Source organism: Coloeus monedula (genome assembly GCF_965178545.1).
Source record: "Coloeus monedula genome assembly, chromosome: 3".
Classification (NCBI taxonomy): domain Eukaryota; kingdom Metazoa; phylum Chordata; class Aves; order Passeriformes; family Corvidae; genus Coloeus; species Coloeus monedula.
In genome coordinates, this window is record NC_138783.1 from 96366288 (window position 1) to 96510466 (window position 144179).

Sequence of the window (144179 nt, forward strand, 5' to 3'; positions counted from 1 at the left end):
CTTTTCACCTATTTCTTGATTATGTTTCTTAATTTATCCCTTCACTGGAATTACTACCTAAAAATAAACTACAAACTTCCAGTGAGCTAGAAACCAAAAAGAGGGCATAGTCCTTACCCAGGAGACATTATGATATAAAACACAAGCCAACTGGCCAGTTAAATAAAACAAACATCTGTATATTTTTACTATCTATATATTTTTAGAAAAGGTGTAATTTGCCCCAATTCCTTTCTTATTCTGACACGTATTTCAGGAAAGGAAAAATAGGGATAGAGATTATTTATATTACATGCACAAGAATCATAGAAGGCTTAAGGTTGGAAGGGACCACAGTGTGTCATCTGGTCCAACCTCCTTGCTCAAGCAGGGTCATCCCAGAGCACACGGCTCAGAATTGTGTCCAGATGGTTTTTGAATATCTCCTGTGAGGGAGACTCCACAACCTCTCTGGGCAGCTTGTTCCAGTGCATGGTCACCCACTTCTTTCCAACATAGGAAAGAAGTCATTCCTCATGTTCAGATGGAACTTCCTGCGCTTCAGTTTCTGCCCATTGCCTCTTGTCCTTGGCACCACTGAGCAGAGCCTGGTTCTGTTCTCTGACACCCTTCCTTCAGATACTGATAGACACTGATCAGGTCCCCTTATAGTTTTCCCTTCTCAAGGCTGAACAACAGCTCCCTCAGCCTTTCCTCCTATGACATGCTCCTATGAGATTCTCCTCATCATCTTTGTTGCTCTCTGCCGGACCTGCTGCAGGATCTCCATGTCTCTCTGGTCCTGAGGAGCCCAGAACTGGACACAGCACTCCAGATGTAGCCTCACCAGGGCCGAGTAGAGAGGCAGGATCATCTCTCTTGACCTGCTGCAAATGCTCTTCCTGGTGCACTCCAGGATTCCCTTGGCCTTCCTGGCCACAAGGGCTCACTGTTAGTTCATGGACATCTTGTTGCCTGATATTAATTTAGATTTTATTCATATCAAAAAACCCCAACACACTGGTTTCTCTATGGTGAACCAGCAGAGGTGGAAATGCCCAATATCTATGGGCAGGTCAGACAGATTTTGGTGCTTTGCTTCCTAGTGGAACAGGGAGCAAAAGTACTGATGCCTCCCTCCATTGTGCAAGGGAAAAAGGTAGATTCAAAAATGATTATTTTAAAAATACAACCCTGTGAGTAATAAAGTATTTACATGAAAATGTTAAGTAGGAAGTTATCTTCAGTCCTGCTTTCTGGTCTTTCAGTGCTCTTTTTGATAAAAAAAAAAACCCTTAAAAACCAGAAACCTCTGTTAAACGTGAGTCCAGGCAGAGATTTTCATTAAGAATGATACATGGAAGATATAAAGAAAGACCACTTCTCTTGGGCACACTCCGGTAGAGAGTTTCCCTTGGTGCTGGAGCACTGAAAGTCTCCTTCCACTTGGAGGGATTCAGACTCAAAGTTCCCACGAAGCCGGGGTGGGAACAAGCCTCAGATACCCCAGGGAAGCTGTGCATGGAAGTCACTTAACACTCACTCTAAGAGGAAGCAGAGAGATACAGTAAAGGTGGGAATCTATAGCACAATGATTAGGACACTCAGCTGGGAGGCAGGAGAGTAGCAATTGATTTATTGTTTGCACCAGGTTGTAAAGCCCAATCCATATCCACAGCAAAAATCACTCCTATGAAAAGCACAGACACCTAAGCAGGAGATGCAAATAGCCCTGTAGCGAGCTAATTTAGCTACCCAGTGATCAAGCCAACAGTAAGCAGCTGTCCCATGTCATTGGAAGCACCTGTCCCAGCTGTCTCTGGGATCCTCACCCTCTTTTTTTTTTCTTTAATTAGCTGCTTGAAAGAACACCTTTTTACACAAAATGAAACAATTACCATCTCTGTTATCTAATGGTTTAGCTGTTCAGCATTTACATTGAAAGTCATAAAGAAGGATATCCTTGTGGACCAGCTTTCTTCCATAAAAGCAAATAAGCTCAGCTCCATTCCCCATTTCTATGAATATTAAAGAATTTTATACCAAGTGTAAATAGCATAAACTTGTGAGCAGGAAAGGACTTTCCTCAGTGGTACATCCACTGGAGAGGAGATAATGTTTGTTCACATTTGACAAGATGAGAAGAAACTGAATGGATCCTTCACAAACTGGATGAATTTTCTCTCTACAAAAATACCAGGAAAGCCAGGACCCACTATATTTGGCACAGTCTTATTTAGTTGAGATAGTCAGAGTAGAACTATCTGTAAAACCAGCCCCTTAGACAATATCAGCAAAACCACAATTATTGCTGTGTCTGCCAGGACAGTGATGGACTAAATGTACCTATGCTGTTTTGGCAGTGGAAGCTACATATCTGTGAGATAATGTAGCAGCTGAAGGAGAATTTTGTACATCTCAGGAGCATATGATGCTGATGTAAGTTCTTTCATGGTAAGGAGGTGCAAGTTGGCTGTAGAAATCTGTACACAATGGGATGAATGAGATCTGCTATCCTAATCTCTCCAGACAAATAATACAGTAAAGCATTGTCTAGATCCATCTAAATTTAACATGAGGGGTACTTACTCTTTTTATTTAGTGGATTAGCAGTGTCCTTATCCAAGGACACTGGATAAGTTGCCTTCTTATCTCACTGTTTCCTTCCCTATTGCCTCTTTCTCCTCTACAACTGGAAGCATCTCTTGGTCCCACAGGACTGTCCACTGGCTCACCCTGTGCCTGTTCAGGGCCCTTGCCCCAGCTGAAGATGAACACACACGTCTTAGAGGTGTTAGAAGACTAAGATATATGGGCAATGGTAAATAAAGACTAGGCACCAGGAAGCAGGGAGAGATGGAGGAGGAAAGTAATAAAATTCCTTTCCTGCCGCCCACACCCAGCTCTCCTCTAAGTGCTAGAAAGGGATGAAGTCTCTCTTGTTGTCTTTCCCCCTGCTTCCCTTCCTACCTGGACAGATGTCCCCTGGCCACTCTCCCACTGGAGAAACCTTCAGCAGATCCCAGGACTGATGCTCCCAGGTCACTGGCACATGTGAGGGACTGGCCTCTTTCAGAAAATCCTGGTGACATGTGGCCAGCTATTCTACACACAAAACCCTGGAAGTTCCTAATGTGTTCAGCATGTGCAAACTGATTAAGTTCTGACTAGAGGGAAACATAATCATCTGCATATAGTTGGAGGTAGTAAGAGGAGAAGTTATTAAACATGGTATGAGGGAGTTTATTAGGAGTAATAGGATGGAACTGAGAAGGCAAATACTTGAACATATGGAAAAGCTGCCAGACAATGAGATCAACTCAGTGTGAAAGGCTAGTGCAAGGAAGTGGAGGAAACCACATTTAAAATTAGACTTAACACTAGAAAATGTGCTGTGGGGAACACGCCTGCCTGGCAGAGATGTGCAGACCGATCAAGTAAATCTTTTCTCTCCACACCTAGCATCCTTGGGTCTGAAAATAGGTCCAATCATGACAGATCCAGACTCCACAATTTGAGGTTTCATACCATCTCTGCTACGATCAGAAAAAAAATCTTTTTAACATATGTTATGAGCTACTGGAAATTGTAGCTGAGCTGATAGTCACAAAGATGGAAAAACCAAACAAGGGATACAAGGACATCTTTGCACTGATAGGCCAAAGAGCACCTTACAGGATTGTGATATTTATTTCCAGACTTGTTATCACCCATAGCTTTGCCTAAAACTTTTCCTAGTATTGTCCAGTATTTATTTCATCTAGTATTTTCTGGGTGGAAAGGAGGTGAAAGGAAACTAAGATGTGTGAGATTAAAAAAGGAAGTCCCTAAAATTATGTCCAGGGTGTGGGAAGTGCAAGCAATATATTTTGCCTTTCAGTGTAAGGGAAAGAGAGCTGTTGGGAAAGTCTGGCATGGTTATTTTTACAGCTTCATGACTATTGCTAAACACAGCTTTGTAGACACCACTGACTGGAAACAGCCACCCACCAACTATGTATTTATTGTGAAACCAAGGCAATAGCAGAAGGCACCAGGGCTGCTGTTATCAAGTCAGCTGGGAACACCAGCAATTCTCATGTCCTCTCAGCAGCCAGGCAATCCTGGAGCTCCAACTCAGCAGCAAAATCCTGGTTCTCAGCTGATACGACACTGCATATATGGGACTAAGAAGGCTTGAATTAACTGTCAGACATTGCCTCAGGACACAAAGATGCATAGATTTTTCCATTCTCCTTTTATTTGCAATCTCTCCACTTAATTCCACACAGCAGTTTCAGTGAAACCCGATAGGTTACTGGTGGGTTGCTTCCTGCAGCTCCTGTTTTCTCCCTCTGCAGACAGTCTCAAATGGAGCAGCTAAAACAGGTTTAAGTGTCTGACACACAAATACCAGAAAAGAGCAGAGGTTTGTGTGGATATATTAATAGGTGTATTGATTTGCATGACTGAATAGTGCTTTTTAGGAGGTTAACATGGAAATGGCTACAGCTATTGTTGCAATTTGGTATTTTTGAAGGGTATTCTGTTTTCAGAACTAGAGATTTTTATTTTTGAAAAAATATCTCTGTGGCTCTATTTTATACTATGTTACAGTTTTACACCCTCGTATATGGACTCGGGGGTGTCTTTATAGTCTTGCACAATTTTAATGTACAAGGCAAGAATATTTCACTGTGTAAACACACACCCAAATGAGGCAAATTGAACTATTTCTGTTTCCAACCAGCTGCTGTATCTCAGAGTCCCTACAAAGCAATTACACAGTTGAATATATTGTCCATGATTCTTTTTCATTACAAAAGCTTGACTAAAATATTCTGAGTTTGTATTTATCTTCGTTATTGTTACAGACTTTGGCAGCAATACATGAGGAATTCAAATAAGGTCATTTTCATTATTTCATCCAAATGATAAACATTTCATCATGTGGCTTGCATAAAATATTGTAAGTACAAAGCTGTGAGGAGTTGATGAAATACTTATTAATCACTATATCCAAAAAACAATGGCAAGTGGACACTAAAAAATATTCAGGATTATGAAGTTGTGTAACTTCACAGTTGTTGAAAAAAACCCAGTATTTCCATTAAACTCAAACGTTGTTCTCAATAATGCTTCCTACTCAAATGCATAGTCAAAGAAAGTTGGGAAACACTACAAGTTTGTGTTTGTTTTCCTGTGAGTGAGAAAAAAAGCCAGTGTGTGTTCACCCCAATCTTTTGGTTTAGGTTTTCAGAAAGCCTGTAAGTGCAATGAATTTGCCTTCACTTCCAAAAAATCTGAAATATTGTTACCACTGCAGAGCACCTTCTTAAAAGGCTATCTTAGAAGAGTTATATCAGCTGTCCTGAAGTCTTTGTTAACTCAACTCTACCATATTTATCTTGCTTTTTATTTTAACATAGACAGACATGAACACAAGCTACACGGTGCCTATTTCTTCTGCTGTGCTCCTGCGTCATTGGTGTTACCAAAGGATCAGTTAGAGAAAAAACAGGCTTTGGAGGTCTATAGTCTTGGATAGCAGGCTGAATTTGACCATTTAAGTGAACCTTAGCAAGTAATTTCATTTTGCACATCAGTTTTCCCTTATGACTGCCATTTGTAATATCCAGGACATTGAGATTTCTGGGTGGATGACACTTTTATTAATTATTTGCATGACTCACATCCAAGAGGCCTGGTCACAAAGTAAACTCATCTGCATTGAACACAGCACAAAACTGATAAAAACACATATAGACTGTAAAATTGTGTGTTAGGGGCAGAGTAACAATAATCCATAATGGCAAATAACATTAACATTAGCTGTCTTTGATGACTCTTGCTCATGACTCATAGAAAATCCTGAAGGAAGAAGAGCTTTGAAAATTACACAAATTGATGAAACATCCACTAAAAATTACTTAGTGACAACGAGTTCCCTGTTCACCAGCAGATTGTTTTGACAAGCTGCTATCTGGAGTATCTGAGGCAAGGCAGCTGTTTCCAGTCATCCCCCTCCACAGTGAACTGTGCATGCAAAGTGTACAGTGAGGATATGTGGAGGCAGCGAGTGCCTACATGATATCACACTGAAGTGATCAAACATCTGAGTTTTGTTTTATTTCATAAGGCTTTTTTCATTAACAAAGCCAAATGTCATATTCTGTTATCCTAGTCATTCCCATAAAAGGATTATAGCTGTCTAGTTTATCAGGGTTCATTTTTTGCTAACAGTGGGCAGATTGCCTTCTCTTTACAGTATAAGACATTAATCTTCATTTTTCTACTAATCAGTCCAAGGGTTTTAACACTTAATACGTTGCATGGAAAGCAAAAGAACTGTCAGCATGATATAATTAAATTCTCTCTCATTGACCCTTAACATGTTTAACAGCACCTCTTCCAGTGACATAATTACAGTAAATTGGAAGGAAAGCTTCCAAATTCAGTTGGATCTCCTGAATACTAACTGAATTCATTATTCCTGAATCCACAGCTGTTAGCACTCCTGTTGAGATGCATTTAAGGAACCTTCAAAGAGTAACAACAACATACCCATAACAATATTAGGTAGAAAATCCTACTTACATCATTGGTGATTTGTTGGATATCAAAGACCTTTCTGCAAAATGTTTTATTTTCCAGTTAGAACACAGTATCCAGGATTTAATAAAAATAATTTAGTAGATGTCTCTCTGCTCTACTTTCTCAATAAACAAATGCACACAAACAGATATCAATTACAAACATTTCTGATTAGAGATACTTAGGGGAGTATCCATGTCCCAGGCCATTGGCTTCAGAAAAATGAATACCATCTCAGGTCATTTAGAGGTAAGATTCAGGAACAGATATAGAAAAAATTAATTATCAAAGCAAGTTTTAACCCATTAAGTCTGCCATTCTCTTACACAAAGAAAGGCAGACTACAGATTGCCTTGGTCCTGGGAGAGTCCACCCTTCAAGTTTGAGAGAGGGCCACCTGGTCTGACTGTCCCAGATACCCTAAATGAAGAATTTTCTTTTTGCTATTTTCTTAACTAACTCTCAGTTTTAATCCTTACATGTACAGGATTGCACAGACAATTTCAAACTGAAAAAAACAAGGTTTTTGTTTACTTGAATGTTCTCTTTCACAATGTGAAACTTCCATGCAGTGACAGCTGGAATCATCATATACACCAAAAAACCCCTGCCAATATTGTCCCTGCAAATAACTCTGAGAAGACACTGGTTTGCCATCTGCATCCTCTGCAAGTCCACTTCCTGATTATTGATTTATCAGAGTTTCCTTCCCTCCATGAGCAGAACTGACCATGCACTGTTAATTCACCAAGGAAGTGAAACAGAGGACCCACTCTCCCAGGGACCTCACAGCTGAGCAAGAGCAGCCACCCTTCTGATTCACACCAGCAAATCTCTGTTCTCCACAGAGAATTTCCCTAGACTTTTCCTGCTGATCAAAGTCTCGCCCAGTGATAATGTGGAGCAGAAATGGAGGTTTCTTGGCTGCTGGAGGCAAACATGATAGCACTCAAGGTTAACATATGTTTTTGCTCTATCAGAAAATGATCTCAGCTTCCACCCCCTAAATTTCTTGTGCTAGAGGAAAATCAGACAAAATCAATGTAGGAGATAGATATTTGAGGAGTGGGAGGAGAGCTCTATTTCCTTTAATTTAGGCACCATCAAGTGCTCCATCCAGGTCTGGCACATCCATCTCCCCTTACTGCTGTGAGCTTTTTCAATGGGCAGGAGGAATGTTCCTCTTGCTCCACAGTGTGTTCAGGGCAGATTTCAAGGCTGTTATATGCTTCCACAGCCAGACCGAGGAGCTGGGCCTGGGACCAGGAGACCGGCTCATTGTCCAGAAATGTGATTCTGATTTGGACTTTGTGATGGGTGAGGGAGCTGTGCTGAGATTCCTTGGGGAAGAAAGGAGTTTGGCCAAAGCCTTTGTAACATGATACAAGCATAGACCCCAGAGCTGGGGAATGCATTGTGATAGAAGGAGCTTTGGCCAACCTCATTTGTATCACTTGCAGCACTCCAGGACTTGCAGCTGTACCAGAACTGTTGTTGCATGTAAGTGCAAATCATCACTGTGTTCACAGCCATGAAAGGGCACAGCAACTCTTCAACATACGACCGAGAGCAAATGATTTGCACTCGCCTCACAGCTGTTTGCTCCTGCTTTGGGAGAGGATTAAAAATACAAGGAGAGCAAGGAAATGGGCTTTGTGCTGGTATCCTGCTTCTCCTTCCTGCTTGGAAACTGTTATGTGTGGAAGAGCAGAGAGGCAAGCAAGCCTCCTTTCCATGAGCACTGTCTCTTTGCAAACTCAGTGGGGTCTTAGCTGGATGGAGACAGTCAAACTCACTAACCCAGACTGCCAAGGCTTGGCAAAAGAGCTGTAATTATTTGAGCTGTTTGCATTTTGTTTATTTACTTGATTGTTATATGATTACATAAGTAACCTGTTTTTCATTATTTATTCCTTATCCTTTCAATTTCATCAGGAAAGAAAGGAACAAAAGATATTTAATAAGCAAAGACAGGGACCCACCATATTTCCAAGGTCTTCTATCCTACAGGCTCAGGACTAGAAAGAGAGCGAGTTCCCAAGTGTTCAACTACAAATTATGACTACTACAAATGTAGGTAGGATGTCAAGAAAGAGGGGATGTGTGCTTCCCAGTTACACTGGTTTACCTTGCTCAGCAATAATCTCTGGTTCAGGGATGGAACCCTAGATTCCTCACCAGGCTGCAAAACCCCATCCATACTTGATCCTTGCCCCTAGAGCACCACCTAGCTTCAAGAAAAAGCATGGTCAGGGATGAGAAAGTAAACAGTGGTCTTTGAACTTCTGTTTTCTTTTTATATTCTGATTAAGTAATCACTATTTTACAAAAAAAATAACTTAATTGGGAGACTGTGTTTTGCAGTTACCTGTGTCAATATGTAAGAGAGGATTTGAGGCTTTCACTCAATCAGACTGAGGCATCTTGTGAGCATGTCTGTCTGCCTACCTAACCTCAAAAAAGGAGAGGAAGTTCCCACTATTCCAGCTTAAAATCTCTCCTATTTCACACAAAACTACAGTAATAGATAAGTTTATTTAAGTAACTCATAATATAATAGGATAGTATTCACTAAAAGCAAAAACAGAAAGAGAAAGGACTGCAAGGAGAGGACAAACAACTGTGCATTTACAGCCTCTAGAGCTAAAGAAGCCAGGGCTTCCCAGCAGAACAATCAGCTTTGCTAAAATGATGGCAGCAGCCCCCAGGAGCAGGAGCCCTGCCTGTGCAGTGAACAGGACTGCAGGTCTGCAAAGCTGCTTGAGGTGAGACAGGTCTGTTCTCACTCCACAACCCTCTTGGGAGAAGGGGATTTTTCTGCTGACTGACCCAGGCTGAAAGAACAAGCCTATTCCTAGGGAGAAACATGCTAAAACCCCTTAAATACTTTTTCTTTCTAAGAAGGCTGCTTTTTCATCTGAGTGAAGATGGATGCAAGGCAAATGAAATCTCTCCATTCAAGTCCTTTCAGCCTCATTCCTTTTTTAATTAATTTTGGCTATGTGACAGCTTCCCTTTCCTGTCCCGTTGCTCTTTCGTATCTTACCTCTTCCCCCCACAAGCTGTCAGAGCTCTGCTTTCACTCTCTGGCTGTCACTTAACTTCTTAGTGCAAATCCCAGACCACAGGCCCTACCCCACAAGCTCTATTTCCTTTCTTCCTCTTGGACTGCGCTTGCAGACTCTCATCTTACTAAAACACAATGGAAAAAGACCCCTCCTTATTTTGGCTCCTGTGTTTATGCTGCTGTTACAGAAAGTCTGTGGAGAGGCAGAAGAGACGTGTGGGTGCTTGGATTTGCACATTGCACATCAGGATGCTTTTACATCTCCACCACACTCACAGAGGTAAAAGTATCCAAGAATTTTAAGTACTCATTGTACTAATTTAAGGACTAATTTGACTCCAGAAGGTCATTTACAGTGACTGTGCTGGATAACCACCTGGAAGGTATTAAGCCTTGACTCAGGCTGAAACAGGTGACTGAGGGTGCCAGGCTCCCTTCAGTAGTGCCTGACAACAATCAAAACTCCAGTGTGCTGCAGGCCTTCAGAGTTTTTCCCACTATTTGGATGCATCTATAGGATAGTATGGAAAGATCATAGTGAGAAAAGTCTGCAGAAGCTCTTTACTGGATCATGGCACACTTGTTGTATGTGAAGATGACACACTTCCAGCCTGTTGAATCACACATTTTTAAAGACCCCATATGGGACCTGGATCTATAAATATTTTGGTGTATTAGTAAAAGTTTTTCTTGTCTGTGAAATCATGTGTTGAAGCATTCTTAGGAATCAAATCACTTGAATCACTTTGTCTTTAACTAATCTCTCAGCTTCTTCTCTGTGAGACTATTTAAAGCAAAAAAAATAGAAATTTTGATCCAACTTTGTTTTTTGTTCATTTTTCCTTCACATTCTCTGGTCCTAACCCATGTACCATACATTTTTCCCCTCAAAATGCCTGACTTACACATTCAATTTAATAATCACTGTTGCATTCAGTTAAAACAGAAACATTATGATGTTAACCCACTATGACTGGCTTAAGAGAGACAGACTCACACACATATGAAGAAACTTATGTTCTTGAAGTGCTTGGAAACTCCTAAACTATTACAGAACAAATAATCTTTTCAATCTCATGACCACGTTCAAGTATTAGCCAAATTTATAGGTGCCATTCATGTGATGACAAAACTATTTTTCAGTGAGTAAAGGCAACCTAAAAGGATAGCAGTGCACTGGAACATCACAGACTTCTTAAATCACAGCAGAGCTACTGAATAGGGAGTCTTTAATGGTTACTCAGTTGTTAAACATAGTTTTCATCTGGATAAACCTACAAGTGCCACTATAGGCTAGAACTTCTTGGAAAATACCAGGAAAGAAAAAGGAAAAAAAATAAGGAAAAAGAAAAGCCCAGAAGAAAAACAAAATTGTCCTTGTTTTATAAAATAGTCCCATCAGATGCCTCTGAGTTAAATGAACTGTTTTGTATTATCACCCTCACTGACCCAGTGATGTTGTATTTGCAGACATAAATATAATAAAATATGTATTTCAATTCTGTGAAGTTTCTCAGACTCACAAGAACACAATAAAAAAGTCTTGGGATTGAAGTCTCAAAACTCTTGAGACTCCCTATACTCCAAGTCCACATTGAATGCCTTAAGCCTGTGATGCCCCAAGCGAGCAGACACAGCCCCTCCAGAGATGTGTGGAATCTCCTCTTGTCTAACATTTTGAAGCTCCTTTGCCATTTACTTAAATTCTCGGGGCAGAGTTTCCATCTCCTGATCCAGTTATATCCCTCCTTTTCGAATCAGGACCATTGGGAGGAACCAGAGCACTTGGTGTTATCTTGGTGTCCCCGTTATCTCGCTGTGATTTTACTATGTATTACACTACTAACATTGTGATCAGCAGCATTAGAGAGCAATGTATAATGTATTAAACACATTGCAGGCTGGAAGTGGAATTGCTTCTGTAGCCAGTAGTACAAAACCACTGGAATGTTTTTAATAGTGCTGTTTTAAATGGTCTCATTTTTAAAGAAAAAAAAAATTACACACTGGATTATAAATTCATGCTTTGCTTGTGAGAAGAGGACATTCTGTGATCCTTGTCTAGAGGAGTTCATGGGGGAGCACTGCATGCCAAATTAACTAAAGAAGAGCCCAAATTCTCATCAGTTCAAACAGGAAATGAGAGATGGAGAGTGTTTTGTTTTCCTGCACATCTTTCTAAGATCAATTCTTTTAACTCCCAATTTGGAACTGCTTGGAACTAAGCCTGGTTGAAACAATTAAATGATTTACTATTGTTTAAAAATAAATATGACTCTGGAGTATACTTTAAAAGTACTTCTGTGGTTATTTTATTCCTTTTTTAATTTTTTTTTTTTTTAATTTAGAGGGAGAACAATCCTTCCTCTATACTTCTGTCACCAAAAGGACAAAGAACAACTCAGGCTCTGTTAATTAACAGTGGAAAAATGTTTCTTGACTTTGAAATGATTTGTTAAATTATTATATGGTAATTCTAAAGAGGGGGATTAAAAAAAATATATGGTGTTATTAATGTATGTACATAAACTGATGCTTAAGTAAATGAGGAGAGTATCACAAGAAAGGCATAACTTGGAAATGGCATCAGCTTCCCTCTGTTTTCAATTATACATATTCCAGGCCAATTCCCATGGCACAGTTTTCAGTGGAGGAGAAAAGAAGATGTACACTGTACATTAGCAAAAGCCAAAATATTAAAGGGAATTCTTTTGTTGACATGAGGCCCCCTGCATGAGCAATATGGTAGTTATACACTTGGGGTGCCTAAATAAAACCAGGTGGAAGCAGGCAAGTGTGTGTCTTTAGACCTACGGCACAACACTGTCAGCCAGCCCCAGCAGCAGACATGAGGCTGCTTCAGCCTTTGCCCTGAACGCCTCCCCTGACACAGGTAACATCTTCTCCAAGAGGTCTTGCTGTGCTTCATTCCCATCTGCCTGTGATAAATGTTGCCTGGCAAGCCAAACAGGATCATGCTTGGGCTCATGGTTCCTGCATGGGCTTTTTAGTGGAGATGTATTCTCTTCCCACACTGCAGCTGGCCATGTAGGATCAGCACTTATTAATCAGACTATGTCTGCTGGAAATGCAAGCCCAATGCCACAAGATGTGATTATTTGTCAGCTTGTCACATCACTATAAAAAGAACTGGCAGCAAGTTTCTTGTGAAACTTTATTTGATGCAGGTGTGTTTTGCACAGCTACTCTTTGGATTCAGTGCACATCCAACAGCTTGTGAGCACACCAATTTTTGTCCCTCAGTTTGCAAAGAACTGAGTCCTGTACTAACTCTGCAATCCACAGAAAGGCCAACTGTCAGACTTGAGAGAATCAAGGTTGAATGGCATGGCCATTTACAACACCTCTGAGGTAAAAGGATTTATTAAATATGGGAAACTGTGGTTCTACACATGGAAGTCACTGATGTAAAAACTTTTTACCATGAACTTGACCAACAAAGTCAGTTTCTTCCAAATGAAAATGCAAAGCTGTCTGCAGATAGCAAATCCAGCACCACCTTTATTCAGGACTTGCTTGTCATGAGCAAGCAGTGTGCAGCAGCTGACACCAACACATGGTCCTCTTCATGACTTCTGACCTCTATTACGTCCAGAGGTTAAGTAGTCCTGTAGCACTTGAGAAGACAAGGAACTGAACGAAATTCTTACCTTGTAATTTCAACGGTAACGCTGTCCGTGTCATTAATTGTTGTCTTCCCTGATGGGGGAGACGATCAGATTTTGGCCTGGAGGAAAAAGGAGGCGAATGGGACTTCATGCTCCTCAGTCTCCAGACAGGTGTTTATTAATTCTTATCTAAGGAGTACAAGCCCCTGGCGTGGCCTAGACATAGCACAGAGCAGAGAATGCAGCAAGAAGAACTGCAGCAAGAAGAAAAACTTACCAAGATCTCCCAGCCTTTTTAAAGGTAAATTACCCAATGAAAGCTTAAAATGCAAGATATTTCCACTTTTTTACCAATGTCCAACAAGTTCCTAAATCATGTAGATAGGCACTGCGGAATTCTGTATCCAATCATCCCAAACCACTATTGCTGCAAAATATGGAGTTAGTGAAGAAGGAGAAAGAAGCTTTTAACTGCAACTTATCCTCCATTTTGAGGTTTTCTACTTCTATTTACTATGCAAATAGACCTAAAACCTCTAAATTTTTCACCCTGTGATAATCTCACATAGTATTCTATCACCTAATTCACACCATTGTAGATTCTAATTCTTCCCAGAGGCAAGGAAAATTTTCCCGTGGACAAAGGTCAAAAACAGTACTGTCCAGAGGGGTAAAACCTTCCAAAACCGGCAGAGAAATATTCTCTGCATTCTGGGTTCCCACACAACTCCACTGAAGTTTAAGTCGTGAGAACAATGAATTATATTACTAATGAATAATACCTTGTTATTAGTGTCTGTTTAGAAAACTTTAAAATGGAAAAAAGATTAATCTAAAAATAAATGCTTTATTTTTCAGAGAAATACCAAATAAAAAAAAGAGCAGTGTATATTTTATACATATTTGTTTTAAATATTTCAGCTTTTGAGGACAATTCTAAGAATGTCACTTAGGATGAATACAAAATACTGTTTTGTTGTTTTGGCTCTAGATGGCTCTGCCTGAGCAGGGGCATTGGGCCAAGCTGATCTCCGGAGATCCTTTCCAACCTCAACCATCCTGTGCTTCTGTGAGATGGTCAAGTGAAAGTCAAAAATTTTCCTAAGTATTTCCTTCTCCTGTTTCAAATTGATCCTTGAACTCCTGAGCTCCTCTGGTGTAACATAAGGCACCATGCATGAGATTCTGAAAGAAAACTTTCAAACCCAAGGATGTAACACTTCCTCTCCCATTCCCGAGACGTTGCTGTTCTTCAGTTTCAAGTACTCTCTCCATCCCTAGAAACTGCATCTGCCTTAAATCAACTGCTTCATGGGTGGTGGTGTTTTTTTCGTTGGTTTTATTCTTACAGAAGAGGATACAGTATCAAAGGAAAGAAGCACTGAAGATTTTTATTTCACATAGTCCTTTTTTCAATTTGAAAAAATTTAACCCTCAAGCAAATAAAGGCACACTGCCTAAATGTGCTATGGTGATACCAGGCAATAAATGCAATGCAGATATTTTTTTTTCCCCCTTCTTGCCACAGGTAAACATTTGTTCTGCAGTGTTACATTTCCATTAGAGCATTTTGTAGAAAGTAAGGTTTTCACATTACCCAGAGACCCTCTTCTTCCAGCTACTTACATATATCCCTACTAACTTCCCACTATTCAAAACATGCAAACTGAGATAAATTGGGGGAACGGAATTATTGACATTAATAGGAGAAATTTTATTTGATCCTTAAGCTTTGTATCTTTAAGGCCTTGTTTAAAAGAATTTTAATTTAATCATGTTACTGGAAATCCTTTTAAATACTCTACCGTGATAGGATGTGTTCTCTCTCTTTTGTCTCTTTCTCATTGTCTTTCATGTGACTCATGATAATGCATTGTTTCAATCTGTAATGTATTGCTGCTATTGCTCGTAACACCTTGAGAAAGAACAGGATCAGGCATTTTTTCAACAGAATAAACAGCAGTGAACTCCACTGAATGTCACCGTCAGGGCAACAGGGAAACAAGCTTGAACATGAAGAAAGCACTTCCAAAACATTACAGGCAAATACAGCTATGGATGCCTTTAAGGGGAACTACCTGAAAAAAGTAAATGCAAGAACTTTCTTGGCAATATATGGAACTATACTGTAACTCAAAGCTGGGTCTCAAGGTGGCTTGTGTTTTAGTGTCCAGCACATCACATGGTACGTGGCCCTATGCAGAGAAAAAAAACCAATAAAAACCAACAAAACCCTCACACTTTTGGACAACATATGTTCTAAAACTCATTGACTGTTTTTATATTCTTCTTGCAGCTTTTCTTCTTTTAGTTGCTTGAAGTTATGCCAATCTCAGATCAACAAAAGAGATTTAGAGAGCGGCAAAACTTATGGAATGAATTATTTCAAGTAGCATGACATCTCCACTCCATGTACAGAATACACTAGAAGCTTAAAGACATTACAAGGTAAATGACTCCTCATTTGCATGTTTTATTGTATTAATTGCTATTATTTTTGATGGTTTGAAAACAGAAAAGAATCCAACACATAGACCACAACAAATTAAGTAAGTTTCAGTACTGTTGATTACTTTGGCACTGGCATGATAAGAAAGTCAACTTAATTTTTAATTGCAATAACAAAAATAATCACTGTTTGATCATTGAATCTTATTTTATACTTGGAAATATAAAAAACATCTTCAGCAAATCTTGTCTGTCACCACAAGCCCAACGGCAATTTGTTTCCTAGACTGGTAAGTTATCTTAATGAAGGCTATTTCACTCCATGAATCCCATCCTTTAGTAAACATGACCTACAAAAAGATTTTTACTTTGCAGAAAACTCAGAAGCTGAGAACTGTCTTATATTGGCAATTTCCATGTGTCACATAAATAGAACAAAATTGGTAATGACGCCATGAAGATTTTTGCCTTTTCTTTTTTACCCCTGTTATATCCCTGTTACACCTTTTTACAGCTTCTGTATTCCTAGTGCTTTTTGCCTACATTCTTGGACTTGTTTGTTAAGCTAAGGGACTAAACATTTTAGAAGCTTTGTAGTTAGGGATCAGTGTGCCCCAGACCCCAAGGTCCTCTCCAGAACACATTCTGTAAACCAAGACAGAACCATCCAGGGGAAGGTTCCTTGGGGAGGGGGGGCTCACTTGAGCCTCTCATAGGGGAATCTTTGAAAGATATGCTAATTAGTAAAACCTATAATGTTATACCCAATGTTGGGGGGGACACGGAGAGGAGGAGAGACACAGAGACACAGGGAAAGACTCGGTGGGGTGCATCTCGATGCATATGACCTGGACGTGTACACCTAATATCCTTAAAAATAAATACCAAGGTAAAATCCCTTTTCCCCTTCTAACTGTGTATGCCTCTTGATTTTAAGACCAGGAAAAGGCATCAGTAAAAAGCACCATCTTTTAAAGCTGCAAACTCTCCTTTGATGAAGAAATGTGATACCACACGTCAAACTTCAAACCATTTAATATTTCATGGAGATGCTGTAACAAAAAAGAAAAAGAAAAGAAAAGATACGGTTAATACTATTAACTTGGCTGCTCCTTTTCCATTGAGGTGAACCTTGCTCTTGGGGGTAGGAAGTGAGATTTTATACTTTGCTATCAAAGACTTACACTTCAAAGTGATACAAAAGGCATTTAGAGTGACAACAACCAACAATCTGTTCTCAGGATGTGACTCATGAATGCACCCCAGTAAAAGCTGATACAGAACAGAGGACAAGCTGCAAGGCATCACCACAACCTAGGCTGCCGTTTTGAGAAATGCCCTGTACACATCCTAGCTTCACTCTTGGATATTGGCTACTGCCATAGCTACACTTTAACTACTTCATAATTATTGACACGTGATTGGAAGAGTGGAATTGAAGAAAACTTCCTCTTTTTATTCCTCATTCAATAGCTCCCAGTGTTAATCCCCAGCTGAAGAATTGAAATCAACTCACCTTCATGATACTTGTTTATTCAGACAATATTACTCTGTTTCCCACCTTAAAATATTTTGCATCCAAAGCTTTGATATGGTTAAATATCTTATTCTTAAACTGAATGCATAGACTTTTCTTATTTGGTTGCCAGTTCAGCATATTAATTAAAATTTTAAACAAATTAACATAATAATTTCAAATCTGCCATATTTTGCATGTAAATAATCACCAGCCACATAGAAAAAAAATAAAATAGAAAATTACTGGCAGAATCTAGTCTCTGAAACAGACTTCAGATGTTTTCAAAATCCAAAAATTCATTATCTCAAAACCAAGGGTCAGCAAGAAAACCTGACTCAAGGGTAATGGTCACTCATGTTCTGATAGACTGCCCAAAAAATCTATTTAAAAATAAATATTACTATAATTTTTACTATTACTATAAATCTCCCTTTCTTCAGTAGTCAGATGGTGATATTAAAGAATGGATTCAGTCCCTAACAACACCTGCTTAAGTGATCCACCACCACACTTTCCTTTTTGCATCACCAAGATTTTGCTGGGGATTACATGAGTCACAGGAGCTTTATGTAAACATTTGAGAACAGGTTCAAAATGCACTGTTAGAATTTTTTTTTTATTTTACAGCACATTGCAATAGTCTCACTCCCTGGTGGCAACTACCTGCAGAGAACAGAAAGACTTTAGCCACAATCAGCTATTGAAAACTCCTTTTCAGATAAACTAAGTGGAAGTAGTGCTTTTGATCCAAACTTCAGGTCCCAGCAGGGAAACATTTCTGATAGACCAGCTGGGTCAGCAGGCTCACTTACAGCTGCTACATGGATGATGGCAGAGTGGCAGGAGGAACAAGTGTCACAGCACAGGACTGCAGTGCTGCTTTAAGTCACAGGCCAGTAAGAAAAATAAATCTAAAAAACCTAAATCTGAATAGATTCAAAGCAGGAATTTATTAATATGAAGAGATTGCTGTTCCTGGATAATGCATTTACATAAAATTGCTGTTCTTTGTTTACATATCAACTCACAGCTCAGCTTTATTAACATGAAAAAATATGTTTTACCTACTTCTGTTTACGTCTCTGTGCTTACTTTTTGCAAAACCTGCTAGTAGAATGGGTAAAAGCTTGACGAAAAACTAAGAACAGAATGTTAAGCCACCTAGTTAACATGCATCAAAGGTGTTGGAGTGAAAGCTCCTCTGGACTCAGGCCCAGAGGGAAGCCAAAGCACAGGGATTGAATTAAAACCTTTGGACAAGCTGAGATACATGAAGCCACTCCGAAGTGAAATAGAAATATAGATTTTTAACTTCAGTAGAAATATATGCCAAGTGCCTTAAACATTAAAAAGCTGTAGCAGAGACCTTAAACACAGTTCTTACTGCAGCAGTGTTACCTTTTCACAGAATTCTTTACTTTAGACAAAATACAGATAGAATTACACTGTTCATATTTTTTAGATAGAGTGTTCACATAAACAAGAGCTGACAGAAACTGTACATGCAAATCTGTGTAATACCTATGTAACACTTGTGTAAGACTTATGACTGTTAGAATTAGACCAGGATAGGTTAAGAAAAGAAAAGCTAGAATCGTGTGTTAATCTTATTGGTCAGTTAGCAAATATAATCCACACTACTGTAAGAAAAAATAGATGGAGCATATAGAACATATAGAAGAAGCTGGTTTTGCCTGCTGTTGCTGCTGCTGCTTGGCTTTATCATGGAACTTCCTTCGAACTCTGCCTTCAAGAAAGCTGTGAGACTATGAAATAAAGAACTTAGCAGAACAGCTCTCTTACCCTGGTCTGGGAAGGAAGGGTACCCCGTCAAAAGCTTAACACAAAGGAAACTGGTTATCAGTACAAACAGAAGACATGCCAATTGTGAATATTTTACTTATTATATTAATACAACCTAGCAGCACTGCTTCACTTAGATGGTGCTTCACAAGCACTTTCATTAGAATAGGGTCCTAAATTCAATTACAGTGTCTTTTTAACTGAGAAAATAGAAGCAGGCCAAAGAAGCTCCTAGATATTATACACACAATTTGAATCACTCTGTGTTTTTTGCATTTGTTCACCAAACTTCAGAAGCACAAAACAGCACAGAATCTTTTACTTCTGTATTCCAAATCAAAAACTGAGCTCTCTAATGCTTAACTTTTGAAGAGTTGCCATTGTAAAGCTCAAGAGTTTTTCTACAGCTAAGTTTTAGTATTTGCTAAGCTGCTCAGTTATACTCTCACAAACCTGCTCAAATAAGAGACTTGGTCCTTCAAGGTTTAAGTTTAGGCTCTGCAGGCTCAAGCAAGCTGCTGTTTTCGTCATGTGAATTGCAACAGTATTGGCACTGAAAGGACAACCACCTCCTCTACATGGCTTACACTTGGGCAGAAAATTAAGAGCATGATGATTGTAAAGCACTGTCCTTCTCCAACTGAAGGATTTCACTATCAAGGATTCTCTAAACTAAAACAACTATTGACTGAAGTTCAAATAAACTGACTCCTAAAATGACATTTTTGTATACAATATTGAGAAAACCAGGAAATTTAGCTTAAAAGCCAGCATAAACCTAAACAGGCACCATTTTTTCTACAATGTTTAATGATAGAGTAAGTGCATTTCCAAGTAGGTACTGGTCAGGCATATCAAGTTACTTCTTGGATTGCAGTCCAATTCAAGCTTATTTGTTTTCCCAAAATACTTTTCTCTCATTCATCTTCTGTATTACAATAGTCCAGAATAGGGACAATATGCTGGAGAGAAGAATTAAAAAACAAAAAACCAACAAATGACTAAAAAAAACCCCCAAACCTGAAGTTGGTTAGTTGTTTAAGCTGACACAGACATTTAGAAGGTATTTATCTGTACTCTGATTATGTAAAAACCAGAACAGTAGAGACAGCACCTGCATGGCACCTTAAGAGTTCTGCGTACTAGAAGTAAGACAGGCCTGCATGTTTGTTGTTTTGGGTCGCATACCAGTTTTGGGATGTGCCTCAGAGACTTCAGTGGCCTGACTTACAGATGCAGTAAAAGGTGTTAAGACTCTCGACTGCCCCAGCAACTCATCGGCATTGAAACCTACCTTAAGTCAAAGTTGGTATAATAGCCCCACTGACTGCTGCACTTTTCACAGAATAATTGTTTGAAATATGATTGCACAAAACTAAAAAAGTAGTTGATACACAGAAAGAAATTCATACAATTCAGCTTGCTAAAATTTTACAGTATTTCTGGTTTCAAGGCTAAATACAAAGCTTGACACACATTCATATGTGGTGATTTTTTGAAGGGTAGATGAAAAGGGGTCAAGGAAGACAGAACAGAAGGAAGAGACCTCTACAGGCAACAGTAGGAGAGCCTTTTACCGTCCCTGTGAAAAGCTGCCTGAATTCTGAAGCTGAGATTGAAGCAGCTAGCAGGAGTTTGCACAAGGAAGGGCTCAATTTGTGAGTTATATAAGAATTCACAAAGTACTGGGCAGTATCCAGAAGTAACAGGGCCAGCTGCTTTCTACCATTCCTTATATTACACCTTTACTGGTTAACAGTGGGTCACAGAACAGTGGGCTCTTGTCAAATGCTGTTTTAAGACTGTTTTGCCCTAAAAAGGCCCAATGAAGCATGAAGTGAGAGATTTGGGAGTAGTGAGTGTGGACCAACAAAACCTACCTACCTACCCTGAATGAGTGAAATAGCATATTTTAAATGGCCTCTATTGGGTAAGATAGTGAGTTACATGGGCATTCAAAAAAGATACAGCACTCAGAACAAATGAACAAAAACTCCACCCCATGGCTGGGGTATGAACAAGATGCCAAACAAAATGCTTTACTGTTACCATTCAAAAACTTCCTGTGTTTTAACTGAGAAGTTCTTTTGATACATATCAAAGACATGTCTAAAAGCATGCCAGGACTCATTGTGCTGTTCCTTCACTTTCCATTAGCAGTCTCTTGAAGCACACAACATAGTGGTTTACAACAGCAAAACATCAATGCACAGAATTTAGAATGAAGCCAGGCAGGAAAAAAAAATATTCTGTCTTAAAAAAATGAACCCTTAACTAGTCCAAACTTTAACCAGTTGGATCTATGACTATGCAATTGTATCTGCCAGATTACCATATCCAGTGGGTAAGAAATAAAATACATTTGACTCAAGAGAAGGAATTTAACACAAACAGATAAACATATTTTGTTAAAAATGGGACTTTTCAAGTTCTTGATGGAAGATGAAATAAATAAAGGGTAAGTTACGTGTGCTTGACAATGTAAGAATATTTTTCGTAACATTTTAAGACTATTTTTTGATGCTTAAAGAAACAGACTGAAATGAGTGTTCTGGACAGTTTTCAGGTCATTAAGCTGTGAAAATGCCAAAGCAATTAGGGTCATATAATCGAAGTTTAATGAGAAGTCTGAGTTAACACTTTATTAGTGGTGCACTACCTAAAATGGTTTTGAAAATGTACTTTTTGGTGCTTCTTCCAAACCATCTGAGATCTGTTCAAACACTTGTGTTTTGTTCAGAAAAGATTTAACACATGAAAAGAAGGAACAGTTGTTTTTCCAGTCCTCTTGTCTTGCCTTCATCATTTTCTTAGTTGAAGAATCCAAATCTCCTCCCAACATAAATGGAAGCAAACTAGGTTTAAACATTTGAAAAGATATAAAGATTTATTAAATGAATCCAGATTTGACAGGTATTACATTAAATTAAACAGCAATAAAGTTTTACTAGGGTTTATGTACAGATCACAGTGATTTTCATTGTGCAATGAGGGCTGACTTTGTAACTTTGAACAGTACTTACACATGTGAGCTACAACAAGCAACCAGCCAACACACAACATTAGCCCAAGTTAACCTTGCAAGTTGAGCAGTCCAAACGGATTATGCAGCACACAAATGCCTGCTACCACTATCACTACTTACTACACAACAGAGTATTTATAAAGCAGTCAAGGTTTGCCATAGAAAAGTGCAAAACATTGGAAGTCTGTACACAGTACAGTACAAAAAGGATTCATGCTACAGTCATTGAAAGCTGAAAAATAATTCTATAGCATAGGAAGCACTGCATCACAACTCTTCTGAATGGCAAGCAGATGGGCTGAGGAACAGCCGTATCTTCATTGCTTTCAAAACTGTAAAATCCCTGTTCATCCATTTAAACATAGTTTAGTACCTATATTTGATCCATAACAATGACTTTCTACAGTGGAAGATCACATTAGTTAAAGCTCAGTAGCACACATATTCATTGATCAAGCTAATTTACAGGAAAATCTACAGCATGTTCTTCATTGAAATCATGAAGCATTTATATCATTTGGTTACAAGGCAATTGAGTTTACAATTCATGTTTATCGCTTCAAACCTCAGATTGGGCAATTAAAAATATATCTATATAAAACTCAAAAATAAAGGTTGTTTTTTTTAATGCTTAATATTCTTGTTCACTGATGTAGAACACCAAAGGCCTGTGGGCTCTCTCGCAAGACATGAGTCCTTATGCAACAGTCTATACGCAAAAGTACACATTAACAGAAAGAATCAAAATGAAATGAACTTCAGAGAACACCCTACTTGAATAGGAACTAAAAAAATGTTCTAGTCTTCTTAAAAAAAAATCCATAAATCCAGAGTTCTTAGTGCAGTATTTACCTGCATGAGCACTCAGACAGAACTACATTAGTGGGCCATGAACTCCCAGTAAAGACTTAATATAAAGCAGACTCACTTGTGCAAATAAATGAAACGGCCAGGTAATAACACCTCATTAAGTCCAGGACTGTAGAGAAAATAACTGATCACTTAAAATAATGATTCAAAAATGTTTTGGTTTTATTTTTCAGTTCACGATTTTAATTAAAAAAAATTGAAAGCAGTTTTGTACTAGAAAGCATGCCGACGAGGTCAGTAGTTAGGTGTATGTACACATGGCTCGGAAACAATGTAAAGTCAATGGATTATCATTATTATTAATATTGTATTCACTTCCTTAGCCTCTATCATAATGAGTGTCAGTGCATCCACTTCCAGCAATGGCTAAGATTCATAAAAAGAAAATCCACTATCTCCTGTTGTTCAAACATTCAAAACTTCTAACCACCACTGTGGCAAATTATTCAAATTCAACTTCATTTCCTCAGATCTGAAGACACAGAGCAGCTTTGAAATTTGAAGAAAAATCCTATATTTAGCACACTTTCTTGTTGCAGTATGCAAATTTTTCAATAAGAAACTGATGTTGTAGTATTCAGAGTCCATAAAATACCATAAGCTTGCACATCAAGAAAACTCCCAAACTGTTTGCTCCCCCTTAGAAAAAGTAAGCTGTATTTTATGTGTTTCAGTTTTTCCAGTTGATTTAGAATAACTACTTCCACAGATACAAATATAGTGGGCCAGATTACTTTTTTTAAGAGAATAAGGTACTTACACTAGGTCAAAACTGTAATTTCCTACGCATTGTCCTGTATTTCATTATACATTCCTACACAATATTTATTGAGTGGCAGCTGTGGCCATCAACTTGCATCGATTGCATCATGACAGTTTTCTGATATCCCAGAATTATCATTTTGAAATATCCTGATTTTGTTACACATTGTGCATTTTTGCAAAGAGTTATACAATCTACACTTGGCTTTATGAAGAAATAATCTAATACCCTAGAAATTACAGGTTCACAGCAGCACTTGTGTATTGTTTAAACAAAAAAAATGGAGGTCACTTTTCCACAAGGAGACCACAATAACAGATCTGCCATAAAATGATAAATATGGTAATTTCAGAAAAAATTTGGTATAAATATGGTAATTTCACTAGAAGTTATCTAAACCCACAACATCCTATAGACTGTAATTGCTTTTTGTAACTGAAGCACTTCAAAATCAACTCCTTTATATTAACACAAGTATCACAATATGTAACATGAAAAAAAAACCTGAAAAAAAGAGATTCTGACTAGTATACAATCTACCTTCATGTTTCTGTGCATTCATATACATAGATACATACATGTGCACATACTGATATTCAGTGCTACTTAAAATGAAGCAATATTGCAAATACTTCGAAAACACAGTGTGCTCAAGCTGCTAGAAAGATGTTAGCACAGGATTTAAAAAAAAGACTCTGTGCATCTAAGGTTTGAACTCTGTACATACAAAATTGCTGGCAGCAGGTACTAGGACATCTTAAAAAAGGGGGAGCAGAAAAATAAGGCTATACTATATATTCAGTCCTCCCTCTGATATTCTGTAGTGCCCAGCATTCAACAACTATTTCACCAATGAAAAAGATCTGTTACAGCTCATGCTTTACATCTGGAGAAGACAACAAGCTTGAGAGGGAACAACTACTGTCAGAGCCAGTTAAGGCCCTTTTATCATTATGCACTGACTTGCATGTTTACAAACAGTTTTCATGTGAGGAATCTCATTTCAGACAGTGTATAACCACTCAAAATTCTGGTCTGCAAAGAGACACAGTTGTAACAGAACTTCATAAATTAGCCATTAAGATGCATCTTAAACAACAATAAAACATGCCCTTGTCTTTCTGCTTTCAAGTACTATGGTTGTAAGTGTGAGGCATTGGAAATTTTAGGTACAAATCTTTTTTAAAACGTAATTATTTTTATTTTTTACAAAGAATTATAAAATGTATATAAGATGATGAAAAACTCATTTATCCTTTTTAAGACTTTTATTCCTAAAGAACTTCTTGAAAAACATTATTTGAAAAATAAAAATCATAGACTCTGCAAAGTACAAAAATTTACATCTTTGCACAACTCCTGTGCTTTAGTTGTACTGTATTCATTATATACATATATACTAATTTGTGCTTTTAATTACACAAGTTTAGTATAAACTTATAAAATTAAGTCTATGAGTTAACTATGCAAAAAGGGTCTGGAATAGCAGGAAACTTAACCATAAGTTAAAAAAAAAAAATCCTAAAAATATCGTTTTAGTTAGTCTACTTAAGAGCAGACTATCATTATTACAATTTACTAACGTCCAATGTTTACAGCAAAAATTATTCCTGCCTGCCTCCATCTTTTTAGACATTTACTATATATTAATACACATATCTGAATGCAGTATCATTCTTAGTCACAAAGAAAATCTTCATTTATATCTGAACTCCATTATTCTTCAGACTTGCTCTTAGCACTTCAATTTCCTTCCAGTTTCTAAGACAAAAGAAAGAACACAAAACTCAAGGTGGAGTATTTGAACTCAGTAACAAATATCAACCTATCACAGTTACAAAAGAGAATATCCAGGGTACAGAATTAATCTGACAATCTTATTTCTCTAGAGTCTGAATTCTTCATTGAAAAACCTTACAACTAAGAACTATCACATTTCCTTATCAGTCAAATCAATCTAGGTATTTCTTTTTAATACACTATTTTAAAAGATTTAAGGACAGAAGAACTTAAAATTTATCTGTATGCATATAACTCTTCATCACTGTAGAAAACCAAAGCCTCTGAGATTAGTGATCTTTGTCACTCCATAACGCATTATGAATCAGAAAATGTAATTTCTGCATGTGGCTCGCACTCACAGATCTGCAATGTTTTCAAGAGCACTCTTCACTTTTGGACATACCTTGTCCAGTGTAGATGTTACATTCAGAAGTTCTTGAAAATTTCTAGATCTTTAGGAGGTACTGGAGGTGTCTTGTTCCAGTCATCTTCAGGATAAGCTTCAAAATTGGAAGTATCCCCATCATTGGATACTTTGGGCACTATGGGAGGCTAGTCAGAACAAGCACAACAAAAATGTTAGTAGTTTCCTCAACGAGCTCCTCTCCATCGTAATAAAGCAGAAATTCTGTAAAAGATCTGTTAAAAAAATGGAGTATAGATTTACAGTTCACCTTTTCCCTAATAATGAATGGCATGAGAGAGAGAAGCTTGCAGCAACACATACATATTCCCACACTTCGTCAACTTTACAGTTAAATATTGTGGTTAAAAGTCACTTAGATAATTAATACACTTAATGCAGATACCTATTTTATTGAGCACTAGTTTTAGTTGCTTTGCAGACTGAAGGTAACTACTGCAAAAAATTACAACTAAACATGTTACTACAACCAGGCACATGTTACCACAGCATAATATGCCACTCTTCTTCATTCCTCTCCTCTTCCGTGGCCTATGAACAAAAACGTGTGTAATCATATTAGGTTCTTTTCAACTAAGAATCTCCAGAGCAGCATGGGAAATTGCTTCCATATTGAAGGAAAAAAGCCTCCTCTTTGCGCTGCTTTCAAACAGATTGATTGCTTTCAAAGAGGTTGAAATTACTTACTTCTGTCTACCTACTATGATTTTTCCTAACCTAGCAATAAATTCAAGCAGGTAAAGAAATGGCTTCACCATAACTCATTTCACAAGGATGGCTATAAAAGAAGCTTAATTCAAATGGATTGGTTTTATGAAACTTGAAGGTGCTAAGAGAATTATCTGTTTTCTATTTGTTTTCTCAGAGAATCCTTTCAATTTCTAGTATTGCTCATCAGCTTCACAGTACCTGTATTTCTAAGTCGTCTTAAATCTAACATTGAGATTACTCTGCACTTCTGGTCACAGACAGTGAGGTAAAGATGCTTTCATGAACGTTTCACTAATTGCAGGGGTTAATGAAGGGCAAAACACTTTCTTCTCTCAAGGGACATTCATCTCTCTATCCTCTTCTCTGCAATTGAGAGCTTACCTATCGTGCTGAGTCCAACAGAACACTTTAGAATAAGAAAACCTTATGAACAATCACTGAACTGGCTTAAAGTTAATACCACAGACGGAACTATAAAGTTGTAACTATAAATGTTATTCTGCATCTCCTCAAAAAGATAAAAGTCTGGCTTATACTAGCTCATGAGATTCTATCTGATCTTTTGGGCTTCTCAAAATGATGTCATCATCAGTAGGTTTTCAATGGGAAAGCACAGGTCCCTGTAAGATAGTACTTCTACCCTTCAGCCAAAAGCAGAGCCCTAATTTTGTGTCTGGCAGTCACAGTAAAACTGCCCAGATGCTGAAGAAAATGTGCAGAATCTGCTCTGCCCCAAAGAACTGTCTGCTCCACTGTGAGCAGTGTCTGGTAACCCTCCTCCCCAAAACAGTTTTGTGAAGTGTCACACAGAAAGAGAAAACAAAAGAAAAGAGAGAAAGGATGATTAATGAAATGATTTTCTCTCTTTCAACCATTACTATTATTTATATGATATTCATATTTAAGACTTTATTAGGACTATGAAACAATGCATCATTTGTACAATAGACAAATTAATGCTTTTTACAGGGGAAAATGGAGCATCGTGTGTATTATTTCATATTTTTAATCTCTTCAACAATATGAAATTGTGAAACAAATTCTGAAGAATATACCTGCCTCTAGAAATAATCAAGTAAACTTCTGATCCACTTCACATCCCTACTCTAAGGTTTCATTAAGTAGCATCTCATCTTCTAAGAGCTTAATGTAACCATCACAAAGATTAAGAAACAAGTTTTGTATTCATAATAATCTGAATGCTACAGTAACTCTTTTAAAATTTATTTTTAAAATAAAAATGCCATGCAAAGGATGTTTGGACCCAAGACTTTTGATTGTACATCTAATGATAATTTTTTAATACTGTTTGATTTTTATTGCTTTGCTTGTCATAAACTTCAGAATTTATATACTTATAAAACAGGTTATTATCCAGTTTATGTTCTTTGCAGGTTTCAATAAACAGATGTGACTGCATTACAATGCATATACATAAAACATCAGCTGGGTGCAGTAATGATTAAAAATAAAACAAACCCATGCATTTGAAACACTGTAAACTTATTTTTCTTAAAGAGAAAAGTCACTACAGCTTTGTATTACATGTTGTTTACAAGAATATGTCAAGAACATTTTAATCTCATCTCTTTTTTTTTATTTTTTGCAAGAATTCAAGGTATACCTGGAAATTAAGTGGAAGAAACTAATACAAAGAAAAGATAAACAAATGTTTAATTGGTACTTGATTGAATGCATATGGCAACTCAATCTCTGTTACAGAAAATCACTGCTGTAAGGAACTGTACAAGTTAGAACTCTGAGGAAGGAAAGAAAGCAGTTTTACTTCCAAAGGACTTTAAAAAGCATTTTGCAGTGTTGATAGCTTTTGCAAATATCTGCCCTCATGCAATACTAGAATTCAGTGCTGTTAAAAAGTATGTTAGAATTACATTCATAAATCCTTCTCTTTCACCTTCCCTATTCCTCCTATTCCCATATGCATTACATTTTATTAAAACATTTACCTGAATTGAACTTGGCACAAAAATTTAAAGCTCAGAGTAAAATACTTCCATAAATGTAAGGACAAGGAAAAAAAGAAAATAAAGTAAAATCAAACCAACAAACTACCAAGCCCCTCCACTTCCCCAAATAAAAATCCACTTATGACAAGTAATCACTTACAAAATGCTAAACCTGTAAACTAAATTTTGCATTAACTAATCAGCTTCAGCAAACTAAAGCAGGGATTTATTTTAGACATTTTGTATATAGACAAAAATGCAAACAGACATTCATACAACTAACTCTGCATTGCAAAAGAGCAAATATGCATTTAATTATTTAGTGTGTGCATAGGCATGTGGTCATACACACACAAACACACAGATGCAACAGCCAACACGCCTTCAACAGATCAGCTTAAATGAACAATGATTTCTCCTTGTGATGTCTATACAGTATTTGCAGAATGTACCTTTAGTCTCCTTTGAGGTACAGCATCCCAGTCTATAGACCTGAACCATCGATGTCTCTTCACATCATCTGCTCCATTCTTTAAGGAAAGAAATCAAAATAACTATTTTGTAAGCTACATGTAAGCCAAACCATGTATTTCATTACAAGAACTGTGATATCAAAGCAGACTAACAGTCTATCCTTTTTTCTTTTTTCCAGGTGTTAATCATTAAAAGATTCTAAAGGATAAATTCATAGTGTTAATTCCCTAGCAGTTCCTGAGTTCCAGCAATAAAATCCAAATATTTTTGATTTGGGGTTTGTTTGGGCTTTTTTAGCATTCTTCTGACACAAGGGAGATCAAGAACAGGCTTTAAAGTACTCAAAAAACCATTCACTACAGTCCTATTTACTTCTGTTTTCTCCAACATTTTAGACAATGCCTTTTATTCAGATATACTTTCTAATTCTTGCACTAGGAAAAAATAACTGGCAGTTGATGGTGTTTAAATAAAAATAATGTCCAGGGAGCACATAGTTTTTTCAAATATTACAGTCGTTTAATGCTAACAGCAAGAGGTTCTCAGTACTGTTATGAAAGTAAATATATTAAAACATTTGTTTTCATTTTAGATACACAGTTAAAGGTGTATTTGCCTTGTAATGATTACTCTCTCCGGGTTGCCTGTTTTGATTAGGTATGTAGGGAACAAAAATGTATCTTTTTTTCATGATTAAGCTTCTTTCAAGCACAGACTCATTCTCAAGACATTAAGCACCAGGGAAAAACATCTGGCTCTCTGTCTCAGGCCTGATCACAGCACAGCACTCAAGCTTATGGCACATACAGCTCCACAAAATGAAGTGTAACACACACTGGGTTTTTTCAGGTTTATGTGGAGGGGAACTATCCATGTTCATATCCAATGAGGCATCGAGGAAAACAGTATCACCTACTTCCCTCAAAAGCAGATCTGACTCAATGCTTCACCAGAAAATGTCCAATGGGATTCACGTCTTTTTAAACCAATTATGATCGTGGAAAAGGATCAGACAAGTCTGACCTACTGCTCCCACCCCAAAATCTGCTTTTAATTAGAACTGGTTTTGATTGAGGCATTTCAGTCAATTGTAGGGAAAACCCCAAAACAAACCTAAGTAACCACAGACTAAAAAAATCCCAAAATAACACAAAAACCAGTCAAACACATTTCCCAAAACCCATGTTCGAGAAAGTCAAGATTTGCTTCTGTTCTTGTTTTCCTTCAAAACTGTCCAAAAATATACAAGTTTTCACTTTGAGTGAACTTTGAGTTTATAAATTTTCAGCTTAAGAAATTCTCCTGAAAAACACTAGGATTTCAAAACATAAGAAAAACATTATTTCCTGTTTTTTCTTACCAGTCTAAGTTTGTGCCATAAAAGGCTCCAAAAGAAAACACTGGACAGCTGGTTAAAGCATTTATACTTACATCAATATTTTAAGAAAACCCTGGACAATTGTGCACCTTTTACCTTCCTCACCTATGTTTACCATCCAATGTGCTTTGGGCCAAAAAGAAAACCTCTAAAATTCCTTGCCCAGAGAAATAAAAATTTTAGATGTCTCTAAAGAAATGAAAGGTTAAACAAGCTAATTTCAGTATCTATTGTCTTTGTAAATCTGTTCAGATTAGGGTAAATAATTCTTCCTGGTGGAAGAGTATTTGATTGTTCTTATCAGCCCCACCAAGACAATGAACAGGTATCATGGTACTATAACAATCCTTATACTCCTAAAAATAATTTTTAAACTTCAAATTTGATTAGTGCTCCTTCTGGGATTACCACCTCCACAAAAAAGAACCAAATGAGCTGGCACCCTGTACTACAGGACTTAATACCAAGTTTCTGGTCTAATCTCGCTTTTCAAATTAATGAAGGAAGTGATGGTGGGGGTGGTGCTGAGGACTGAGGGAAACCATTATGAAGGATAGCATTAATCCAAATAGGAGAATGATTTTCAGAAAAACAGAAATACACAGGTTAAACTTTGCATTTAGGATTGCATAACCGAAGTAATGTATGGGAAAATGTATCTGTTTCATGCTTATAAAAACAAAAACTTTATGAAGAGCTGGTCTACATATTTCCTACAGAATTCTTTCAACCTCGTTCTGTGTTACACGTAAGATTTTACACTGACCTTCATATTTCCTAGTCGTCTTGTTCTGTCAACTACAAGCAGCTTCTTAATAAGGTCTCTGAAGTAAAGAAAACATGTTCTCTGTTAAACAGAAGTAATCTATATTTGACCGTCATGCAAGTGTTACAGAATACAACATACTTCCCTTTGACCCATTCATTTCCTCATCTTTTAGGATATTTAAGAGTAAGCAATAAAAAAGAATCTAACAGAATTCTTGCAAATTGCTTTAAAACTCTTTCAAGAAACAAAGTAAAAAAACTCTCTCTCCTCCCCTGCCCCTTGCCAAGTAGCAAGTACCATTTATTTCTTTGTATTTTTGTATTTTGCTGGGCATTCCAAATCTCAAAATGGATCTCCTATCTGTTTGTTAGAACTCAACACTAATATATATTAAAAACGCAGATAAAACTGCACCCTCATCTTTATGCTAAATATCCAGGGAAACCATGGAAGTTAGTCATCTGCTTTAAACTAGTATCATCTATAATTTCATTGGAAACAAAAAGCCTCACCGAGATACTGGTTCATTCAACAGATCTACATTACACTAAATCAATATTTCAAAGGACTAACAGACACAAAACTCTTCCATTTTAATAGCAAAGTTCTTCAAATATTAAGGCCCAAACAACTATAACAAACCAAAAGTATCATAATTTATGGAATTAGCTTGATTACTTATGAGTTGAAAGAAAAATATGGCTTCATATTTCCATAAGCAGTTATGTTTTATCTCAAAGATTATTTTGCTAGTTAATTTTAGAAAAATGGCATTCTGGTCTAATTGCATAAAGTACCAATGACAAGAAAGAACAGAAGTTCAACCAGCCTTATTTCTACAATCTCACATAGTCCTTAGAGATGACATACTGCATGAAATGCTGGGGATTACAGAATATAGCTAGTTCCAATTTTAAACAATATGAAAGGTTAAAAAAAAAGTCAACCGTTTTATTTACAGAAAAGAACACAAACATAACAATGACACACCAGCCTCTTTCCATCCTTATCTGTAACATCTATCCCCCCCCCCCCAAACAGCATTGTGTCACCTATCCTTGAAATCACAAAAATGTATGCAGAAAGAACATACGAACTGAATGTGCTAGACTGTTTAAAAAGCTGTTGCATTTCGCAGGAATACAATTCTAAAATTCAACTGGAAGAATATTCAATTACCAGGTACATGAATAAAAAAGTCCATGTAGAAAGCAATTTTTAAAACTCTAATGATTATTCCAGACAATCAATATTTGAATTAGATTAAATCTAATTAAATGTGACCAACTCCTTTTATAGTCACCTTCACAGAAATATCCCTTTCTACTTCACAAAAAAGACCATTCCTTATGGAAGGGGCTACAAGGATGACTTCAAGCACACTTTAACACAGAAGCAGGACTGAAAAGAAATCCAGAAACCCAAAAAAGACATTCACAGAGTTTATGGCCAAAGATAGTTTCCTATTCCTATAAAACCAGACAACATTTCATGGATCATTCTCGGCTTCCTTCAAAAATTCATCATAGCACAGTTAAGGGATGAGCTTAAAGATGATACTTGCTGCATTGGACAGAAGAAATATCCATTGAATTCAAACAAATAATAGATGGTTTAGTACTTCTTTACTACATTGGTTAAAAAAAAATAATTTAAAAATTATCTTGTTAAAATTAATTCAATAGATATGTTGCTGTATGGATTTGGAGAACAAATTCTACATGAAGGTCTCTCCAGACAAATAATCACTAAAATGCTGTTCCAGTGACATTTCATTTGGAGTTTTCCAAAACCGGCTTTTCAAAGAAAAATTTACATCGTGAAGCAGGTGGGAAAGCAGAAGTGGTACAAATTCGGAAAGTAAAAAGTACAGGTGATAGGGGGTAGGTGAGTAAAATAATGTCAATGCCTGTAAGCTCAAGCAGTACATATACCTAGGGAGAGAAGAGTTCAGAAAGGGAAATAATTTTGCTGCCTCAGAACAAAGAGTTAAAATACTGTATAGCACTAATACTTCAGAAACTGTCTAGGTGTGACAGGACCCAAGTCAGTCTTCTTTCTGGCTGAAATACAGACTTATTGGGAGAAGAGAGAGAAAACAAAGAGGCTAAAAACGTAAGGTAAGAAGCAGACTGCCTTCATTGGACAAAATAATCCTGGCACTTGCTTTAAGTTAATGATGCAGATAAGTTCAAAGATTACTCAGTTTTGCATATTGTGGTTTAAAAGAAGGAAGAAGGGTTGAGGGCCAATACATTGTGCTCACAACTCACTGCAGAAAGCAAGTGAAGCCACAGAAACAGTGTGGCCAGCAGGACAGGACAGTGATTGTCCCCCCATACTTGTCACTGGTGAGGCCACGCCTAGCATTCTCGTGTACAGTTCTGGGCCACTCACTTCCAGAAAGACATCGAGATGCTGGAGTGTGTCCAGAGAAGGGGAATGGCGAAGGGTGTGGAGGATAAGCCTTGTAAGGAGTGGCTGAGAGAGCTGGGCTTGTTTAGCCTGGAGAAAAGGAGGCTCAGGGGTGACCTTATCAGTCTCTGTAACTTCTTTCACTATATTAGATGGGTTGTTACTAATGATAACCTAATTTGAGGTGTTCCAGCTTCTGGTCACAGTATTATACTTCAGTGCACAGAATACTACAAGAGATAACCAGTTTTCCTTCCAATACCAATTGGATTAGGAAGACCAGACAATGAGACTACACTAAACTGGAAACAGCATAGAGCTACTAAGAGAAAACTGTTACAAAGAGACAAAAATATGAGACACTCGTCAGCCTAAGGGGAGGCAGACATGCTTCATTCACTGCACCCAATGATTCAGTGGAGGCTTAAAAAACAAAAAAACAAACAAACAAACAAACAAAAGCCCTTCTCGAACGATTAGTTTTGCTTTTATCTGTTTACCCATTTGTGACAGTAAGCAAGTGCCTAACAAAACATCACGAATGATTAACATGTAAAATAAGTTCCTGTCTTCAATCCCTCATTCATTCACTCAATTATCTCTGGTTCTTAAGAGAAACTTCATGTTTATAATTGCATTTCTTCTGTTTTAATGTTTACTAAAAATTATTTCAGTTATGGATTTTTTAAATAGAAAAAACCATTTCATCTGCAATGTACTTTTAACAATTGCAAAATACTGAGAATTAAACACACATTATATGTATTTGTAATACTGCATATTGAATTGGGCCCCCACTATCATAAATTTAAGTTGGTTTTACACTAGAACTTCTGAAGTACGAGAGTTCTTTAAAGTAATTATGTTGAGAATGATTTAAGTAGTATGTATCTATAGATAGAAACAGTTTAATGTTGTCTTCCTGCTCTTCTAATTTTTTCTCAAATTACCTCCTCATATTTCTCCTCTTTACCTTCTTACAGTACAAGTCAATGAGGCTTGTACAAAGTGGAAAATCATTTAATATCCCATAATACACAGAAAAGAGTCAGATACTATCTTAAAACTCTACCATGACCTTGAAGTCTGCCAGATATCTAAGCTTATTTGGACTGCAAGTGTAAATGTAATATAACATTTTCCAACATGATGTTTCAGAAAATCAGAATCTGAAATCAGGTCTTCTAAAAAGATTATTTAGGAACAGTGCTCAGGAGGTGTTTAGAATAGAAAAGAAAGTGTTGGGAGTTATGGACTTACTTTACATATAAATCCAAATGCCTCGGGAAATCTATTTTGCCAGCAAGAATCTTCTGATATATACCAAATGGATTGTCATCAAAAAATGGAGGAAACCTATTTTAATACAAAAAATTTTTAGGTATTAGAAAAAGAAATTCTAAAAATCTTATAAGCCATATTATGTTATAGCAATTCCCCTCAGAAATAATTGATTATATTGTTCTTTCTGGTAAGACACCACCAATCAAATACTATCTTGAAGAATAACATAAGGCTGCCATTGCAAAATAGAAAACATTTTTGTATGTAACACATTGAATGCAGAATTAAAATTTAAATATAACAATAGAATAGAAAAATATTAAATTGTTACATTAATGCAGTAAAAATATAATTTATGAAACAAATTTTCAGTGTTAAAAGTAAAAAATTAAATGCTTTTACCTCTAAAACCCAGGGATATACTCTCCAAAAGAGGACTACTATTTTTGACCTTGTCCTGTAACTGCAGGCACACCCTTATTTACCAGTTTCTGCCTGAAGTGTTAAAGAGTCCTCACATTAATACATTATCCAGTTCAGTTATTTGTTGTACTTCTTGAATTCAAGTATGTTTTGCTAGATAAGGTGTTTGAAACAGACAGACTACTCACAACTCTCCAAGTGCAGCTGCCTTTCTGTGTGGGACAGATAAAGTTTTCATTTCATAATCCTCCCCACGATGAATAATAAATTAAGATGTAATTAAAATTCTACATTTATATTGTTTATGAAGTTCTTAATGAAGTTATGAGCTAACAGAGAGACTACTTCTTGTTGTACAGTTACAGTAAGAACTGTTTCCTGCTGTGCTTCCTTTTCTCGTATAGTACATCCCCCAAGTACTGCAAGAGGCTCAGGGTACATCAGTACAGCCAGCTGAGCCCAGGTGCCAACAGCTTTGAGTGTCAGTCATGTTCTTAAAAGTTACCACAGGAAACTTTCTAAGGGAATGGAGTAACTCATTCACTAATCTCAGTCCTGCTTTGCCCTCTGTAACATGACTCAAACAACTCTCTTACTAAGTTTCTGCCTCAAAATCCCTACAGAATTTTAAAAAAACCCCAGGTTTTGAGTGTTGATCATATTAATAACATCCAACCACTATTACAGTTTAATTAAAATATTTTCACATCTCCCTAATGTTTTATAATTACTTTCTCGGAGAACTTAACTGTGTGCATACACACACAAATACAGTGCTTGTGGCTTTGGAAATCACTGGTAGCACAAAAACAAGGATGAAAACAACACTTCTTCACTTCAGGTTATTTTTTAAATTTTATGGTACTCAAACTAGCTTATTCCTCAACAAGTACTATAGATTATATTCATTATGTTTTCAGAAGTATTAATTTCTTCATTATTCAGCTGATGATCAAATGGATTAGCATTCCCTTTGAAATACTGCAAAATTTGTCCACGGAAAAAATCAAATCCCACCAGAACAATAAAGTAAAGCTGTCTGTAGGCTTATGGGAAAAAAAAAAAAAAACAAACCAGTAATAATTCAAAGCACTGAAAAGCTTGACTAAACTATCTGGTTAGGGAAAGACTAAAGTACATTTCTTGTTGGTGTTCAGAAAGCCAGAATACCTTCTTTACGAAAAACTACTTTCCATCTAACTGGAAAGTGGAAGAATCTCATGAAGAATATTTGTGTTATTAAAAATTCCTGCTTTGACACTCAAGAACAAGGAAAACATGGTATGTATTTAACATGCACAAGTTTTTCCCACACAAGAAAGACTATCATATAAAGTTTCTTTTTTAGTCAAGCAATATTAACATCCTTCACAGTCTCCACAGCAAGCTGACAAACTCAATTTTCTATTTGTTATTACCTATTAGAATCTATAAATGCATAAAGCAATTAGAATAACTTGTAACTACGTATTACAAAGCTGCCAGCTGCAGTAAGCAGATTACTCTACATGACTGAGGTGTGAAATCAAGGAGAATAGAAGTATACATATTTTTTTCATATTTACATGCTTAAGTTGCTCTTTGCTTTCCCACTTTGAAAATCCAAAATTACTATGCCTAGAGTTCTTGAGAGAAATTTAAATCATACTTGGCTGTATAGCAATTTTATGGCAATTCTGCCTAAAGTGCATTTGAACTGTAGGCAAAATGGGAACAGCTTTGAAAGATTACAGAGTTTTCTTACGGACAAACCAAGTAACTTGATTTTGACGCTTTTGTAAATGTCAACCTTCAACAGATTTCAGAAAAAACAATGCAAGTACTGTGCTGGAAGCTACCTAATAAATCAACAAAAATCCCCTTGAGTTTCAGACTTTCTTCACACCACAACACAAACAGCTGCCTTCTTTTCACCAACGGAAGAAAAGCTACAAAAAATATCATCTCTGTAAATGGGAGAACAGCTGCAAACCATTCATTTTGTTAACTGAAGCATAACAGTGGCATGGACATGAGTCTCAAAGACAGTCTGAAGAACAGAAGTTGTAAAACCTCAAGGGGAAACACACAGGTCTGAGAATATGAAACTGCAGACAGGAACCACTACCTACCTAAAATGACAGACCAGCACATCACATATGACCAGCAAAGCAAAGACAAAAACCACAAAGCCCACATCAAACCACAAAATTCATATTAGCTGCATATCTGATAACAGTACAATTACTAATATCTATACATATCTAATGTTAAATAACAAGTATATTTTTCTCTGCATTAAATTTTAACAGAACTCATTTACTCAAAATAAACAGATGTTCCAACTTGTGTATTGACAATTTGTTTAGCTTGTTTGGATTAATGCTATGAGCTTGGTGTTATTTCATCTGTTAAGATTTTTTCTCACCCTTGCTTCTCCCTGTTCTTTCCCTTTTCTGTGTCTTACTATGCTAAACCTAAATGGGACCTTGCCGTAAAACTAGCTTGTGCAGAATGAGAATTCCATGGGCCTCTGGAGATTAAGTGAGGGAAATAAGACACTGTAGAACAGGAAGGTGTGGGATTGTTTGTTTGTTTTTAGAGAGGCCATTTCCTTACGCACACATCTACCAATTCTTTTCAATTGCTTTTGGGCTTCAGAGAAACTAACTTGAGGAAAAAACTATCAAATGTCTTACATTAATTTACTTGCAGACAATAACGTAGTCTTGAAGTCAGGTTTTGTTCACCTTCAAATATTTTCAGATTCCTCAAAACTTCTTTGAATTTTGATGGATAAAGTTAACTAGGACTGCTTCTGTAATAAAAGCCTTGATAGTAAATATCTAGCCACATCCTGAGTTGATGGGGAAAAGGGCTTCAAAACACTATTGCCAAGAACAGCAAAAAGCTGATGAAATGCTAAAAGCATACACTCATTGTGACAACCATTCCATCTAAAAGAAACATATACAAACCATAATTCCTGCCCTCCTTTAAACCCCCCCCCCCCAAAAATCCTAAGAAAATAGTATCTATCTATACACCCATCTCAAAAAACCCAAAACAGACAAAAAAAATCTCCGAACACAAACATCCCAAAAAAAACAAGCTTGTGTTAAGCCTCTGTCCCAGCTTTGGAAAACAACTGAATGCTACTGCGTTTTATTTTTTAGTGTTGGATGGAATCCCTATCCAAAGCAGCATTCAATCATTATGAAGAGCACGTCTATACAAGTACTGTAGTAAAAATCCTCAGAATATCACACACAGCAGACAGCTGCTCTGTCACTCAGTCTATATAAAACCTCACTTGCCTTTTAGAAAAGTGGAATCTATCTCTATTGGTTAAAAGTCTCTAAAGGCCAAAGTGTTCATATTAAGGCACCTCCTTCCCATCCCCCCACCCTGAAATCCAGGTCTCATTCCTTGAGCCAGACGGCGTCAAGACACAGAAGACCCAACATAGAAACAATGGCAGCTGCTCCCTTTTTTTACAAACAATATATACCAGTCATATTTCAGCAGAATGTACAGCAGTCATACTTCAGTACCCTGCAGTCTTGAGGTCTCAATGACTCCAAATATCTTGCTTGATTACCACCTGTAGTCAGTATGTTAACTTTGTAAACTATGTTTCTATTAGTGGTCTAGCAGAGAGAATCCCACCAACAACTCCTTAAGGCACGCAAATAAAAAAGGCCCAATATCCACTTACACTGTGACCACACAGACCTAACAGAGAGTGGTCCCACTGACACCCATAGCAGGAAGGGAAATCACAGCTGGGTGACTGCAGCACCTGCACTCATATTACAGCACCAGACACTTTTATCTACAGTCTTCCTGCTGTCTAGGACTAAGATTAATGGTAACAACCCTGCTGGGAATCTCTTGCTCCTTTCATCTCTCTGAGAAGGACTCTTTTGACCAACTTGGGCTGCTCACCTTACAGGGAGCGATGGAAGAAAGGTGAAGCCTCGTCTCTGTACAGATCAGCCTACATAAATAACCATTTTGTATCAGACCAGTCAGCCAAGCCTGCCTGGGTCAGCCAGCAACTATTATATATTTTTATTGCTTTTCTGTCCACAAATTGCTGTGAGATTCAAAGTCAATACATATACAAGCCTTCAGGACACTAAGAAAGCAAGCAGTGAGTAGCAATGCTGTGCTGGGATAAAGTTGTGTTGCGATTGGGTGGACTTTATAGCAGTACACGCAGTGGATTAGTGCTCTGAAGTGACCACCCATCCATCAGGGGAACAACTTGCTAAGGCACACTTACAACCTTGTCCAAACACTGGAAGAGTCACCAAAGCCACTCTGAAATGACAGTACTGCATAGAGAAAGGGATGAATAAATCCAAGCAAGGACACTTGGTTCTGATCATTCTACAAGGCTGCAGATTTATAAGGAAAGGCCACAGGGGACTCCTGACATATCCGGGGACTGAGAAGGTGTAGAGCAGAAGGCAGAAGTTTTAAGAACGATGAAATCAAACTGATTAAATATACTATGTTTCTTTGTAAGCTATGAAAGTCTTGCTTTCATCTGCATTTGTCATATAGCACCCACCACAGCAAAGCCAATTGCTTTCAAAAATCCCAATCTTGTTTTGCAAGTACCTTCAAACAACACAATCAAGACAAAAAAAGGGAAAAACATGCGGATGCCTTGTTTAGCACACATGTAGCACACACTCTCCCTAAATCAGTTATTTTACTGAAAAAAACATTTATTTTTTGAAATCAGATCGAACTGAGACAATTACTCTTATCTAACTAATACTAACAAGTCACAAACAGTTAATTATACTAAAGCCAGACTGTTTCTTCAGTTTGAATTTGTATCTTCTGGAAACATTGTTTATCAAACAAATTCCAAAACACCAAAAGCAGCATTTGAGCAAACTGATTTCAAACAGACCTATAAAGCTTTCCCCTGTTCCTCCTCTGGGTTAAAGAAAACCAGAGCTCAGTTGCAATACAAACGGTATTAATAAACATTTTCCTACTTGCCACTATGCATTTTTACAGACTGAAGTTCCCACTGGAACTAGGATTTCACTATGCTGAAAATTAATTACAGAAGATGTCCTGTTCTTTACCCTTTAAATAGAAATGATTTTATGAATAAAAATTTTAACTTTGACAAAACTTGAATTTCCAAAACAGATAAGGAAAAGAGAAGCTGTTAAAAAAGTCTTAAGTAAAACAAAAACAAACAAAACACCCACAAACTAAACAGAAAACCCAAAACCAAAACAACAAACAAAACCAATGAATTCAAAAACCTAAAACATTCCCATAACAACAGTGATGTATGTTCTTTTGTACAACTTCCCAATTCCTTTCTTCAAAGGCAGAAATTAAACTGGCATATCAGTAATAAATTTAACCCAAATTTGCTAATCCAAATATTGCAAACAGAACTAGCAAATAATTCTGTATTACATAATATTGCTGTGATATAGTAATTATCACTTACCCCGACAACATCTCAAATATAAGAATTCCTAGGGCCCACCAATCCACAGCTCTTCCATGGCCTTTACTTTGTATAACTTCTGGTGCAAGGTACTCAGGAGTGCCACAGAGTGTCCACGTTCTGGGAACAAAAGAAGGAAAAATAAAAACACAAAACAAACAACAAAAGCAGATCGAAGTGAAACTGAAACAACAGTAATAGGAAAAACTAAACACACACTTAAGAAGTATCCAGCATATACCTATGTATTTACTGTATAAAGAAACAGAGAAATAAGAAAGGCCTCTACAAGATCTAAACAGATTGCTTTGATGATCTTCTCCAATTCTCCTGGAACAGAGATATACGCAAATTAAGAAACTTCCTGTCTGCATAAAATATCTGTGTACTGAGTTTCCCAGCTGGTGGTGTGGTACTCTACCCAGCAGACTACACATTGCTTTGAATTATTTACAGTGTTTTTCACTCTGTAACCCTGGAAGTTCATGGACTACTTCTGACAGGCCCAGCAGAAGACAAGCTTATTGGCCTTCTCCAGCAAAACAAAGCTTAATTAAAAAAAAGGGAAGGAGGGAGTTTTTGAAGAAGTAGTAGTTTAAACAAGTGAAAATCAAAGATTATTTGTTTTATGATCTAGGTAAAGTTTTTCAAAGAGTATTGGAATCAAACCTATCGTCACTTCCACAATAGTCACTAAAAGGTAAACATTTTGTATTTTTAGTTATTTACAATATTTACAAGGTGTAGTTACGCAAGTGTGAGATAAGTAGGTAATACGTTTTTTTGATCTATTTTATAGTCATTTTTAGTCATAGCTTTCTATGGTAAGGTCAGAATAAAACTGTTACATTGCTAACTAACTGAGGCTCAAATTCTATAAAGAAACAAAACAAATTGAAGCTAAGCAGTTAGGTTTACGAAGACCAAATTACATTTGAAAAGAAGAATATTCTGAAATAATTTCTTCCAGAAATGTGAACTTTTCTTTGTAAAAATGCCCATGTAGAATTTGTCTGGCTTCACTCCCTTGATTAAGGTTTAAATGTACACTTGAGAAAAAAATATGTTCTCATTTTGAATAAATTACCCTTCCCCAACATCAAGTCAGAAGACGGAACTTTGAAAATGTGCTACCAGTTCAAGAGAAATTGAAATCACAGCACAGAATAAGAAAGAAAAGTGTATCACATTTTAAAAGGAGTTCTAGTGAAGTATGACAAAGAATATAGTCACAAACGGTCACTACACAGGATTTCTAACTTGCACAAAAAAAACCCTCTGAGTATTTGTGAGAGGAAGAATTTTCTCCAACCAAACTCATAAAACACCTCTGAACAAATGCAGTAAGATGAACAGCAATCACCTTTAGAAGTAATACTAATTCAACTTCTTTTTTTCTGAGAATGCAGGGAAGATGATTGTGCCACCCTACTCTGTGCTGACACAGCCTCACCTTCAGTCCTGTGTTCAGTTTTGGGCACCACAATGTAAAAAAACACATTAAGCTACTAGAGAATGTCCCAAGGAGGGCAACAAAGATGGTGAAGGGTCTGGAGGGGAAGCCTTATGAGGAGAGGCTGAGGTCACTTGGTCTGTTCAGCCTGGAGAAGAAGAGACCAAGGGGAGATCTCATTGTGGTCTTCAACATCCTCACAAGAGGAAGCAGAGGGGTAGGTACTGATCTCTTCACTCTTGTGACCAGCGACAGGACTCAAAGAAATGGCCTGAGGCTGAGTCAGGGGAGGTTTAGGTTGGATATCAGGGAAAGGTTTTTCACCCAGAGGGTGGCTGGGCACTGGAACAGGCTCCCCAGGGAAGTGATCACAGCACCAAGCCTAAGAAAGTTCAGAAAGTGCTTGGACAATGCTCTCAGGCACATGGTATGACTCCTGGGGGTGTCCTGCACCAGGCCAGGAGTTGGATTCGATGATTCTGATGGGTCCCTTCCAACTCAGCATATTCCACGATTCTCTGAAATATTTTAAAGGAAGTTTTTGGGATGTTTTTTTGTTTGGTTGGTTTTTTTTAAGCCTTAGCCTTGATTCATAAAAACAGTTAAGATAAAGAAAGAGAAGCTGTACAGTCAGTTAAGGCTTTAAATAAAGAATTAGGACTTGAACTTCTTTAAGCTTCATTTTACTACGACGAAAACCAAATTACTCCAGCTAAACTGTCAGAAGTGTTAAGCACACCTTGCGGCCAATGTGCTTCAAGGTTCTTGAAACTACATTCGCAAGTGTAAAGAATACATATTTAATTTTTATCATAAATTTGTCTAAAAACCATAAACCCTTATTTTCCAAATCAAGCATACTGAATTCTCACATACAGTGCTGCTTTACACTACTGCCATCTAGCAGTTACCTAGATCAGGACTACAAAATGAAGAATAACAGCAATGCTCCGTCATCTTTTAAAATGAAATATTTCTCCCTCTCCCAAATTTAAAAAGCTGTATCCATCATGTGACTTAATCATACTGATTTAGCCAGCTGTGCAAATGAAGCAGCTGACAGTTTTACTGTGTTTTTATTCAAGCAAGAGGAAAACTGAATAAAGGCCAACGTAACTTGAAGTCTCCTAGCTGCATTAGGAAATAAAATTCATTACCACCAGGTTAACCACTTCCTTAATTTCAATCAAGAAATTTATGTTTACTAGCTACACAAAAACTTGGAAGAAACTCATGTTCTTTTTTAAGATGCGTATTTGTGCCGTAAGATCCTGACTTCTGTTTCGTCTTCTGCTGGTCATGAAACAAACTATTCAGTATTTTGGAAAACACATCAAGTAAATGCTACAAAAAGATAATAATTTAATTTTTTTTTATCATTACTATTTTGTGACTGTTGCATATTCATCTGAAACTTCAGATAACTTTTTTGAAGAAAAATTACAATGCAAAAAAGTAAGAATAGACTGTTCCCTTTAGACTGCTACAAAATATTCACGACTCTGAATTTTCAAGATAAAAGCTGAAGTACAGGTAAGTGATAATTGATAAGGTTGAACATGTAATTTTAAAACATGAAATAAAGAATCTACATTGGTTACAAAGGTAAGCTACAAAGTAAGTTTGTGAAACTTTTGAAGAGTACTGTGTGAAGAAGTTAAGTCTCGACAGTTAATACGTTTTAGCATTCTACACCATTCAGCATCCATCTCTGTAGTACTTGACAAGCTTTTCTGCATAGGAACCAGATTAACGTTTGTCTTGGTATTCTGGCAGTTTCTCTATAATTATATTTAACAAAGATTGCTTTGTATCCAGCTGACGAAAGTTTGTTCTTCAAGACATTCCTGCTTCCTTCTACAGTGACAAACTATACACTTTGCAAACTAGACTTACTGTGTCTTACTTAGTCTTTTTCTGTTCAATCCACTGTGTAGAACAGTCATGAAGCACATCCAGCTTAAGCAACAGTGCAGAACTATCCCAAGTATGTTTAAGACTAATCACTTCTCAAGTTTCTAGAAAGACTCACAGGTAAATTTTTAGGAACGTAAACTGAATAAACTAAAATTAACAGTGAATAACATTCCAGAAAAAAAATAAGTCTTAATTTTACCTAAAACTTTTTTAACTTTCTGAGTGAAACCTGTCCATAAAAAATCCATAAAATTCCATGCAGGTTAGTTTTGTGCTTCTCTGAAAGAACACGGGAATTAATTCCCCCCCAGAAAAACCCAAACCAAACCAAAAAAACCCTACCGAAAACCACACAAAAAAAGGAAATCGGATCAGAAAAAATTTTCAGTGAAAATACTATACCCAAAAAGAGGTACATGCTTTTCAGAAAGAGAAAAATGTAACAGTTGCAAAGGTCAAAGGAAATCCTTTTCACAGACTTCAGGTAACAGTAATTTATAAAAACCCCCTCCCCACCTTTCTTCTTGACATTGCCCCCTTTTAAAAGTAGTAGCACATCTATTTTATATGAATGTACTTACAAGAAACTGAAAAGGTTATTAAGTCTTCTGTTAAGCAACATCAAGGTGGAAAAGAGAAGAAATAAACAGCAGCTGAGGCAAAGACAAACTGTTTTGGAGAAAAATTTAGAATTTTTACACATACACTATGAGTAAAAAGGGAGGAACAAGGATAAACAGAAGGACATACCAACAAAGAACAGAAGGAGCAAAGAAAACCTCCTCTCTTTTCTCTGTCTCTAACAAGAAAATATTAAGAGCCTAGCCCGTCAGAAATTGTACTAATAAGAAGGTACAGGTGCAGGCTGCTTTCCACAGCGGGAACATGAGCTACAAGCCAGACACTCTTTCTAAAGAGCAGCTTAACTGCAGGGCGACATGGTGAACATTTCATCCCTTCACACATGGTAATGGGAAAAAAGGAAAATGTGTACAGAAAAATGTCAATTAGGCAGCTACACAATCATTAGTGTGAAGCATTATGTATCTGGAATGTGCAATTGTATCCAAAATCTCGTGCAGACCATCTTTTGATTTACGTACTGTATCTTCTTTCTAGGAATGTCTTTGCTGATCCTGAGAGCAGGTTACCTTACAATGTTCGAAAAACATAAATACTTCATGACTTCTTTTTGCAGTTCATGAATACTGTATACATGCACACATCTATACACTCACTGACATCCATACACCTAAGAGTCATGTGTACAGATGTTTGCCATGAATAAAAATGACAAAATACGTCCTATACTTTTGATCAAATAGGCTATGCCATAAACAAAAGCACCTACTGGAGTGCATTAATAGATAAAAGGCTGATAACGGTGTATATTTACAGTGACAAAACCAGTGTCGTGACGATTACTTCAGCTAGTGGTGAGAATATTACGTAGTTCCAAAAAAACCCAGTAACACAAAAAGCTAAACCAGATTAGCACAGGTTAACTACCTGTGCTCTAATTGATAATGTCCTTGCTCATTCCAATTTTATGGTCTGTATTTATGTTACCTGTTGTACATTTGAAGGTATCAGCTATGAATATAAAACTACTATAATGTTCCATGATTCAATTCAATACAAACTGATCAACTTCACTGCTCTCCAAGCAATATAGGGAACACAAACCCAATTAAAACCAGTAGTGGTAACTTAGTTTAATATCCTAAAATATATTTGAACAAATTTACTCTTAGAGATTCATCTTCCAAGTTGAAAAATATACTCTGATGTGAACTATCACCTTATTTAACGAAGGGTAACTTCTCTTGCGACCTAAACCCACAAAATAGGAACTACCACTAAGTGGCAGTATTTACATGTAAATAGAAGTCGTAAGAATTTGTATGAAAACGTCTTATAAAGAGACTGTACTACTTTCTTACATGGATGTTTGTAACCTCTTGCCGCAAAAAGTTATTTTGATTTAAAAACAAAGTATTAAAATAAAAGGCCAGAATTTGTACGCCTTTTTGCTTGGGCAGTGGAAACTGAATTCAGATGTGTTCATAATAAAATTCTATGGTTTTAAAACAGATTTTCAGACCTTAAAGGTGAATAGAACTTTTCATTACATTCTGTGATTGGATTTGTCTCATCTGACTTTTACTTCATAAGGGATCTACTAAGCAGCTTCCTCAGATCCACTCTCCTTTCAAATTGATCTTGTAGAACTCTCCTCACACCTGGACCCGTTTGTTGCAAAAGCAGCATCAAACAGGCTGATGACTGAAGAGGATGAGCACCTACGTAACACCTAACTCACCAAGACACTGCCTCAACCAGAACAATCAAATATGGTATCCCTCAAGAGATGACTCAAAGGCATAACACCAAACCTTGTCACACCGCTTTCCTGATACGACAGGAGGTTTTACCTCCCTTTTCTTGAATCCCAATGCTCTTGCTTACTCTTAAAAACATGTATTATGGTCTTGGAAGAGCTGTCCAAAGAGCGAGAATCGAGAAATCACTGGGCTGGGGTGGGGGGAGCCTCCACATTCTCAAAGAAGTTTACATATTTTAAATTTTAAACTAAAACCGACAGCAATATAGAAGCTAGATTTAAATAGATCAGTCCTGCTGAAGCTGGCCTTATGGTTTCTGTCTAGATTTTTGCAGTTTCATTTTAGCAACAGGCTAGTGAAACCACCATATCCCATTTTAAAATGTTATTCCTACACTTAAAAAAATCTCTAAAAGGAAACTTTTTACAACACGACTGCTGAAAACTTAAATATACAAAAGCAGAAAAATAAAAATATTTTTCTCTGGTTGCTTGTGTGTGATATTCCTCCTTGTTATACCTAAGGGGTAATACTGGTTTCCAAACAGTCACTGTAAGATGATAATTTCCTTCATATTAAGGGATTTGACATAAGTCAACCACATGGAGTGCTAAATGAAATGCTGAGCACCTGAAATCAAACTTTTTTTCTAACTGTTTAGCATGCAAAACGTAATTACCATAACAAAACCCCACTCACCTGTCCACCAGTTTTTTTGCAAATCCGAAGTCAGTAAGCTTGATATGTCCTTCTTTGTCTAGTAATATATTTTCAGGTTTTAAGTCTCTGTAAACGATTTCTTTGGAGTGCAGGTATTCTATTGCACAAATAATTTCTGTCGAGTAAAACAGTCCTGTGCTGTTGTTGAAACGCCCCATGTTGCGCAGGTAACTAAAAAGTTCTCCTCCTGGCACATACTCCATTAACATATATAAAAAACGTTCATCGTGGTTGGTCCAAAATCTGTAATAAAAGTATTATTTTATTGAAAAAAGAAATTATGTCTCTGATTTGCCTTACAAGTAGATGTCTGTAAAATGGCCTCTGCTGACCCAACCATGTACATAACTGATATCTGATTCCCTGCCTGCAAATATTAAACCCCCAAGAAGTCAGCAGGATTACGTTAAGACATTCAATTAGCTGCTTAACCTGCAATGTAAACCAGACAGTTGAGGATAAGTACAGCACAGGCCAAGAAAAAAAATTGATACATTCTGTGTCATCGTACAAAACAGGTCTCTTCTAAGCACCAGACAACTGACTTGATATAAAGACTACACATTTCTTACACACCTTACATTGCATATTATCAGACATTGCCAAAGTGATGGCGGTCGGCAGAATCTGCTTTTGTAAAGACTTTCATGACAACATGTTCAAAACCAGACATCAAAGAGTTATCCCTCTCCCCATGAGATACACAATCCCAACTAAAGCATCAGATGCCAATGCTTGCTCTTCTATGGCAGCTTTCACAAAAGCAAGAGAAAAGCAAAAATGACAGCAAAACAAGATTCATTTCTGTACCTCAGAATTAATCTAAGGATAGGTACCTTCCATTCCTCAGACTGCCACCTTTTGTTTAAGAGCTATTTTTGTGGTAGTCAGAGCCACGTAAAGAACATATAAAGAAGAAAGAAAATGATACATGGCTTTAAAATGCTTCATTATAGAATACAGGAATCTTCTCTTTCACATTCCCCTAAATTATGCTGTTTTTCTTTCTATCTACATTAAACAACTCACATACCACAACCCTCAATGTAGCTCAACGTTTAAGAAGAAGGAAGTATCTGGTAACATCTTAAAGCACACTACCATTTAAAACAAAGAACGATCCCTAATTTCATAATAAAAGATAGAGAACACTGTATCCTTACCTACTTTACTGATACAGTGATACAAGAACAGAAGCTACTTTAGCTTCTAGTCAGTGCTTCTGCAGTATCACAAGTACCTTGTGCTTAATCAGGGCACAGAGCCTCAGGAAAGATAAGCAGAGCAAACTGAGCTCCCTAACACACGAATGACTTTTACTCAGGAAGATTTTATTTTTGATATCAGCACTGAGGAAACCAAGGAAAGAAAACTGAGTACCAGACATCAGCTACAGTTCTTCCATTCCATCAGTGATGGAGAAAGCAGAGTCCAGCTTGCTTTCTGCTTTTATGGAACTTCTTCCCTATCACAGTCATCAACATCATTAATTGGCTACTGATGATGTGATGTTCACAGTATCTTTATCGACATGCAAAAACACTCTGCAAATGTATTTAAGGTAATTAGGCAAAGCTGTATCTACAATAAACAATGAAAGAAGAGCAGGAGTGGGTGCAACAAAGTAAACCACATATTTATGGGAGAGGAAGAGCAAAATCTGACAATACAGAGGGACAAAAACGGAATACCTACATCTACATTAAGCACAGGATTTTTACTGGAATTAATTTCTTCAACAGTTGACTCAAAGGTTTGTCTATCCACAGAAAAATGGATATATTATTTGGTATACATGAAAAAGAGCAAAACAAAGAACTTCAGTACTTGCAGTTCAGATTGCTTTAAATGGTAATTTAATACAAAAAAAAGAAAAAAAATCACAAAAGCTGTGATTAGAATAATGTGTGGTATCATTAACTCTACAATTCAGCTTTACTACATAAACTGTGGATGCCATTGTGAACTCCTACAAACAACCTGTTTTAGCTTACACGACTACAAGACATAGTTGATTTTTATTAATTCTTGTTCTCTTCAAAAACAGGTCAACATTACACCTCACTGTAATAAGCTGCACCACAGTAGTATGACATGTTATTCAAACACATCAGTAAAGATTGCCTAGGAATCTCCTGTGATCAGTTGTTGCAAAAGCACCTAAGAAGTGTTTAAGAAAAAATTGTACGTAGATGAATAACTCCAGTGTCTACAGAAACACTGTACCTCCCTATATACAGAACAGGTATTTCTCAAAAGTAACAGGAAAAGGGGAAAAAAAAAAAAAAAAAAGGACTCTTTACATATAGGGAGATACATGGAATTTCCAAACACCAGAAATGAATTACATGAAATATTACTTTATAATTTACCATCATAAAATCCTGAAATAATATGCTGCACTGACACCTATTCCTCCCTGTTTTGCAACCAGGAAAATACCATCAGTGTTTAAGACGGTGAAGCTAACTGAAAACATAAAAACCAGACCACACAGATAACATACTTTAAATGCAGTAACTATAAACTATAGTTAACTAATAAACTAATATAAACTAAATATAAACTAATAACTATGAACTATAAAGTTTCTTCCTCATTTTTTGTTAAACACTTATAGTAACTAACAGAAAAAAACCCCAAACATATATTGGGCAGGGGGTAGCTGAAAAAGCTTTTAGTGTGTGACAAAAAGCTGCAGAAAGTGCTATTTGTCATATACTCTAGTGATAATCATCCACAAAGGCTTGTTTAACCTAAAGCACATAAATATTGTTGTGACCTAAATTTTAACCACCTCACTTTAGCTACATTGCTTGGAGTCTCCTCTGCCAAGGAAAAAAGGCATCACATGGACAATTACATGAGCACAGCTGATGCAACATACCATTGGACATTTCAACAGAAAAGGCAGAGCTCTAGAAGACATGAAGAATATTTGCCTTGCACACAAACTGAACTATTTGAGTTGCATCCCTTGGCAACTCAAAAAATCTGTTATTTTGTAAATAAGGTGTGAATGAAATCCAGGAAAACTCGCCTGTTTGGATTTTTGATCACTTCTGTATGAACATGAATCCTCCCATCCCTGTCTCTGACATCTCACCCAAGTTTCTCCACTCCTGCTGTTCTGACACACAGACCTACTGACATGGGGTTTATTTGGCAGTTTCCTTGTTGGTTATGGTAGGGTTTTCTCTTAAAGAATTTACAAATGTACATAGATAAACATAAAACATCCTGTTCCCCCTGTTCCATCCATATTTCAACCCCTCTAATCAGATGTACTCAGCCTCTCCATTTTGCTTTCTTCCATGAATCTCAATCTCTGCATACTCTAAAACTCGTCTTACTGATACTACGCCACACACAGGATTTCTGAACACTAGCTGGAAACTAACAGCATCATGATGCTGGAAAAAGCCAACACCACACCAGGGAAAAAGCCTCCTCCTGCAGGGCTCATTCCATCTTCTGGGTGACTACCATGCTGTTCCTTCTTCTTTTCCCTCTGACACTTTCTTAACCCTGGGAGGAAGCTGCACTCCCTGCAGCTAGATTAACTAAGGTTAATTTTGTCTAATTTTATGTAAAACTGATTAAGGCAGATAAATGGAAACATATCTTGGTTAATAGCCAGCCCTGTATCCATGCATGAGAAAATATAAATGGAAATTAACTCTGCAATTACCAGACGTTTCATTATCCCATTAACAGATGTGGACTCAGACACACAAGAAGCACTGTGGTGCTGTGAACAGAAAAGTAGGATATGTTCTTTCTCTCTTTAACAATGGGACCATTGGGATCATTAGAATTACCTCAATTCCACAAAAAAAAAAGTATTCTTCACGAACTGTGTTTAAATCATGCTTCTCAATAGGTTCCATCACTTACAATCTCAAATACAGGAATACCAAAGTCAAAGAAGTGCTGCAGTTATTTAAACTCCTTAAAAATAAAGTTTACAAAAGTATAGTTCACTTAAGTTTTAAAAAACTAGATATTTAAATCTAGGAATATCTTCATCTATTTACCAGTATCTACAGCACATACATGTGGAAATACTTTCATCACCATTCTAACATCAAGAATCGTTCTAGAAGTCATTTTGATGAGCCAGTCCTAATAATTCATTAGCATTTTCCCCTCACTTCAAGAGAAAATGTCTCTTCTGCAGTGGGAAAATAAGAGAGAGAAAACACCTTATAATAAATTATTGTTTGAATGTTTAAATTATGCCTCTCAATTTTAAATTCTTGATTCTTCTAAAATACATACTTTATTCCAAAGTCTATTTTAATCTAGATTACATAACAGAAATTAAATGCTTGATGTCAGTAAAGTAGATAAGAACTTGCAATGAGACTCTGGAGTAATTTAAAAGCACTTTCTGTATGAGTGAAATGAATTTTAAAAATACAACAACTTACAATCTGATCAAAAATGGGTGGTTGACTTCTTTTAAGACAGACTTTTCATTGTGCACATGTTGCTCTTGCTTCAGTCGAATGACATCAGGAATGCTCATAACTTTCAGTGCAAAGTAACGCTTGCCCATTTTTTCTCTCACCAGATGAACACGTCCAAAGGTACCTGTGCCTGAAAAGTTGAAGTAGAAACATCAACTTACTGTAAAAAGGGAAAAAGAACAAAGATAATTTGCTAAATGAAAACACACAGGAACTCCAATTATTCAGGTGAGGAGATGATAAACGTAAATGCACACGGAGAGGTGAAGTGATTCAGTAGAATAAGGAAGTGATGGGAAATAATACATAAAATTTGTTGATCCTCCTAAATATAAACATTTTTTTTAAAATCTGCTTATAGCGCTCAGTGTCATATCACTTCAAAACAGTAGCTGTCTGCCATCCTTTTTTTTGTAGTTAATGTATTCCTTTTCCAGTTCACTCTAAAAACTAAAAAAGGAAAATCAAAACGTACTGACTTTAAAATAATGCATTAGGCATTTCTCTGTTCAACAGTCATTAAAGTTTCTTTAAAGTACACTGAACTCAAGACAATTGTATGTAAGTGAACTGAGTATCTCTTTTAGTTTGAAATGAAAGCTAAAAGTATCAGATTTAGCCACACTGGTATTTGTTGTGCAGCACAGTGTTACACATTTGAAGATGAACACACATTTCAGCTCATTGGGTGGTTCCTTGTTTTTCTGCTCATTAAACAATGCCATGGAGGTTCCATTACAACAGTGCACCAGATATTTTTAATCCTATTCTCAGACAGAAATATGTGCCACTATAAAGGACACTTGGCATTCAAACCAAGTGCCTAACTTGTAAAAGGTCACTTTCTCCAGAAAAGTCAAAAGCTTATACTTAAGCTGACAATCATCCTCCTCTTCTTTGCCCATACCCTAGAGAAGGCAGCACACAGACCTGTTACAGTATTATACACTGGTTTGTTACTTGATTTTGGATTGTGTTGATCTGTTATGATCAATTTATAGTAAAAACAATTTCCTAGGATGTGTAACAAGTATAGGGAAAGGAGTATGTATGTGAAAGGAAATATATTTTTGAGTGGTAGGAGAAAGAAACAAACAAATGAACTTCTAAAATTGCATTACTGGGGAGATGAGAAAAAACAACAGAGTTTTTGCATCTGGTAGGTTCAATTTATGCTTGAAGTACTTGTTTTCTGTAGGTGTATTCTCACCTAAAACATTTTGTTTTATTTAACAGTTTTCCTTTCCAGTCACTTATAATATTGTTTAAGACACAGCACTTACTAAAAACAAAATACTCATCTTACAAACTAAAAACTACCAACTCCAGCAATCCAGTTTTACAGAATGTGCAGCTCCACTAACAATACAGCTTTCAAAGCCAGTTTTTAAGCTAAAACTTCTCACTACACAAACACATCAAGGATTACCATTGTACAAGCACAAAAGATTCTATCAAAGAAGTTTTACATTCCCACCTGTCCTGAGTTACAGTTCTTTAACCATGAAAACTGTACATAGGTCTCAGAAAAAGCCTGCTGTTACAGCAAAGTAAACCATCAGGTTACCCTGGAAAATTTATCAGGCAATTAAATCCTTTAACAATGTAGTCACATTACATGACCACACCTGTAAATTTCATTTGCTCAGAGATGGTCTTCTGCAGTATAAAACAAAAAAACCCAACAAAAACTCCAATCAAACAAACAAAAAAACCCAAACAAAACAACCAAAAAACCCCCAACTCCAAACAAACAGACAAAAAAGGCCCAAAAGCTTCCAAGCAGAGGCTTCTGTTCAAGTTCCTTGAAATACTGATTATTGACATTTACATTGAATGCACAGACAAATGAAATTAACTTGGGTTATTTCTGAATTAGGAGCTGAAATTTAAATTCTGAGTAAAAACACTGTGAAGAATAACTATAATCATACTGCAAATGAACACCATCTTTCAATTTTAAAACTTCCAAATGTGGACTCAGGGAAATTAACAATACTAACCCCATAAGCAAATGTGGTTTTACATGCATTTTGATACTTCTACGAACAAACTGCTTCCACAGACATATTCAACAGGTAAGTCAAAAGTGAACATGTATCTAATTGTTCCTAAGTCTCTAGAGATTACATGTTTCAGGACTTGTTCTGCTTGTTCTAGAAATTTTTATTTTAGAACGCTTTACTTTTCCTTATGATATTCGTTTAACTTTACAAGCCACTGTTCAGAAGTACCAGCAGTAATAACAGAAATCATAAGTTCCATCTATATGTCAGGGACCTATTTAGCAATAGTTCTAACTTTGGAAACACTTCCTCCTTAAAAATGTCTCTGCCAGGAACAGCAAAGCCTGGCAGACTGTTCCAGAATAGTGGCAAGGACCTAATCTAGAAAGCCTCTGGGAAAACCAGAAGACCACACACAGGCAAGAACAGAGAACCTCCCTAACCAGTTTTATTGTTGAACTGATCCCAGGCAGACTTTTTTCAAACATCTTTAGCACAGTTCCAAGCAACTATGAAAATCAAGACAATACAGACCAAGAAGCCCTCTAACATTTGCTTTCAGACATCTCCTCTCATAATAGGTATTTTCTCCCCATCAAGTGTTCTCAGAAAATCCATTAGGCCTGCATTAGCTGGCAGTACCCAGACACACACCCACCACTCTTCTGTGGGACTAATTGTTACGCTTTTTGTTTCGTTTTATGCCTAGCCAGTCTTCAAATAACCAGATAAAGTTTGCATACAAAAAATACTGTAATTCAAAATCTCACTTCAAACCTGCTCATACTTTTAGCCATTTCTGCAAACATTTTTAAGATTTTCTTCCTTGCCTTGCCTCCATAGGGAGGAGGGAGAAACAGGATGACAGTCAAGGTGGGAGGCTGCAACAAGATGTTACTGTGGTTGTTTAGCATAGTCAAGAAAATCTGGTTTTTAAGAACATGTCGCATTGTGACTAGGTGGAAATTATGCCCCTCAGATTCATAAAAAGAAAACTCAAATCCTGAAGCATTCAAGTGGCAGTACACAAGGTAAAGGCTCAGCTCCATAAATTTGCAGGAAGGTTTCTGGAAGCAAAAAAAGGCAGCGTTATTAGTCTTCCACCAAAGCACCACTGCGTTCTACCCTCTAGGAATGAGACACTAAATTCACAGAACAATTTCTGTTAATCCCTATGAAAGAACTTGTCAACTTTTTCCCCTCATCATCTCAGAGTTCAGCTGTGTGAACCGATTAAATTTGACCTTTTGTGACAGATAACTAAACATTCCTTAGGATTACCTTAAAATGGAAATATTCTCTTGTCCATAAGAATTAAGAGAAATCTTGCTTACAGATTTTTACATTAGTCTAATGACGTTTATTTAATATTTGGTTCAAACCAAGAGAACTTGAGGGACATTCTAGATTAGTCCTGGGATCTACCAAGTACTATCCTGCTGAAGGAAGAGCAATGGCTTCATACACTCCCTACATACATAATCCTACCTTTCTGTTTATTATAGTACATACTACCAGAGTTTCAGAGCAAAAATAAAGCACCTACATGAGGAAATCACACCTCAAGAAAACAGCTGTTCTTACAAAGTCTGAAGGCAGATTTGTAATTTGCACAGGCCCCTTCCCCCTGCTAAGTCCTATGGCAATTGAAGATCTCTGGCCACCAGTAACAACAGCAAGCGAAGAGCGCCTGTGCTGTTTTCAACACAATTCAGGATTTTCAGGACTAAATGGGCAAACAGAATAAAATATGCAAAATGCTAACCACTAATCCAGTAAAATCTGTTTACAACAGAAACAATAAAATTCTTGGATCCCACTGCAAATTTTATGTGGTTGCAGAGATTGAAGGAATGCCAGCAATCTTCTCCATTAGGTAATCTTCTCATGTTAAAGAGAGGAGGCCAAAACCTGCAGAGGACCAACTTGGCCTAGGTATCAAACACAAGTAGGGTATTTTCAGTCTTACAGAACAAGGTGGATACCCTAATACCATGCAAAATACCATAGCCAGTTTCCAAGATTTTGTTCTCTTTGAAGCCTAGCAGAAAAGAATAAAGAATGTGGGAACATTTCTGATGCAATTTCAGATACTTTTGATGCTAGGTAAACCAATCCTGCAACTTTTGATCAGCTAAAACAATTGAGTGAGTAGTCATGTAGTTACTATTTTGCTATTGATGTAAATGACTAATTTAATGCTAATCCAATGCTCTTCTTTATTTGCTCCCATTAATTAGACCCAGCTATTCCAGCTTCCCATCCTTTGAATCCCCAGTTCTTCCTTAAAACCAAGTTTGCCTTGCTCAGATAGTTACCATCTGTTTTAATGAAGAATAAACTAGGTCATGTGAGCTCTACGACCCTGAGGGCTGCTTTCTGAGCCCCAGAACGGTTAGCCCTGACTTCAACAGATGCCTACAAAAAACATCAGATGCATTCACTTTTATTTACAGTTAGAAGAAACATTTCCTACTGTGATGAGTATTAGTCTTTATTGATAGCCACAAGCACAATACACTTAATTCTGTTAAATATCAGAGATGAACTAAGTGAATTGTATCAGATTACAAACTCACTACTGAATGTCAAATTTTGTCTGCCATTTAATCTTTGTCTTGTTTTGGGATGGAACTTGAACAGGCTAGACTAGGAAATGGGGGTTGTCAGTAATTCTTGACAAAGAAGTGGAAAAGTGGCACAGCAAAGGAAAAACAGCCTGCCCAAACAGACTGGTAATCAGAACATTAACACTTGGGAGAAAGATCTGGGGAAACCACAAGGCACAAGCAACTGCGGGCTTCTACAACAAAAGATGTGGTTGGCACATGAACAGGGCAATTCAAAATGAGGATGATGATTTTGGACATCACAGTAGCCAAGTCCACATTTTTACTAATGTTTCAACCCATAGACCAATGTCACTGAAAACGCCAAATTCAGTGTCTTCATTGATCTGCAAGCCAGCTGTGGATTGCTCACTGTAAATCTTAGACCATTGCTTTTATAGATCTGCATTACTCTAGAGGGTTCAGATCTAACACTGAAAAATATGTCAGAGAAATAAGAAAAGTCAGACGAGGCTTTATAGGATGCCCTTTTTTTGTCTAGAACTGAGCTTCTCACACTGCTGAATAAATGAAAGAAATGTCTGATCACAATTTTTGCAAAGCTTTTTCATATCCTTCAGTGATATGGACTGAAATCAGACACAGTCTGATTAAGATGTTAACAGCATAGAAAACAGAGATGTGTGTGTAGTGTTCACACTGACAGCCCTGCCAGAGGAGCTTGCTTCTATGATGCTTCTTATTCATCCGTTGTGCTATGAACACTACATTTCCATTTACATCAAGAACCCCTTGAATAAAGAAAATCTGTCTGCTTAGCAACAATGAGAGCAAGAACACAGCAAGAACTATGCCCGTCACATTCCAGGCAAGATCACTGGATTACCTGTTCTAAAAATTTTACTGGCACTGGCAAACCAGTGGTTTTCTCTTCTGTTCTGGATGATAGCTTCACCCCTTGCCAAACCAACTGAAAGCTCAGTATCATTAATTCTTTATCCCAGCTCAGTAGAACGAAAAAAAAAAAAAAATTAACCATGCATGCTCCAAGTACAGCCTAGCTTTTGACTCAAAGGGGATGCCGTAAAAACTTTCCAAACATCCCAAAGACCTGGCAATTTCTAGGTTTCTTCTTACTTGGCATACAAGGAGCCTGCAACAACACACCACTAAAACTACATTTCACCACCAGGAATTCGGTTTAGTCTCTTTTCAATTTCACACAAGATTTAATATGCCAGAGAATACCAAAAAGTTGTGTCAACAACTCTTGTTGTTAACCCACCATTTAAATCTTTCTGAACTACAATCCTTAAGAACAAAGGACATGGGAATCACCAGGCTAATTAACACCCGTCAGCAGAGTTTCCTGTTTTTCACACAGTTTGGAGAAACGTTTTGATTTCCAGAAGGTGCCAATCAACTGAACACCAATGATGCAAGTTCCTCTGTAATTTTGGGTTTTTGATTTTTTTTTTGCTCACAAATTATTGTCTCTCTACAAAACTATTGGAATTATCAAGGCGTCGTTAAGCAAAACAAGCAGAATTCTTAAAACTTTCTTCTGTCTCTTTATTCTATCTTTCTTTTAGAATACTAGGGACCAATAAATACATGAAACCAGAAAGTATCCAGATTGCTGGTTACTCTCAATTTCTAAACAACTCTTAGAACACTGATTCTAAATGCATCTCCCTTCTCAAAACTTTTAACATCCACAACCTTCAGAACAATTCTCATAGAACTGGTATTTCCCTACTTGGTTCTTCAATGGTATTTTTGCAACTCTTTCTTTGCCTTTCATGATCTGCAATTTGTGACGCGCTGACAAAAACGAGATGAACAGATGAGTGGATGATAAAACTTTTACTCCATATTGAAACTAGGACATTGCAAAGTAATTATTACTCCTATTTTTACCTATTTAAACATTACACTTGAAGTATAGATAGGTCACACCTTGAAAACTGGAGTTTTTTATAAAAACAGCTCAAATAGAAACCTTGAAAGCTGAACTTCTTTTTCACCTAGAAACTAAGTTTTATACTACTTGCTGAACTAAATTAAGGAGGCCTGTGGAAACAGCTTATTTTAAATGATACCAAACACCAGCTAAAAGTGAAGCTTATCAGTCTGTACTAATATAATTTAAAAAATCAGCCTATCATGTTTTAAAAGACAAGTATATTTAAGCTAAGAATGAGGTACCTGTCTGGCTAGTAACACATGCCAAACTAAAACACTAGAAAGCATTACATTTTCTCTTTCATCTGGTGAGAATTTCAGGTAATTAAAGCATTAACAAAAAGTGCCACATTTTAATAGCAGGAAGAGAATCCGTAAATTGGAAATTATACTAGAAGACAGTCCTTTTTTGGAATTTAAAAGGTTATGTCATTCAAATCCTATTCACAGAACTGATTTTTTCAGGTAGGGAGAGGTTAAAATAAGCACATGAACTAAGAGCTTCTCAGAATGTAAATATTAAAAGGAAGAATTTTTAACCTATGGTTTCCTTCCAAATAATTTCTCAAACAACAAAAGCCAGACATGCAAACCCCACACCCAGCCTTCTGTACATTAACTGATGCTTAAAATTCCCATCAAGTTTTGAGTAATTCAGGACTCTTTCTAAATAAATATATGTTCAAAGTTAACCTTTTCTAATGGCTTTAAGTATTTAAAACCACTATGAAACAGCATCCTTAAAATGAAATCTAACACAAATGGACATTTAGGCTAAAAGTTACTATATTTCTATTTAATTCAAGTGTGTTACACTTCCATTTACCACGAACAAAACGGGACACAAAATAACCCAGACTCAGGCAAAAAGAAGGAAAATCAACAAGATGAGTAAAGTACTATCCCAGGTATGATAAAATCCCAAATTTTAGTCTACAAGATTTGTCGTGTTTAAAAATTGCAATAAAAATGTTATGACAGAAACATTTTATAATACAATCCAAAGTGATGAATCTCTCTTCAGATACTGTTTGATTTTGTGTCTGCGAAGAGGTGTGAGTTGTGAATATATAGCTCCTGCTTCTTGAGCTGGAATCAGTACTACACTCAATATTTTGAATTGGATATCCCAGAAGCAGTCTAAGCCAAAACAGTCTGTCTTCTAATTTTCTAGAAGGATGAATAGCATGCAGTTTACCGCTGGTAGTACATAAAGAATCACTTCCAGTAAATCATTAACACACCATTTTCCATTTATTCTGTTCAGTTAATGAGAAGTGTTTCCCAGTGATTTTTTTTCCCCTTCCAAAAAAGGTAAGTAGGGAAAAAAAAAAAAAAAAAAACCAACAACCTATGCAGGGACATCTTATACTGGAAAAATAAAAAGCTCTAAGTGTCATTCTCATAACCAAATTTTTACCCAAGAGGACAGTAAAGCTCTCTCTCATCATTTATCAGCACTTCTATCTTCACCTTCAGTTTCCCTGGTGACAGGAAGTATTTACAGAAGTGTTTTGGCTGGTTGCTTTACTCAAATTCAGCATGAAGAAATTTAGTTGGTTTTCCACCAAAAAAAAGAAAAAAAACAAAACCAAAAAACAAAACACCAAAACAAAATAAAACAACCAAAGCTAAACAAATTGTCATGTCACAGCAATTACAAGTTTCAGCAGACTGAAACCCTTTTCAGGTAACTTCAACTAAAAGAAACCATCATTAAGGCCTTCAAAGTTCAAAAGCACCTCTGTAAAAGTTACACGACTCTTCAGGTACTTGAAATATTGTTCCAACATCTTTTGAACTGTCAGTTGCTGCAGTTGAACATACGAGATCACATATATTGTCATGAAACAATTATACACACGAAGCTTACAATTACACCCAAAGAAAAAAAACCTTAAAATAAAACGGGCCAGCCAAACAACTACAAAACATGGCTGTGCCCAAACCTCATGCTTTCATCTCAGAAAAATAAATAAAAATAAAATTTTGATGACTAAGAATCAAACCCTAATGCAATAATCCGTAAAGGATTTAGAGGCACTTAGTCCCAAAAAAAGTTAATGCTACGCAGAATCTAATAAAAACCAAATCCATGCAACAGCACAGATCAAAACTTTAACAGCAGCCCCCTCAGAATTAGGTAAGTCTAAATAGGGGCATTTAGTAGGTATCTGATTAGCCACCTTTCTTTTCAACCCAGAAATATGTCTCTTCATACTTGTATACGATTTTACACAATCATCATCTTTTGGTCTGTCCTGCAACTCAGCTTTTCTGAAACAGCTACTTGCTGCAAGTCAGTCCCATGTTAATGCAAAGAAAGCAGGAGGCTTAATATCCTTGATAGCGTCCTTTTAAAAAGCAAACAAAAAAAATCTTGTTAAAGTACAAAGGTTTATTATTGCTGACCCAATGTAATAAAAGCCACATTGTTGGTACTTGACCAACTTCCTCCTTCTCCAGTGCTGGACAGAAGCCTTTGAGGGACTAGTACCTCTTATAATACATTCCTTTCAATTACATTTCACTTCCATCTTCCCTGAAAGCAGTGCTAAATCAGACACAAATCAAGAGAATGTATTCCACACAGTGTGCAAAAACTGTATTTTTAAATACTTTTCTGAAAGATTGTCTATTTATTACTTAATATGTATTACAGTGATAGTAAACTATAAGACTGAAATTATGTTGAAGAGGTTCTGTTGAAGACAGATCTAAGACTTACACTTAAGAATTTAAATGTACTCAGGACATTTTAGTTCTCTCATGTGTTTCAGGAAATGGATAAATAGGCAACTAATAGAATAGTGTTCCAGGATTCCCTGTGATTTTCTGTGTTATCACATAATTAAACACAAAAGGTCCTAGTCCAGAAACACACTTTCATGTTTGAGAACACACATACCATCACAATTGAGAGGCAGCTGGAAAGGCCAGGTTGAAAACCTGATACACTAATATTCAGAAAGCAAAATGAAATCAAAGTTCAGTGGTGGCCAACACCTACTTTTCAATTTTTTTTCCAATCCAACTTTTCACCTTCATTTTCCAATTTTAAACTGACCTAGAGCTAACTCAGGATATGGAAAAACAAAAGAAACAAAACCTCTGGACATTCCCACTGAAGACAAAGCCTAACCACTGAGTGGCAGTTAAGGACCTCAAAACATCAGAAAGTTCAGTTTTCAAATTGTATCTTAAAACCTTAGGACTGGTATTTTTGAAAACTGGAGTGCTTTCCACTTTCAAAGACAGATTACCACAAAGCACCATTTAGTTCGTACCATCTTCCTCATGGCTGGACATCAAAAGACACAGTAAGCATATGCTTTGAAAGAATGCCATTATTCTCGGCCTGCTCCAATGTATGGTGGAAACTTACAAAAACTCTCTGTAAAATACAAAAAAAAATGAAACTAGCAAAGTTGCAGGCTAAGAGTATACAAGCTGTTATTGTACCCCAAACACAAGGTGAGAGACAGAATTTCTCCCATCTTTTAAGCAAAGAATCAACAGCCTCCCCAGACACCATGAGCAGGAATATCTTCACTTACTGCACAGCTTAGCTTTGGACCAGCCATGTGGAATCCCCTGCAATTCAACAGAGGAGAAAAAAGGTACTTCTATATTCAATGGAGTGGTTTTACACATCCAATTTATGAACACAGAGGTACCTATTTCCCTCTGTTGACTCTACACACGTAGGTTTGATAGCCGTTTACAGTGCGTAGGTCTACATTCAGACAGAAGAGATTAACCTGAAAGTTACATGGTCTGATAAGTGATTTACATGGTCTGATTTCATGTGGGATGACATGGAAAGGACTGAAACAGAATATGCTAATTTGTACAAGGAAGTATATAAATTCATGAGGTTTAAAAAAGAATTGTTGGCAACTCAATAAATTCTTCATGCTCCATATCATGAAACCTATGCCAAATGATACCTATACAGCTTTATAATCTTCAGCACTCTTACCTAAGAAAAACTTACTGACTCAGTGTCACAAATGTGGTATTAAAAATGTCAGTTCACTCATCTAGCTCTTTTTCAAAATACTGATATAGATTAAGTCTGCACACAAGAAAGGATACAGTTTGTACAAATAATCACAGTTCAAACCATATCCAATTTGCAAGCTTGAATTTCTCTCTATGTTCTGTAATCTTACATATGTTATTCAAGTTTATACAGCACAACAGTCTTAGAAGGTATTCAAAACATATTCCTCACACTTGAGCTATTATGCTGATAGAGAAAAATATTTCTGATGTAACTATGACCTTTTCTAAAAATTCTGTTTAGTATGATCTTTGTTTTGAATGGATTGTAGTGAAGTACTAGAGATTTTATTATAATATGCACAAATGACTCAGCATTGTAACCATAGCAAAAAGAAGTGCCTTTCCAAAAGGCTGAAACAATGCCTTTGCATCTACAAGTTATGAGCAGTTGTTGTGCCACTACTATCCTGCATTCTAGCTTCTGTAAATGAAGTTTTACAAAACAAAATCAAACTACAAGCCCACAAGAATTTTCTCCTAAAACACTACCTCAATCTGGAACAAGCACTGCAAATATATTTATTTTTGGTTAAAGGTTAATACTCTGAGAATTCATGAGTGGAACAAAATATTCCTCAAAGGGAAGGCTTTGTTTATATTCAGAAGGAATATCAACTGATATTCCTAAGAGAATAACAATGCCTTAGGTATCTAGAATTTACTTCGTGTGTTCCATTACCTTTCCAAATTCTCACATAGTATACCTTACAAAAATTAGTGTCACTCTGTACAAGGTAAGGTGATGAAATCACCATTGTTTGGCACCAGAATGAACATCACAATATTCTCCACATAAAGAGCTATTATGCAAGAAAGAGGAAGTAAGTCTAGAATATCCAAATAAAGTTATATTTTATATGGAACTGAAACAAAAGCCCTAACACAAATATTAAGTTTCAAAATCCCAGTCTACAAATTCCATTCTCAAATATCAATTAAACATTTCAGAAAAAATCTTGATAGTGCCCAAGAATTACATTACTAATAGAATTAAAGACTGAAAATATCACTTGTATTAATATCTAATGTTACTGAAGACAAGCCAATGATAATTTAACATTTAAATACTCTATCAGAAAAGGACCATGGTCTGAATTTGTCATGATGTTCAGGGTTGTACGGATCAGTCACTGTTCTTTCTCTGCAATGCAGAAAAATAAGTCTAAACTTAAATTCTGTTCTAACTTCATTTCACAATGTGAGTGAAACACAGAATGGATATATTAGGTTTTTTTCTATTTTTACAATGCAGTTCCCTAATAGGAAAGAAAAGCCACTCTACCGATCTCCCATAGTTTCACCTTCCCCTGAGTTTTATGCACACACTTTCCTTCCCATATTAAAACTGGGATCCAATCTCTCTCCATTATTATACCTCTAACATCCTGCCCAAAGAACCCATCCAAGCCAACAAATAAGAATTTAAATAGAACACTGTACATAACTGACATTATTTAAATCGACCAGGATGAGAACATTTGAGAATTTATGAAAAAGTACACCCTAACAATCTACAAGTAAATTCCTTTCATGAAACAACTCTGATTTTCCAAATGACTCATAAGAAACTAAGTCTGCAAGAAAAGAGAAAAAGAGTCAATACTGGAGTATGTTTCAGAGGCTAAGGCATATATCGTAACAATATCATTAATTCTGCAACAGTAAGGATAGACTTTTTTTGGCTGATACCTGATGGCATTTCTATACTGGACACTGTTTCTGTACAATCTTTCCTTTTGTTCTTCTTTAAGCATAACATCATCTGTGGTCCAATATTTATTTTCAAAAAGTTTGTACTAAACACAGTTTGCAAATTTCACACATCTGAAAAGACAGGTGGAAAGATGCAATATGTCATGAACAGGCAAGGATAGAAGTGAACTCCCTACACAATACATTTTTTCCCATGCAAAAGGAATATTGACGTACAAGGTTATAGAATGTATCTCATTTGCAATGACTATTAGCTGTCTCCGAACAGGTATATTTAAAGAGTAAATATATATGTGTAATAAAGAATTTATCAGATTTGAAATTATTAACAAGAAATACACACTTGCTGCCTGGAAGGTCAACCACATCCTGGGCTGCATCAAAACCAGTGTGGGTGAGCAGGTCAAGGGAGGGGATTCTGCTCCTCTACTCTGGTAAGACCCCACTTGAGCAGTGTACAAGTTCTCAGCACAAGAAAGACACAGCCCTGTTAGAACGGGTCCAAAGGAGGAACACAGAGGTCATGAGAAGGCTGGAGCACCTCTCCTGTGAAGACAGGCTGAGAAAAGGCTGAGAAAGCTGGGTTGTTTAGCCTGGAGAAAAGGCTCAGGGGAGACCTTACTGAGGCTTTCCAGCAGTTAATGAGGGCTAAAAAAACCAAAACCAAAACAAAATAGCTACTTTTCACATGGGCAGATAGTGACAGGACAAAGAAGAATGACTTCGAACTGAAAGAAGGTAGGTTTAAGCCAGATGTTAGGTTAGATTACTCAGGTTGCCTAGAGAAGTTCTGGACACCTCATCCCTTGGAAGTGTTCAAGGCCAGGTTGGATGGGGCTTTGAGCAACCTAGTGGAAGGTGTCCCTGCGCACAGCAGAGAGGTTGGAACTAGATGATCTTTTAGGTCCTTTTCAACCATTTCAAAGCATCCTCTGATTTAATGAATACTCAAATCTTGAAAACAAAATCGAGTTCACTTTTTTTTTGTAAGAATCAACTTTTTCTTTCAGATTTTCTGTTATTTCACTCTGCTATCCTATGTATGTCTTCATCATACATCAAATTTCTTAGCAACATACACTTACGTAAGTAGAGATATCAGTATATAACACATCTATACACATGCATCCATTTATCCAAACTCAGCTTAATTTATTTTGTTGTTTACTGCCATAGTTGCTTCTTACTTCTACTCTACAATTCTCTCACCACATACAACCTCAGAATTACCTGAACCTAGTCTGATATACTTAAAAAATGGACCAGAGTCTGCAGTAAAGGAAGTAATGAAGAGCAAATTCAACACCACTTTGATAGGATAGATTAAATTACAGCTAATTGAATTAATGAGCTATAGTTCACACACCAAGAGTACTTGATTTGCCCTTTGCAGACTGTTTCTCCAAAATTGAAACATCATTGCTGTCACTCAATATTATACCTGACACAGCACACAGCTCAACAGAAATGTATTTTAATTCATATTCAATTTAAAGAAAAAACAGTTCAATATAATTTATAATTCAGGATTTACATGTAAAGGAATAGTACACAAGCTCAAAGCTGCTAAAATTAGAAGGCAGGGACATATTTAAGGATCAGAAATAAACAGAAAACCAATCTATCTGGGCCTGCTCATCAGCTCGTATTTAATTCAAATCAGTTGTAACTGAAAGCTATGGGTAACCTGATTGTTATTATACTATTATCCATGAACACTTTTTACAAAAGGTGAAGCATGTTAAGTTTTCAGTAGAAAAGCCAAAAGGTGTACTTCTTCCTTGAAGACAGATTAAATAGTCAAACAAGAAAAATTATCAGGCATATTAGGTATTTACTGCTACTGAAGCTTGTTTCGGATGCTTGCAGATTTCCTAGGAACAAGTAACAGTCTCAGAAGACAGGACAGAGACTGATGAAATTATTGTTTCATATACATGAGGTCCTCCTACATCACTGATGGAAGAAGAAACCAGCACTGCACTACACAAAATACACCTCCTCACAAGGTACCAGAAGAAAGCTGTGCCAACAACTAATAAAATTTCATACTTCTTGACATAAAAACTAGATGTTAGCCTTTGTGGGACATGCCAGTAGACAAGCTAAGTATAATCAATGTTTAAAGAGTCCCTAAGCACCTGTTTTCAGGATAGTGGCCTTTTCAGTCAAGTTTACTTTCAGTCTTTAAAATGAGATCTGTGTATGACATGCAAAACTACTTAGAGATGACTGTACTTTACGGTAAATTATTCAATAGTTTCCACCCCACCCTCCCCCCCCAAAAAAAAAAAAGGATTTGTCTTGCTTATAAAACATAACAACTATACTGTGGAAGGCTCTCCAGAGCAAAGTGATCAAACCCAGCATGGCTTTTCTCCTTCTCTTTGCTCCCCCTTCCCCCAAGTGACCTTGCATTTCTAGATGACTTTTTTTTTCTGTCCTATTACTACAATCAAGAATCGTATTTCAGAGAAGCAAAGGAGGCCAAGCAACAAAGTTGTGTTTGTTCTCAAACAATGCAGCTCTTAACATTTCTATCAAAAATGAAAGCCAATGGACTAGAAATCTCAACTATCATGGGAGGATCTGGAGAGCTGAATCTCTCCATAGCTATTACACCCAGCTGCTAATAGAAGATTTTTTCCCCCTTGCCCAAATATTTTAAATGCCAAAACATACAAAGATTAGAGAGAGGTTTATCAATATATTTTATTACAGGACATAAACCAGACATATTTCATGCAGGAGTGCCCAACTTGAGCATATCAGAGAACCCATTAAAAAAGCACCATAGCTGACTTATTTCCACATGAATAGATGACATTGCGCACCCAGTATTACCAAGCAAAAACTACAAATTCAGTTACACTTACCAAATCAAGAACTAATGACACCAGTTTCTTCACTTACAGTCATACAGAACACCCAACTGTGCTCCTGGTTACACTTTCACTCAGTTCTACCAGTTTTGCACTGAAAAGAAACAATTACACCGGAAATACAAACCCACCTAAACAAAATGGAAGTGTCTCAAAACAGCATTAAGCCCCCTCATCCTACCTTTTTTTTCCAACACCACTTTTAGTAGGAACTCCAACATTCCATACCAAAGACACAGCCTCACCTATGCATTTATCTCCATTGCCTGCCAGCCTTCTCTTACTATGTATTTACTTTAGTACGTCCTCATTTCACCAGGAACCCTCTTTTTTGAAATGCAAACAGCAACCACACAAAGTCAGCAAAATTCAAAAAGAGTATTTAACACAGAGGTGTACGTCCTCGTCTCCTAATACTATGCCAAAGCATTTCACTTGCAATTAAGATCTGGATTCAAAGACAAACTTATCTATATTGCAGGCTTTTATCACCCAGGTACACTCACAGGAAACTCTTAAAGCAATGTGAAAGAGGCATACACTAAACTATGAAATAAATAACTGTGAAACCAACGCCTGCTTTAGCTTTAAGTTAGCTGGGTTTACCTGCCAACCTGTCAGGACTAACAAAAAAAAAAAAAGACTGCTTGCTGAGACACCAGTTAATTAGTCACAAAACCAGTTGTCTTCCTCATTTATCATTTCACAGTGTTGCTTCTCTACTTACGATTAGTGTGTATTTTAAGCTCTTCTCAACAGATCAAGAATTCACCGATAAGAAACATCACTTGCACACATATGTATTTCATGTTCAAAATAATTCTAAAAGAATTGTTTTCACAGAATTATCCCACATCAAACAAACCAGACAGTACTCTCTCTAATCCACAACCAACAATAATCTAGGAGCACCGAAAAATTTAGGCCTGCCTAAGAACCAAGACAGCAAAAAATTATCACCACTGCCACCAAAATAAATCTTTTAGCTTACAGTAAGTCAAGTGTTGCAGATAAAAAGTTGAGATAAACCTAGAAACTCCTTACTTATTAGAGCAAAGAATACAGTTTATTTTATTACATACTTAACATGGATAGCTGTCACAAGCTTTACAGCATCAGGATTGGATGTGCACCAATTTGTATATACTTTTCAAGTGATCATTGTATAAAACTGAACGAATGTGTAAAACTGAAATGAAAAAAAAACATTTTTAAAAATATCCTTTTTTTCCCCCCAGAAGAAATATATTTTCATGTTTTTGAAAACATTTTGTATTAACTGTTAACTCTTTTTTCAGATTCTTCTCAGTTACTTTTGTTTTCCGTCTAATGGCTCTGTCTTGTAGAACACACTGTCTTTCTCACAGCTTCTTCCCAGCTGGCATTTGTAGCAGAAAAAAACAAAACAAAACAAACCCAACTTTAATCAAGAAAAATTTTCCATGAACAGATCCAAGGAACCACTGCTACTCACTGTAAAAACTCTAGAAGAGATGTACAAAAGCTTTCAAACAGAGTAATTTGAATTAAGGTGCAATACTGGGAAAATTTTAGTAATGTTTTTTAAATTTATTGTAAGCCAAATTCCATTATTTCCAAATACATAAAAGAATGAGCAATTTCTACAAATACGGGAATTGAACTGTGTCAATTACTATACAAGGAGGAAGAAAAATGTTGCTACTTCACCATAAATTCTAAATTCACCATTTCTGAGTGTGACAACTGGCTGGCCTAAATAAAGACATAGTGCCAAAGTTTTTACAGGCCTTTGAAAGTCACAAAAGTCAGGGAGCATTTAATGGCCTCAGAACACGAACTCAACATACTGACATGCAACCCGAAAATTTTTCATAAAGAGGGGACAAAAATCCCAGTTTAGAAATAGACTGACCAGCACTGTCCTCATTGTTCTCCAGCGACAGACAACAAATTATCCACTAATCTTCCTGACAACAAACTAAAATTTTACAATGCATACTCTGAAGTTATTTTTGGCAAGCCACGCAAATTAAAACTTTACAGGCTATCATCTCCTGCACCCAAGAGCTGTAGGAAGCCACTCCAAGCTGGGAGGGAAGAGGTCTGAGGCTGGAAGTCTGTCATCATTTTAGGGGCAGGTGGCATGAGGAGTCTGCTATTATAGCACCCAGAAGTTCAATATGAACACAGTCAGCCAGCAGCCTCTTCATTTTTACATTTGCCATCCATATAGCTATTACAGTGCATCCTCATTAGCAGACCAGCCAAGGTAAAAATCTTATACCCAGTTTAGCCTGTTTTTGGAAGAGTCTGTAGAGGGATAGCTCTCTTAACAACTACCTAAATCATTTCAGAGCATTTAATTTACTGACTGGAGCAATACCTGAGAGGCATAAAAAGCAGTACTAACTAGATACTTTGTTTCCATCCAGAGAGTACCCTGCACCTTCAACAATAATGGCAGAGTCATTACTATTAATATTTCAAATTGCTCTAAGTCATCATATTCACCAACACAAACAAAACAACACTTTAACAAATACCAAGAACATTCTGTATGAAGCTACATTTTAGCAAAGAACCATTCCAAAACTCAAAAAAACACAGCATAGTGGACACCTTAAACTGTCACTCTATAGGATTTTGGTAATCCGCCATTACCTCCTTGGTAAGAATCACATAAAGAAGAAGCAAACAAACAAGAAAACCAACCAAATAAAAAAAAAAAAAAATCCCACACATTGGCACCTTCACCTGATTTCCTCTTGTATTAGACAATGTCAGAGGGTCTATAAATCGCATCTTCCAGGCAAAATAATTTACTGCATTGTTAGCTTTAGTGCTTTTAAAAATATGCCTTAGACAATACCAAGACTACATACAAAAAACGACACATGCCTAAGTTACAGGTTACAACTACTAATACTTGTTTATACTACATAGCTCTTCTGTTTTGAGTTCCCTTTCTCCAGTACTTCAATAAGTACAAAATATAAATAATTACACCAGAATATACAAATTGCATATTAGAATCAAATTAGCAACAGGTACATGATCTTCCATGAAAAATTAGTTCAGAACCAATCCTTTAAGGAAGTAAAATAAAATCCTAGCTTAAAAATTAAATTTAAAAACACTCCTGCATGCTGTAGGTACTGTATGAACTGTTTGTAGAAAAAAGATCTGATAAGTGTGATAGCCATTAAGAAGTCCAAATACACTGACAGAAAATGAGCAGAAGACTTAGATATTCTCACTCTTCCTCTATCAAGCTGCAGAATGGTAAAACTTACAGTTTATGAGTTAGTATAAACTTAAATACATATGTGTATTTATGTACATAATGTATAATCCAATTGAGAAAGCTGTAGGTAACATTCAAACCAAATATCCGGTAAAGAAACAAGAACAAAGATTTCACATAAAAATTAATCTCTTGATATACAGACATGATAGCTTGTTGGCATAAGGGCTATGAAATACTCTCCTCACCAAATAGACAGTCACAAGACAGAAAATCAGATACTTCGGGAGCAGTTCCACTGACCAGATCAACCCAGCAGACAAGTCTAACATTCCATCACCATCAGCAGCACACAGAAATAGGTTATACCATACAGCTCAGTGACATGAAAAGGATGCTTCCTTCATTGAACTTAGTGTGCTTCAGTTATCAATAAATAACACAAACACATACACAATTAGTCTGATTTGAAACATAAAGCAGACCAAATGGTTCCCTGGAGAAAAACAACAACACATTTACACAAAAGTTACTGTCAATCAATTAACGGACCAGCTAGCAACTGATTCAAGCTTGGATGTGAGTGAAGAAACTGGCCAGAAGAAAAAGGATAGACAAATGAAAAGTTTTCATGACCAAATCCTACAGACTGTCATCTTTGATCCACTCCAGTATTAAAAATAAGGATAAAAAATCCCCGTATTTTATACGAAAAACTGAACCAGTGCTCTAATATGAAGTACAAGCAGTCTGGTTCACAAAGTGAACATTCTTAGCAAAGAATGTTGTATCATATACCTCTCCCTTCTTTATTTTTTAAAGAATGAAACCAGCACTTGTTCAGTCATTTGAAAGACAAGTCTTCCTATGGGAAAGTAGAAACAGTCTTATTTTGAAAACTGCTCTACTCTAACACCTAAATATCCCAGGTGCACACTACCACACAGTACCCAGCAAAATTTACTGTACCAATTTCAAGCTACTAAAAAACGCTCTAAAACATTGCAGAGATAAAAGGATGCTTTCCCAAGAAAAGATAACATGTTAAATTACTCCTCAGTAGTAAAAGCTAATACTGAAAATGTTTTACACTGGTAAGTGTCAACAGTAAGGGAACTATACTAAGCTAAATAATTTGGTTAAAAAGAGCTTATGCCCAGACAAAACCTTGGAAGGTAAACACAAGTTCCCATCTGTTACTTTACAAAAATTCACTCTTCATTGCTGTATACACATCTATGTCTCCCATAATAAACAAAAGTGGTATATAAATTCCACCACACTTGGTTTTTTTTCTTCAGTTATACTGCCTATCACCCTTAAAAGTGGACCAAACCACGATTAAACACACTTTAGGAAGGGATTTGTTTCACTAAGTTTTCATTATATGAAAGCCCAAATATAAAGGCATTCATTCCAAAAGGCTGCTCTCCCTGTCCACTACAAACAGTCCAGACGTACAAAGTCAGGAACCTAAACGCAGAAAAAATTGAGTCAAGTCCTAAGAGCCTACATGCTTTCGCAACACCTAGTACTTTAAAGTTCCTGTTTCTTCCCACTGAAGAAGAAAAAAGAAAAAAAAAATAGTTAAAATCTATGCATCTCTTCAGGTTTCTTATCTTCTTCAGTTTGGGCTGAGACACAACACTTAACAGAGGAATTTTTCCGAAGTATTTTCACCTGGTACATTAGTTTTATTTAAGCACAAACTTGGCAGGGGAAAGGTACAGTGTTAGGTGCTTTTAGTTTTGTGGGTGAGTTTTGCATGCTTCTTACTTCTGAAATATTAGTAGTAGCTGGGTTCCAGATTATTTGATTATTTGCATTGCAAAAGGCACTTCTGGGCATCTCTGGGCTATTTATAGGACTTAACAAATTACTTATCTTCAAGAAGTGTATTCGAATGTTGAAGCCTGTTCTATAACACACAGTCAAATTCACAACATCAGAAAAAGAATGCTGAATTTCTTTCTGCAATCAATTAAATATCTAAACTAGATTCAGATAAAAGAAACAGGTGACAGGCAAACACTAACCATTTACCTCAAGACTGATTTTAAACACTGAAGATAGAAAAGCAGAAATGTGAACTTTCAATTTTCACATGTTCAGACTTCTTCCATACACTCTCACTTTTCTGACCTCTCTGAAAGATAAAAGAGAATACTTGTTTCAATCCATTTTCTTCCAGCCTAAAGAGAACAAGAAACTTATGGGAAGGGACCTGTTGCTGCCTAATCCACAATAAACATTATGGTATTGAAATTCACCTCAGCAGTGGATGACAGAAAAAGCAAGAGAAGAAAGCTCAGTCACACCTGGTCATTTCTCTCTACAACACCAGCTATAACAATAATGATTTATTTTGGGACAAGTGTCATTTTGTGGGAGCGAAAAATGAAGTAAGAAATACAGAGAGTGAAACCAAAATCCAAGTCATTTAGCTTTATGACTGAAGTCTCAAAGACATTCAAACGAAACGGTGAATTCAGGTCACCACTACAGTCACAACATTCAGACCATGTTTTCTTTCAAAACTTGTGGTATTTAAGAACATTGCCAAGTAAAATCATGGATTATTATTTATCATCTCAGTATCAAGAGAAGGTGACAAAACAGGGAAAAAATGCTAATATATCCCTTAGAAAATTTAAAATAGGTGACAACTTTGGTAGTGAAACCAAAAATAACACGTGGTAAGAAACTGAACTAATTTAAGCCTCCAGGAAAAGGAAAAAAGACACAAGTGTTCTTTGCTTGTAAAGAACTTGGCTACTCTGGGGCACAATTTCTTACTTAGACAATACTCTGGCATTAGACTACAGCTGTGCACCTAGTGTCCTGCACCTACAATGCCACTTGAAATGTATTTGGCTAGCATATTACGTGTGTGAACATAGAGAAATTAAGTATTTTAAAATACATAGCACCTCATTTTTCCCATGAACTTTTTAAAATTTTCCCATGCGCATAAAAATGAAAACACTGGTATGCCCAATTTTTTATTCTGCATTTGTTTAGTGTAAAGCACTTCATGGGAACAGTAGTTTAAAAGAATCTTTTTGCATAAAAATGCTCTTATTAAAACATTTCAATCAATTGAACAGATTCACAAACCCAAATTTATATTTACAAAGCCTGCTATGGAATTCATTGCACTTTGAAAAGTGGGCAAGAAACAGATCTCAGAGGAGAGAGGGCAAGAAAAAATTTGTCATCTTCCTCCTCCTGGTTCTCTTCCTTCTACCTTTCCTATTACCATGCATTTCAATTGGGAATGTAACACTTCTCCCACCTTCACCTACTCAAAAGTGAAGAAGTACTTTCTGGTTTTCCTGTATTACTTATTCTAGCTTCCCTGAATTACTTTTTCATTATGGCATAATTAAAAATTTAGCATCTCCATTTCACGATACGTGTCAGGTGTCCAACTGCAGGCACTCTGCCTTCTGGAACAGGAAGGTTGCCCATATTAAATTCTCAACAAAACCAAGGATGATTCACAAACTATGCCACTAGTGTTGAGAGTCTCCCTCTTTCACTGACCAGACCAACAAGAAGTTTGAAATGAGTTCAGATAAGCATGGCCCATGAACTTTCAATGAACATGGTGGTCACGGCATATAAATTTTTGCTTCTGTACAGCACAGAACTAACTCAATCTTGGCACAGTTGAGCATGTAAATTAACTGAGATTCACGGAGTATTTCAGCCTGGCCTGAACAGCAGTTTCTAAGTGTGCTGAGCAAACATTTGTATTTCGACCTCTTTTGAAAGGAAAATTAATTCAAAACAACCAGGAGGACAACCAGGCACCTTCAACAGCTCCAGAGCAAGAGTGTTCAACTTTCATATAAAAAGACTAATTAAAAAACCCATACACTTCAAAGGTTCAAAGACACATTTTCAACCCCTCAGGAAGTACCCCTAAAGAAATATTTTTCCTGTTTAACTTCTCTTAGTGCCAGAAATCAGTATGTGCCCCAGTCTTGTGCCCTCCCCAAAGCCGTGACTCCACTTTATCAACTAAGCATTAAGGAAGTCCACTTCAAAGCAAATCCAGACTCTGCTCCGATTGCCTTTTAACAAAGGGCCCACAAACAACCAACAAAAGTTGAGTCCTGGGATGTTTGGGGGAGACAAATGTCCCCTGAATCGTTATGCTAAACTGTACTTCCCTTTTGCCCTTCCCACCTTCACAATATGTTCTTTGCTAAACCAGGCACACCAGAAATCACAGAAAACCCATGCAATCCAGCCTGCATTATGGCGGTCAGGTTAACAGAGAGATTTTAATTCTCTGAGACTATGAAGGATACTTAAAACAGTAGTTGCTATATTCAAAGCAGGTATTCAACTGTTGGGTTTTTTTACATGGATTTTATTGCATCCTCAGAGAGAAGCTGGATAAAGTCATGGATGACTACAATCTCACAGACACCAACATACTCTGTTACCTTAAATATTACTCATAAACAGCTGCAAGAACATGGAACTCACCTCCCTATTCTGACACTTTCTCAAGCTGATAGCTTCCACAGCCATAACTATTTCTAAGCCTGGGTATATATACAAGCAATGATTCTAATAAAGGAGATACCAGAACTTCCTGTTATGTAATTTCTGGGTATTTCCCCTCCCATCTCCAATTATCTCAGAGCACACAGCCTTCAAGAACATCAACACAAAGAAAACAGTTACCCTTACCAGAGCAGTCAAACTGCAGACAACTCTAAATTGCTGTAGTGAAACTGATGACATTAATCCCATCTATTTGTGCAGGGAGATCAAAATGGTGGATAAGGTAATACAGACTTAAACCACTGCTAAAAACAACTCTAGATATACTCTTTCAGTACATGTGATATCTATCTACAGTTTACTTAACTAACTGAATTTAAAAACTTAAGCCAAGCAAAAAAGTTTCTCAGGCTAAACTACACATCTACTCTACTACCCTGCAGTATTTTGCTTTATTTGATTTAACCTGCAGCCCATTTAAATCAGGACTCCAATGCAGCATGTTAGCAGGTGCACACAGACTTACTGACTCAGATCCCAGATGCACTACAGAAGCATTAGCAGGGCACTGCATCGTTTATAAACTCGGCCACTCAGAGCAGGTATTCACGTGCTCAGTCTCAGTATCGCTTTGAGGCTGCTATATTGCTTCCTGGTCAGGAGCAAGACCCTCTCACAGACTTCTACTGAAGCACGCAGGTATATCTTCAATTCATTTTTCAATCAACTTACAACAAGCCAGCTCAGTTTCTTTGACAAGGTAAGGCCTTGCGCAGTTTCATTCCTTTCCAGTTTTGCATTTTGTCTTTATTCTCTCTATAAAACGACTAATGACACAGTTCAAAAGAGATGCAAAGAATGGTCATCTTTTCAGACAAAGCTATTAGAGAAAAAAGAAAAGAAAAAATCAAGCTGGGGAAGTCAGAGAATGAAGGGAGACTATGTATTCTGTCAGTGCCTAGACAGGCAGCTATCTCCTCCTTTTACCTTTTATTTCCTTCTATGTAACTTCATAACAGGCAGTCTCACTTTAAGTCTCTCTTTAAATCCTGTGGAATCACAATTTTCCCTTTCCATAGCCTCTAAAGAGCATCTTAAAGAACACTCTAAAAAAGGTATACAGTATAAAGCTGACACCAGGATTATTTCCACATTTCTTCACTGGCCTCAGGAATATTTTCATGAGTACTATGTCTTCTTTCAAAATTACTATTTTTCTGTAATCTGTATTTCACTTGAAGTCTTAATCTGTAACTTCATCCTTAAGTGATGACTACTGTATCCACATGGTCATGATGTAATGAAGAAAATCAACCACTTCTGGAGGAAAAAACCCATCACAACCCTTTCAAGAAGTCTCTTAATAATCTCAAATAATTTATCAGTAAAATGCCTGCCCACGTTTCAAACTGGAATATTATCTCAAAACACAACGCACTTCAAGAGAAGATAATGTGTTATTCACTGATAACAACACTCTTGGGCCTTTCCAATTCCATTTTTAAAGCCATCAACTTCACTAATAAAGGGTTTCTATCATACCTTTTTGGCTGAAGAGAGCTTAGGGGAAATTAAGATTTGCATCACATTATTTACTGGAATAAATCTATCCATAATGATTTTACAGTCCTATAATGAAGAAGTGAATAAAACTTCCATGTAGTTGAACATAAAAGCTTTTAAACCAGGTGCGAAAACCTTCTACCAAAATTCAACACACGCAAAGCATCTTTGTATCAATATTCAGGGCAACAGCATGACGCAGGTTTGACATATGCTCAGCTGCATTCGGCTAACCTGTCTGATCTCTTCCTGGCCCGGCAACTAATTTATATGATGAATTTTTAATCATGATGCAGGTAAATGAAGTTAAACCAGATAAATTGGTTTTATACCAAAAGGTCTTTTAGCTTCAGCAGTGGCAGTAGTCATCTCACAGACAAGCTAAGCCCAGGTCCGGGTACAGGCTTGCTCTACCGCAGATCCCGCAGCCGGAGCCAACGACATGGCAGCACCGGGGCTATACAATGCCCACAGCCCCGCAGCGCGGCTCCCAAACCGCGCCGAGGCTGCGGCGCGTCCTCCTCCGCCTCCCACAGCCACCTACAGCCACCCCCAGCTGCCCTCACACCGGCCAGCGGTGGCGCGGCGGGAGAAAAGGGAGCGGGGACGGGGGAGCAGAGCGGGGAGGCGGAGGGAAAAAAACACAAAAAAAGAGGGCGCTGGGGAAGGGGGCCGCTGGCTATTGGGGCACCACCTCCCGCCGGGCACGGTCATAGGCACCTCGGCAGCTCCTTTGTTCCCCTCCTTCCCGCACTCACCCACGGTGGCCAGGGTCTCCAGGTCCTCCAGCTTGTAGGAAACGGGCTCGAGTGCGGCGGGCGAGCCGGGACCGGCGGGGCTAGGGGCCGGCACGGCGGGCTGAGGCGCGGCCACTCCCGCCGCCGCCGCCTCGCCGCCGCTCTTCGCCCCCATTTTGGCCTTGGCAGCGCTGAAGGCGTCCATGGGGCCGAGCAGGCGCCCCGCGGCCGCTCAGCGCATGGAGAAGGGCGAGAGGAAGGGGGAGGAGAGGGAGCGGCGGGGACGCAAAGTTTCAGTCTTCAGCAGGCGGGGTGGCTGCTCCCCAGGGTTGGAGCCCGCTGCCGCCTCTGAGGGGGCGCGCAGCCCTTCAGCATCGCGGCCGCAGCCGCCGCGCCGCCCGCCGGTGCCCGCAGCAGGCAAGGACCGCCGCGCAGACAATGGCGAGGGTGCGCCCAGCCGCGCCACACGCGGGGCGGAGGGCGGGGTTTGCCGCTGCCGCTGCGGCACCGTCCCGCTGAGGGCTGGCGGGGCGGGGAGGGGCCGGGGGAAGCGCGGCCCCGCCACACAGCGGGAGCGTAGCCCTCGCACCCCGCGGCGGGCACGGCTCGGGACCTTGTGACAGCCCCGGTGCTCTCTGCTCGTCTTTTTCCACCCTGCGTCCCGCCCGAGGAGCAGCGCGGCGGGGCTGCGGGAAAGGGGGTGGAGGGGAGTGCCGGCGCCTGCCGCGCCTGCCCCGCCTGCCCCGCGCTCCCTCAGTGCTGCAGGGGCGCTTGGGACGGTCCCGTCGCTCCCCGCAGAAAGTTAAAAATGAGCGGTAGAGCCCTTGCGAAGCGGCAGCCGGGCCCCCCTCGGCTGCACAATAACAGCCCTCAGAAGAGCCGGTCGTTCCACTCGCGTGGGAGCGCCTGTTCGAGTAGCTCCCCCCGCACGTCCCAAAGGGTTTGCCACGCCTTATTTTACACCCCGTTTCCAAGCAGGTGTGGCTTCCGCACCGTCCACAGGCCGTCCGCGTCCCCTGCTCCAGCCCGCAGGGTATTCGTGTGGCTGGGGATGGCTGGCGGGAGTGCTGGGCTGCGCTCGGCCGAGGCAAGGAGGCACCCGCCTCATGCAGCAGCAGCAGTGGAGTACCGAATATAGCTCCTTCCAGAGCAGCCAAGAAACTGTTGACGATTATGCTAGAAGACAGGGCAAATTGGTGTGTGAACCAAGTCACGGTAAAGCGTACGCATCAAAATTGGGAATGAGATCCTAATTTTTTTCATGCCTGGGTCTGGCCCATTTTTACCCTGTTCACAGCTCCTACCCTATGCTCTAGTGAGCAGGATATCTGCAAAGCTGATGCGTAAATCAAGTCACACAGGTGGCGTTTGGCATCTCCTTTTTATTAAATGTGACATCATGAGAATTAAAGACTTATTCTTTTCTGTGTGGAGTAGGTTCAATAATAATGAGGAATAATTGTGCGTATACAAAAAATGAGTACAAATATATAAATTGTTTATAAGAATTAAAAATTTATGTACATTTATCCTGAAATTTAAGGCATCCTTAGAGTGCAATTTATCGTCGTAATATCAGAGGATATAACATGCACTTTTAGCTTGTTGACATGAAGAGTTATGAATAATTTGGAAAAGCGTTAGGTCATCTCTGCTTCCTGTCAGCCTGTGAATTCACCAGTCAAGGAGGATGATATCGCTTCTGCTCCAAAATTTCGAATTTCATTTGTAAACTGTTTGGAATGCAAGTTTTGCATTTCTATTTTTGCTTTGCTACTTTACTTCCTTTACTACTTTACTGCTTTACTTCCCTTTGTGCTTCTTCACTGTGAGGTTGACTGAGCACCAGAACAGGCTGCCCAGAGAGGTTGTGGAGTCTCCCTCACTGGAGAGATTCAAAAACCATCTGGATGCAATTCTGTGCAATGTCCTCTGGAATGACCCTGCTTGAGCAGGGAGGTTGAACCAGCTGACCCACTGTAGTCCTTTCCAACCTTACCTATTCTGTGACTATGTTTTGTACATTGTATACCAGATTTACCATGATTTAGGCCTTGAATGATGTATTTTAAAGATTCCTTAAACTGTAAATTGGAAATGTCTTGGCAAGCTGTAAATTTAATTCCTGTTTGATAAAAAGGTACGCAAACCAACAAAGCTCTTTCAACAATAACTGAAAATGTTGTTTAAGGTAGCAGTTTGAAAAATAAACATTAAAACTTTGAAGAAATCTCTGTGTATAAAAATGTAACTTTGTTTTTTTAGCCAAAGAATTGCAAATTGAGAAAAAAGATACAAGCTGATTGTGATAATTATTTGAAAGAGAGAATACCTTAACTTCAGTCTACCCAAGAAAATTGATATTTGGTCTTCCTGAAACCTTTCCTTTTCAATAAAAACTAAGAAATCTTTCACTGCTCAGGTGTTAAAAAGGACGTAAAGTACTTTACATAAGGTGTTGATTATCTTCAACTGGTATTTCCATTTATGCTACAAATTTTACTTAATGTTTAAATTACTTGCATCCAAGACGATAAAACTTTCTTTTAAACAGCCTCCTACTGACATGCTTCAACAGTTGGTGGCCTGTATGATAGCACACATTTAAAAGAGTTGTGATCGGCAAGGTTCATGAGCACAGGATTAGCTCCATTTGATGCAGTGTTTGTTCTTAAGATTAAAGTTTGCTTCCTTCCTTTGTGTCCAAGGCATTTGCCAGTTGTAGTTGTGGCAATATAATTGCAATGTTTATATTTAGAATATCAACATATTATTAGTGTGCTTTGCCACCTCTGTATAACCCACTTAGAATTTATCTTGAAGATAGTGATCATTATTCACAATACTTCAGGGAAAGAAAATATTCTTTCTACATACAGTGAGGTGTTACAGTGGGGATACTGCAACACGCGTATCAATCAACGAGGCCCGTGGAAAGAAATATATATGGACCGATTCTTGATAGCTGTTTCAGAGGTGTTTATTTCCCCAGCCGCATGGCCGGGGCTCTGCCCAGGAACTGTTCCAGTCACGGCACCCGAGGGTCCTTCTGCCCGCGCAGGGAACACAAACCAACCCATGGGAACGAGGCTGAGCAGGGGCAGGGAAACCCCGTGTCTGTGCCCTCAGGGCCCCTCTGCCAGGGATACATGGCAGGGGAGGGACCCCAAGAGTGAGGATGAGAATCAAAACTCCTAACTTCATGAATTGCAAGTGCAGGTAGAGCTGCCCACTGGATTGCAATAGTGGATATGAAGCATAGTTTCTTGTCTGATTTGGACACAATTCATAGGCAAGCCTGCAGCCCTGTACTCCTTTTTTCTTTCTTTTTTCTCTTATTTTAACTTAAAATGTGAACTTTTGGTCACAGGTACTTTTTGAATAACCTTGGCCTTTCGCTTGCTCTTGATAATTCATAGTTCTCAGCTTTTTCACTTTCCCCACACACGCATTAGGTGCCTACACCCAGGTTCCTTTATCTTAAAATAGTTTACCGCCTTTATGTTTCCATTCCTTTACCTTACAGGTGCTTGCACCAATCGTTAGTTCTATTTTTGTTTTCCTTTAAAAATACCAGATGTTAGAGATGATTCTTTCCAAAGACAGTGAAGACCTTTCTAAAAGAGATTTTATTGAGGGGAAAAAAAAAAAAAAACCCACAAACAAACAAACAACAACCAAAAAAAACAGAGAACAGTAGTTTGAATAGTTTTCTCAAGTTATTATTTTAGTTAGGGCTTATTCTTCTATTTCAGCAGCAAAAAATGTTCAGTGTACTTATATTCCTTTGTAAGACCAGAATTTTCAGGGACCAAAAGGGTTCCAGGTGTCAATTTGGTTATCCCGTGCAACCTTTCACATATGAACATTTGCCAAACTTCAGCACATACAACCACACTGGTATTTAAATGTTGCTTTGGGTCCTAAATTACTAACTTTCCTCCCATTCCTTCCTTTTTGTTTGTTTGTAGTTTTTTTATTTTCTGCCCGGAAACCTTTAGTTAACAATATTAAACCAATGGAAAGGATAAAAAACTTTCTACCTATCACTGAATTGATAGATCATTTCTCTGTCATTTTGAGGGGACATTGTGGTACACATTCCATGTAAATGGAATATGATTTAAGTGCCTAGATCTCTGGGAAAGGAATCAGTCATTTAAATGTCTCCATGACTGCAGACAAAGGAGTCTTTCCTGTGGTCTGAGCAGGTTTGTCTTTGTCTACCTGAAAGCCTCCTTCTTTCTTCCCTGCAAATATATAATTTTCCTTATAAATCTTGTTAATATCTTTACCATCACCATCATAGTAAAACTACTACTCTGAGTTTGCTGGAGAACCTGTTCAAACCTGTAGGGAGGAAATGGAGAAGTCCTTCAGTGGTGGTTATTACTAATAAATAGCTCCGTATCATCTCCTTTAGTCACACTACATACAGTGCCTAAAAACATGGGACTGCTCTGAGGAGGAAGCATAACTAGTAAAGATAATTAGTACTGGTATGTGTTTTTCATTTGTTTTGTTTTGCTAAAGAAGTTCATGATCAGGCAAGCCCTATTATGTAAACCAGCACCCTTTCGTGCAAAAAATCCCAGCCTGTGACAAAGGAAGGGGGAAATTATTCCACCCATCTGAAGCAGTTCCTTTATAGTATGGAAATAAGCCCATCTGTATAATGAGCAATCACACACCATGCGAATGTATCTACACACTCATAAAGCAACTATCACACTTTTATTTGAATATGATTATGTTTAACGTTTTTTAAAAAGCATTTAAATTATGATGAGTATAATCGCTGTATCCAAATGAGAATTTAAACGCAAAGAGTATAACAGAGTTGCCTACATCCAAAACCGTGTTTCTGATGAGTCTTGCTGAGTTGATTCCTTGCTTCAGAAAGGCATTGGTGTAGCCAGTTCAAACATGGAAATGCTGTTACTAGGGTGTCTAGACTTCTGCCCAGTCTGAGCAAGTTTGTGCCTAGCTTCTGCCAAAACTAGATTGAGATCTGGAAACAAGATGTTGCTTTGCCTGCATTTGCTGAGGAACTTGTTCTGTTAAGCATTCTGAAAGTATATCTTGTATACATGCAAAACTGCTCCCCTCACAAAAGTAAGTTGTGGCCAATGTTTTACAAAAAAAAAATGTTCTAGCAACAGTTAGCTGAGAGAAGACCCTGAAACACCAGCATGCTGGACAAGCTCTTTGAAGTCAGGTACTGATATTTGCTTCAGTTCAAAGATAGAATAAAGTAGCAATGCACTAGGACATCTTTTTGTTCATTCTTTTCCCCAGCAACTAGTTATGTACATCGGCACTGGCATATCTCATTTTGAATACTCAGGATAGTGTGCAGGTTACAGCAGTCACCCAGAAAATGAGATGTGCAGGATTTTTGATCTTAATTATATGAGAAGAGCTCTCATTCTAGCCTCCCTTGTTTAAGTTACTGCATGCTGTTTTAGGACCTGTTCTCCCAGACTGTGCGTTCCTACTGCACAAGCACTTCATATTTACTGTGCCAATGAAAGGACGTGTTAGCTACATTGCTGTGTGGAATTCTGTGAAAGTTGTGTAAATTAAATATAATTCAATTCACATTTATTTATACAATTTATGGTATGTAGCTATAGTGTATTTTTACAAATTTTACCCCCTTTCTGCAAAAATTAGTGTAAAATAATAAATTCCACAAACGAATAAATTGGTTTGAGCTTTATTTTTTTGTTGTTGTTGTTGTTTTTCATAGCAAGACATTCATTATGTCAACTTTGTAGCCTTCAGAGTAGTCAAACAGAATAACAAACCCTATCTGTTGCTACCAGCTTCAGGGAATTAAACTATCTCCACAAGGAGTTCTAAGTTAGTAAAATTTCTGTGGCAAAACATTTTTTCTCCTGTATTTAGAATAGTTAAAAGCCTTTTAAAGTGAAATTGCATATGTCTTTCTTTTTAAGACCTGCACATCTAATGCATGAACAGAATAAATCTTTTACTTCAACATTTTTGAAATTCTATTTGATTTCATATTGTTATCTTCATATCCAAGACTAAGGACTTGGTGAGAAAAAAGAAACAGCTAAAATCTTACTCTAGTCATGGGCATCAAAGTGAGAATGTTGCCAGGCCTCAGAGTCCATCATATCTGCATTGATTTAGCATCAAATTTTCCCCATGTCACAATTTATGTGGGCTTCAGGTGTGGTTCATTTTAACCTGATCCAAATCCAGGCTGCCACAATTCTGTTGTTCTCCTCCCTCTCTCACATCAGCACCCACGCCCTTGCTTTGGTTTTGACACTCAGGTAGCTTCCTGGTGAGCCAGTTCAGGAATTAGCCCAGGGATTTATTTAAGTAAAGTTATTAGGGTTTCTAGCCAAATCACTTCCCCAAACCCTTGCCATGTACAAGGTTTTAGGGCATTTGGTGCCCTAATCTTACAGCTGTGGGGAATTCTGAGCCAGACTGCATTTCTATCAAGCTGGTTCAGTTTTATCCACCACTTTCTTTTGCTTATGCCTTTGCTGTTTCATGCACTAACCCTTGAAAAAAAAAAATCGGCACTTTGAATACTTCATAGATGTACATGGCTGCAGTTGAGGTTCCTATTAATAGTTTTTAAAGATATGTTAATTCATAAATCTCTTCAAACCTAAATGATTTTATGCTCTGCATGGCTAAATCACTTCACAATGGTGTTGAAACTGGCCATAGAATCAGAGGAAAGAGATGGGCACCTCATTTAGATTGTCAGATGGTAGATGGTATTCTGGATTCCTTTCTTTGCCTAGCTCTATCAGGAAATAAGCAGTTAGATTTAACTCAGATTGATTCTGGATGAGACTGTCATTCTCTCTTACCTCTGTAGCACTTAAAATCAGCTAAGCAAAATCTTACCCTTATTTACTCCAAGGTTAGGCAAATCTTTTCAAGTCTTTGCAGTTTATCTCTAAAAAAAAGATGAAATCACAGCCCCCAAAGTTTTACAAATAGTATACAGAGATGTTCTATAGATATTTATATTCATGGCTAAATGTAAGCAATTCTTGGTTTTTTTTTTTTCATTTAAGACAAAATGCTTGCATGCATGATAGCTGCATCTTTAAAATTGGAATTGAATTGTGAAAAGAAAGGACATTATCAGTTGAATTCAGCAAAATGAATTATGCATTTATTATTTGTAACTTGTGTCTTCTGCTGTGAAGTAATATATTCTTAATCTGCTTTTAATGTAATTAAAATACTATAAAGTCTAAATTCATTCTGTAATGTCACGCTTGCCACTTTAACTCTTCAAGCTGGCCTAATTTATACTTTTATCTTTTATTATCGATTAATATACTTACAGAAACATGGGCTAAAGCAGATAGAAAAGCCTTCAAGATATTTCTACTGATACCCTTACAATCTGATTACTACTGAAGGTGAAGAAATTGGTTTTAGATTTCTTAAATTCATTACTCTTACATATGAAATAAAATTTTTATATGATATTCAAACTTCTTCTGCTAAACAAGTATCTCTTTTGCTGAACAATTTCAAAGTGATATAACTGTGATTCATTCATGTGTTCACAGTTCAGTTCACAAACTGTTCAATACATGAGAGTCATTGCAGATTCATTAAGCAAAGTATTTAAGCACCTACTTAATTTTTGTTAGTTTTAAGCAAGTGCCTCGATTCTGTTAAAGCCAATGGAATTATTCACAAGGTGCAGTGATTCAATAACTGCAGCTGAATTTACATGTTTACATGCATGGTTAAAGTCATGCATGCACTTATGTACTTTATGAACGGGAGCATAAACCAAAAGCATGAAACTGAGAAAGGATCATACTTCAAATATAAAATGAAAATAGAATAAAATGAAATTTCTTAGGAATCATGCTCATTTAACTATGAACTTCAGCCAAAAAAAAAGGCATCGTGGCATTTAGGAAGAGTTAAGGGTCAATTTAATACATGATCATTACAGATCTGTGCAAACAATAACTCCCGAAGAAGAAGGACAATTTATCTTTAAGGGCTTTATTTGTGAATTCATTTAATGGTCTCACACTTTTTGCTACTTTATGGTACATTTTATTTTTTTTTTCCATTGTGTATTGCTTTGATGTAGTATAAAATCTGTGAAGTAGTCAACATAAATATTAAACGTCATGATTGTTGGGCAGTACAGAATATGAATGTAGCTGAGTTCAGTAGCATATGAGCAGTCCAACCTTTCATTGGTCTTGCAAAACAACTAATTACGTAACTTTTCTACTATACTTAGCAGCTGATCTCTGGCCTTTGAGTCAACTTTGTGTGTATTGGAAGATGATGGATCATTTCTTTAGACAGCTGGAACAGATCACTCATTCATATATAAGAATGAAAACTTTTAGAAGGCCAAGATTTGGTACACAGTCATTCTTCTATTCAGGTTTCAGACTTATGTAATTTTACAAATTTTATACAGATGAAATTAGGATTATTTATTTAAATGTAAAATCCAACAGTTCAAATTTAAGCTACTAGCATTTCAGGGGATAACTTATTGCATCAATTGAGGCAATTGGGGCAATTGCAGGGAACTGCAATCAATGCAGTTCCCTGCAAGTCTGAGGGGAATGAGGAAGACAGTGCTTGAATCAGAGGAAATATTCATTTAGGAAGAAGAAATGCTTTAAATAATCTAAAAATAATTGCAAGCATTCTTTTCCAGCTTTGATCTTAGTATATTTAGAAATCACATCTCATCATTAATAAATTCACTTTATCAAATTTTATATCCAGTGTTTTGTAAAATTTCTCAATGTGTTTGTCTCTTTTTGCCATAATAATTTTTCATCATCCATTCATCTACTCATAGTCACAGGGATATTTCTGTGATGACAGAGGCTTTGCATCAGGTGTAATCTACATACACTTGGGATTGGTTTGTTTGTTTGTTTGCTATGATTAGTTAGTCATGGCATACTTCAAGTATTGAAAAAATGGTTGCTTAGATACTGATTCCAGCCTAGTGGAAATTAACAGGAATCTTGCTCTTACCGATGTCTCAGACTTTATATAATATATCAAAAATTATATATTAATTTTGTAAAAGAATAAATAATTTTGGGAAAGTCTCAGATTACAGGAAAAGGATCTTTGTTGGTGTTTCCCCCCACCTCTAGTTTCCTTCTTTCTCTTTCCCTGTATATGAAAGAGACAAAAATATATAAAAATTATTTTACTGAAATAGCTCTGACTATATATTTTTATTAAAAAAAACCCCAAAGCCCCGTTTTTAGCTTGGGCTGCATTTAACTGCTTGATAGGTCCTGTAACAGGGGGGATAAGGTTTTTATCTTTATTTGGTTACTCCTTTTTTGTGACTGTTACTATTCAGATACTCGACTCCCTTAACCATTTTATCAGTGGTGTTGCTTTCATGAGTATAAGAAACATGTTTATATGTTGTGGGTTTCTTGTCTGTGTCTGTTTTTGGAAACTCTTTCATCAGACAGCCAAGCAGTCTCATTGCTTTCAACAAGGTTCATATCTCCCACTGACACCTGTACAGTTGCAAAGGTTACTACTCAAAAATGAAAAAAACTTTGCTAGATGGCTTCACATTTCTCACATTCTCCATTAAAAATTACACCCAAATTCATGATAAGAAAATCTAATGTGTGAAAAATGAAAAGATGTAAATAATAAGTAATAGCAGACATATAGGCCAAAGAGAATGAGTGTTTTCTGTTGAAAAAGTGGGGTGGGCCGGGTAGTGGGAGTCAGGACTTCCAGGTGGCAGGGCTAAGGAGTAGGTCTGCTGAGGATTTCTGAGCCCTGGGGAAAGTGTTTTGAAGGAGAGTGTTGGTAGGGTTTCCTTTTTTCAGCTTCCTCCTGAACTTCTAGTGGGGGGAACAGCAGATTTACATTTCACTGGGGACTGAGAAACCCAGTCTATAGAAACAGTTGAAGTTTGGATTGATCATACCATGCCATGAATTGATCATGGCTCATGCCTTAACTTTCCTGGACAGCTCTGTCCTTTTCCAATCCTATAGGAGAAATGGGTAATAAATGCACATGCAGTAGTGCATGACTCTATGAATCTGTTTCTAAAATTAATGGGAGAAACCTGAAGTTCTTTAGCAATGATTTAGCCAGGTTTGTCAGTTGTTTTTAGTATCTGCATTTGAACAGCGGGAATTTGGGGAATATTGGGAAGAAGAAAATTACTGTAATTCAGAAAGAAATGTAAGGGGATACAGGGATTTCACAAAGAAATAGTGAAGAGATAAAAGTGCTTCCCTAAAAATGCCAAGGTACAAGTTTTAGGGTATAGGTGACTGTAACACTGGTGAGGTGTTTCTCAATGAGCATATGCTCTTTAGTCTGGACCACCTCATTTTTCTATCACTGGTAATACTTGACCACGCCAACCTATGCCCCCAGGGATTGTTGCATAGGAAGAGTGAGGAGTTTAATGAAGGGGCATGCATGAGATTTTCAGAAGTTAGGAATTTAAAAGCTGAAAATGTGAAAATCATATTGTGACAGTGTTAGAGATAGTAGAGTAACGAGGCTAAATTGGACAATGGAGACATCAAGTGTTTCTACAGGTTTACTTAGTACTCTTCTACTCTGTTATTTGGGATGGAGTAAAAGTTACCATTGGTAGCTTTTTCATTCATTATAAATATTCAAGATCTTTACTAGAGTGGTGTGCTGTTCTATTAAAATTATTTCGGTTTTATTATTTGATGGTGAAAAAAAAAGCCCAAAGATGACTTGCACGTTTGAGAAGAAATGTGAAAATACTTGGTGATATTATTTCTGAGATTCAGTGAGAAGTGTTTTTCACTAGATGATTTGAAAACCACTGATAGCATTTATTTGGCAATATTACAAATAGTGCATATCTTAATCTCATTACATTACAGATGATTTTTATTTCTTAAAATCAGTAGCTATTTGCTGAACATAACATGAAAACTTTGATACTTGTTCAAAGCTTTTTGAGAGAAAGGTTTTAACTTTAGATTGGGTTTCAGAGGTTGACAGTTTAATCTCCCCAGCCATACTCAGGGACTTTGAGAAGGAAAAATCCTTAATGAATTTTAATGAAAACAAATGGCAGCTTTTCTTGGGTAAGACCATTTGAAATGTATTTCTCAGTTTGATCTTGTTTTATGAAATCAATTATATGCATTTCCCATTTAAGTTTGTATGTGATTTGGAGTCAATAGGAACAAAAGAAATGTTTAAGAACTTTGTTGACTAACAAAATGTTAAGCACATATTTAACAGTAAGTGCTTTACTAAGTTGAAACTCTTCTAATGTTTTCTCCAGTTGTGGTGAGAGTAGAGTGAAAGAAGGAAAAAAAATTACCTTTGATCTCACTGAACCATTTAAAATAGAGGTGTGGCTCTCTAGGAACCTATTGTATCAAATCAGGCCAATTCAGCGGAATGAAGCTTCAAACTGCATATTCTTATTACAAGTAACACTAATTTCACTGGGTGTGAAATTGTTTTTTGCTAATCCAAAAGCATGAAATAAGCACTGAGGAAGGAATATCTCATAGAAATAAAGTACCACACTGATGGTTTCTGGCAGTAAGTAATGATTAAGGAGAGGGAAAAGGTATTTTCATGACACAGGATTGCTGCAAACTGAAAAATTCCCTTTGCAGCGCCCTAACTTATTCGTTTCCAAAGATGTACTAAATTTTGATTTCACAAAGCAGTAAAAGAGTCAAAAGTCAAACTATTAATACAAGCAAATATGATATTAGAAATTAATATTTTTGTGGCTTTATAGATTTACTGAAATTATGAATTTATTTCTTGCCAAATGAACCTTACAATGCAGTGCAGAAATAAAAGACTGGCAAGTGATGCATCACTGACACATGTAGATCTCTGTGCTAAGGTCTCCCAAATAATTAAAATATTTTCTATTTGTTTGCACATGTTAATACAATCTAAAAGAACTGGGTTCCCCCTTATTACAGATATAACATAAGTTGTCACAAGAAGTGATTATGCATCAGGTATCTCAAAATACAACAGCAGTGATAAAAATATTCTGAAAAAATTCTGAAAAAAGGTCTGCCTCAATTCTGAGAAGTGTTTCTGCTGAAGCTGTGACAATCAGTCAAGGCCATGAGAATATCTGCTCTGTGGTGAAGCCTCATAAATAAGTAGGGAATTATTTTAACATGTGGAAAACTATATGACCTCTGGAGCCCTTCAAGACCTCTTCCTATATACCACAGAAAGATTTCTGCTAATTTCTGTTTGTCTTTATTTAGCAAAGCTTAATTTCATTACAATAAAGCAGTGTTCATATCATAGCTTTTATGGGAATCTTATATGTGCCTCCAAAAAATAACTCAAATTATTAACTTACATTTTTATTCTTTAGATTTTTGCTTTTGTAAAATGTAAACATGAACATAAAGTCATATACCGATTATTTCATTCTAATTCAGTATTCCTGTTTTTATCTCGGTTTATGCTAGTGAAAATTATATATTTTCTAAGAAGTTCATTTATCCAACCCAGGCAACTTTAAAACTAGATTAGAATCACAATTTATATTGCCATGTTTTCGTTTGAAACAAAATGTTTCAAATTTAAACAAAACATTATTAAGAGTCTAATATTTTTCTTCTGAAAACATATTAATTACTTGAGTTTCTCTTTGAGTTATGCTTTCCAATTTTTAAAAAGTATATAATTATCATGTAAAATGACATTATGTATCTTCATTTATCTTTTGGAAATCTCATAGAAAACTGATTTTTTTCACTGAGTCTTGAAAACACACATTTATTTCATATAGAAAACATTTCACTAAAAAAAAAAGATCCCTTTTTGTGAGTGCAAGTGAATTATCTGTTTTTTATTTTCCCTCTGTAAAATTCTCTCTGTTTCTCCCTGAAGAACTTGATTCTTTCTGTGGCATAAAAAGAAGAAAGAGTTAGCACTGCTAACTACACTAATGTAATACTGAAACCGGAGTTACAGACCCCAGTGCACTAAGGAAGGAACTAGTAATCATCCATGAGTGAGTGGAGGTCAGAAAAGGCAAGGGCAAGTGTGGTGTGGACAAAGCTAAGAATTTACCTTTGATAGGCAAATCATAAGCATACAAAGTCAAGATGGAAATGCAGGTGCCTTGTCACCTCAGCCACTGGGGTAAAATGAGATTCAGGCCAAGTTAAGCAGTCCTCAGCTAATTGTTTCTTTTTCTCTCTGCCCCTTCCACTTGTCCCCTCAGCTGTGTTCACTGTTCACACCGTGAACAGTCCTGGCAAAGCCATCAGACTGAAAAGTGATGCCATAGAAAGGGAGAGTTTTTTGCAGCCTCACCAGTTCCTTGGTTTGGGACACCACACTTTTACAATAATAGCTCTCCCAGAGAGATGGAAGGAGTGACCAGGAAAAGAGAAGGTAGGTGAGCCACATGAGATGGTGCTGCAGATGAAGAAACCTACATAAGATAATGACCTAACAGACCTATTTTTGTCAAACTATGCCTTGCCATTGACTCACTACAGGGTATAGTGGAGTCAGAACAATTGTATTCTAAATCTAGATGTAAGCTAAAGGTGTTTTTAAGATCCAGTGTTCTTAAAAACAGAACACCTTATGTTTGCTTATGTACAGTGGTTATGAAATTGGTTGTTGTACCTAGGAAATAATCTGGTTCACCAAAATTAATAAGAATAGTCAGAAGAGACACAAATGTAGGGAGACCTGTTTTTAGTGATTTCTAGCATTCTTAGGACTGCATTCACAGTTGAATTGTAAACTGTAGTCCTGGACAATAAACTCCATGGTTTCATTCCAAGTGATTTCTTTTGTATTCATATTTCTTTTGCATTCCTATGGTGCATGATCCACCTTTTATAACATAGACATGGTGTTGTATTTTGTTTTCTTATTGTTTTGGCCTTATTGTCAGAAGTATTTGGGAAGAGCCTGTCTTCACATCGTTGAAAAAGAAATCTGTCATTTTTACATTGACAAAAAATTTATTTTGTTCTAGTCCTATTACTGCAGTATCTCATTAGAACCAAATTTAACTCAAGATCTTGCCAATCTTGACTTCTTTTTATTATTCATAGTTCTTTACTAACTTTGAAACACGTTGTGACAAATGTTGGACAGCTACCCATATGAATTTCTCAACAGTTATTATCAAGGTGCTATTATACTTTCTGTGGGGCTTTTGACATTTTTCAGCCTTCTTCCATTATTTCACATCTCTGTTTTTTCTATCTTTAACAATCTCTTTTCTTCTGTAATTGAATGTTAATACATAATATAATATAATATAATATATAAGTGAAATCTATCATGGCTTTTGGTTTGAAGACTAAACCCTGTGGTACCATCTGCATTTAACTGTGTTAAGTTTTGTTCTTCCTCATGACATATTTAGCATTTATATTTCTCCATATTTCTCCCTATCTTTCATCTATTTCATTATTCTGGAATAAAAGCATTTTGTTGCAGAGCTGTCACTATTTGTTTTTTAGTAGCCTACAAACTTACTTATTCTGCATTCTATCTATTTTTCAATTCTGTAAACACTAACAATTTCTGGCATATTTCATTCATTGCCACTCACAACTGCCTTTCCTTCTGCTGTTTTAGATTTATTTCACCTTCTGTAGCAGCATTTGTATCGGTTTTTGTAATGCATATGTCTATTTAAAAGTATTGGTATAATGATGATTCAATATTTTACTTATTTTGCAGGAATATAAATATTTAACAGAATTTATATGCTCTGGTTCTTTTCTGTTCTCATCCATTTCACACATATGTATTTTATCAACTGAAACCTTACTTTTCAAAATATGTTTGACAAAAATTCTCTTTGCATGATTAATGGGTTGATTAATTACTGCTATGATTGATGATAAATGAGCCTAAAGTACATACAACAGAGGAATCTTCCTAGAAAGGGTAGAAAATGAGGAAAAAGTTTGAATTTTTTTTCACTATGAAGTATGAAAGAGAATCCATACTTATCCTCAATCAAGATTTTGGAAGCAGTGAAGACATGCAAGTACTACACAGGTCTTTTTAACTGTGGTGCAGTGATGGATAGTGCAACAATGCTGCTTCTGTGTTTTACCAGGTGAATTTAATAATTATTTAATTAAAATTATATTAATTAAAAGTTCAGCTGAAGAGTAGAAATATGCTGACAGAGTATGCTATAAGCTATGTAAGTTATTATAAAGTCAGCTGCTTTAACTGCATCTTGCAGCCCAAGGTATCCATTTCCTCCTCTGGCCTCCCTGTGTTCTTCACAACACTGGAGTCGCCTCGCTACTAAGCTTTGTCTGGTAAAAGACCCTGGAGAAAAGCCCTGCAGAGAAGGTGTGAAAAATTAAGAGAAAGAGCTTGGGAAGCTTCAGGCTCCCTAGACTTCTTTTCATGTTGAGAACAGCCCTGGTTTTTGATCCCTGCATCACTACTGCTAGAAAACAGACTATTCAGTAACTATTTCTTCTTTTCTGTGAGATTCCTCTGACTATGACATTTTTGTACCAACTTAAGGAGGCTGGGTGATGTCAGAGAGGCAACAAAGCCAGTCTTGTGCACTGCACAGGGGAAGAAATGTACATGACTGGTCTCCTCCCAAGTTAACTCTAATAAGAAATCAGGCAGTTGTAGAGTTTCAAAAATAATTCTTGCCTGAAGTAATGGAAGATTCACAGATCAAATGATATATTTCCTGATTCTGTAAGTGCTCTTCACAGTTTGTGAGAACTGCTAATTGACAAGCAGAATTCAGGCAGAATTCAGGCACAATTTCTGACACATCTTCCATAGGGCTGAGCAGCACTGGACAGCTTAATGTTGACTAGCAGATTCCCAGGTCCTTATTAATATAAGAATGAAGCATGCTATGTCAAATTGTTCACTTGCGAACAAGTCTTTCAGCATTTGTAACTAGAACTTAAAAGTGAAGCTGGTTTAGATGGCTGCAAGAGTGTTCTACACTCTTTTTATATTTTTTCTAATTAGGTGTTCTTTACCCCAATCGTAATTTTTTTTACTAGCATTTAACTTTTGTATTCTTCTGATTACATTATGCTGAGTGAATACTGTGTTTCATTACCTCTTTTGCTCTCTTTTTATGCTTGTTACGGGGTCTTGATCAATTTTTAAGATTATTGTTACTGCTTTGGATTGCAGTAGAAAGCAGATTATTTATAAAAGGAGTGGGTATGACAGTGGTTGTACAAATGTTCTCCTCTAATGCCCAGAGGTTTTCTACTCTTCTGGCTTTTCCAGGAAATAAGTTATCCTTGTTGTAACATAATCATGCTAAAATAGTGCTTTTAGGTAATTTCTTATGAGGATTGATTTTAAGGCTGATATACTTAAGACTGAATGCTCACTTCGGGCTCCTAAATTAAGGTCTGAGTTTTGTTAATGCTCAGTGTCTGTCAGTTTCAACCAAGACAGCTGCTGCATACTCTACAACATCAGAAAATCATATTACTGTTGTCCCTGTGTGGGCATAAGAAGCCAGATTTATATTTGATTGAATTAGAAAATCTCATACATTTATTTTTACATTTTTGGGAAGAATTCACATTGGGCTTAAATTTTTAAGGATGTGGCCTCATTTGAAAGGACAGAGATTCTCCTATACAGTGCTCATTGGAATTAATTGGGAGTGACAGTCACAAAAATAGCATGTGTCCATCTTACTGCTTAGGCTTTAAAATTCTGTCTGAATTGTCCTTTTTTCAAATTAACAAAAATAAAGAAGATATTTTTATCACCACAGTCATTCAATAAATCATGAATAGCATTTTATACTAAATCTTGTACTGATAAGTTACTGTGTGTTTTTAAAAAATAGTTAATATTTAATTAATATTTAAATTATTTAGATGCTTTGTTTTTCATTATTTTAGAGAAATGGATAAATATTATGTTATATTAATATCCATGTCTGATCATGTATACAATTCTAGGACATGCTACATCTTTAATTAATGTACTTTTGCCAGAAGATTCCACGGTCCTTGGCATTGAAGGCCTTCACATTGCTACTATAATTAGTCACTATGTAATCTAGAGCCTAATAATCATATATAAATTCCCTACTAATTACCCTGTAATCTACTATTTGTTGATTAGAAGAGCATGAGATGAGTATTTCTACTATTATTAATCTCAATTTACATGATAATTATAGGGCTGTTACAGATTTTCCTTGTTTACTCATTTGGCTATGCTGTGCGGCCTTTTGCTGTGTTAATAAAATACTGCTTTTTTATATTCATCCATTTTAATCAATACTCAGCCAGCTTCTCCTTCCATGCACTTCTAGCCTGCATTGTTCTTGGGCTGGTACACAGGCAGGTCACTATAACAGGTCATTTGTTTTCCCTGAAAAGCACGCAGGCGAGTTTATGTGAAATAGTTACAATGCTCTTGTCTAGTTTAAATATAGGGTGAAACCCTGCCAGTGCTGAAGGACAAACACAGGGAACTGTTGCTCTGTGGAGCAAGAATGTACACATACCTGCTCTGAAGTTCAGGAGAAGGCAGTGTGGTTGGATACTTGGGTGAAGATGAAAGGGAAAAAAAAAAAGGTTAATTTAATGGTAAGGATATACTATAAACTGCCAAACAGAAGGAGTAGGTGTGGATGAGGCTATTTTTGTGTAGCTATGCAATGCATCAAAATAGCAGGGCTGTGGGAGATGGTTTTAATTAAGCCTGTATCTTTGAAAGGGTAATTTTGCTTTTCACACAAGGAATAATAACTAGTCAGATGGACACAATATTTTTATTTGAATAAATGGTTGGTACTAGCAGTTTTAGGTGTGATTCAAACTAGCCAGACAATACCACTTGAAAATCCAAAGACATGAAACATGTTGATGTATATGATTATGATGTATTTGGGATTCTAGGAAGAGGCTGAATTTATGGAAGAGGAGGAAAAGATGGACGTATACTTCAGCAAGGCAGACTTAGAAAATTCGAAGTGTTGTTAGGTAGGGTCTCATGGAAAGATAGAATGAAAGAAGGGTAATTATCAAGGTAGAAAGTTATAACTTTTAAATAAGGTATTCATTAAATTTTGCGACAGCAAAATATCTCAATTAAAAAAAAATGAGAAGTTAATGAAAATGATAAATTAGAGAAATTATCTGAAGTCAGTTAGATGAAATCCAGTAAAGAAAAAAGCAAAGTAAGGCACTAGGGGATCAAAAAAACCCCAACCCCAAACCAAAAAACCAACAAAGACAAAATGGGGTATCACTCTTTAGGCAGAAGGATTGCAGAAAAGCATTTTGAAGAGACTTCTACAGCAACATAATAAATGTAAATCAGTAGTTTGATGTGGTTAAAGGAAAAGAAAATTTCATTCTAGGAGGCATTAGCAGCTGTGTTGTACATAATACAGATAGTTTTTTCTGCTTTTTCCAGATATGGTAAGGCCTCAGCTAAAATAGTGTGTCTACTTTTAGGTATTATTCTCTGTGAATGATATAGGCAAGTTAGAGTAAGTTCAGAGTAGAGCTAGAAATGCCAACAGATTTAGACAGTATGATCTCGGAGGACAATATGAAAACACTGAGTTAATTTAGAAAAATATGACTGTTAAAGGATAAATCCTCAAGCATATACAGGTTGTTGCATTGTGGTTTTCACCTATCTTCCATGTCCACCAGAGGACAAGGACCACATTGACTGAATTTGCAACATGAGAGGTTTAAGTTAAATGGGAAAAGATAATATTCAAAACACGTTGATAATTAATAACAGGAACAAGCCGCCTTGGTGGAAAAATAGTGTTTCTATTATTAGAGACTTTGAAAGAGAGTGTAGGAAACCTCTGTTAAGAGTGGTCCAGCCTCCTTCAGTAGACAAAGATAAACTCAGTAACGTTTTTTTTGTTCTTACGCCATTCTAATATTTCCAGTTGTTTTGTTTTTTGGTTTTTTTTTAAATTAGTGGCAGTAACACCTTGGACTTTGGAGAGTATTTTAGCTCCTAATGAGGTTGATGTGTCTAAAAGTGGACCTACAAACTAGCTCCAATACATGGAAAATGTAGTGGCAGAATACATGAGTGAGATCCTTTCCTCTTACCAGCTTTTATATTAAATCACGGGATATGGAGTATGACCCCCAGAAACCATGTAAACAGATGAAAAATACACTGGGTGTGTAGTATGAAATCACATAGTTCAGCTATATCATGGTATTTGAAAATTTTTGCAATTATATGAGTTCAGATTGATGCTCACAATTTAAAATTAGGTAATTTCCACTAGAGTGCCTGTTTTCAGATTCAAATTATAAATGACTCATTCAAATAAAATTTATTCTTATGAATGATACATTATCAATCTTATTCGAACGATTGTGAACAAATGTGGAAATTAACAGAAATAAATGTTTATTTATTTAAATATAAATAAATCCATATGAAATTATACCTTTGATAATCGGATAATGTTCCATATAAAAAACTTCACACACCTTAAATATCAGAGTGACTGACTTTCATGAAACTGCTTGGAAAATCTGAACTCTAGAGCCTTCTTTATATTAAATATATTCAGTGAGAAATTTTGCTTACATCTCCTAATCAAATAAATATCAGTCATGAATTATAGAGAAGCCATCTCTCAAGAGTTAGCCTTGTATGATGGAAGCCACCAGCACATAGCCAGTGTTATAATTAATACAAGGATCTAATTGTTGCTTTGCTCTGAATAAATGGAAAAATGATAGTTCCAAGAGATGTATCCTTAAAGTGCTGTAAAATTTCTTACAGACACTCAATCTATATGTGTGTCTGATTGTTTAGATACGATAGCAAGATTCAGAATGTTCCTTTTTGAACATTTGCTTATGAAAATAGAGGCAGTGCACTGTGCCAAGTTTCCCTCGTTTTTTGCTTTCCCTTTCAAAATCCATCCTTTTTAGGTTTTGAAGGACTGCCATATAAAACCACTCGGTAGATTACCCAGATTTCATCAGTAAAAAATTTAAGATTCTATCACAGGATAAATAAGGGAACTCCCATCATCACTGTCATTGCCCAGGCACTATAGATGATGCATTTACCAGCTAAAATTAGGCTTGCAAGATAAAAAGCCATTTAGTTTTAAAATTCTGTAGAGTTCATAGAGAGAGAGAGCTTCTCTGTTAGGCCTCTTTTCTGAAGCAGGGGATAGTTTTATGAAAATCTTTCTTTGACTTCCTGCCTCAGATACGGAGGTGGAAACTCCCAGACTGTCAGCTGGAAGCAAAGGAGGAGATTGTGATATTGAGCTCAGCAGACCTGGGCCAGGACAGGGAGGAACCCAATCTTGTCACCAGGATCATCAGGGATAAATCAGGTTATTAGGGAAGTATTGAGACAAAATGGATAAACTGGGAGTGAGATGATGAAAGAGGGAAATCATTGTTATGGAGTCAAGAAGAATTGAAAAAGGAAAAAAAACAGGTAAGTAATGGGGAAAAGCCTGGTGTGGAAAAAATTGGAAAAGAAGGAAAATACTGGATAAAGACTGCAAAAGGCTTTGTGACCACAGTCACATGCTCCTCTTCAGAAATTAGGGTTGAAGTAGAGACACATCAAATGTCATCAGCATTCTACTGGTGACCTATGCAGACCATCACCATGATGCAACACTTTATGGTTTATTTTCTGTTGCTTCTGTTTAGATTTTGGAAAATACGCACAGAGAAGGATACATTAAGGAGATACAAAGTTTCCAAGTACTCCAAATTAAGAAAGGCCAAGCAGAAGCTTGTGTCTTATGTTAAAGTATATTACCTTTATTTGCATGATCCAGGATCTGGTCCCATGAGTCTGCTCTTGTAATGGAGGCGATTGTCATCACAGTGCCTTAAGTTTCATTTTAACTGCAGCTGGAGGCTTTGAAAAATTACTACCTTGCTCTCTATTAAATAAACACCATCTACACTATGTACTGCAATTATTAATTTTATGTAGCCAAAGAATAATGAACATGTAACAACATCCATGCTATCGCAGATGTTATAGTGGGAGACTGAATCAAGATGGGAGAAGTGATCTTAATTTAATTGCTTGGTCTTTTCTGACAACTTGATTTTGTCCATTGAGTTCATCTAGTCTGGGCTGTTCTTTGCCTTGGCCTTAGATTCAACAGTCTAAAATTGACTGTGAAATGTATGGACTATCACAGATAAATATCTCTCTGCAATCTAATTGTTGGGGTTTTTTTATGCTGAAGAGGAAACTTTGTTTCTAGAAGCTGCTTTCTCATTCAGGTTTCACCGGAGCACTTTGTCTGCCAGAGTAATTTTTGCCTTACTGCCTGATTTGTATTGTTCTTGCAGCTTTATTGCTGTAGTCATAGAGTTTTTACTAGTTGCACTTGAGATGTGCATCTTGATTGTAACTAGATAATCAGTGGAAAGATTTTATTCTTATAAGCACTTCATGAATGCAAAGTAGATATTTTTGATTCAATTGTGCTCTTTATCCTTTATTTTTCCTTGATCTGCCCTCCTAGCATCATGGAAGTGAGAAGCAATCTATTTGTACATTTAGGGAAAAAAATCCCTCATACCCCCTCAGGAAAAAAAGGAAAGAAAAATAAATGAAAAAAAATACAGTTGATTGAAGGAAGAGGTAGTAGCAGAAATTAATGAAAATTTCCTTTAAAATGTAAGAACAAGTAGAAATTAAGAGTGGAGATGAGGAAAATAAAATGAGAGAAACCTAGTGAAAAGATGGTATCTCATAGAGAGGGGGAATCGAAGAGCTTGTCTGATATCTGGAGGCCTCAACATTCGCAGAATGCAACATTACTTTTTCCTGAACATCCTGTGTACACAACTGGGGGAAAATCTGTCATGACGTGTCCTTGGAGCTGTTGTGACAACACAGGTAAATCAGAAACACAGCCTAGCAAAAAAAAAGAACTGTTCTCTGGAAGCTGTGTAAAGCCATCTTCTCCAAGGCTTATTGCCTTCCTCTTTCATCTGAACATCTCTCTGCCCTCTGGGAATGCTGCTACCCTGGGACTGTAACTGTAATCCCAGAAGTCTGCTCTCATCATGAACTAGTACTTCATTTGTGGTCACTATATTTAGCTTGTAAACTACTTTGTACCAAACACAAGTATTAGGGTTGCAAAGGATGTGACACAGCAAATGAACAGAAATACTCTGTGTAATGCAATTTCACTTGTTACAAAAATAGCTACATCTAAACCCTGTGGACAGTAAAAAACCCATATATATATATATGTATATTAAATAGTGCCAGAATAATTCATCTATTGGTAGATTTACTGTGTGGGAAGAAAGAAAGTGATTGAAAGTACCATGATAGCAAAATCAACTGAACCGGAAAACCAATAAAGAGATAGAAGCTGACTTGCTAATTATCACTACAAAGGAATGGTTGGTGAGTTGTCTGTGTGCCAAACACTGCTTTCAGAGGGCAGGGTTCAGTTTATTCTACATTGCTTGCTCCCTCCTTTCCCCCTCTTTTCCTTATGTTAAACGAAGGAAACTAAATGGTTTTCAGGAAGGTAGCAGCATCTGTTTTTAGTAAATAAAACTATTTCTGGCTTTTTTTTTTTTTTTCTCCCACCGACTCAGAGTAAGCTATTCAACAGTTCTTGAAGAAAGCATGGTCATAAATTTGTCAGAAAACAGAAAGATGACTGTGGCAGATTCACTGTATATTGCAGTATTCACTGCATATTAGGAAGCTGGAAAGTTTTCTGGGAGGTGAGGAAGATTTATGTGGTGTCTCTTTGGACCCAGCAGTAACCTCTTCTGGTGCAGTACAAACACATGGATATCACTGACAATTTAGATAATTTAGATACAACAGGTACACAATGCCTTCAAACGAATTGCATTCAAATTGTATGGTAGGCACCATGAAGTGCAGTAAATGTCTTTAAAGTCACACAGCAAACATTTGCCAAAAGCTGCAGGTACATCTAGTGTGGGTCACTACCTAGTAGTGACATGGTAGAATCAGTAGTGGGATAATTGATTCTAAGAGAATTGTCACCAGACTTCAGCAATAACATCCTGCCAGGAAATACAGGGTAATTTATGCTATTTCAAGCCATTGTTCCAGACTGTAAACTCGGAGAGAGATTGCTGCATTGATTCCACAGTCATTTTATGTTTTACAACACTGGGACTAACGGCATTTTAAATAAAAATTGTGAATCTGGAAGATGGCAGTTTAAAAAAAAGCATCTGACATTTTGCAGCAATGTGCTCAGGTCTGTAATCATATTATAAACTTTCCCTGGCAGGAAGATTTAAGCAAAGTAGATAGGATCTGGCAGTCATCACCCTTGGCTTTATACGAACAATAGAAAAATGAATATCATTATGGCCAGTCTCTCTGGTACTAATGATGTTGTGGATCCTGTGGCTATCTATTGTCAGGCTGATGCCTTAAGAGGCCACCTAAAACAGAGACTCGACAAGAATAAGGAAATAAAGGTAGGTATTTATTTGAAAGGCCTTCAAAGGTACACCCTGGGAACCAGAGGCTGCTGCCAAGATGGACCCCAAGATGGACGACAGGTCATGAGTTCTTCACACTTTTATAGGTTTGGTTCATTTGCATATAAGGGTTAATTCTCCAATTAAAGCTTCAGTTAATGATGTAATTCCTCTCAGCTTACCCCCCCTTAGAGACTCTTCCGTTTATACTTTTTGGTCTAGGACAGTCTTGGTGTCCTTGGAGAGCAGGCCTGGAGAGGCTTTGTTATGTCTACCTAGCACAAGAGAGCAGAAGTTAACAGGCTACAGGAAACTTTCAGAGTTACACACAAGGCAGTACAGAAATTGAAAAATATGAAAATTAAAACCTAAGGCATCAAGGTCACTGACGACTTTTTTAATAAACTAAGTTATGTTTAGAAACCTTCTTTACATTTGAACAGTGCTCTGGAAACCAGAACCAAAATCTGCAAACTCAGACACTTGGCTCAGTGGAGGCCAAGTGACCTGTGACCTTAGTAACTGATGATCAGGTTTGTTATGTGTCTGAGCATGGGTCTAATTAACTGGGGATAGACATACAAGTTTGACATTTTAGAACTGCTTTTTAAATTTATTTCTGACTTTGAATTTCACTGTGGTATAATTTCACCCTGGTGGATCAAAACAATAGTAGTGACCAAATATCAAGTGACATTTTCATTCCATTCATTTTCTGTGAACCAGGAGAGAGAAGGCCAGTATACCAAAGCTTATTGCCACCTCTGACTACCCCTAAAATTATCTGTCTTACAGAAATATATAATAGGTAGACTTACACTATTAAACAACACTCAACAGTTGGATATAAATCATGCTAAATCTTTTATTGAGGTCTGTTTTTTACAAGTAGAGCAGGGACAGCATATACCAAGCTGAAAGGAATTTGGGACTAGGAGCTCCTAGAGTGTTTTGTATACCTGCAGGCCTGGAGTAAAATAAAATGAAGTCTGATAGCTAATACCAAAGAACAGGAGGCACTGTATTTTGTTAAATGTACCATGTCAATGTCACCCTTTCTGTCCCTTTATCCTTTGAGGGAGCACAAAGTGAGCTGCTTCCATGTCTTTGCTGGACTGGTTATTCTGGCCAAGGCAGAGGCAGAGAGAGACAGGTTCCTGACCTTTATTTTTACATCCATTTCTTTGTGACAAGGCTCTGGCTGTTTTCACTATTAACTTTAAACAAGCTTCATGACTGGGAAAACCACTTTGTATTCTGATGTCCATGTCTTTTACAGGATTACTCTAACTTAAATGATGGTGTTAAGTTTATGACTTAAAATACTGGCAATATCAGAATCATGTGATGGAATTCAAAATTAAGATATGTTGTTATTATTAGACATTTTTGTATTCTCTTAACTAAGAGTATGTTGTCTTTTGAGGCTGATGTTTACATTAAAACTCTTAACTGGTGCCAACAAAAGCAAGGCTTGCCTGCCTAACAATAGGAACCCTGTTATTACATCTTGATGAGTGCTAAGAGAAAAATGTCTCCCTGCTGCCATTGCTCAATTAGGCTGGAACAAGCAGTGTGAAGGGAAAACATGGCACTCATTGCAGGTTATCTATGAATGTGACCATATCAAGAAAGTGGTGGTGTTTTTTGCAGCCTGTGACACAAGAACACTCCAGCATCTCTGGGTATTGTTAAGGAGCTGTCAGCACCATGATAGGCTGGCTCCACTAGATATCTGTCCAGAGAATGTAAGGGGTTAATGCAAAATAAAAGAGATGGAAAATGGAAGACAAGATGAAAGAAATAAAAGCAATTAGTCAGCACAAATAGTGATGAGCCTCTTTCCAAAAATAGCATATTTAACATTTATTACGAGCAAGAACAGAAGTATCTTACTGACATTGGCTTTGCGGTAGGAGAAATATAAATAGAAGCAAGCAGTTATGAAAGCAGTTGAAAGAGAACTAGAAAACACATGAAAGAAATTGGAATCACTTAATCTGATTACAAAGAAGTAGGAACCTCCACATTAAAGCTAACGTTAATATTCTCAAAAGTAATTAACAAAATAAAAATAATTAAAATGAACTAGGAAACAGGCATCCTTAGTAGCCAACCTAAATTGGTTAGAGGAGTTTTTTTTTTGTTTGGTTTTTTTTTTTTTTGTTGTTTTTTTTTTTTTTTTTTTTTTTAATTAACAAATTATGAAAGCCAGGAGGATAGATGGACTTGATTTATTTTCTTTCTTCCTTTGGTTTATGTGGACTGTAAATCAGTTGTTTGCTTACCCTTTCTCATTTGAATCACCTCTTTGTTCACTGGGAAATGGTCTGAAAAAACTCCTTCATTTTCCTTCCTTCCTGATGGATTGTATCATTGCAATTTTATTTGGGAAAAAAATAGAACAAGGGAGATGATGGTAGACACAATGCAGAGTCTTATTTTTAAATCCCTGTTTTGTTTTGGCACAGTTCAAAACTGAGAGTCAGGTTGTTGGATGTGAACCAGCCCTTTGAAACTTTTGATGAGGTTTAGATCTGATGCATCCCACCCTTAAACACTACCCACCCACCCTGTTGAGCCTGAGCCTGCATTTCTCCCATTACATCTCTAGACAACATCCAGCGATGTTCTGGGAAGAAAAGTCTTGCACATTGCTGCTACCTTCCCCTCCTTACGAAGAGGTAACCCACTTTTATCGGTCATGTTTGAACATAGTCTGAGGTCTAATGCAAATCAACAAAAATGCTTAGAGCCGACCTGCTTTTGGCTGAATCTTTGGTCATACATTACTTTGGCACTGCAGATGGCTCGGATATACTAATGAGATTCTAAGGAGAGTGATCAGCGTTTTTGGATGTAGGTGTGGTATGTTCATAAGAGGTATGGTTTTGGGTTTTTCTAAGGTACTCTTGGGGTTTGTGTTAATAAATTATTTAAAAACAAGGATGATGAGTACATCAGTTTTTAATGCAAAAAGTCCAGCTTCTTTGCCAACAATAAACTCAATTGTAATATTACAAAAAGGAGAACCTAATAAGTAGTATTAAAAACTCTACATAAAAATGTAGGAAAAAAGATACCAGTCCCAAACTCATTGTAGAAAGAAGTATTAGTATTAGTATTCGTAGCAGAGCAAGGAATGCAGAGATGTCCACTGAATAGAAAGCCACCGTAGAAAAACAGCTCTGGTTTTCTCCAGTGATGAAGGACCAACAGACAAAAGCAACCTTAGACAGGAATGGAACCTAATATGAGGGATTTCCTCTATGTATCATGTTGCACAGAAGCCACAATGTTTTACCATAGCCTAGATTTACTGAGAGTTTACCAAGCGTCAGCCTTAGTACATGTAAGGACTCCCACATTCACTAAAGCTCCTCAGACTACAGGCAGCCAGCTAACTCCCTAAGAGGTTCTCATGGCTAGAAATGTGGGTAAAATGCAAGTGCTTACAATTGCAGAGAGATTTAAAAAAAATTTAATATTGATTAACTGAAATTATCAAGTACTTGCTAACTGCTAAATTGTAGTAAGATGACCCAGGAAAAGTTCCAAGATTTTCCATTTAAAGCACTGTTTGTTTCTACTTGGGTCATCTTCATACTGCATCTTCTTCTGGATTTGCAGCACCTTCTAAATGCTCCTACTAGAGCCGAGTTTACACTTTGTGCTGGATGACTGGGGCAGTTAAAACTTGATGCTGGGGTAGGCCCTTGTATTCAGAAGGCAAAAATTTCAGGTTTCATGGTCTGCTTCCTGTCTTTCCACAGTAAACTCAGAAAAAATATAGGTGACAGGGAAATCAGTCAACAAGTTGATGTTTAATAAGTTGCTGTTCACTTGAATGAAATGGAATAATTAGCCAATTAGTGGGATTTGCATTCAGCCTGTAGTCTAAAGTAATGAATTTTGTCTATTGAGATAAAATTAATTCTGCTAAAATGAAATAGTACAGAACTACTAAGATATAATACTTTAAATTTTCACATGTAGTTAATAAGCAATTTTCAGCTGCAAATAGGATAATCTTCACTATACTATAATTACACTTTCATGGATATCTTTGACTGTTCTAATAGAGCTGCAATGTGGATTGCAAAGCTCACAGCCCAATTACAGTAAATATCTTGACAATCAGCACGTGTCCACTGCATCCAAATGGATCTTTCTTTCTATTCAGAGAAATGTTTGACTTCTAAATGACTTCTAAACCAAGTGACAAACAGTTTAACAAACTGAAGCCTTAAAAAAAAAAAAAAAGAAAACTAAACATTTTTTACTTTTGTGATGTTTCCATTGCTAGAAATAGTCATTCAGCATTAGTACATGAAAAGCTACCTTTCAATCAAGGAATTATCACTTCAAATCCAATTGCAAGTTTCTAAACCATTTTCCTGTTAAAATCTATCCTGGACACGTAATCGCATTAGCTGTTGACTTGCTTCTATCTGGGCAAGGCAGAATGTCATGATTGATGCAGAAACTTGGCACATGTTAGCTCAGGCCAAAGAGCATTTCTAAAAGGATTATCCACAGAACAGACCTTGATACAGAATCACAGAAGAATCCACAGCTGTGTTCACCTATCTCTATACTTAATGCTTTTTATGGCTGTTCTATGGAGAATTACTGAAAAGCATTTTGTAGAATTATTCTCCATCTCTTGTGTATGTGTTTTGGCTTTAAGTTGTCTTTGTAGATGTACAGTGGATCTATACCACCATATACTCTTTTTCAGGTCTAACTATTATTGAATGGATTAAAGCAGGAAGACCTAAGAAACTGTATATTTAACCTATATAAAAAATTATGCAAAATATACTCAAAAATAAAGGAAAATGTACTCAAAAAATAGAGGAAAGTTTGAATTCATGACGATGTGTAGATTGTTGTCTAGAAAATAGCTGCATGGTATAGGCAGGTAGACCACATGAAAGGTACGAGATAGATCATCGTCATCCTGTTAAGATATGAGGGTGACTTTAATTATATACATGTTTCCATGCATTATTCCTTCAAATTTAGTACCAGAATAAACTCTGTTAGCATATATTTACATATTCTCATACACCTCTCCCAGCCTAACTAACTTTTCTTTGTAATATCAACACTTCAGTGGGATTGAGTCCTGATGACATCAGTCACATTCTCTAATTTTGGTGATGGTGGCTTGCCATCTGAGGACATCTCCAAGCTTCCTTCTCATTTTGGGGTTCTGCATTAGTATAGCTTTTTCTGTAGTCTTCATGGGGGTTAACCTAAATTGCATCTCTCAATCCTAGCAGTGCCAGATACATTCACTTCCCAGGCCACACCTGTAGACCTGGAACTATAATGAGAGCACTCTACCAGCTCAAAATTGTCTGCATATGACTTGCACTTCAGAAGTGGGGTGTGAGGAGAATCCTTGTTATTCAAACGAACTCTAGCAGGAATCAGGATGCAGCCTGACAGAGTAGGTGACCCTCTTTTCTCCAAGGCATGACATGGAGAGGAAAAATATTGCATAGGAGATACCAACAGGAAAAAAACCAGGTCAGGAGAATTTATGGAGCAGAGTAGCCCGCATACAGAACACAGCAGACACACAGAAAGGCAGTGTGCTGGCAGGGGCTTGGCATTGCAGCTATGTTTCAAGAGAAGGGAATTTTTAGTTCCTTTAGAAGCTTACTTATTGAAAGAGCCTTTATTACGTTAACTCTGTGATCACTGCCCTCTGAAAAATTACCCAAAGAATGTATTTGGAATTAGCCGGTGAACTTTGTTCTGTGTTGCCAGCATATTTTCTTTGAACTTCATGCACGAACATGCCCATTTCTCAATATAACACTCTCAATTTTTTTTTTCTTCTCGTGTAATTCTACAGCTGCTTGAGAGAAAAAGCAAAAAGAACCATTTGGTCTGACACTTCTGAATGCCCTTTTCTAGTCACAAGGAGAAAAAAAAATCCAGTGATAGGGTACTCAGACTGTGTTTAAGTCATTATATCTTGAACTAACATCAAAACTAGAGTGTGTTTATGTAAAGTATTTGCTTTATTCTGTGTGTGTATAAAAGAAAATACTTAAATCACTGAATCTACTCGAATAGAAAACTGATTTTCCATCAAGCATTGCACTGACTCTAAATATTTCTACATTTATAGCTGGCATAAAAATCAGAGAACCAAATTAGGTGAAAGGATGAGAGAAACTTGACTCATGCAGTAATGTGGTTTTTCAAGGTTCAGCATGTGGATGCTCTGGCAGACAGAATTGGATTAAGACTGTCTTTTGAAATGCTTTCCAAAGTATTTTGAAAACATTTGTGTTACAATATAATACAAATCCAACTAATTCTAAAATAGGTGATAAACATGATTAACTTTGTAGTGGAAGCTATTCAGAAAGCTTTAGGCAAAAACTGTTGCCATCCTGATGAATTAAGAAGGGGATAATATCACTCTAATGGATATTTTTGTATAAGTGTATGTCATAAGGCTTTGTAATTAGATAGTCCCCGATCAAATTGCATATGCCAGTTTTGACAACATGTTGTTTTAAAAATAAATTCCCTTTCATCATGGTCTTTAGACACCTACACACTGATAATGTGTAGATAAATTTCCACTCTGCCCCTTCAAAAAAGACCACGCAAGCCCCAAGTTTTCTGGATCAAGACCATATTTAACCCTCCAAATTGTATTTTATATAACTGTTCTGGGTTTGGTTTTAATTATTCTCCTTTATTTCTGTTTTCTTTTACTGTGCACACAAATAGACTGATGGGCAGTCTATTTTTTGAACAAAAATAGCCTCTATTTAAGCCATGAATGTGAATCCAGGTTAGAGTGTCCCAGACTTTTTTTGTGTGTATATATATCTGGACTATTGCTACAGATTGCAGCTAGTATAATGCCGGGACTTTAGCTCAGCGGAACATGGATTTCAAGGTGCCCTTGTGATACTGGAGATCAGTTTTGCAGCAAGTGGGATGTTACACAGTGCTAGATAAAAAGAACTGATTACAAAGCTTTAAGTCTTGTCAGTACCTGGGAAAGTATCAGTACAACCTCCTTTGGTCAAATCCTTTCACTCTTAACTATAGAAAGAAAGATTTTCCTATATAGTGTCTATTAGTTTCTTCAGTTTGTATCACAGGGAGTTAAGTACTCTCTATATAAATAAACAATGCAGAACAAAGCAAATACCCATGACAACATTGACTGTTTTTCTATACCATGAGGGTGTTGTACTTCAATAACAGATGAATAATAAATACATATCTGTAGATTCAAAGTGGTTAAGAACATAAGGCCAGACCTGCTGCCTAGAGAGACTCTGAACTCTCCACCCGTGAACCTGTTTTAACCTGGGCTGGATGAAGCCGGAGCAACCACACCCACTTCAGAACTTCACAGAGAGTTCCCTTTCATTCTACATACATTCACACTTACATTTATATGCTTATATATATATATATAAATATATATATATACATGTATGTATGTGTGTGTATTTCTTAACAGTTCATCTTGGCAAAATAAGAAATCTAATGATCAGACTTTTCACATTTCCACATTTTCAATGATGTATATATCTAGACATTTGTAATTAATAGAGTTTTTGGAGGTTTTTTGGTTTATTTGGGTTTTTTTGCTGCTTCTGTATTTGCTTTTCACGTCTATCCAACTAACATTCTGTGTTAACAAATAGTCTTGTGCTACTTTTGCTGATGATTCTTTCCAACTATTTCTACAGCTTTAAGAATGGTGCTGTCTATGTTCAGTCATGCAAGACCACACACAGGGATGTTTTGGCCACATAGTCCAAAAGACTACTTCAAAGAAGTTGTACTTGGGGACTTATCTGTGTAGCACAGGAATTCCTCTTACAAAATTTAGCAGTTGGACAATACTAGTATCACTCCTGAGTTCAGTAACAAGAGTGACACAAGACCATCCTTAAAACCTGTGTTTTAATCAAGCTGTTCAATAGTATTTGTACATGCCCTTTTGCCAAGCTGGTAATTTGTCTCTTTGTTCTAATTCTGTTTTGGTGAAAGGTGACTGATATACGGGATAGGGAAAACTGGCTTTTTGGATTATAAGATTTTAGCCTGCTGATTTGGCAATCACAGAAACAGGTATTCAAAGGAAAGGAATGATGTTTGTATGGTGATGTGAAGTCCTTGGGTAGAAGAGGACTGCTTCATTATTATGTCACCTCTTATGAGACGACATTTCATTTATATTGCTTCTCCAAATTGCTTTCAGCACAGAATAAACTGGATGTAACAGTGATCCATGTTGGTGCAAAAACAAAATTTTGAATAAAAATTCATTGAAAGAGAATAAGAGGTGAAAATAAATCCCCAAAGTAGAACAGGCAGTGATGAAGGTAGGCTACTATAACTTTAATTTTTTGCCTGCTTGTGCAATATAATACTATCTCTAATTAAGTAAACACAGAACATATTTCTAAACAAGGCAAATCCTAATTCTGTTTTATTGCAAAGTTTAATGCTGATGTCTTTCCCCTCACTCCTTTCTCCATTCTTCCCCCTGCTCTCTTAACTAAATAGTGCTGGAGAAGTGTTATATCTCCACAAGTTTTCAGTTGTAGTGACTTCGATATGCACAAACTAGGTGGGGAAAGAGTAATTATATATCAAAATTTTTAGCTATTGTGTAAAAGTTCTGCTTACATTTTTATATTGAAGGCATTAAAAACAGTACTGCAACTTAAAAGTCAACTTCTTTAATAAAAATAAAAGATTAAATTTAAGACTAGGACAGTTGATTCTACCTGGTAGGTGACAAAAGCAGTTATTGGACTTGCTGTCATTCATCAGCAGTCTGAACCTCCATGGACAGGTATTGGCTGATGTTACAGAAGTGAGGTTGCATTATTTTGGATATTGCATTTAAAAAGGATGGCCTCAGTCTAATATCTAGGGATGAATGTCCCTCTTTCTTGAAATTTAAACTAAAATTATGCACCCTGTTGCAGTCATTAGAGGACAATTACATCCCAATGGGATATTTTGGTTACAGTGGTAGTGTGGTATTGTTTATTTGGTGCATTTATTTGGATTTCCTGCATTCTTGCTTCATCTTTCTCTGAAAGTATTTAAGATAAGTATTTCATACTGTTACTCTTTATTTTGAAATACAGCAAAATCTGATACCAAACAATTTTCTACAATAATTCTAACTGAATTGAGATATTCTGACCTCTAAAAGTAAAAAGAGTAACAGAAAAAAGAGGCAATAATCTGTGATTACAAGATGAAATTATGTTTACAGAAGCAAAGCAGAATTATAAATTTCCATCTATGTCCAAAGAAATTTTTCAGAGGAAAAGGCATAATAAAAGTTCAGCACCTTTCCTGCTGCTGTAAATGGGCATATGCACATATTAGTAATTTTGTAGGAAATTAATATTGAGTATTCTTACTTGTGAGTCTACGTCTACTTGACTACTGTTCCTTCTTTTCACTGCTTCAGAAATCTTAACTCAGTGATACTTGTACGAAGTAAGACCAGATATCCATTTGACCAATCCAAGTATAAAATGTGATGCATAGTGCATGCCAGAGCTTGCTCTATTTTCCAGTCTTCTGTGGTTTGAAATAGGTTTTGTTTTTCATTTGGCAAACTGGCAGCACAACTCCTCACAGCTGTTACAACATTTTCAGGGCAATGCATATTATTACAGACTCATAGTCTGTGCCTTATATACATGACAGATGTTTTTGTTTAAATCCTCAATCAGAAGGATTTTTATCTTCTTTACACAACTGAACAACTCTAATCTGTATACAGTAGGTATAAACATGCATAACATTTTAATGAAAAATGGCCTCTGCATAGTAATCCTATTATTTCTTTTAAACACCAAATAACTTTACTCTTGGATTTTAATGTATGTTCAGAAAAATTTTACATTCTGATCTGCTGGCTCTCTTCTTTATGTTCATTTTCTACGTAATTTAATGGAATTGCATTATTTAGTATAGGGTTATTAAACCATCCCGCAAGTTTTTCTGCCTGAGACAGTTATCTACTAAATCTTAATTGATTTAATAACTGCTATAAAATGTGTTTAGCATTAATAGAAACATATATACTTAATTTCTAATACATTTTATCAGGTTTTGCTCTAAGGCACAGTATACTAAGGAATAAACAAACAAATAGATTGGTTTATTTTTAAACAATGAAGACCAAAGCAAGCACCTAAATGAAACACTGATTAATTCTTCCCTGCCACATATTCTGAGAAGCTCCCATAGGAATACATGCAGCTGGGAGGCAGTTCTGAACAGGGACAAGCAAACAATTTTTTTGGGTTTTCTGTTTGTTTATTTGTTTGCTTGATTAGTCAAAAAGCTCATTTCAGCCTCTGTGCTGCTTCAGTGGAACCTTCTGTGTTTCTTTGTTTTTAATAGAAAAAAAAATGGTGGTCTTCACATTTCAAAATCCTTTTCAACTAACCTGCTCCTAAAAACTACCCTTTCTAAATGTGTTCAGCTGTTCTTGTGATAATATGTAAATTCAATTTCTTAGGAGATACCTTGAAATAATTGATATGGCCTTTTTCTGACTAGAGCTATATTTCAGGAACTATAAAATCCCACAAACAGACCTCTAAGAGGGAACAACAGTCACAATTATTTTGGCTTACTAGATATTAGTTTGAGTACTTTGCCTTGTGCATGATCTAATAATCTAGCACATTAAAAAACCAAAGATTTCAGTAGCAGAAATATATATCCATAATGCTCTCTGACACAAATGTGTGCAGCAGTGATTATTCTTGTTTGCTCATCCATGAAGCTTCACAGCTTTGAAATATGGAAATACTTTGCTCTTCTGAAGACACAATTCATCTTACACCTCCTCAACACACTGGTATGTAGGGAACATGAATCTACAGTGTTACAGGTCTAGTGAAGGTATAACTTATTTTCCTTAAATAAAAAAGCCCCAAACATTGGGTAGCTTTGTACATTATGCAATTATATATATTTAGGTGACCCAATAGATATTAATACCCCTAATGTAAACAGAGAGAGATAAAATGTGTTCTGCCTGAATAAGCAACGAGTTACAACAGTTTCATAGATGAGGAAATACTCTAAATAAGGTAAAATAATTCTTTTTGTTTACCCCTTTCATCTTATCCAAGTAATTTAAGCATTTGTCACTGTAAGAACTTGAAAAAATAATAATCCTCCCAAACAGTAAAATATCAGAAATTGTTGTATTTGAATTATATATTTGCCCATCAGCAATCTTTGGGGAGATTAAGACATGAATTTTTCAAACATTTGTAGTGCTACATATAGACTTTTATGGGGTTTTTTTTCACTCTGTGAGTCTATGTTCATGAAAATAAAATTTCTTTTTACTTTGGCCAAGTTAACTGGTTTAAAACTGCTTTCATACAGACAGGATGTAAGTACACTATTTTGTATGTCTGAAACCTGGGAGAACCATACCCACTTTTTTGCTAATAGGAGCAGTCAGCTCTACTACTGACCAGCAGAAAGTTTGTAGGAATATGTCCATAATCTATGGATTTTTACATTATCATTTTCCCTTCTGTGTTTATGACTCTGCAGAACTAAAATATGAAGCACATCCACACAACACTTCACAGGGAAGCTGTAAAACACCAGCTTAAAAACTAGAACAGCCCAAACTGCATTTATTTTTAAAGGGCACCTGGAAACAACTGTGCGTTGTCAGATCAACTAAAACCATATTGAGACTGAAGTAACAAGGAAAAGTACCTGTAAAAATTTTTGTAATTCATAGCTTCTGTAGAACATACGCTGTTATATCCAAAAACCCACAGGTGCTAGAAGTATTTTCTTCCACAAATTTTTCAGAGATACCAGAGAAACTTGAATGACATTTTTAAGTTATGAGTTCATTCAATAGATGCAAGTGTTACTGTACTGCAGAATGGTTTGGTGCGTATTTGGCAGAAAAGTTCTCATCTTTGTGTGTGTGAATATCTTGTAGTCAATTGTGGTTGCCATAAATGGTGAAATTATTTGCACTGCTGTTCAAGGTCTCTTTTTTTATGCCTGAAGGTATAAGAATTCAATCAAATAGGGGCTATGAACTCTTCCATTCACAATGCAGAAACCATATTGTGTGACCAAAAAGATGTAACAGATTGAACAGTGAGTTGTTCCTCAGAAGTTTTCATTGTCATCTCCAAGACTTAGCAAGATCTGACCCCCATGCTTGCCCCCCCTTGACTGGGGTGATAGAGGGTAATAAAGCATTTGAGAAAAAAATGCATTTTGAGAATGTGGCATGTCTTTCATTAGCACCATAATTCTTTCAAGAAATAGTTTATTGAGAGCTATTTTCCCAGTTGTGTTGCTAAGATATTTTAGATAGATGTCATGTATGAATTTTCAGAGTACAGGTCTTGACTACTCACTGTGACATTATTTTTAATCAGTCAAGTCCAGTTAAAATGCTAAAGTCTTTGTGTATATAAGCATATAGGTCTTATAAATAACTTATGTTCCCATAGTGTTTTATTTTGGTAGTGGTCAGAAAAGTACAGATTATTTTTCTTTATACAGATTGGTATTTATTGTATTCTTTCCTCTGATTAATGATAACTGATGCTGTGATTCCCAAGGCTGTATACAAAAATGACAGGACTTACTTGCATTGGCACTGAAAAATAAGCACATTCATTTCAGTATTTATGTGTGTGTGAGATACTTTTCATAATCTATATCTTTTGTAGGATTCATTTGTTTTACATATGAGAAGCAATTTTTCTCAGACTGCATAGAGACATTTCGGAACTCATTTGGTGAAGAAAGAACAAAGAATAGAGGTAGATTCACAAGTAGATTTAGTCAATTATATGTGCCTAGTATAATTAAAACAATGTAATTTTTATTATTAATAATAATAGTGTGATCTAGAAGAAATAATTGTGAAGAAAAATAACTACTTTCATCTCTTGGTTATACAGTCATCCAGCTCTTGGTCAATTCTATATTTGGGTTGCTGAACACTTCCCTAGAAGAAGATATCACTGATAAAAGAAAAGAATCTCTTCTGAATATTCTAATCATTAGGGTATAGAAAAGCTGGATGGTGACATGCATGCCTAAATTACATCCTCCTACTTTTTACAAAGCACGACCCCTGGCTAGTTTTGGGGCAAGGACCAAGAGATGACTCTGGTTTGGATTCCCCAAATGGAACGGGTTTAACATATCCTACCAGGTAGCTTCAGGCAGTTTTCTTCTTAGTGTTTCCTTGTCAGTGTACATAAATGCTGAAGTGCCTCATCACAGACATTTAACTTTTTGTATGTTTTGTATCCTAAGTGTGTCTGAAGTCTTGACTATATGGGTGAGTACAAACATATTCAAGCTATTTTGTCCCTTCTCTGGGGTGTATGAGCACACACAGGGACAGGCCTGCGTTTAAACCAGAATAGAGCTTTTCTACTGACTAGCCAAGAAGGCTTTCAGGATGATTTGCAATGTTAAAAAAAAAATTCAAAAAGTCACTCCTGTTAAACAGCATCAGGACTCACCTTCCCAAGTACAGATGTCCATGGTTCAGGTATTACGATAGTTGTCTGCAACCTACTCCAGCCTTGAAACATTGACAGAATGATGAAACAGGTTTGAACTAATCTTTGTGATACATGAACTTGAATTGGGACTTTGGGGGCTCTTGTTCATGTGTATAAATATCTGAAGGGAGGTTATAAAGAAGACAGAAATGGGCTGTTTTCCAGAGGTGCCCAGTGACAGAGACACTGGACACACATGAAACACAGGAGGTTCCCTCTGAATGTCACAGAACACTTTTCACTGTGATGGTGAGTAGACTGACAGGTTGTGGAGTTGCCATTCTTGTAGATATTTAAAATTAGTTTGGACATGGTCCTGGATATGGCCCAACTCTAGGTGGCCCTGCCTGGGCAGAGGGGTTGGACCTGATGACCACAAGATGTCCCTTTCAACCCCAGCCATTCTGTGACTGTGACCCCATAATGTGTGTTTTCTCAACAGGATTTTAGAGTTATGGCTTCTTTCACTGCTTCATTGTTACAGAGATTGATATCTAGGTCTTAATACCATGTGGTAGGGAGAAGAAATATGCACATGGCACTATTTTTATCTTATAATTTAAATAAAGATTTAATCTCAACACTTGGCTGGGTTTCTTGGGCAGAAATGCTAAGTAGTGCAATCATTGGAACTAAATATTCTGTGCAAGTTGGCACAGGAATTAGAACAGGAAATGTGTTGGAGTTTTCCCATTCTAAAGGTGTGGCAAAGAAATGTTTTTTCAACCAGTAAATTCCAAATTAATGACATTTTCCAGTCTATATTGATTTTCATTCAATATTTAAAAAAAAATTTAAACTGAATCATTAGACATATTTATGTTGTATGACCAATTTGAGTTTTAATTAACTGTACTTCATTGACAGAAATCCTTTAATGTTAATCCACAGGAGTGTTATTAGGAAAAGCACACTATGAAACTAATATTCGATTATTGTTGAGTTACAAACATGCAACATAATCTCTACATCGTAAATGTCTGTGACTTTTTCATATAAATATATGGCAGTTAACTTGTATTGCATATTTGCATCCCTCAACAGGCTTTTAAATTTTTTTAAGGATCTTTCATGCTGAAAGCTCTGATCTCAAATACTCTGCAATTTCCTTGACATGTCTTTGCTCTTAAGTTGCTTGTATATTTTCGTCGTCCTAACTCTGTTTTGCCATTGAAGTAAATGAATGATGACTGTTTTATTCAAAAAAGATCAGTTACACAGTCCTTTCCTAAAAATATCAGTAAACAGCACAGAATTTACCTGGAGACCAGTGATCTACCACACTGAGGGCACAAACACACCCTGCTAAGCAGAGGACATGGCTCAGGTAAAAAATGTCATTCCACATAAACCTTGCTCCTTGTTTTTTTGTAAGCATATTCATTTTAGTAATTTTGATCCCAGTTTCTTCCCATTCCATTACTGTGTTTCGTAATTTTATGTTTTGTGAAGTCTGCAAGACTCTGGTTTTAGGTGTATATGACTGTCTAAGGACTCCTTGCTAGCTTTGGTGAAATTATTTACAACTCTGCAACATGACCACAAAATGATATTGATTCATGATGGTCCTGCTGGGGAAGCATTTAGCACCCTATCCTACTTGCTTCAAAGAGACATAAGTGATCACATAGAAACAGAATTACAGTCACTAGGGGATTAAGAAAATAACAGAATTTTCATTATTTTTGCTTACATAAGACACCAAATATGTGAACGGGAAAAATTAAAGCCCCTGTAATATTTTTTTTTAAAGTTCCGTTTTGCATGTGATTTATCATTTATAATCACAATTAGTTATTTAAAGAGTATGAGGGCAGATTATCACTCTATGCACTTCCTGAATACATACACTCACAAATGTACATGTGCCCACCTGTCTGGGAATCTGAGGAAAATACACTCTGTGACAGGACGTGTTTCACATGGCAGAGGCTCAGAGGAACACAGTCCTTCTACTGTATGGGAATGCATAAGAAAACAGTGTTCCTTACTACCGTTCAAAATGTGACTCCCAGTTCAGCGTCAGACTCCCCTGAAGTTCGTCAGGTTTTTGGGGTTTGCTGAATTACTTCTCAGTTAAGTTACTCATGAGCAGCTGGGCTCATGGGTGAGTGTGATGTGTGTTTGTATGTGCATGTGATTTACACAAAATGTGATGCAACACAGAAAAGTAAAAGAACCCCTCATCAGGAGCAACCAGCCCAACAGAACAGGGTTGGTGTGACTTTACAAGAAATACACCTAATGGAAAATTATATGTTTCAACACTGAGAACATTTCAAAACCTTTGGCAGTGGCTTGGTGTACTTGCTAATGAGATCCAAAGAGAAAACTCTGGGTTTCTGTTTTGGTTTTTCTTTCAACCCCTTACACTGATCTTAATGGTTGCAAAGCTGATATTGGATATGCAAGATTTTTATGTGAAAATGTTTAATGATTTTTAAAAGAAAATTAATAGCTCTTGCTCCTCAAGGATAACATCATTTTAAGCAGGTGACTTTTGCCTGGATTCCCTGCAAGGGAAGGAGGTGTAATGATGTAGTGACAAAATTATTTCTGCATAGGGTGTGCTGTGGAGACATAATGGGTAATGTGCAGTGAGGTGAGAACAGAGCTCCTGCAGGTGTGCAGCTTTGCAAGGTGCTAATTAAAAACCAGGTGAACACAAGTAAGGAGCAGGGTTGGTACTTAGAGAGGTGGTGGGGAATGAAGGTACAATGCAAACTCCATGTCTTGTAATGCACAATGATAAAAGGGTTCTGATTCTTCTGTTTTGCCTGACATAGCCACGGCTGAACAAATTTAGTCCAGAGTAAATGTTCAATTATATATCTTAGAAACAGCAATCCCTGCTCTATTATAAAATGCTGACAAGAGAAAGACTTCTCTTGTTAAGTCACACATGTTAAATTTTAAAATCTGTTGTGGGAAAGGGAACACTGACAAAGGTAAAGAGATGGCTTTTCCAAAATTCGTGCAACAGGCTGTTGAAGTTTAAACTGCCATTTGAATGCCAGCTGCCAAATAAATCAAATGTGATCTTTCCTGGTGAAAAAAACAACACATCAACTTTGACTGCTATGAGAAAGGCAAAGTAGGAAAAAAACGTCTCCCATGCTTCAAGTTTAAATAAATGTTTCCAGCAGGACAATAAATCAAATTGCCAAGCATTTTCATGATCCAATAATCAAACAGAAAATTTTAACTGACCAAGTAAATATTTCATTTTGATTGTTTGAAAGTCTTGAATTCCAATTTTGCTAGGTATTTATATTTTTTCTTAAAAATAAAGTTGGAATTTAAAACCATATTCTGAATCAGAAAAAGGAACTTTTTACTGAAGATAGGAACTGTGACTTATAAAGTTCAAAAACTGTAGAAACATGACATTATGTCTTCTTTTAAACTTCATGTTTTTCAGCATCTGTAACACTTTTCCAGAGATTAATTTTGAAAATAATGTCATCACTGTGCATTAATGAATAAGCAGAGTGTATTTGTTTTGGAGTGTATTCTTTGCATATAGTATTTTCACATTCAACCTCTATAACTGGAGTTCTTGAAGACAATCAAAGTTGAATCAAACAAATTATTTAGTCCTTTTTTTCTCATAAAAATTCTATGGAGTAATATATTCAATTATATTTTGAAAAAATCACATTTGTTGCCATCAACAGAATTTGATTTATTCAAAAACCTCTACAGCTTGGCTTTGTTTGAATGTTTCAGATAGTTACTTTGTGTGGACTCTCTGTAAATTTCCTGAATTTTAGTGCTTAGTTTTGATTAGCTATTCACATAAGCTCTTTAAATATGAAGTACATTGATTTCAGCATCTAAACTCGATTAATATACATTTCTCAGACAGAAGTGTTTTTATTCTTGCAACAATTCAGTTAAAGTCATCCCAGTTTCTAAGAAAATTAAAAAGGCATGGAAGATTTTAGTTCTGATGCACAGAAATAAGGATTTAAGGATAGGTAAGTAGTAGAATAAGGTTTTGAAAGAAATGAGCTTTGTATTAAAGCAGATCAAGCAGGTGACAATACCAAGGACACATTTGTAAGGAATGCTGTAGACAAAAGAGGTGTTTTTAAGTGGAATAGGGAATATTCAGAGATATTAAACATCCCTGCTTATTTTCATAATGTTATTTTTAGTTCTTTGACTTGGGCAACTGACTGAGATTAAATGAAATTTTAACAGCAGATAATGAAATACCTTTCAGAATCTGAATATATATGAGACAAAGTCGCAGAGGAGATACCTGGAAAAGCAGGGAGCTGAGCTGCAGTCTCCTGTGGCCCAGAATAATGCTCACTCCATTGAACAGCCTTTCCTCCTTCAGGTAAATTAACAGAACTGGTCATGTTTCTAATTAGAGGGACATTAAATCTTTGCCTGTGATTGCATAACTGTACATTTCACCTTCAAGGTCTTGTATATAAAAACTTGAACTACAACCCTGCAAAAAACTTTGTCTATTAAATCTATCTAGAGTCTTATTCAGATATATGTTGCAAGTGATCTCAAAAGATCGTGGCTGAGTTAACTCATATTTAAGGGACAATTATTTTGCAATTCATTGTACTAGATAATAGCAGTACCAGTACACTATGCTAACATAGTGTTTTCCATGACAGGACCTTACAGATTTAATGCTAATTAGTTAGTTTAATGATAACACTGAGAAAACCAGGGCAGAGTTTGGCGCTCAGTCTTAAAATCAGGAGAACCACATAGTAAGGAGGAGCATGATTGAAGCCCAGAGAGCAGAAAGTTCTACTTGAACACCTATTGCATATAATGGAAAGACCACTAAGAAATCCCAGGTCTGTCTTTAAACTCCAAGGGAAATTGGTTTGGGGTAATGAAAAACAGATTTTTCCTTCCAGTATTGTCTGAATGATAAAAGCAATAGTTTGGGGGTGTTTCTGATGTTATTTTAAAGACTTTTCCTCATAACAATTAGCATGATCACACATATAAGCAAGGCAGAGCTGCTCTGAACTGAGAGAATGTCCCTGAAGTCAGTGTCAGTTGTATGTGTTCCATAAGAGGATTCACAATTCTTCTAAGCCAATAAAAACAGCACTAAAATATGAGCTTTTGAATCAAGACCTATTTTCTAGAACGAGAATATTCTTTATCTCTTTTGAGCACAGATATTTTCTTCTTACTTTAGGGATTTAAAACAGAATGATTTTGGTATAAATGTATATGTATTCGTAAATGCTATGCAAATTGGTCATTAAAACATGACATTTCATCCTGCAATGATTTAAAGGGAATTAAAATGCAATAAATTGAAAAAAAATGCAAAGGTAGGACACACAAACCAGCAGAGCTGTTCTTCCTGTGCTTTTTAAATTTCAGTATTTTTGAGATACAATAATTTTGTGCTGAAAAATCAAGCCAGTCCCACTAATATGTAAGTAATTTCTGTAAAACACATGATAAATGAATCAAACATACAAATGCAGTGGTCTTCCTGCCAAGGTAAATTTTTCATGCTGAAACTCACTGGATATTTTCACTCTGTGGAGCCTCAGTTCTGTTTTGTCTGATGACACAGTAGGGATTAATAAATTGTATTTCACTGCCATTAGTTAAACATGTGATAGCTACCATTTATTTGTAAAGTTTGTGAACCTTCAGAAAACTGACAAGTCTTTAATTCCTATCCATCCAACCAGTATAATATGTCATTTTGTAATCTGTGAAGACTAAGGATTCTCTTGTATTTTACTCTAATTTCATCTTCTCAGGCATGTATGTGTGTTTGCATGTGTCTTAAAGGTCAGAATGCAAGACTGTAGGGCGTTTCATTCTAATGGATTAGCAGTTGAAGAAAATAAAGGACCACAGTGCAGATATTCATCCAGGTGGTCCAGCAGCTGAGTGCAAATTGTATAGACTGTGAAGTATGGGCGAATTTACGTGCTGCTCCTAGAGGAGGGTCGGTATTGTGTAGCATTCCTCCTAGCTGGGATGGGAATACATACCTCTGATCTAAATTAATATTTAATTCTCAAAAGTAATGTACCATGCAGTACTGGAGCCTTTGGTTAGTGTGGTAATAAAAAGAAGCTTAATTGGAAATTCTTTTGAGAACTTGCATGTACTGTACATTATTAGCCTGGGGTAGGTCATTCTCACCTCCATTAGTTTTCTGACTGATAGAACACATATACATTCTGCAATCTGTGTAAGTAGAGAATATGGGTTTTTTATTCCCCCTGCTATTTTCCTCAATAGCCTTCCAATATTTTCTTGCTCCAGTAAAACAGGCTGATGTAACAATTCGGCATGTATTGCTTAAAGCTACTTCCATTGTCTTTGGACAGGTTGGCTGCCAGTTCAAATGGATTTGTTGAAACAACGTGCTTTTACCAGGCTACACTCGCTTCTTCTCTTAGCAACAAGAGGTTCTGACGTTAGCAAGCTTATTTTGGAAAGCTCTGCTCTGCTCAGTGTGGGATCAGAGCACCCCAAGGGCTTGAAGTCAAACTTTGTAACTTGTAGCTTAATCAACAAGGTTCAGAAACATCCTAGAGACAAAGCAAAAAATATTTGCTTTAAAAAATAAATAAAGCTGAGAATATGGTAATGAAATGCTTAGGGTAACAATGAAGATGCCATAATGGCTCAAATATCCAGTTTGCTGTTGATTTACAATGACGTATTAAAATCAAAGCAGGATTAAATAGGCTAATGACATTGAGAAGCCTGTAGCTGAAGTTAAGTAATGTTAAAAAATCAGTAGGAGATTCTGGTAAAAATAGAATATAACAGTTGCAGAAAATTAATTGATTTTTAAAAATAAGGAAAACCTAATGAAAAAGGGGCAAAACCTTGTATTGCCACTTTACTGACCCCCTTTTCCCCCTTGTAAATCAAGTGAATGATGTTTTATTTGTAAAAATTTTTACGGGACAGATAAGGCTAGAAATGCAGATAAATATTCCTGAGAGTTCTCAGCCTGGGAAAGATCTCAAGGGCTTTCCAAGCTTGTTCTGGGGTCTCAGGCAAGTGGAGGAGAATTTAGCTATTAAAGGATAGAGAAGAGGATAAATCTTAATAATACAGTAATACTACCCATTTCAGTGTTATGAGTATGAATATTTGCACACATAACTTTAGTACTTATCTCAAGTGTTTTGCTGAGCTAAAGACTGAGGACAGCCTTGAGGAGCTGAGACCTGGCAGACTGTATATGAAGGAAAACTCTCGTATTCTGTGTCTGCAACTGTGCTTTGTCTGCAGCTCCACATTTCATAGGGATTACTCCTGTCTCAGTGTGAGTAATGACTCTGACCATCAGGATTGGTGTCCCTTGGGCCAGGCTTTGATCACTCTTAGAAGAAAAGTGCACTTCATTTCCCACTGACTTCAGCAGGGCTTCAGAGCACTGAGCATTTTAAGGGTATCAACCCATGTAGTGCTTATATAAGAGGTGTTTCCCGAGAACTGGAAAGAAGTTATTATTCTTTGGGAAAAGGAGTTTGAAATGAGCAATGAAATGTTGCCTCTGGTGTGCCATCAGATGTGTTTCCCTTTATCTCCTGAGTGTGAATACGTTAGCATCAGCACTAGAGGGAGAGCAAACTTGATAAACCCTTGAGGGCTCAATACTCACAGGACAAATATTGCTATGGAGGAGTGCAGTCACTGACTGCAAACAAAGCAAATTCAAGGGGAAAATCTCTCTGAGCTAACCTTTTTAAAGTAATCCTTTTAAGATTTAGTGTTACTTCTGTATTACTCAATTTCTTTGTTTAAACATATAAGGCTGTAGTTCCGAGAAAGTTGTTTTATAATAAAATACGCAGGTATTTCCAGGGCTTTTAATGTGTGAGCTACTGCACAAACCTACAGCTCCAGCTGCTGGCAGATTTTCCTGGATTTTCTCAGCCATGAGACGTAAAAGAACTCTAAAAAAACACCCTTTTCCACATAGAAAAAAAAATATATAAATAATAGTAATAAATATTCATAATTTTTCCTAAACCCACATATGTTTAGAGACCTTTTAATCCCCTTTTCAAGGACAGCCTTGCACTGTGTTACAAAGAGATACACAGGATACATTACTAACACGGCACAAATCACAGGCTAGGTGGATACACTGAGTCACAATGCTGATATATATATATGTATATGTATGATTAATCTAGATATCATTAAACTTTCCTGATCTGTCTCTGTGCCTGACAGGTGTTAGTGGATTGTAGGTTTCAAGCTAAAAGATAAAATGAAGCTTCTAATTTAGATAGAACTCATTGCTTTTATTGTCTTTTGTCAAAATAAAAATGCAAAGAAATTCTTGCATATGAGAAGACTGGACTCAAGCCATGTGTGTACATGTGTAAAATGCACCAATGATAAACCAAACCCACAATTAAATTATGGAAGTTGTTCAAGATAACAAGGGAAGAGACAAGGAGTAAAATGCCTTCCTTGAGGAATAAGTTAGTATATAATATAGCCGGATCTTGCAATTGTCTTATTTTTAGGCCAGTTTCTGGAGTATACTACTGAGTACACAGTGACTGCCTATGGATCTGACAATATGAAAGATAAGGATTTTTCTTTTCTTTTCTCTTTTCTTTTCTTTTCTTTTCTTTTCTTTTCTTTTCTTTTCTTTTCCTTTTCTTTTCTTTTCTTTTCTTTTCTTTTCTAAATGTAGGCATTAATAGAACTATTTTCATGAAGCTTTACTACAAACATAAGCAAAGTAGTAGGAGAAATGTTAGAAGTAGCTCAAAATACGTCTGACCAGCAGAGGTCAATGTGCAAGTGAAACATCAAGGGTCGCATTTGGGAGACTGAGTAAATCAATGCCTTTCTCTTCAAACTGAACATATCTGAGCCTCTAAAGTTATAAAACCCCCGTGAAACCTGCTGATGAAACAGTGTCTCTAGAAACAAGTGCTCTGCACATAAAAACCCTCAAAATCCCCCCCAAACCAACCAACCAACCAAAACACCCATCCTGCCGCCGCAGATAATGGTGCTGCTTCAGGTTGTGGTTTCATATTACCTATCTGCTCTGAGTGCTTATTGATCCAGAAAAGAAACTGCAGTTGTTGTCCTCTCAGATTTCTTTTTTAGCTAGCATGAGATGGGTCTAGACCTCTGCAGAAGCACAGCCTGGGGCAGCCAGGTGTTGTAGGACTGCACTGTGAAGCCAAAGAGCTCACACCCTTCTGATGACTTGCATGAAAGTCAGGATAGTGAGATCTAATGAAATTTCCTTTTTTATGATTTTGTGGAGGATTAATCCTACAATTTTCAAATATTATCTGGATTAAAATACATGATTAAGGATTATAAATTTAGCTTGAAAGATTAGGAAATATCAGAATTACCTCTGCTTGAGTAATGTTCATTTGACCCTATCGGGCACTTGTGGTATGACTTCATTTTTAATTACAGGATCACATGCTATTTTCCAACAGTAACCCTACCTCATTTAGTTAATAGGCCATCTCTGTTCCAAGAATGGTCCCAACTTGTATAGTTAAAGATGTTCATACCTTACATGTAGAACCACAGTTCCTCATACCTTAGTTCTCCACATGTAAATTAGGTATAATAATAGCATGCTGTCTCACTGGTGTGTTGTGAAAATAACTTAATTGGTGTTTGCACATCACTTGGTGACTACAGCAGGCTTCAGGGAAGCCCAGGAGGAAAATAATAATTTTGTATCTAGAGAAAACCTTGAGTCACGTGCATTATACAGGGTGTGGGACACATTTTGGACAATGACTAACAAACAAGATGTGGAAAGAGAACAGATCAGCAGTGGCATCGGATATCACATGTTGGCTGCACTTGATTTTAGCAGGTTAAGTGCATCCTGGCTCATCTGCTTGAAATGTAAAGGAGAGGAAGGGGCAGGAGCACAATAGCTAACACACTTCAGTCTGCACACTGAAAAGGATATTCACTGGTAGGAAAGGAAAAGAGTGTGTGGCCAGGGAAATAGAAACTGCAGGGTAATCCAAGGGTTGCACAGGATACATTACTTTGCTGTTCTCCAGCTTTTGAGTGCTAGAGCTTGTAAACTAACCACACTCCTCTGAACATATCTATCCATCTTTTTATGTATATACTTAGATTCCTTCTACTCAAAGAAACATCCTAACTGCTCTAGATTCTTCTCTGACAGTCCTTAAATAAACATTCATGAAATGCAAACCTCATTCCACAAAAACCATCAATAACCAAAAGCATTCAAGATCTATATCATAATCCATCCCTGCTAACGGAAACCTATCCAGTCTTGCAGCAGTCCTTGTAGGTTCTCAGCTAAGTCTTTAGTCAATCATGCTGATGAGATGGCTGATGAAAGAAAGCCTCTGCAACAAAGAAAAGCCCTACAAAAGATTAGGCTGTCAAACTGAGACATCTTTGTGATCATAACTGGTGGGATGGTTTCAGACGAGTCTCATTTTTAGGGAGTTTAGGACTATAGAAGACCAACAAAACCCTAAATATCCACTTGTTTTTTTTCAGAAAGCCAGAGGCAAAGCCAAGTGCTATGTCAAAAATAATAGCCTAAAATTCTCATAATAAAATATGACAAGGAAAGCAGCTAAATTTTGCACCACTTTCAGGTATCAGTTTAGGTATCGGTTGGAGAGAAAACTTAAGGTGTCAGTTGGAGAGAAAACCTAGCCCAACAGTCCAAATGTAGTTCTATAGAACAAATTGCAGTTCTCAATCTAGAAATGTAAAGTGTATATAAAATTACAGCTGTAAATTCTCTATTGTAAGGAAACTGGCCAAACCTTATTTTTGGTAAAGATAACATACTTCTGCATCTGCTACATAATTTGATAGTAGTTGGAAACTAGAACAAAGAAAAATCACTGCAAATATCAACAACTTTGTAAAAAAAGATAGGGTCATTGGCTCAAAACAAGCTGAAAGAGAGAGAAAAAAGCCTCAGTATGTTTAAAAACCATTATCAATTTCATCTTAATTCTGTCTGTGTTTTTACGCAACACTTATTTAACTACATTTGATCTCTGCATATTTCTTACACAGAATCACAGCTAAAAAGGCTATTTAGAAATTAAAATCTAGGATGACCTTTGCTGCCCCCTATTAAAGGTGCTTTTATAATTATTTGTAGCAACTCTGTCATTCCATGAACATCAGTTATGGTGCTGCAAGTGGCTGGAGTAGATTCAGGGTAGAGTATTTTCTTTTTGCTGATTACGGTAATCAGTACCAAAGCCTACATCAACTCCATCTAGCTCCTTTGTTGTCAAAGGAGCAAATTCCATATTTCAAAACTGTTTATGACTGAAAGAATGATCAGCTCCCACTTGACCCTAAACTTGTGCAGGATCTGCTGCTCCAGCTGCATCTCTACAAATCTATGGGGCCTGATGGGATCCATCCAAGGGTCCTCAAAGAGCTGGCTGATGTCATCACAAAACCTTTCTTGAAGATTTTTGAACTGTCTTGGGAATCCAGAGAGGTCTTAGCTCACTGGAAAGTGGTTGTTCTGATTTTCAAGAAGGGAAAGAAAGATGACCCTGGAGTGTCATTTTACTGCTTTCAGTAAAAGCATGGAAAAGATTATTCTGGGAAATACTGAAAAACACCTGGAGGACAATATAGCCATCAGTCACAGCCAACATGGATTCATGAGAGGAAAGTCCTGCTTGTTGAACCTGATTTCCTTCTACGACAGGGTAACCTGCCTGGCTGATCAAGGGAAGCCAGTAGATGTAATCTTTTTGGAGTTCAGCAAAGCCTTTGCTACAGTCTCTCACAACCTCTTTCTGGACTCAGTGATCCTGATGGGTCCCTTCCAACTCAGCATTTTCTATGATTCTATGAACCTGTATGAAAGGAAGGACTTACCAGTATTGGAATGAAATGCTCTCAAAAGCTCACCCAAAGCAGGGAGGTTGGATCGGCTTTCCACATGCTGGTTATGAAGCAGCCTTAGCTTGTTAGGTCTGCTGGGTATATCAAATGTGTTTCTGTATCTTTCCTGACAATTTGGGAGTGTTTCTGTTCTCAACAGTAAAAAGCTTAATAGAAGGGATCATTTCTAATATGATACTGTGCTCCTCTACCTCTGATAACATTTTCCTCTCTATTGCCAAAAGGACTGTTTTAAAAGTGAATTTTTGCAGTGAATAAAAGTGACATTCTCCAAAAACAGATGAAAAAAAAAGCTTTTTAAATATATAATGAGAAAAATATTAATAAAACAAAGCAAAACCACATTTAGCAGATATAGGCAAAATGTTATCACTTTTTTTTTTTTAATATGTTTCTATTCTCAGAAAATATTTTAAGGAAGTATTCTAGGTGAAGATTGTCCAGAAGCAAAACATTTAACTGAAAACTATAGAAATATTTTGCAGATGTACTCATAAAGTTTCTATTCTGGCTGAGTGAAACAGAGTAAAAAAAAAATCATAGGGTTTGTTTGCTTAAAAATAAATTTTCTCATGCACCAATTGAATGATATCATTCAGCCATTTCTATCAAAAAGTTAATGAAAGTACTGGGATAGAGTGTTGACATGGAGCTAAGAAACATTGTTTAAAACCCTACCACTGCCTACAAGTCGAACAAACAAAAACAAAGCTGATGGAACAGCATTGGTTGAAAGAGCAAACCAAAATAAAAATAAATATTTTCAGTTAGCCCAGATTTTATTTTGTCCTGAGTTCTTTTAAAACAATTTTTTAAAAAGAACTGAAATAACAAAAATAAAATGCAGAAACTACAAGTGAAATGTTTCAGCTTCTCACAGTTATCCACTACTCTTTCTGTAGTAGTCCCAAATCTGTGAATAATCATTCCAATCAGTCCAAATCCACCCTTCTGGGTATTTTCTGATTTTTGTTTGTTTGTTTGCTTTTTTTTTTTAAATAAATTAAATGAAATACTTGTAACAAAACATAGAATTTCAAACAGTGCTCCCATCCATGCACAGATTACTTAAATTCTTCCCCAGTTGCGTGGCTAGTGAGGATTCAGGCTGTGCATGTTGGCCCTCTGCACTTATGGTTCCGAAGTAAGTGAAGCAGCAAGTCTCTGCTCCAAAACTGTGATGACAGCACATGCTGAAAAAGCATCCATTTTGATGTGTGAGGTCTGAGTGGTTCAAAAGGCCAAGCAGCTGTCAGACATCTAGGAAGAGGAAAATCCAGTAAAAGACCTGGTGTTGGATGAAAATCATAATAATATATTTGCCAGGGGAATTTTTGGCTGCTGACTTTGGAAGGGGTTTTTTGCTACCGTGGTTTCTCATTTTGAGGAACTTGTCACACAGGAATGGGGAAATGGCTTTGCACTGGCTGTTCAGTACAATAGCAAGGCCCTGCTCCCGTGTAGCTGTGGTAGAATCTGCTGAGATGGAGAACACTGAGTAACACTGTAAAGACAATGAAGAGCAAAGATGAACCCTCTGATCCCATAAGGGCCTTTCCATTCCTTGCACCAGGGTACTTACAAGCCAGCACACCCCTTTTGTTGAGAACCAAGACTGAACTCTTATTTTAATCTTTCAGCTGGCATGGACACACTTCCTTGGAATAATTTAAGCCACTGAATACCAAGTGTATCATCTGGCCGGATATTTCATTATAGCCCCACCCAAGTTACACAACTCTGAACATAGCCTTTTGTTTTGTCAGGAGAACTACCACCAGCTGAATTGCCTGGAGTTTCACAACAAGGACTTTACATTTGCGTTGTTTGCCCCATAATCTATCCTGGATAATCAGGAACTCTAGTCTTGTCATAGTAAATCTGGCAATGTTTCTGTCCTATCTAACCCTGTTACAGGCTAAACAAATAAATACACTGTTTTTCTTAATAATTTTGGGGAATTTTGACTTGCCTTTTTCGTCTTGAAATCAATGTAACACATATATACCTGCTCCTTAAAGTCATGTTTATTTCTTTTGTAGTCTAATTGCAAGTTTGTCCTACATCAACAGGGAATTTGTAAAGGAAGAACTGACTTTCTTCTTCCTTTTGGAGAACCATTGCTACTGTCCCCAGATGAAAATGAATTTCCCCAGGGAATTAATTATCAAAATAATCTGCAATATCAGTCCTTGATTCACTTGCTGCACAACTGTTACAGAGGTATCAGCTGATGTGAGTGTTCAGCTGATGTTATTGTTTGTTCAGCCAAGAGTTTGAGGCAGTTCTAAAGTATAGATTATGTGTTTATTTTGGTAAAAAAGTACAATAGGGCTTTGTCTGCAAATACAGGAGCAGGAAAAGTGAGGGAGGAGTTTTGGGTGGTGGGTGGTGTGGTGGTGGTGATGTGCACTGAAAGGAATAACACCATAAAGGGCTGAGTCTGGGAAAGTTCTCTGAACTACAGAGCACAATGTAAAAATTGTGTAATGGTAGAGAAATACTAAAATATTAATGAAGAGTGTCTGACAGCTACCAATCTTTTCATGTTGATGCTTTTTATGACATAGTTACTGCTTTTGTTTTGATACCAGAAAGTAAGTCAAAGAGGCTGCAGAGTGGCTAATTAAGGCTATAGCATCCTCTTGCTGTCAATTAAATATTTTGTCCATGAGAAGTCAAGATTTTAATATATGGAGTTTCAAGTAAAAAAATAACAATTCCAGAATTTAGGAAAGGTCTTGGACAAAAAACCAAAAGCCATCTACTCTGTTATGCTCTTTCTCTCATTAGTTAGTGCTGGATATTTCATGACAAGACAATAAAAAGAGAAAAGCTACTTCTACCAACACATAAATAGACTAATAATCTCTTCATTTTTATATTATAGGGGTTTACTTAAAATCCAATGATTCAGGTCAACATGATATAGACAGTGGTACGAGTAAAATGAAAATAGATTTGAATCTGCTGTTTGATATCCAGAGTCGAGAAATGTGACAAAACTATTTGTGAGTCAGAAGTTGTGTAAGCAAGCCAAATAGTTGAGACATCTTTCTCCCAATTGATTATAGGAGAGGTATTTGCTGTTCTGGTAACTAGAGTACAACATTAACATATTGGGCAGCAGATTTAACACAAACAAAGGAAGTAGTTTTTCTTTAGACAGATAATTAACAGATAGAACTTAGGGCCACGGGATGTTGTGGAGTCCAGAAACAGCTTGAAAAGGGTTCGGAAATTTTGCTGAGCATAGATCATCATTGACTATTTAATAACATAGTCCACTCACACACTCAGAAATTCCTGGAACGGCTGGCTGCTGAAAAATAGTGTAGAAAGTGGCAGTGTCAGATTATACTTTCTGTGGTTTAATATCTTCAATGTTCTGGCTTCTGCTTCTGTTCATCAGTGGAAAAATGATTCTGGGCTAGATGGACTTTTGGTCTGACACAGTGTGGTGACTAATTTTTGTGCTCCTGTTAAGAAGTGAGAGAGTACAGAGCTGAAAAATCCCATTTGACTAGCAAGACTGTTTGGCCCAAGCTTATAGAACTTAAAAGTCTCTGAGTTATGAGCTGAAGTATCTTGTCAACATTCTTGGTGCTGGATTTAGGAGGATTTGATGTCTTCCTACCTCTAACAGCAGCTTGATGAATGATTGGCAGATGTTTTTCATCTTTGTATCTCAGCTTCTCTGTATCTTTTGAGGAAAGAGAATGCTGACCTGCAAGTAGAGATCTTCTTGTTAAAAGCACCTGCAGCCCCCCGACAAACCTAATTTGTGTTATTACATTAGTGTTAACTCTTTGCAGTAAAGTATTTAACTTTTGTTAAAATTCATGCTTGTCCAGAAAACTCTAGTTCATTTTGAGCTTTAAGCTCACTACATATTCACAAATACTTTATTTTAGTGCCCACACTGAATTGCAGGGATCACATCTGTAGAAATGTGGTCCATAAAGGCACCCGGGCATCTCTATTTTCTGTAATCTGGTTGAATTTTGCCTTATATCTAATATATAAGTTGTCTTGTCGCTTTTAGGAGAGGTGTTACCTCCGTCACGACATGACATCATTGTGCCTAGAGCAAATCGGCTCTGTCCGGCTGAAATTCCCGTTCGCGCTATGAAGGTCGGAGCAGCAGCACCCTCTGCTGGGACCGGGGTCCAGGTCTTGGTACAGCGCAAGAAAAACCTTGGGTGGGGACTTCCTCCTTAAAGGTGGGCACTTTCACTTCCGTGCATTCCTCTTCTCTGTCTGTCTGTTATAGAAATAGGGAATTCTGTGTCCTTTTCCATCACTTAAAATATAGCTGGAGTAGTGTGTGCCTAGTTGGGCTTCACGGGCTTCTTCTGTGTGACGTCCCTGCCACACACTCAAAGGCTTTTCTGCTTCTCTGTAGGAAGACTCAGAAAAAGAAGCAACGAACATCAAAGAAATAAGCAGTGTACGGCTGAATTAAAGAGTGCTGCTATCTTTTTCTAAGCATCTTTTGGAAATTATATGAAAATATTTTCCCACATTACAAGAAAATCAAGCAGGATAGAAATGAGTCTGAGACGTTATTTGTCTGTATAATATCAAACACTTCGGATTTGCATGGAGGTTAATAAAAATAAATATGGACTCAGCTGAAGCAGAGATAAAGCTCTTAAGAATCCTAAAGAAATTGTTTAATTACAAATCTGAATTGAAAAGACAAATTAAGCCTTAAAAGTGCCAAGCTTTTTAGCAATTAGTGATCGTTAAGGAGTGTTTTGTGAGTTGCAGAGGTTAAAACAGTGAAGTGTGGTATAACTTAGGATATCAGAAACCCAGTTCTGTTGCAAGCACAAAGACTAGTGCCACCTCAGAACGTTTTTTTACTAACATGGTAGAGCAATTTGTTTTGCAGGAACAGTAAGTGTCAACCACGACAGCCAGGAGAGGGGAGGGGAAGAGAGAATCAAGATTAAAGACTTAACAATGAGTTCTCTCAGTCTTGGCAGAGAGGTGTCCAGAGGCCCAATCTGTGGCTGGAATGAGGAATGAAAATAAACAGCATGGCTGAAGAGGAAAGTATTAAATGGAAAAGGAGTGGGAAATTGCTCTGTGAAAAGAGATGGATCAATGGCTTAAAATGGCTTTTAAGCAGCCTTTATTTCTAACAAAGTACCAGATCTTATAAGCGATGAACTGAGACGTTGCCAAAAGTCTTTTTTTCTGGGACTGACAGGGATGCTGAATCCCCATGCATTCCAGTGGCTTTGGCAGGACCTTTGAGTCTTCAGTATCTGAAGATCAGTTACAAACCATGTTCTTAGTCCCAAAATACCTTGAGAAGAGGAAGTTAGGTTCTGTAAAACTGAAGATTCACAAAAAAAGTGAAAAGTATAGCTTTTTAAAATCTGACTCCAAGAAATTATGTTTAGACTAGGCATGAATATAATTTATTAGCACTGTGGAAAAGACAAAAAAACCAAAGATGTCACATGTGCAGAATAGTGAGTCTGACATAAGCAGGAGGAGTTAGACAAGTGTTGGAGGAGGAAAGTTGAGTGTTGCAAAAACGATTCAGGGGTCAGACATGTTTTGATACTAGAACGATGCATACTATTGTGAGAAGGCAAGAAAAAAAATGCATCAAGAAAAGCAAGTTAAGTAGAAACACACATATTGAATAAGGTTCACAAAATATCACAAAAAAATTACAAAAGAATTCACACTTGGGAAAAAAATCAAAACCAAACACAACAACCAATCAACAACAAAAAAACCCCACAACCAAACCAAAACAACAAAAAACCCCAATCAACCACAAAAATCCAAATACATTATAAAAAACTGTAAATGTTTACAGAACTTAGGGTGGTAGCGAGGAAAAAAAGTTAATGGAATTATCTAAATAATGTTTTTAGCCTTTTTGTTCACTGAGATCTCCCTTGGAGTAAATTTGTTCTTTCAGTTTCTTCTGGTAAGTAATTTCAGATAATTTTAGTAGTCTGATTTCTAAAATGACCTTTTGGACTGGTGGTAGCATAGCTGTTAGAGTTGGTTTGGAATATGCTATCTAAATGCAGTTTCTGATAAAAATGCATTGAAAGGAAAGGAAAATGTATTTCCAATTCTGATAGCTATTTTATTCTAAACCCATTAAAAAACTTTCTGCATGTAGCCCACAAATTATGATACAACACCTGAGGGAGCTGTATCTGGAATGCTTCATCTACCTTTGGAAGGACATTCCAAAGCTGGGAAGGAGAGAACTTCAACCAGGGACACCTTTTTCATCTTGATTATGTGTTTAATAAAAAAGCCCAAAAATGTCACAATATTTCATAGAATAGGTGGCTGGTTATTTATCTCCACTAAGCTGTAGATCATTTATCATGAGGCATAAATTTTTTGTCTCTCTCTTTTTAAAAAATATGAGTTTCAAAGATTCAGCATTATGCATCATTTTCAGACTCACTCTGTCCAGTGACTTGGCAATAAAAATTTTGCCATTTCTTTCTACGCAGTTTTTTACTTTTTCAGCAGATGAGAACAGAAGACAACATCCTGACAGCACACAGCTGCACAGCTCTGCAAACTGCTCCTGCTGCAGGGAGAGCTGTGACTCGCCAGGGTTTCTGTATGTCTGGGTCAGACAAGAGAGGAATGCTCTGGGTGTTTCAGGCATGAACTCCAAAACCTCTTCCCATTCTTGAAGCAATTCTGCAGCTTAGATACCACAGCGCTGTTGTCAATGGGGCTGATGTAAGTGAAAGGCAAATGTATCCTGGAAAAAGCAACTTTATTGGGCTAGTAGCATAATCCATAGGATAGGTCACATTAGAAGCTGGAAGCAAACAGAGATGTTAATTTAAACAGATTTGTTATTCTGAGTTCTTTGGGGGCCCCCTATAAAGTGTCTTAGTGCCGTCCACAGCCTTTTAGCAGTTGCAATGGTAAGGCCAAATGGATCCATCTAAAGCAGTTGTTGTATGTCCTGTCCTGCCCCCAACATTATTGCCATTTCAAAGGTTTTGCCACTTGAACCTATTGTATCTGTTTTTGCCACCATGGATTATTATCTAGTATGAAAGCTTAATATTACTGACACACAAGGCCTTTTGCTGAAAGAAGTATCAGGGGCACAGAATTTTTCTCCCTGGATAGTCACATAAAAGCCGGTAAGTGACAAAATAATTTAGTCACTCTTATGCTGAAGGGACATAACTTTTTGCATCTGAAAGCATCAGGATTGTTCATCTACAGAACATAGGAGAAGGGCATGAGGAAGCTTTAAAGGAAACTTTCAGATGTTCTCTACAGAAGATACAAAGGACCAAAGAATTTGAATCTCTTAAATTTTCCTGTGTCAGGGAATTTTCCCTGCTAGTGATTCCTGTACCATTGTCAGGACTCCTCCCAGCCCATACCAGCTTCTCAAGGTAAGCATCTTATGGAGAGAAGAGAAGCAACTTCTTATAATGGCATTGCTCAAACAATAAGCACTTTAATTCATTCAGATTTAAAGGAATGAGCTATGAGCAGGAAACAGAAATTAGTTGAGTAACAAGTATGTGGAGCTTGTGTAGTACCCAGCTGATGCATGGCCAGATTCTAAGACTGAAATTAAAGGTCATGGGCATCAGTGAGCTCTATGGCCCGGGTCTTAAGAGATTTTGAGCTTGAACATCTGTCTGTGCTATCTTGTCCATCTTGTGCCATCATGAATTATGGTCAGTTGTGAAGAAAGGAGGGTTCATGTGCTTTACCAATCCATCATTGTTTATTTGATCTGGTGAGTGGGGATGGGAAATCCTACTGTTTGTAGAAAAGAGCTCTTATCTGAGGTTATTGCCATTCTGAGCCTATGCCAAGCCTGTTAGAGTGGCAGAGACACTTACTCCCTTTCTTCCCCTATATCACATTTGCTGTTTCTTGGCCAGACTACAAAAAGAAAAAGAGCAAAATGTTTGTCCAAGAGCTGTGACTTGAAGGGAGAAGATAATATTAATTACCTTGAGCAGTGTCATGAGTTTCCTAAGGGAGGTTGCAGAAACATTAGCAGGGAGTTGCATGCTCCTAGAAGAGACTTGTACAGCGTAGCTTGTTCAGTGTGAGACAATGAAAACAGGCTCCAATTACTCGCTACAGGTTAAAACCCCACTTTGCCCTGGAAGAAATGCACCTCTGCCAGAAATAAAATATAATTAGTAATTCTTTGATTCTTTTAAACACTTTTACACAGAGTTGTGGCCTGTTTTCATTCCTCTGTCCTGAACAATGTGAACTGATGATGATGTCAAGGTCTCTTTAAACAAAAAGCACTGTTTAACAGGTCATCCAGGAAACCTGAATTCAAGTTCCTCACTTTTGCAGGCTGTTGTTTGCACATTGAAAATATCCATGGCTGTTTGATCTGCAGGATTCATTTTGACACTGTGCCTCAAAGAAATGCATTCTTGGTGAAAGCAAAAGGCAAATCTATCCTGAAAAAAACCCAAACCATTTCTTTATGAGGAAAACTGCTGGTGTCATGGACTATCCTGATGCATATAGAATTGGATAGTTGGTTTCTCTTTCAGATTTTTTCTCTGTACTGCTCAGAATTCACAGAATTCTCTTTCTGAACATTATGAAGATTTCTCCATTTCATGTTGACAACCATAGTTTTAGTAAGGTTTATTGGGAAAAATTTAGTGACTTTTGGGAGGACTGAGTTTTCTAGGCGTGTACGGGATGTTAGTCTGCTGCACAGTCCTTTATCTGTGCTGTTTTATCTAACCAATATGCCCCCTCCTTCTTGTGTTGTTCATGTTAGACACAGACTTTATTCACCCTGTTACAGCTTGCATCCATGTTGAGCCTGATCTTCCTGAATCAATCCTGGCTGTGGTTCATAAATGATTTCTTGCAATCCTACCTGTGTCCTAATAGTTCTAACTTCGCTTATCCATGGACACAAGGAATCTGCTTTTACCTATGAAGGCTTTGGATTTAGTTCCATTATTGCTTATAACTCATTGGCTACCTCGTAAAAGAGATCTCGATAAAGCTTTGTGTTTGCGCTCCTTCGTATTTCTAGACCCACTTGCTGCTTAGACTCACACTTGCTCATCTGTGTACAGCCTCTGATACTTCTTTTTTTTCTCTCAGTTAGAGGAAGCTGCTTACTCTGGATTATTTTAAGTGCTTCTAGGTCTTGCCTTTTGCTCCTCTGCTGCTCTGATTTGCTTGGGTGGCAGACACTAACTCTTCATTCAGCTTAGTGCTGTGTACTACTTCTGGCCCTGGGAAGATACAACATAGTGGCCAAACATCACCAGGTATGCAGTGTCTCATTTTACCAATCATCCTTTGTCTGTTTATAAAGGTGACACTGCTCTTGGATGAGAAGTAAAGGAAGGTTCTCACTAAAAGAAAGATGCCTTATTTATAATACAGTGACATTATCATGTTGCTTAATTATTTTGGTTCTGTTGCAGCACTGGCAGATATCCTGTTACCTGAGCAGAGTGTATTACAAACTGTATTTTTAAAAAAATTTTCTTTTGTTTCCATCTGTCACCTAACTATCCTTCAGAAAACCTGCCGAATGCACAAACAGCGTATTGAAAGGTGCTAATTTACCGTCATCATACAGTTCCTCTCCTTAAACATTTTCCAGTGTTTAGACCTTACATCAGAGTTTCAGGAAGCAGAACAATGAGTCTGTTAGATTCTGCTTTGTTTTTTTTTGGGGGGGGGGTTTTGTTTGTTTGGTTTGGTTTTGGTTTTTTGTTGGTTTTTTTGATGTTTTTTTGATTTTTTTTGTTTGTTTGTTTTTAATTGCACTTGGCTTGGCTCTCTTGGCTTGGTTTAGAAAAGCCTTTTTTCTCAAAATGTACAAAACGTAATCTCATGGGGTGGAATTTACCTAGTCTTGGAATTTACCATGCAGATGTCTTTCATGTAGACTTCTGTTTCTGGGCAACTCACCCAAGACTCCTTTAACATCTGTTTAAGAAAAAATCACTTTCAGGGTTCTCTTTGTCTCATCGCAGCATGCATTTAAAACAGCTCAGAAAAATTGCATGCTTAAAGTGATATTTTTCCAATGCTGACATCTGAAATTAGCTAGAATAAAATTTGCTCATGATGTCACACCTTGAATCTATTAGAGTAACTTCTGCCTTTCCTTTAAGCAAAATCTTGTCGTTCACAGACTGCGGTAGTAGTGAATAATCTCCTGTGTCATGTGCTTCTTGTGATTAGATTAACCAGGGAACATCTATTATTTTAAGGCCTTCAGAAACCTGCACTGTCCAATACTTCATTAGATTTTGTGAGGCCTTCCACAGGCAGTGTAAAGGGGGTTTTGCATCTTGTCAGACAGCATTAGTAGTTCCAAAGCTCTGTATGTTGTACTTAAGTGGCTGCATTCAGCAGTGGCTCTTACCAGCTGTGTATGATCGGACATCACAGCCACAGGTGGCCTGGTGGCACTGTTCTGCTCCAAAAGCAGTCCCTGGTAATGCCTTTTGAATGCATCAACTCAATCCATTTCTCATGGTTGTACTCAGAAGTCCTGTCACATTTTGGGTTTGCGTTATTGCTGCTCTTCAGAACCTCCATAAAGTTGCAGTAATTTAGAATTCTTGTGTTGATTATGGTTTTCTTTACCCTTTCAAAACCCTGTCCTTGGATGTCTCTATGTTGACCACCACTATACTGCAGGTATTATGAAGTAAATATTATCAGAAATAGATTTATTGTAAAAGAAATTTGTTTGTTTGTTTTTACTTGTGTGTGTATTAGACCTATGTGGGTTTTTCTGTTTGTTTGGGTTTTTTTTTTTAAGCCATTCAGCTCTCTTATGCCTCTTCAAAATTCTAATAATTAATATTTTGTTCTTAGTTTAAGTTTTATACATGGTGCATGTTGCAAATAGAACTTCTGGACCTTCTGCCTGGATAGAGTTTGTGTGAAAGGATATCTTTATCCTTTGGCAAAGAAAATGACTTGTTATATACTAGTCAGCCTTTCACTGGGGCTATTGCATGCACATCTTATAGAAAGCCTGACTGCTCTGTAACAGCTGGAAGGTCATACAGTAATCTCTGTCAAGTTATACTTTAATAACAAATAAAACTTAGCTTCTTCTAACCCTCTTCTATAGAAAAGATACAGGTGCATTTCTGAAAAGGTAGATATTATGCCTTTTTTAGGAACAGAGAAGATAAGAGAGAGAAAAGTGACGGACATTGTTTAAGATCAGTCAAGGAGGCATGAGGGGTAGAGCTGGGAACTGAATTCTGAGTCTTGGTCCAGTGGTTTATTGTGCCTCCACAATATTTCATTAAAATTTGTAGGGTGTTAGTGCTCAGTCATGGCACAGGCAAATATCACATCTTAAAGTCCATTGTGTATAACCACCAAAGTAATTCTGAATAGTTCATAGAAGGGTAGATAGGTCGTTTCAAGCTCATTTGCCTTATCATAAAAAGGATTCATGAATTTATTAGGAGTAATTACTGTGTTGAAAGAAATAGTCTCCCTCTTTCATTCTTACTTCCTAATTTTTTTAGAGGATATGTTTGCTTCAGCAGCTGTTTAACTTCAGCAGTGATAGATTATTGCCTGTCAGTTTTTGTTTAGGTTACACAGACTGCACTGTGTTTTGCTCAGCTATCCTAACCTCACAGCAGGTAACAGACCATACATTAGATGCATTATTGCAAACACTAAGTTTCCCTTTCTAAGTCTTCTCAAGAGTAGAAACTGATCTTAACTTTGTTAACAAACCAGCCCAGCAAGATGAGTTATGCCCCTATTTTTCTCTCCTGTCAGATAGGGAATAATGGTATCTGGTATCCATCCCAGTGATTTTCTCTGTGGCTGCTCAGGGCACATATTTTCTCAAATAGGCTTTTACCATATTGAATGGAGCAGATTTTGGTAGTGATTCATGCTATCTTTCTATTCCCACAATACAGGACAAACAGGTTAACTAGGAAGCCTGACTCAGCAAGTGCAAAGCCATTATTCATTGTGGCAAAGAGGAGGAAGTGAAATGACACAGATTATGGTATACAGCAATACAGAATAATGATGAAATAAACAAATAATAACTAATATGGTTTGAAAACTGACCACTGAATGAGCTACCTACACCAGATGGTGGAATGAGCTCCTTACACACAAGGGTCGCTAAGTCCTAGGCAGTGATGAAGGTAATACATATAGAATGACTATTAAAATTCTTGCTTCAGGTTTGTAAAATATGAGATGTAAAAGATGAGGAAGAGATCAGTTCTATGCAGCAAGTTTATTTCTGTAACCATGGACATAATAAATTGAGGGACTGAATATTAGTTAGGCTGTAATATGTTCACAATACTGCTAATAAAGAAAATTTGAATATTATGCCACTGTGCTTCATCTCCATCTGAGACTGTCACTAGGACGAATTAATTTTACTGTGTGATGCTACTTTTAGGGACTCTTTAACATGAAATATTCTCTAAAGAAATGTTTGGATAAGTTGAGTGCGTATGAAGACATCTTCCTCAATGGCAGGACAGAGTGAATTATTGTTGGTGGAAAAAAACCAGGTAGAGACTGTTACAGGGCTCAGTGTCACAGGAGATTTCTGTGTTGGCAAAGGAACTGCTTGCATTAGTGTTACATCCAAAGTGAAAAACCTCTCAACTTTCAAACAGCTTAGCAAAAGCCAGGGTGAGGGCAGTACAAAGCACTGAGTGCATGAGAGAGACACAAGCATTTGTTTCACATAAAGCACCTGCTTATACACCCAGAGGGCAGATGGAGGCTGTTACAACTCTTCTTTCCAACTTCCAGAAGCAGCAAGAGCAGGTCTGTGACTCAATGCATTGCAAAGTTCACCTTTTAAGCTTCTACTCTTTTTATGAAATGTGCTGATGTCTTAATGAAGGAGATAAAGACAATGAGACATCCCTGCATGGCTCGCTGGAAGTCTGAACCAAAACATCTTTCTCATTCTTCTTGAAGTAGCTTGGATTCTTGCCTGTCATGGGAGCTTATGTTCTGCATGCTCCTTCACAGCATGGCAGAAAATGCTGCACTGAAGCAGTGGATCAGAGATTAATATTTAAAAATTATTATTATTTTTAGCAAAAAAGCCAAATTACTTGAGACATCTGAGAGGGAGCTAACTATGGCTGAATAAGATGGAAGTGCTCAGGACTGTGCTGATTTAATGAACTGAATGATGAGGAAGCCAGTAAGGGTCAGACTTCACCAGCTATGAAGTCTTTACCATTTATTGCTTGCTAAGGCATCAGCACACTGACCATTGCCTCCACAATGATGATATCGCTTCTGATCTGCTCCTCTGCCTCATCCCATTTTTCTTCCTTAAGGGAATGCAGTGATAATTGGAGGGAATTAGGTGTACTGATTATTTTACTGCTACTGATGATTTTACTGTCAGAAGTGAATGTTATTCTCTTTTCTCAGAGTTACAACTCCTAGTTAAATTTAAAGCCAACAATTATCATCACTCTTTGCCAACTACCACAGTCTGTTACAGTAAAGAAACAAATGACACTCCCAGTCAGTAAAGTGACCTTCTTATATAAGCCATGGGAACTTAATAATTCTTTTCACCCTGAATGAGCAAACAATAAAATAATTATTACAGTGAAATAATGAAGTTAGCGAAGATAATTTTCTGACACTCAGCCCAAGGTCATCAGGGTGTATCTGCACTGAAGCACAGGTGAGGGAAAAATACTTTCTGCCTCTGGAAAGAGACAGAGACTTTTGAGGAATAGGAGAGTAGGAAGGAAAAGGAGTCAAAGAGAGTAGGGAAGAGGAGAAAAAGTCTTCACAGACAGAGTATGTAAGGAAAGATCTGTAATTTCTAATCAAAGAATTTGCAGGAGACTGTGTAATTCATACTCCTGTTATGTGGATATGAATGTTTACAGTCCAGCTAGTGCTAAAATGAGAGAAAAATGCACATGGTACTATGACAGTGTACTTTATGGCTATGATCTTTAAGGTGAACTTCCTTAGAAAAGAGCAGTTTACACTGTGAAGAAAAATCCATTTAGAAAATTTGAACATTGTGTTTTGCAACATTACAGTTTTGAAAAACCGGACGCCAGCAGAAATTTTTCATTCTTTTAATGTGTTTGAGCTGTTTTTGTTATTACGTATGCTAATAATTCTGCCTTAGGAATTTTTCTTGTTACCTTGCAAACTTCTGATAAAGAATAATTTGTGCTCACTTTTCAGTTTAAGCAGGTTCACAAATAGAAGGTGACATATGAATTTTGGAGTTGGGGATTAGTTTGTGAAGTAATTAGGCAAAGGGTCGTAATTTGATAACATTGCATTGCAGTCTTCCCTGAACATAGGTGCAGAATACGTATTTTCATTTGGAAGACCTGCAAATGTAGCACTGTCCACCAGAGGTCATCAAAGACTAAGAAATTTCTTTTAAAAAGACCATCTGCTTCAAGATGAAATAGCCCTCAGAATGCTTCAGTTTCTTTTTTTCCTCAGTTTCTGCAAGTTGATTTTTACTAACACCAAAAAGTGCCTGATAATATCTCAAGGCTAGAATTATGCTGGGCAAAGCTGCTCCTTTTCTTGACTATATCCTGTGATCCAACGACTCCGCTCCCCTTGCTGAAAGCTGCAGTCAGTCCCTCCGATCTTTCTCGAGTGTGTGATAATAAAAGGAGATTTGATGCATATAGTGGTTACTTGCTCTGTCTGATCAGATTATTTTCAGGAAATATTGTTCCCTGCAGGAGGCACATAATGCATGTGATTTAAACCCGAGCCTGTCAGCTGCACACAGGTGTGCACTCCCATGGGTTCAGCTCTCACACAGAGCACACCTGGCACCTGACAGGGAACCCGGGGAGCCCCTTCTCGCCCACAGAAGCTCTGATCATACTGATAAGAGCTGGAAGCCATAAGGGGCTTTATTGAACTTTATTTCTACAACAGCTACCTTCTGTTTCCAAACCAGCAAAACAGGGGCTGTGAAGAGACTTGTCAAACAGTTCTCTCTCTCTTTTATGGCTGTCTTTCCTCTACAGGAGAGAAAATTGCCCTAAGCAGTAATGAGAAACAAGAATTTAGGTGACTAGTTTTTGTGGTTTTAATGGTGTTCAAACAAAAATGTGTATGACTGTCATTTTCATACCCTCTTCATGAATAGAGGCTATAATAGCATTATCAGGGCAACTTTTTAGTACATTTTACTTAAATGTACTAAAGTGTTCTAGCACATTTTTCTCATGACAAACACACTTGCACTTGTGAGAGATCTTATATATGCCAAAAATATTGATTATTCAGACTAGAGACCAGGAAAACTAGAAGAAAACTTGTTAGATTTCTTTTCCTTATCTTACATGTACATTTTAAAATTTGAGTATTTAGGCTCTGAAGTATCTACCTAGGCCATATTTAAGGGTATAAGATAAAGAAGCAATGTATATTTCAGTAAGAACTTCAAGGCCTCAGAAAGAAGAAAATAACAAATTCAAAATACTTCTTATTTTGTTTTTGTTGTTGCTAAAATTGATTAGAATAATGAAAAACAAAAAATTAACCAGTTACTATAACACTTGGAAATCAATGGGAAGTCATAAAACTACCCCTCTAGTCAAGTAAGATGCCAAGAAATTCAAAATGCATAAATTCTTTCATGGATCCAGGAAAGAAAAGGAAGGAAATATCTTCCAAGAAGAAAGAGAATAAGAACCTTAATGAACTGAATCTTGCCTTTGGATCTCACTTTAACTGAAACATATGGCAAAACTTTGGATGTGGAAATGGTCCAGTTCATTCATTTGCCCTATTAGATTATTCCAAAAGAGAGGAGAATTCTGTGCTTTCTATAACTAAGTATATACAGAGACAAATCTTAAATTTAAAATTAGAAAATGAAATAGAAGTGTTTTATTTAATATATAATGCAAAAGGCTACAACAGTCACTTCCTATTTTCTGCACTGTTAAGATGGCAACAGTAAGAAGTTTTGTCAAATATTATCTCTTTTTGCTGTGACAGATGGTGACAGCTAGAATTTTAAGGAATGCCTAAATGGCATAGCACAAACCTATATGAGTAATGGAGTCAAATTTCAAGCCTTCATTGGTCTCATCTGATCTGATAAATTTTGGCACACATAGAGGAAAGCTGACCTTCATATGCCTGATCAGCTATCTCCCAGGGATGCCAAATATTAGTTGTCTTCTAGATGTTTACCTAAGTCTCAAAAATCTGGTGAAAAGCATAATTGCTGAAGACTTTTGAAGATATGAAAGAAACCACAGAAGTTCTTTGCTTTGGGCTGAGGGGTGAGGGGATGAGGAAATAAAAACAAAAAGAGGGGAAATTTTGAATTCCAGTTTGTCATCCTCACTTTTGAATAAATAGAATCAAAGTCCTGAAGGAGATGAAATTAAATTAAATGTTTGAAAACTGACCTGTAGGTACCATCTGAGAGGCATGAGAACAATTCTACCTCAGGACCATTCTGCTGACCTGGTTAATTAATGAAACTGTAAAAACATCATGGAGAGAGTAGTCTATCAGCCACCTCTAAAAGACAAAGCCATTTGGTAGCTGGAAAGAATATGTAAGTTCAAGTACTTTAAAATTATAAGTCAACAGCTTTGAATTTTTTCTGAAGCAGAAGGCTTTTTGTTCTCATCTGCAGTGCTAAAGCATCCAAAACCCCCCAAATGGTTTAGTTGATCCACCTTATTTCTTGTTATATTGAGTCAGATATTATTTTCCAACAGCAGCCAAATCTACTCTTCCTGCCTCTTGTCCTTCCACAACAAACCTCAAGGAACAAATGAATATTTAGGCCACTAGAATATTTAAACCATGAGGCTGTGATTAAAAATAAGAATCGAAGCTGACCACAGGCCTGGTGCAATGATACTCAGTCTTGGAAGTCTTTGGGTCAATTAAATTTTATATGGGAGGCTTAAAATCTCATTTTTTCTCCTTTTTTTCCTCATTTTTAATTTTTTTTTTTTTGTTTTAGCTGCAAGTGTTTAAAAAAGATTTATAGATAATCCTAAAAAATTGTGAAAGCACATTATACAATTTTTTATTAATTTTCAATTATTTTATCTACTAAATTTCTGTTGTCTGTATACTTAAATTTATTTTTAAAGTATATGATTAAATTTCATTTAAAATATGTCTCTTTTTAAACAGGGATAATTCTCTCTTTTGAAGTATGCAATCACTATTTTTATTATTTTTTGTGAAGTATTTTGCACATTAAAGAAAAACTGGTTTCATTTTTAATTGTTTCTACTAGATCATGACTTCTGTGTTCCTAACTTTGAAGGGATGGCTGGGGCTGGAAGGCACTTCTGGAGGTCCCTACGCCCACTCCCTGCTCAGAGCAGGGTCTTCTGGAGCAGCTTGCTCAGGGCTTTGTCCAGATGGGGTTTGACTCCAGCCACAAGAATGGAGACTCCACAGTCTCCCAGATCAACCTGTGTTTGACCACTCTTGCAGTAATAGAGTCTTTCTACTATTTAAAAGGCATTTCTCTTACATCTCCTTGTGCCCACTGGCTCTAATAAAGGCATGACTTTATTATTTACTGTTATATATTTAACCTGAAATAATAACAAGTTCTTTGAATATATAGATTTAATTATTGTTCTTCCCTCCAATAAACCTGTCAAGAAGCTGATACTTATTGAAAAACCACATAACATGGCCTGATTTCTGTAAATCAGCCCCCAGGTTACTTTCATCATTAATAATGCAATTTACCAGTCTGAAGGAAATTTTAATTCCATGAAGAACTTTTTAAATTTTCCTGAGTAGTATTCTGCATGTTCTTTTGGGGTAGGTTAGACTGCCTACAGTAACCAAATGAAAAGTTGCAGCAATCTCCTGCAGATGACTGAAAGGCTGCAGTTCAGTCTAGAGTCCTGAGCCATAGGGAAGTAGCACTGGCTATTTTAGACAGCCGTATATAAATGATAAAAAATTAGAAATAATAAATCTGCATGATCACTCCCAAAAATTTTTAAGAAGTTCAGCAGTACAGAAGCATATATGTCCAATATGTTTATTTTTTCCTAAGGAGAAATCAGATTTTCACTAAAATCTCCTTGAATTTAAGACAACAAAAGATGTATTCATCTGATTATCAAAGCTGAAGTCCCTTGATGCATCAGCTTCTACTGCACTGCCAAAAGGAAACT

At 36.9% G+C, this 144179-nt stretch overlaps 1 protein-coding gene across 1 annotated transcript; it reads right to left on the reverse strand.

Moving 5' to 3' along the window:
* Positions 1 to 25159: 25159 nt before the first annotated feature.
* Positions 25160 to 77324, reverse strand: PRKX (protein kinase cAMP-dependent X-linked catalytic subunit). The gene is made up of 9 exons (XM_082278320.1): positions 76953 to 77324; positions 51642 to 51810; positions 47188 to 47451; positions 40774 to 40893; positions 34857 to 34952; positions 31179 to 31236; positions 29013 to 29090; positions 25862 to 26010; positions 25160 to 25437 (listed from the first exon to the last, which is right to left on the reverse strand). The coding sequence occupies exons 1-8, from the start codon at positions 77134 to 77136 to the stop codon at positions 25885 to 25887; spliced, it is 1095 nt and encodes a 364-aa protein (XP_082134446.1). The 5' UTR covers positions 77137 to 77324; the 3' UTR covers positions 25160 to 25437; positions 25862 to 25884.
* Positions 77325 to 144179: the final 66855 nt, after the last annotated feature.

Bases quoted from the DNA above. Each gene is read 5' to 3' on its own strand.
- PRKX (XM_082278320.1), bottom strand. From the start codon at position 77,136: ATGGACGCCTTCAGCGCTGCCAAGGCCAAAATGGGGGCGAAGAGCGGC. The intron at 47,452-51,641 runs GTAAGTTGTTGT...CTTTTATTACAG, and splicing joins CACCCATTTTTGATCAGATT to ATTTTGGACCAACCACGATG. The intron at 34,953-40,773 runs GTAAGTGATAAT...GTATTAAAATAG, and splicing joins ATATTTGAGATGTTGTCGGG to GTTTCCTCCATTTTTTGATG.